The sequence below is a fragment of the Apis laboriosa genome, unplaced genomic scaffold (assembly GCF_014066325.1).
Source record: "Apis laboriosa isolate Shangri-la unplaced genomic scaffold, ASM1406632v1 scaffold18_cov149, whole genome shotgun sequence".
Taxonomy (NCBI): Eukaryota; Metazoa; Arthropoda; class Insecta; order Hymenoptera; family Apidae; genus Apis; species Apis laboriosa.
In genome coordinates, this window is record NW_025222233.1 from 3456962 (window position 1) to 3601140 (window position 144179).

The 144179-nt window shown below is 35.1% G+C and overlaps 9 protein-coding genes and 1 long non-coding RNA gene across 13 annotated transcripts in view; 5 read left to right on the forward strand and 5 right to left on the reverse strand.

Annotated features, from left to right (window-relative positions):
• Positions 1-15425: 15425 nt before the first annotated feature.
• On the reverse strand, positions 15426-21313 carry LOC122711982. The gene is given in 9 exon segments (XM_043931223.1): positions 15426-16310; positions 16381-16808; positions 16906-17229; positions 17299-17384; positions 17453-17788; positions 17857-18180; positions 18260-18427; positions 19156-20882; positions 20975-21313. Coding segments are annotated over 9 exon segments (4029 nt in total). The 5' UTR covers positions 21201-21313; the 3' UTR covers positions 15426-15900.
• Positions 21314-22308: 995 nt separating this feature from the next.
• On the forward strand, positions 22309-23731 carry LOC122712061. The gene is made up of 5 exons (XM_043931377.1): positions 22309-22364; positions 22460-22664; positions 22744-22890; positions 22964-23111; positions 23189-23731. Exons 2-5 carry the CDS (start codon positions 22491-22493, stop codon positions 23482-23484), a joined length of 765 nt encoding a protein of 254 aa, XP_043787312.1. The 5' UTR covers positions 22309-22364; positions 22460-22490; the 3' UTR covers positions 23485-23731.
• Positions 23732-29905: 6174 nt separating this feature from the next.
• Positions 29906-37369, reverse strand: LOC122712058 (cAMP-dependent protein kinase type II regulatory subunit). 2 transcript variants are annotated; one of them, XM_043931373.1, is made up of 8 exons: positions 36748-37369; positions 36268-36359; positions 33215-33298; positions 32486-32592; positions 32119-32377; positions 31531-31689; positions 31268-31370; positions 29906-31085 (listed from the first exon to the last, which is right to left on the reverse strand). In XM_043931373.1, exons 1-8 carry the CDS (start codon positions 36962-36964, stop codon positions 30955-30957), a joined length of 1152 nt encoding a protein of 383 aa, XP_043787308.1. In that variant the 5' UTR covers positions 36965-37369; the 3' UTR covers positions 29906-30954. The 2 variants fall into 2 exon arrangements, with proteins under 2 accessions (XP_043787308.1, XP_043787309.1); XM_043931374.1 differs by lacking the exon at positions 36748-37369 and adding an exon at positions 36547-36710.
• Positions 37370-37635: 266 nt separating this feature from the next.
• LOC122712053 (ribonucleases P/MRP protein subunit POP1) lies at positions 37636-40722 on the forward strand. Its single transcript, XM_043931369.1, has 3 exons — positions 37636-38151; positions 38270-39601; positions 39670-40722. Exons 1-3 carry the CDS (start codon positions 38028-38030, stop codon positions 40716-40718), a joined length of 2505 nt encoding a protein of 834 aa, XP_043787304.1. The 5' UTR covers positions 37636-38027; the 3' UTR covers positions 40719-40722.
• A 340-nt stretch (positions 40723-41062) lies between these two features.
• Positions 41063-42415, forward strand: LOC122712060 (carbonyl reductase [NADPH] 1-like). Its single transcript, XM_043931376.1, has 4 exons — positions 41063-41197; positions 41342-41602; positions 41677-41915; positions 42003-42415. The coding sequence occupies exons 1-4, from the start codon at positions 41180-41182 to the stop codon at positions 42310-42312; spliced, it is 828 nt and encodes a 275-aa protein (XP_043787311.1). The 5' UTR covers positions 41063-41179; the 3' UTR covers positions 42313-42415.
• A 68-nt stretch (positions 42416-42483) lies between these two features.
• LOC122712063 (U6 snRNA-associated Sm-like protein LSm2) lies at positions 42484-43461 on the reverse strand. The gene is made up of 4 exons (XM_043931378.1): positions 43156-43461; positions 43016-43083; positions 42859-42949; positions 42484-42761 (listed from the first exon to the last, which is right to left on the reverse strand). The coding sequence occupies exons 1-4, from the start codon at positions 43156-43158 to the stop codon at positions 42636-42638; spliced, it is 288 nt and encodes a 95-aa protein (XP_043787313.1). The 5' UTR covers positions 43159-43461; the 3' UTR covers positions 42484-42635.
• A 166-nt stretch (positions 43462-43627) lies between these two features.
• LOC122712057 (drebrin-like protein) lies at positions 43628-46428 on the forward strand. Its single transcript, XM_043931372.1, has 5 exons — positions 43628-43959; positions 44338-44506; positions 44573-44805; positions 44875-45052; positions 45121-46428. The coding sequence occupies exons 1-5, from the start codon at positions 43877-43879 to the stop codon at positions 45880-45882; spliced, it is 1425 nt and encodes a 474-aa protein (XP_043787307.1). The 5' UTR covers positions 43628-43876; the 3' UTR covers positions 45883-46428.
• Positions 46423-48259, reverse strand: LOC122712059 (cleavage and polyadenylation specificity factor subunit 4). Its single transcript, XM_043931375.1, has 4 exons — positions 47910-48259; positions 47478-47681; positions 47122-47311; positions 46423-47036 (listed from the first exon to the last, which is right to left on the reverse strand). The coding sequence occupies exons 1-4, from the start codon at positions 48010-48012 to the stop codon at positions 46673-46675; spliced, it is 861 nt and encodes a 286-aa protein (XP_043787310.1). The 5' UTR covers positions 48013-48259; the 3' UTR covers positions 46423-46672.
• A 38632-nt stretch (positions 48260-86891) lies between these two features.
• On the forward strand, positions 86892-106948 carry LOC122711983. The gene is made up of 18 exons (XM_043931224.1): positions 86892-86944; positions 87756-87873; positions 89159-89640; positions 90892-91143; positions 91499-91860; positions 93362-93489; positions 96370-96496; positions 97225-97376; positions 97972-98170; positions 98384-98536; positions 102774-103073; positions 103918-104059; positions 104139-104287; positions 104362-104551; positions 104635-104788; positions 104863-104986; positions 105053-105201; positions 105285-106948. Exons 1-18 carry the CDS (start codon positions 86892-86894, stop codon positions 105471-105473), a joined length of 3423 nt encoding a protein of 1140 aa, XP_043787159.1. The 3' UTR covers positions 105474-106948.
• Positions 106949-116241: 9293 nt separating this feature from the next.
• The window catches only part of LOC122712064, a 123574-nt gene continuing 95636 nt past the window's right edge, over positions 116242-144179 (reverse strand). For all 3 annotated transcript variants that reach the window (XR_006346249.1, XR_006346250.1, XR_006346248.1), the window contains 3 exons: positions 120109-120729; positions 116901-117361; positions 116242-116812 (listed from right to left, as the gene is read on the reverse strand). This is a non-coding gene — a long non-coding RNA (uncharacterized LOC122712064). The remainder of the gene's footprint in view (positions 116813-116900; positions 117362-120108; positions 120730-144179) is intronic.

Consider the following 144179-nt stretch of genomic DNA (forward strand, 5'->3'; position numbering starts at 1 on the left):
GGCCGAAATGTCTCGGGGATTAAGAGAGCCGATGGGCCGATGCGAATTGCTCCTTCTCTTCCTCTGCCTTCCCCGTTTTTCTTCCTTGAAACGAGCGTTCCCTCTTTGCGTCTCTCTCTCTCTCTCTCTCTCTCTCTCTCTCTATATATATATATATATATGGCGAACACCTGTTACGAAGAAATTGTGGCGGATTTGTCGGTCAGCGGGAGAGGTTCTCTCTCGTAAAAAGGGCAAAGAGGAGGCAGGGGTTATTTGAACGGAGGGGGAGAGAGAAAGGGGATGATGGTTAAATTGTAAGTTACGAGGATGGTTTGAGTCGTCTCGTTTCGTTCTCGATCGTTTCTGATACGAATGGTGAGTTAATAAAGATAAGAGATTAAAAGAAAGGGAGAGGGGGAAGGGGGAGAGAGAGAGAGAGAGAGATAGAGAGAGAGAAGTTTAAGCGGACGGATAAGATTTTCAAGAGGCGATTTACGGGATGACAATCACGGGTATGGTGTCGATCTTTGATCCACATCGGAATAAGAGGGGAGGGGGAGAGGGGTATTAAAATCGTCGAACGATAAGAGGTTACGATTGGTAGCGAGTTGCAGGCAAGTTGGGCAGGCCCGATGCGTTAATGTTGTTATTGCCAAAAATGACGAGGAACGAGTTTACGCGGCTCACCGATCGCCGTACCATCTTAACCAGCCGCACACCGAATCCGGTTAGACCGGTTCGGCGAGACGTTAGATTTTCGCGTGATCGCACTTTCGGTTTCTGAATATTGTGTCCTTGAATGGAGTCCTGCTCGCCGGGGCCCAAGCGTGGCCGGCCGGCAAAGTGATGCAAGAATGAGTGCAGCGAAATTCACGAAAAGAGATTTAAAAAAAAAAAAAAAAAAAAAAAAAGGAAAAGATATTGATAAAAAAGGAAAAAAAAAAGAAAAAAAAAGAAAGGAGAAAAAGGGAGGAGGAAGAAAGGAAATGGAAGAAACGAAAGAAAGGAAAGTATAGCACGCGTGTGTGCGTGTATATTTGTGTGTGTGTGTGTGCGTGCGTGCGTGCGTGCGTGTGTGTGTGTGTGTGTGTGTGTGTACATCGGACTGATAATTACGGGTCTTTACCGATGTTTCGCTCGGATTTCATTGCTGGCCCGTCCCCTTCGACGATTACATCGCATGCCACGCAGCTCCGTTTCACCGATCCGAATTTCGATACCGAGTATTACGCCGCAATCGATACGATTTTAATTAAACGATCGATATTTATCGCGATTAATCGACCGATCCGCACATATAGATCATCCCGATCAACGCTCCCTTCACAGGAAAGGGGAGCGGGGGGGGGGGAGAGAGAGAGAGAGAGGGGAATTTAATTAACGCACCGGATAACGAATTTTCGACGACGGGGAAATCGCGTTCGATCACGTTTTTTTCCCTCGACTTCGAAAAACCATCTCCAATCCCTGTTCTCTAATCGATATATGATTTATTCTTGTCGTATAAGGGGAACCGGTTCCCCCATCCAACGATTGCTGCTCGCTTCGAAAAAAGAAGTCCACCATTTACCGCGACACCGTCACCGATGAAAAGTCATTTTACCTATGCTAGTGTATGCTAGTTCCAGTATTTTCTCAATGCTTTCTCGAACAAAGGAAAAAAAAAGAGAGAGAATAATAAATAAAAAGAATAAATTATACGATATAAAAAAAGAAGAAGAAAAAGAAAAAGATTCGAAATAACGCGCGTACGTTTGATTATCCCCGAGGAGAGTAAAGAGTCACGAACGATCTTGGAGAAACGAGAGGGAAGATTGGTCACACCCATGTGTATGAGTTTAATCCGTGGTTTTCGAGAAGACTCGCGAAGAGGCTGGCGGGCTTTGCTGGCGGTGCAAAGCGTGTATCGAAGGACGAGAAAGGGAGGACGGGAGGCGTACATTGGTATACAGCGCGAAGAATGATGGATCGTCATGCATGCCCGAAAACCCGTCGGGACTCCACGCGGATGAAGAATGTTGGCCGGGGAAGAGAGAAGAATCCAGCCTCCGACTCTCTCGCAATACTATATCGACAATCGAACGGTGCACTTTATACCCCCTCCCTCTCTTTTTCGATTCTCGTTCGATCTTCCCTTCTCGATGGATCGATAGATTGTCACATGATATGATGAGACAATCGCGAAGCGTCTTCAAATTTTCGATTTCCAAGATCGTCGTCGAAGGGGAGCAGGGAAGGAGGTTTGCTTGGAGGTGGAGCGAGAGTCCCGATAACGAGATGCGGATCTTTGATGGCGCGAACACCGTGAGTCTTGAAACTCGCCGAGTCTTGGGAACGGAGTCGAAAAACGGCGCGGAAAGAGAAAAAAAAGGAAGGTTCACGAAGCTCGTGCATTTACGGTTCATGTGGGAGACCGACGACGAATATAGAGAGAATCATCCGTGAAACAGCAGCAACAGCAGTGGTGTAGAAGAGAAAGAGGAGGAGGAGGAGGAGAAGAAGAAGAAGAAGAGGAAGGAGGAGGAACGAATCGGGGACGTAGAAGAGTGAAAGATGGCTAACGCATGGACCGAACAAGGAGCCTCTTCCAAGAAGGAGTAACGAGGAGAGAAGTGCGTGATAAATATACGAATCGGCCCGGGTGCAACGGAGAGAACGATTAACCGGGAGGAAGAGGGAGGAGGCGCGAGAACCGCGAGAGGAACAACAAAAAGGGGTGCACGGAGGAAGAGAGAGAGAAAGAGAGAGAGAGAGAGGGGCTACCATCCCGTTTCCATTGCGAAGAAACAGAAACGAAGCTGAAAACGGTGGAGCGGAGTGAGCATCGGAGAAAGAAAAAAAAAGAATCACACGATAAACACGGCACACCGGAGAGAGAGTCGATAATCGCGAGGAGGGACGAGATCCATCGGCGAAGAGACGGAGAAAGAGAGGGAAAGAGACGGAGAAGAACGGGGCCCGTTTGCAAGGGAGTGAGAGGAAGGATCGACAGATGGAGAGACGGCGATAGAGACAGAGAAAGAAAGAGAGAGAGAGAGAGAGAGGAGAGAGCTCTTGCTGGGTCTCCCCCAGACTCATAACTGGCCAACTGGTGGGGGAACGCCCTTGACTCGGACTCTTGGTTGGCGGGGGAGTGGGACCATGGTGCGGCCTTGAGTCGGCCCGTCTCGTTCTTCGGCAGCGTTTCTCAATCTCGCAGTCTCGTCGGGGGTCTGGCGACTCGTGACGTTGCCGCTCGGCCAAGAAAACTTGTAATCGACGTCGGTGGACGGAGAGAGAGAGAGAGAGAGAGAGAGATCGCGTGGAAGGCAGAGGGGAGAGGAGAAAGAGAAAGAGAAAGAGAAAGAGAAAGAGATCCCTGGAGTACACCGTGGTTCGTCGGGTGGTAGGGCGCGGGTCAGGTGGCCGACATTGTTTTCGTGACATTCCTATGCTATTCGTGTTTTCGCGGTCACGTCGCTTCCCTTTCTTTCTTTCTTTCTCCCGTCTGCCTTCTTCCTCCCCGTCTCCGTCTGGCAGACAATCACGACGAGGAGAGATGGAGATCGATCATGCACACACCGAGACCGGTGATCTCCCCGTTTTCCCGTGACTCATCGGGAGAGACGATCCAACCACCCTACTCGACTCGACTCGCGCGGACAACTTTTACGAGTATGCGTGCACAGTGCGTCAACCACTGTGAAAAAAAAAGAATCGATCACGCGTATATAGGAGGAGTAACCAAAATTGGAGCAATTCGGATCGGTGAGGGAGGGGGGAATTATTAGGAGCGATAAAAATAACGGAGGAATCTAAACGAGGTTTAAAGACAAAGGCATGCGAGAGAAGTGGCCGGGCCCGACGGAAAGCTAATCATCCGCAGATCGCCAGTCACGCGGGCCTCTCGAAACGAGTCGACGGGCTTAAAGAAGGGTTCAAGGTTCGTGAACTTGCCACGACGATCGTCGCGACGGCCGTCGTACGAGCGGCCGGCCCTCAGGAGAGTAACGAGAAACCTCGCGGTGTGCACGTATACCCGCCGCTTCTGGCCCGTGTGCCCGCGTGAATAAAATTCCTTTTCGACGCAGAACCACGGCCGGGTACGATCTCCGTCCGAACGAAGCCGTGGAGAAAAAACATTCCGATGCGCTGATTGCATCCCACCGCCACGCTGAACCACGGTGCATCAACGGGCGGAGGTGTTAATCGGTTTACGAGTCGCCTTGAGATCCGAACGAGAGAGAGAGAGAGAGAGAGAGAGAGAACCGCGTCATTTTTAGAGACAACGATCCTCATATTTTTTTTTTTTTTTTTACCAAGATTTAACGAAATAAATTAAACATCGGGCGTATGTACTATGATTTTAATAATCTTAGCGGTCAAGACTGATCGATGAAGCGATTATCATTCGCGTTAGGAAATTCTTTCTTCTTTTATCATTCTCTCATCCCGTTTGCTCGCCACTCTTTTTTCGGAAGGGGTTGCGCTCAATTATAATGGGCTGGGCAACTGGGTCGAACACGCTCGAGGAGAAACGGTTTTTTCGCTTTCGCGGGACTCGATTGCGATCCCTGTCATTTCGCGCGATTATCGCTGGAAACTGCACGGGTACTTGGCAGCCCGCGGTAGATACGACAGATACGATCGTGCATCAGGCCGCGAAACGTGCTCGCGAGTAACATACCGGCCTCTCCGATCCAAGCGTGCGCCACCAAGCCGGTTATTATCGCGTCTCTCGATGCTGGCCCGCATTCGTTTGCTTTTTCGATCCCGTGCCGCGGCGGATCGTTTTAAACGCGTTCTTTATGGTGTACACGGGGGTCGGCCCTAATGTCCCGTGATCTCGAGGTAATCGTTCATCATCGGGATGGATGCTGCTGGGATACAGTCAGCCGTGTGTAAGCCGGGCCGAGACTTAATTACAGTCATCGGTTGGTAGCACGAGCTAGGAAAAATAAATAACGCGAAAAGGGACGGGAGACCGGATTCGTCCGCTCGCGATTCTTCCATTGATGATCAAATCAGATTGATCGTCGAGATCAATCGTCGAGAGGTAGAGATCGAGCGTCGAGGATAAATCGAGGAGAGCGATTCGATGAAAATAAAATATAGATATGGGGGGAGGGAAAATTTTGGAAATCCCCGGAAGATGAAATTAAGGAAGTTGAGAACAAAACGCGCCTCGTCTGCCAGAAGCGTCTGCAAGGCTAAAGGAGCGGGAGAGTGTACGATGGAGAGAGAGAGAGAGAGAGAGAGAAAAAAAGGAAGGGGCAACGGGAGAGCGAAAGGAGACGAAGATTCGACGAAGAGCGTGAGAGCGGACGCGAAAGGAGAAACGGAGATGGAATCGCGGATTGGAATATATATATATATATATATATATATAGAAAGAGAAAGAGAGAGATAGAAAGAAGAACACGTGGTACGCGTAGAAGGAAAGGGGACGAAGAAAGAGAATGAAAGGGTGAAGCACGGTCGAGACGATCCTGAGAGAGAGAGAGAGAAAGAGAGAGAGTGAAGAAGTTGGTCCATACTAGCATGCGCGTATATACGACGCAGCGAACACCCTTTATACTTTATTTTGCCTCCACGCGAAATACCGGCTGACAGTTACTCTCTCGAACGAAATAAAAGGTGGCCATCCTTCTCTCGCTCGCTCCATCTCCCTCCTTCTGTTCGGAAGAGAGGAGCACAACTCACAGAGGAACTTCCACTTGGCCTACTACTCCACTCCACTCGCTTGCTCGCCACGGACGAGCTACCGGGGCTTTTCTTTTTACGCGAGCCACTTCCTGTTCGAACTTTGTTTTTCTTTCTTGTCCCTCGCCCCCATCCGCCTCGTTCTTCCTTTCTTCCTTTCTTTCTTTCTTTCCTTTCTTTTCCCTTTCTTGTTGTTGCTCGACCAGACCTCGACCATGGGATTATGCAACGCATAACGGAGAAATCTAAACAAGCAAACGACCACGAAATCCACGCGTATCACCCTCCCGCGCGATATACTCCTTTTTTTTTTCTTTTTTTTCTTTTTTTTTTTTCTTTCTTTCTGCGTCGTGCGTTATACTCACTTCACTTCTCCCGTATTTTTCTTTTTTTTTTTTTTTTTTTTCTTTTTTCGCCTCTCTTCGACGCAACACAACTACCTACTATCTCGAGGACGGGGAAATTCACATCGGATTTGCGTTTCGAAAGTGGCGCGCTAGACTCGACGCACGAAGGAGTTAGCCTTAATTCGAGCCGCGGTTCGGTTTTGTTTGTTTGGAAACGCGATCGTTCCAATTGCATAAATTAACGCGGCACGAAATTCAAACGGGTTGAGCAGGCCCCGTCACATACGGGGACATCGCACTGGTATTCGTGCGTATCTATGATACATACGCACGGCCTTTCTAAGTGTTGCTCAATTAGAAAGCGTCATTGAACACATCCGCGCCTGCGGGATTCTCTTTGGTTATTCAAACGAATCTGATCAATCTCGCCAGTGTTACACTTTTCCCCGCGATAGAATATTTGAAACAATATTTTCTTATTTAGAAGAAAGAATTCACGGTTAATCGAATTATCGTAACGCGAATCCTTGGTCGAAATAAATTCCTGTGGTGTAAATAAATCGTCGCCACGCGTCGGTTAATGAACTTTCGTGAATAATTCCATTATAATCCAGAGCCACCCCTATAAGGGACAATGTTCGTTCGCACAACGCGGTTCGTATGCAAAGGGTGGAAACAGAGACAGCGGGACGTGTTCTTGCTCTCGAACTTGTTACCAACTCCGGCCTCTCGCATAATATTCCCCGGTTTTGTTTCGGTCGTTTGACTAAATCTATCGAGGTTTACATCAGCCGTTTTCCCGTAGCGACAAACAAGCTGCGCAGCAACAGGTTAATCGCGCTCGAAAACGGGCCGCGAATGTTAAACGGTCGAATGATTTGTTATCTCTTCCAATGTTTCATAAAATCCATCGTATCCTTCTTCATCCTTGTTCAGAATCATTCCCGAGGTAATACTCTACGTTTCGTTTTCCTCTTCCCCGGAAAAAAAATTCAAAAAATTCCCAAGCCCAATTTCTTTCGTCATTCTCGATTCGATTCTCTCTCCAAAGACCTTTTCCAGTGAAAGTGGCGATTTACAGATTACTATTTCGGATTCATTCCGAATACCACGTGCGATCCGAGCGCGTATTAGACATCCGTCCTTGACGGATCATTAGCCGCCGGGGCTCATACGGGGGAGGGAGGGAGGGAGGGAGTCAATACGGGTCGTACGTACGGTGATCGATACGCTTTGTTTTCGCAGGACCACGATACCCGGCCAACCTCGTTCTCTCCCAGACTGTCAAACTGTTTATGCACGAGAGCTGTTTTTTACCTTGCACGCCGGTTACCTGCCAATGAAACGCCTGCCGACCTTCGAATCGGAGTCCGACCGTTTTTGTGCCCCGCGCCGGTAGCTCTGTGCCGCGCGGGACCTCAAACTCGACGCTCGACGAAACGCGCGTATCTAAATGGAGGTAACGTGGAATGAACACGTACACACGGGGAAAGGGAAAACGAGCTCCATGGTACAATTGTACCGGTGTGTTTGAAGAATAGGGGGGGAGGGGGTCGAAATTTTTGGAAATGGACGACGAAAGTCCAGCTCACGATTCTTGGAACTTTTAACGAGGTGGATAGTTAATCCTTTCAGGACCAAATTCCTTTTTCCTTTCTTTTTTTTTTTTCTCTTGAAGAAGATTATTTAGTAGAAATTATATATATATATATATATATATTATTATTATTCCTTCCCAAGTTGTTCGATGAAGAATGCGACGACTCCGAGACACTTCATTCTCATTCTCTCATTCGATTTTTCCTTTCGAGGGAGGAGGCATATGAATGTTGCGTCGAACGAGAAGACACGATTAGGGGAGATTCACAATAATTTTTCGATATTAGTGTGCATCGCGCGTCACAAATCGGTTATAAATCGCGATGCGAATATAAGTCTGATAAGGGGTACGATAATTGCGTGAATGCGGATAGTTAATGGAAGAAAAAAAAAAAAAAAAAAAAAAAAGAAAAAAAGAAAAAAAAAACAGAGAATACCACAAAAAATGCTCGCAAAGGGTGGAACGCGGACACGTATTATAAGTGTGGATAGAATTTTAATGAAACCAAAGCCCGTTTTATACCAATATGTTTTTTATAAGGATTTTATACGAGAAGAAAGGACCGCAACGTTTATTCGTTTCCATTGATTCTTCGTTGACATAGAGAGAGAGAGAGAGAAAGAGAGAGAGAGAAAGAGAGAAGAGGGAGGGAGGGGGAGGGGAAACGAAGGAAGGAGGAGGGGGGAAGGGTTCTCGTATAAAACGGGCTCGTGAACGCTAATGAATGACGATTGTTAATTCTCTTAGCCGTAAATTGTTTTCTCGTCCGTAAGCTAGACACGAAGTCGCGAATTTTTTAAGAAAAAGAAAAAAAAAATATTCTACCGACCCTCGACCGATAAGATCGTATCGTAATCGTAGGATGATTCGCAAACTGATTGTCTGCCTGCAATTTCGTCTCGTTTGTTGAAAGGAAAAGGAAAAAAAAAAAAAAAAAAAAAAAAAAANAAAAAAAATATTGGATTGCCGGTAAACGATTAGAAAGAAATTTCTATCGCTTATCGGCAACAAGACCTTGCATTTTACAGTTATTATAATGCATTACAACGCAAGAGAACAAGATAGTTAAGGTTAAAGTCTATAAGCATTCATCAACCGTTGAATCGATCTCGCTCTACCGGTCGAGGGTTGCATTCGTCTTGTCTTAAATCCGTTTCGAAAGTTGTTCTGTTGACCATATATAGGATAGGAGAACATTGTGATTGGTACGAATTGCAGAAAAAGCGTCAATAAATCATTTGGTCGATTAATAAACGTAGCGTGTACATGCGTGCAATGGAATCTTATGGCGGGAAATGAAGGAAATCGTGAAAAGATCCTTCGAAAATTCTGTGGTTAAGACCCGCCCAAAATTGTAGCGAATTGTATAGAAGATAAAAAGGGAACCAGGTCCAATTTTTATAAGGCGAATAAAAAACGTTGTCGATGTTATAATGAGAATGCACGCGGTAAAAAAAAAAAAAAAAAAAAAATGGAGAATAAAAAACGATTGAAAAACGAAAAAAGGAAAGAAAATAAAACGAAAGGAAGAGGAAAAAGATGAAAAGAAAGGGGAAAAAGAAAGAGGGGAGAAACAAAGACATTAAATCAAATATACGTATTACTATATAAGGATCGCTGTAGCGAAACACAATTGAAACGTGAACGAAAATAAAAAGGAAAAAAAAAAAATAATAATGAGAGAGATAGGATGACGTGGTGAACGCTTTTTTGTTCAAGTTTTGTTACACACAGCGATTGCTAGCGTTGTACATAGGATAATATTCGCGCAGGTGCTCCGAACTTTGCAAGCATCTTCCACGCTCTACCGAAGAATACGTAATTCAGTGTGACTTATAGAAAGAGAGAAGAGAATAAATGGGGAAGAAAGAATGGAATAGAATGAAAGAGCGACGGAGAGATAGAGAGAATCTGAATAATATCTACAATTTTAATGACTGTTTTCAAACTCGTTCCAACAATGTATCGATAAGACAAACGCGAGAAAGTGACAATCCCGAGAAAGAAGAGAAGATTTTCGAGCGAGACGGAAACGGTTTCGTTGCACAGACACGCTTCCATTTTTCATTAGAATAACCGTTGCTCCGGCTAACCGCCGCGTAACTAATTACCACACCTGATTTCAAAGATTCTCAGCATATTTTTGATACGTTGAATTATATCGATACAAGTATATACAGATATACAGAGTGACCAATCGGCCAAGCCATCATTGGCACGATGCTCATACGAAATAATCATTTTTATGCAAATTATGCATTCAATATTACTCTCTTAAACGACCAACAATAATAAGAGACTTCGCTTGAGAACAGCAACGTTCGATTTTTTCACTGGCTGATCCAAAATAAAAAAAAAAAAACGACAACTCGGGATCCCGAGTTATATCACATCCTCAAAAACGAAGGAAGAGATCGGTTAATGTTAAATACATGGAACCTGAGAGATACAACCATATTTAATTATACATACATTAAATAGATAATCAGAGTTAACAGATATTATAATATAATATAAAGCTTTAAATGACTGATTATTACTTTATTACGATCTTTCCCTCGTTTTTGAGCGCTCCTCATTTTTGCATCAGCCTGTACCAAATACAAATCAAAACTATATAGTATATATACAATAAAACTGAGAGCTGTTTCTGTGCTGGCCTGAAATCTGTCTTGAACGAGGATTGTTCAACTTTTCCACGCGGCAAACAATGTTCATCATCTTTTTTCGATAATTAAGACGGTTTCCCTCGTGAGATTGCACGCGTTATGATACGTGTCATTTAATCAAAATGTTATTGTAATACTAGTACCGTAAGGAAAAAGAAAATGAAAAAAAAAAAAAAAAAAAAAAAAAGAAACGAACGGGTGAGTGCGCATTTTAAACAAAACGATATGAGAGAGAGAAAGAGAGAGAGAGAGAGAGAGAGAGAGAGAGAGAGAGAGAGAGAGAGAGAGAGAAAAGAGGAAAAAATACATCGACTGATTATCGTTAAGGGTGGATCGCTGAAACGAAGATTAGCGACGATTTTTATTGTCTGATATTAGAGATAGAAATTTTGCTATTTATTACGGTGTACTAAGATACGCTTGTTTCCGAATGTACTTTATACATCATGAATAGATACAATGCTAATTTTCGTTTGGCCGTCCATTCCGCGAGACTTTTAAACGCACGACGACTTTTTTCACTTTCTTTCCTCGTTATTTCTTTCATCGATTCTTGGATCTCGAGTCTTTGGGTCGCGGCTGAGTCTTCACGGTTTCGATACGATTTAATCGAGTTATAGAATGCACGAAAAAAAAATATTTCTATAAATATTATACGCGCTGTAAAGCAATAAAGTATTGGGATACATCGATCGAGATACGAAACAGAGAAAATGAAGAAGGAAAAATTTTTATGAAATTTATAACGTGTCCATTTCTTTGTATAAAAAAAACGAATTAATACACAATAAACGAATTAATATACAAGGTATTTCAAGGTATGAAATTTTCAAAAAAATTCAATTTGTTCAGCTCTATTATAACCTTGAAATACATAATCTTTAATCTTAAATTTTATGATTTATTGAATTCATATCTTTTTTTCTTCTTTATTAATTTTTAATGAGCAAATGACAAAAAAAATTTCTATTTTATTATTTTATTATATCTCATTTAATTCAAACAATTTATAAGAAATTTTCTTCGAAATAGAATATATAGAAAAATAGAACAAAAAGGAACAATACAATACTGAGACCAAATCTAATGAAAAAAAAATTAATATTTGGTAAAAAATAGAAAATTTTATTTATATACGTCGATGTTAATCACGATACTATATTGCGCGAATCTTTCTTAGTATACGTAAAAACACAAAAAAGAAACACTTTAAAGAAACAAAAAAAAAAAAAGATGGGAATCACAGTGTATATACATATATATATATGTAATATATATATATATATATATACAGAACCACAGGTTCGTTAATTTTACAATGCAAGAGACACGAACGTTTTTCGGATTAAAAAATAAAAAGACAAAATGAAATAAGAAAAAAAAAAAGAAAAAACGATGAGAAAAAAAGAAAAGAATAGTGAATATAGTTGATGAATGCGTGTCTTGTTGCGCGCCTGACGGACCGTGACCGGTCCACGTTGTTCGCGGATCCGTACGCCATGTTTTAGGCGCACAATCAAGGAAGTGTATAGTGTTTAAACTCGCAGCAAAGAGCAGAACAAACTCTCCCCCTCAAAGCCCTTGTTACGAGCCAGCAGTTGAACAATGATGTCTGATTTTTATCGCCAGAGAGCAGTAATAGCACAAGTGAAACCGTTTCTAAGTACATTTGTTATACAAGCATATTGTTATCATTGCCACGTAAAAGCAATTATTAACTCCATAGCCTGGGCCATTGTTAGGTGAACGAGAGAGCAAGAGACTGTTTCTTGAAGCTGGATTGCACTGATACACGTATCCTTCATTTACTGTTTCGTTGATTAATAATTCATTTTTTTTTTGTGCCATTATCCTTTAACTGATTATAATTTTATTTAATATTCATATAAAGTATCTTAATTTATTTCATTCCTTTTAATGTCGCAGATCTATAATTTTTTCGACGGATGATTTATGAGAAATGAAATATATATTTAATAGAGAGATGAATTAAACTAAAGATTAAAAGAATTGAAAGAATAGTCAATGACACTATTTGAAATGCTAGTTTCTTATAGTATCTAATGAATAATATTACTAAAATTATTTATCATTTTAAACTCTGATTTGAAGGTTAAGTGAAAATAAGATACATTATTTTTTACTTTTCAAGTTTTTTTTATGTTATATGTTATTTACTTTTTTTTTCTTTACTAATTTTTCTTTCTTTTTTTTTTTTTTGTTTCTTTATAATTGGTACAAACTAGCATCAAGAAAAATACGAGAAAGAGATTATCGTAATAACTGCCGATTACTCGGTAACAATGGCAACGCCCATACATACGAAGTCTGTAATCGAAATGCTTTATATTTTTACACCGAACAAAGCAGTATATAACGTACAATAAACAATAAAACATGTCCTTCCATATGCAACCTCAAGATGACAAATGTTAAATTTTTATTTTTACAACAACCCACTATCACTTCCGATATCTGAGCTATATTCGAGCATATTCATAGTTGAGACTATTTAAATAGGATTAATTGAGACAAAGTCGAATAAGAATTCATTTTAATCGACTCACAAGATTTACGATTTCTACTTGACTCGATTGTCTATTGTAATATATGCAATTATAAACGATACGACAGTCTATGCTAGTGATATTATTGTATAACGTCAACGTTTCACATGTACATAGCATACACACATGCATAGTACGTGCACGTGTATATGCCAAAGTATACATAAAGATATTTATGTGATCTTCACTATGCGCAATATTTCGATAAACATTTTGCAGTCATTCGTTTGTTTGATCGTAAAAAAAAAAAAAGAAAAGAAAAAAAATATCATCTAATGAGTTTTTTAATTAAAATGATAAAAGAAATTCAAATAAAGCGGTCTCAAAACAGTCTGTCCAGACACTAGTGTCATCTTGTGCCCTATCTATTGCACGATATTTTGATTTTAACAGTTTTCATAATCATTTCGTTTAATTTTCAATAAAAATAAAAATGGCAAGAATCTATCGGCATCAAAAAAAAAAGAATCTTATACATTAATTTATTAACTTCGTAAAAAAAGAAGAATGTACATATGTATTTAAAATAGCTATATATTATTATATATACATATACGTACACACCAAACACCTCACACAGATACAAATACATATATGTAATATGTGAAGGTTTTCAATGTGCTGTTAATTGCAATCAATTCAACTGTTAAATAATTTTCTCATTACTTACTTTTTGATGTTTACAGGTCGAATCGAAACGTGCTCGAAATCTGGTTAGCAGTATGGTTCCTTCAATGTTTTTTCATTTGTTTCTTCATTTATAAACTTCACATTTATAAACTTTACAAAAAGAAATAATACACTATTCTTCATACACTTAATGTTTGTGTATTTGTCACTTTTAATCACGATCTTTTTCATTGCGATAATACAACTCCATTTTATACGATTTAATATATTTTCATATGAAGTTTGACTTCAACGCATCATCCAACGTTGCCAACTAAAAATTTAAAAATATATTATTTCAAAATATTATACCAATTATTGAATCCGATTGTTTGGATCTAATATAAACAGCATGTATGACAACCTTCAACATAATATCACCGATTGCCAATTAAAAAGGCGCTAAATTCAAATGGTTTTTTAACGGTTTTTCTTTTTTTGAAATTATTATAATGTTTTTTTAATTAGTAATCGGTGTATTTAATTCCATGATCTCTTCCAGAGATTATCGATTACAAAGTGGAATTAATAATAATTTCGTTTAGAATATCGAATAAGATTTGAAAATATATATGCGTTCAAAGAATGCCGATTTTCTTAAATTACAAATGTACGTAATACCTCAGAGTCATTACGATATCAATACGTAAAAATAACGAAACATTTGTGATTCGTGATGTATCGTAGATTATTACCGAGATATTGGTAATTTCATACGACAAATAATAAAATATATACGAACTTCAAATATTTATGTACGTCGATGAAAATTTTTCGAATTACGGCAATTATGATGGATTCGTTTTATCTATGCACTTCCCTCTCATTGTAAAAACTATTCGAGATATCGAATTCTTCTTGTTTCGAATTCTCGCATAAGTTTCATTCGAGAGTTACTGATATCAATCTTCGATTTCTATATTCTTCTTAGGATAAGGATTTTTATATTATGAGTTAAAAATACTTTTTCTAATATTGATTACAAAAACTATTAAGGAAAATTAAAGAATAATTTATGTTTTTAAAATATTTCAAGTATGCCGTAAGAAGAACCGTACTGACCTGTACGTGAAAGTATACGTATCCAACAAGGGAACTTTAATCTTTCAATACTGCGTGAGTATGAAGGAATTTTCTTCGAAGATGCAAACTGAGAAAATGACGCGAAAATACAAATAAAATCTCAAATTTTTCATAATTTTAAATATAATAAGTAACAAAAGTAAGTAACAAAAATAAGATAAAATTCCGTTTTTAAAATTTAATCGAGGAAAGTTCCCTCGTAATATCTAACGCGTAGAAATAAACATTTTTAATATTTCACATTTTATCACAATCTTCATCGAAGTTGTTCAAATGCGAAGACAGTCTTTTTCGTCTCGAAAATAATATTACTTATTTTACACGCATCGAATGTTAGGACTGTGTTCGTATTACGATAGTTGTTAGCAAATGAACGTTTTTCAGTCCCTAGAAAAAAAATAATCATAACAAAAAAAAAGATCGAATTTTTCGTAAAGAAAGAGTACACATATACACGCTTAATGGGAAACATGTATATGTATTTCAAGCGTCTTTGTGCAAAATTGATGAATGTTTTACGTGTACTAAAATGTTCCCTTTTAATCCTATTAAGACTTACAAAATATAAGTATTATACTTTACTTGTATATATACATATGTGATAAAAAATATATATATATATACACCTGGTTTTTCATGTCATATTTATATTGTGACCTTGTAATTATTTTTAATATTAAGCAAAGTAGAAATACGAAAAATAACACACGTATTATTTATTACAAGTCAATTTCTTATTTTATTTATTAAAATTGTTCATTAAATTAACTTAATACGAAACATTTTTATTTTGCCTCACAATACAAAATTAAAAACAGTATATTATATACTTTGATATTAATATTTCTGTTACCCTATGAGAGTTTTTTAACTTATATAATGCATGTAACTTTTAAATTACATGCAAACATTAGAGGCTTTCTCGACTATAAACTTGTAATAACATTTGTATTTAAAATCATCTTTTTTTCTTTTTTTTTTTATAGATAATATATTAATTTGTATAAATTTTAAATTTACAAATGAAATTTATACATGAATATATACATATATTAGAGGAAAAATACACTTTGAATTAGAAATCAATATAATTGATATAATATATATTTTCTATATTTTTTATAAATTATTATTTAAAAATATACTATTATATCATGTTGAAATTATAAAAATATAATTTAATTTTTAAATCTTTTAAAATCATCTATTTTGATAAAAAATATGACTGCACAATAAGATTCTTTTACAAAAGATTTAATATAAGCTTAAAATGTCAATGAGAAAAAAAATTTATATCACATTTATATCCCTGAAACAGTACTGATACTGGGTAAAGTACTATCACTCCATTCAGGATTAGGATAATTCCTTGGTGGACTGGGTACCTTAACAGGCATTCTACTTTGAATTCTTATATCTTGGAATATATTTTGAAATTGTTCTGTTATAGTAGAGCTTATTAAATTATGAGTCAAATTATCTTTTAAAATATTAGCATTATCTTCGTTTACAATAGATTTTTTTTCAGAACTTTCTTCTTTATTTGATTCTAAAGACTTTTTAATTCTACTTGATTCTTTTATATCAGTTTCTTTTTTTTGAGAATAATTTAAATGTTCCAATGATGGTATTTTATTAGTACTTTTAAAATTATCTAAATTATCATTTTTTTTATTACTAAATGTTATTACATCACCATCCCCTTTATTAACTAAAAAGAAAAATATTAAATTATTAGTGTATTATGATATATGTGTATCATACTTATATATTGAATTTACCAGATTTACTGATCTCTGTGCAGCCAAGATCTTTATAAGAAGGTAAAAGTGTAAGTGAAGATTCTCCAGCAGGTAAACTAATAAAGTCTAAATTTGCGGAATCTTTGGTTGAAGCTTCCTTAATATTCTTAGTTCGTTTATTTTGTGAAGTCTCGCTTTGGATTTCTAAAAAAGCTGGAATTTTATCTGACATATGTAATAAATCTTGTACATTTTTAATTTTAGACGGATTGTGATCCGTGGATAAAGAAATATCGGATATATCATGCCAAGAGGTACGTATATTTGAATCACGTGAAGAAGTAGAAGTAGGTGATGAACATACACGACCTCCATGTACTAATGAAATTTGTGGATTTGGACATTCTTCTTGAATATAACTATCTTTTAAATTACATAATTGATCAGCGATACAATTTTGTAATTCCCTAAAAGATAAAGATAATAAAATAAAAATTTAATTGTTATATAATTATATTTAATTGTTATATAATATACAAAAATTAATATAATGATTCAACTAACTTGATTTGATTACGAAGATCATTTAATAAAGAATCTTTATATAATGATAGAGCTGAGAATTTATCTTTTTCAAGAGTTATACATTGTACTTCTAAATATCTTTGACTTAAAAGTTCCTTTTGTTCAGCGAGATTCGTTCTTAAGTCTGATATAATTTTTTGCGAAAATTCATAATTTTTAATCTTTTCTTTTAATTCAATTATCGTTTTATCTCTGATTTTAACAGTTTCTTCTAGTTCTTGTTTTAATGTTTTTACAGTTTTTTCAAGATCTAACTGCTTTTCACGATTTTCGTGCAATAAAGAGCATATTTCCTGATTTTGTCTAATTTAAAATAAATTGAGTAAATATAGAATGAGATTGTTATAATATATTTTTAATAAAAAAACATACCTCACTAAAGAATCTCTTTCATTTTGTAATGCATCACACATTAAACTCATTTGTCTAGTTGTTTCTGATTTGGTTTCTAACTCCTGCTGTAAATAATTATTTTAATACACCAAATTTTTAATATTATTTTTTTTATCATTTTTAATAAACATACCACAATAGGTAGTTTATCAGGTTCCATTGATATTCTTAATAATGCTTGTTCCATATTAGTAAGAATCTTATTAGCTTTATCGTCTTTAACCAAATGTTCTAATTCCTTTATTAAAAAATGTAATGTACGAATTGGATTAAAAACACCAAATCTATCATCAAAATAATCAAGTGTTCCATCACATTGCACACCTTTATCATAAACTATAATAGATTCCACAGTACTTGGAATTGATGTACTTGAAGGATTTGTAGTTCGTGGTATAGATTTTATATGTTCTTCTATCCTTTTTTGAGAAGCTGATTGTTTAATAGGCAATTCATCTAAATGTTTATGCTGTGAAATAAAATATGATTAAATCAACATATTAAATAGTTTAAAGAAATATAAAAACTAATACTAACATTTGGTTTTTGATGATTTAAGGAATGTTTCTTAATTTCTTTAGTTTCATTACTATGTTTTAATGATTTTGAACCTGTTGTTTTTGTCTGAAATTGTTGTAAACCTTGTTTTATAACTGCTTTATTTTGTTCTATTAAAGCTTTACCCCAGCTTTGGTGGATATCACCACTATTACCAGGTCTTTTTTTTTCTTCTATACTTTTATGACTAGTTGGATTGCTCATAACCATTGTTGATTTACGTTTAAGGCCTTTAGCTTTCACAATTATTTCAATTTGTTTATTACAATCACAAAGACCTTCTGAAGAAAGTCCAGAAGGAGGCTATAGATTTATATTATATAATTAAAATTTATATTACAAAAAAATATATAACCATAAAAATACTTGAATTATAAATTACCAAATAATGGTTATTTTCCAATATATTTTTATTAGATATAGCAATACTTTTACTAGCAGCGTTTATTTTGTTGCTCATTATGCTAAAATAATAAAAAAATATATTTTTTATGTTAAATAAATATTAAAACCTGACAACTGGTTTCCAATCAATATGGACAAAATTCATCTAACCTAGTATTTTAGTAAATTTATTTCTATTATATATCGAAATGTTTATTATAATTTATTATAATATTTACCAACATATTTATCCTGGTATTTACAATATATATATCATCTTGTATAATTAAATAATTTTGAACAATCATTATATTCCAGTATTATGTAGAAGATGTAATATAAAAATATCTAATATACTTCCTTTCCTTTAATTTTAATAAAAAGTATTTATCATATAATTCAATAAATATTTTATATTTCATATGTATAAAGTCAACTTCAGATTTGAAATTGCAATTTTTTTTTTAACTTATCGTATAAAAATGATTTAAATCATACAGATGCATATTTCGAAATAATTCGAATTTCCGGTTTCCGCATTGCAATTCAAACAAATCTAAATTCTATTATTTTTATAATTTTCCATTCTTTCCAATTATATTATATTATATATATTAAAACTATATAAAAAATTTAAATTAAATATATAGAATTATCAATTATATAAATTTAATCAAAACAAAAAGATTTAATTTTTACAATAATATAGGATAGTAATATAATAATTTATTTAAATTACGTATTATATATAATTTAAATATTTTGAATACACATATATATATATATATACAATTAAAAAATTTACTGTAATAGTATATAGATTAAATTTTTATGTGAAAATCACATTTAAAATATTGCAATCTTATATAAAAATTATCATATATTATTTTACTTATTATTAAGTTTTGTTAATATATTATAAACTTCATTTCTGTGCTCTCCTAATGTTTCATAAAACTTATCAAAAAATAGCTTAGCAGATTCCTCTATATATGCTTTTCTTCTCTGAACTGCATCTAATTTATCTCCTGTTTCTTCTAATTCTGCAGCAAGTTCTTGTGTATTTGGCATTGAATCTTGAATTTCCTTAATTTCATTTTGCAATTTCTTTATTTGTTCTCTTAATTTTGTTTCTTCGTGTTTTGCATCAGTTTTAATTTTATTTATAAGACTTTTTTTTTCTTTAATTTTATTAATAATGTCACTATTTTCATCTTCTAAAGTTTTCATTTTCTCCTGTAAATTTTCTAATTCATTAAAATTTGTTTCTGATGAACGTTCTTTTTCAATAATTTCTGATTTCAATAATTCTTTCAAATCATTCATTAAATTAGCTTTAACTTTTAATATTTCCATAATTTCAGGTTTCAATATACCTTTTTCTGGCATCTTTAATTCTTCTAAATTTATATCTATATTACCACTAAAATGCATAAATATTTCATTATTATATGTTAGTACTGATTTAGTTATTTCATTATTATTAAATGCCAATTTAATATCCATTGTATATAATTCTTTTTGTATTTCTTTTAAGTGTTCATCAAACTGATGTATATAATTTTGAATTTCTGTACATTTTTCTAAAATTTTATCCCTTTCTATTTTAGACATTGGTTGTTGTTTAATTGTAGAAAGTAATTCATCATGCTGTTTTTTTTGTAAACAAATTTGTTCACTCAATATATTACATTCAGCATTTAATTGATCTGTTTCAAAATTAATTGTTTTTATATATTCCTCTTTTGCACTGATATCACTCAATTGCTTTGTTTCATCATTTTGCAAAGATAAAAATACTTCCTGTAGATGTTTAACTTCTTCGTTTATTTTATTTAAATTTTCTTCAGCTTCCTGCTGTTTAAGCATTTCTTTTTCTAGTTCAGAACGTGCATTATTCAAATTTTCTTCACTTATACCTTGTTGTTCTTCAATTTCTTGTAAATATTTTTCTACCATTGATGCTTCCTCATCAAGTTTTTCATCATTCCAGGCATTATAAAAATTCAACATTGAAAAAAAAGCATTTTTATTAATTTTAGCTTCTTGTTCATTTCCCATAAATGATAAATTATTTAAATTATATTTTTCAAGAGCTATCTTTCTTATTTCACAAATTTCTACTAACCAGCATATCCAACCCAAAACATTTGGCCAGGAATGCATAGCATTAGCAGTTTTTAACCAAGATTTGTTAATTATTCCTGGATAATGCAGTTTTTTTGCAATTTTTGGCAATTCTTCCACATAATTGGAAATTGTTAGAATTTGTTTAATATCTAATATTTTTAATAAATATGCAGAAACTTCAACAAACATTTTCAAAGTAACTGGTTTAAAACTGTTATTAGTATTAACCATCGAAGAACAATGATTTATAGAAAGAAAATTATCAATTTTATTAAGCATATAAGTCTGATATGTCTTGTCTGTTAAAGGTCTTGTATCCTTCCTAGAACCTTTTGCACCAATATTGCTAGCACGATCAGCTGATAAAGATCTACGGCCTGTAGGAAGTCCTGCATGAATTTTATTTGAACTTCCAATTGTATGATGATTGGAAGATTTGCCAATATTTGGTGTATTTGGAGTTGTTGGTACATGACAAAATGAAGTTTTACCTACAAATAGAGTTTTATCTACAGTAATAAATATTTTACATTTAAAATGTTTATAATATTTTAAACAAAAAATAAATATATCAAATTTTTACCTGTTGGTTTTAATAATGATCCTTTGATATTTATTCTATCACAAGAAGAAGCCCGAATTCGAGGTCTTGGAATATGAGAATTTTCAACTGAAGAAATAGAATTTTTTGGTTTTAATGTTTGTGTTCTTCTAGATTCTGTTCTTGTTAAGCTTTTATCTTCTCTATCAAGTAGAGATATTCTTACAGGATTCGTAGATGATCTACGTCCTATAGAGTAACTCGACATTTTGATCGAAACAAATTATACTTTTTTATTAAAAAATTATTAAGATAAGAATTATATTAAAATATTGAAAGTTTTAATATTCAAAGTATTTACTTTAAAATCAAACATTTTGAATTTCGACGTTAATCATAGATAAGTAAGATATAAGATTAGTAAGTAATACATAAATAAAACACAAGTATTTATATAGTATTTTAATTAAAACTCACCATTATATATTTTTAAAACTAATTAAAAAATTGAAAATAATTTATTTAGTTAATTTAATTTAGTTATGAATAAAATTTACAATTAATTAAAGATAAATATTAAGATAATATAACAATGAACAAATAAAGTATTTTAATCTTATATATTTCAATTAAAATTATATAAAAATGTGGTTTAAATTTTTTGTAAATAATTTGAATATATAATATATATATATAATATGTGAATAATAAGTGAAATAAAATATGCTCGAAATTAAAAATAATATTTATAATTGTTTAATAATAATGTTTAATAAATTTATATATTATTTATATTTTATAAATGTTTAATAAATAATTATTCAATTAATATATAATATATTTGTTTTCGAATAATTTTACAAATAGATATTTATTAGAATGAGAAATAAGAAAAATATAAAATATTTTTATTATGTTAATATCTGTTAATATTTAATCTTCAATAATTTTAATATTTTTTCCGTATTATATCTGTAAATATAATATATAATGGCAAAATATTAATTTTTGAAGAAATATTTTTAATTGAAATTATATATTTCGTAAAAGTACTAATATCGATATATAATTGTACGAATATAAAAACTAAATAATAATGTTAAGAACATTATGTAAATTATATATATCTAAAATAAAAAAGGTATTATATATTAATAAAATTTGTCAAATATTTTTTTACATAAATACATAAATAAATAATCTGTTTTACTAGGTTAGATTCTTTTTTTTTAAATATATACTTATATATTATTTTATTTAGAAGGAATATAGAAAAAATGTAATATGATTTATTATTACAGAATTTACAAATTTGTTTATTACAAAAATATTCAACAGTAAATGTTCAAAAAAATAATTTACAAAATTTTATGAAATATGAAAATAAAATTTTACAAATAATAAATAATAATAATTTTAAAAAATTAACAAGGTAAATATATAATAAATATTATTATATAAATTAGTATAGTCTAATAGAATATATTAAGTCTATTTATTATTTATATTATTGTATATAACATATAGATATATTCAACCAACATATGCTGAAACAATAATGTCATGCTACACTAAAAATGGACCTTATTCATCATTAAATGATTTATTAATAAAGACTAATATAAATGAAGATATTTTGAATGAATTTTATAATTCAATACTCAATCATGAAAAAATATCCCCCAAAAAAATCAACCAATTTATTGTAACACCAGATATCAGTGGAATAGAAGTATAAAAAATATTCATATATTTATATTATTTTTAACAATATATAATAATATTATTAATAAAAATCTAAATTGTTTCAGATGCCACAAATGATATTGGGAATAAATGTGGGACCTAATGCAATAAGTTGGACATTATTAAATTCTAATTTTCATATACTAAATTGGGATTGTTTTGTTTGGAGGGATAAAACTTCAAAAACTACAATTTATGATATAATTAATTTGGTAAATATTTTAAATTTAATATTTCAAGTTCAAGATAAATATTTTATATAATAATTATTGTTTTATGATATAGACATCATCTTTTGTACAAGAATTATCAATATTTAATAATAGTCTCACTTCTTTTGTAATAGAAGAAATTGACATGGCAAAAATGTTATGTTATCAATTTCAAATAATAATTGGTATTGCAAGTTGTCTTAAATTATTGTCATATCAAGGTATGTTTATAATACTATTAATAATGTTGCTATTAATAATACTATTAATAATAAAATTTGTAAATAAAAATTTTCAGAAAAAAATAATTCATCAAAATTCTATGATAATTTGTACATATTAAAATCTCGATCAACAGCACGATTCTTTAAACTTAGAATTGGTAATGAAACAATTGCAGCAAAATATATTTTGGAGAAAATATTAAATAAAACTGATGAAACAGATGAAAATTTAAAACAAATATGTATAAATAATGAAATAAAACAAAAATATATAGAAAAAATTTCAGAAGAAAAAGAACAAATAGGATGGTCTCTATTAACAGCTTTAACTTTCGTACATCTAATTAAAAATCAATCTCATACAGAATAATTTAAAATAATTAATTGTATATAAAATTTGTTATAAATATAATTTGGTAAATGTTTTATACAGTGTATGTAAAAAATAAAAAAGAATCAAAGGAATTCCATGTGAATTAATACTATATACAAATCTTTTCATTTATTATGTATTCATTTTTATTATATTATCTATTTATAGTACATTGTAGTCTAATATTTCTTTGCTCTTGAATACAAACTCATGATTAAATATGTAAATAAATAATTGATCACAATGACAGCAGTATGAAAAATTATTTAATCATATACTATTGCAAATATTAAATGAATATATAAGAAAACAAAAGTACATAAAAATAAATTTGTATGGTGAATTAAAAATATCAATTAAACGATGTTTTTTAGTGTGCAAATTAATAAATTATTAAGTAATCCCATAAGTAATACAATTTTTCTATATTTAAAGCAATGGAATTAATTATGACAAGAAGTTCTATAAAAAAACAGAAAATTTGTGGGAAAATAATAAAAAATTGTAGAAAATAATAGAAAATATATTATTGATTAATTATTGATAGATAATTGTTTATTTTTACGTAATATACAATATATCGCGTACAGAAAAAATAGTATTATTTATGGGATAACTTAATAGGTATTTAATAGGCTTATTGAAAAAATTGTAATACCGCTACTTAATCCGGCAGTGATGCTGTAAAAAAAGCATATTTCTAACATATTATCTAATCGAGCACGAATAAGCACAACATAGTTTTCCATTGTACGTATTTTAAATTTTGCTCTTTTTGATATTTGTAATGTTTAATGTTTCCAAATAATAGTAAAAAAAAAATAAATAAATAAATAAATAAAATTATTTTAATTAACTAAGTAACATTAAGAAAAACTAGTGAATCAATTTATTCAGATACCATTTATTCAGACTATAGTAAATTGCGTGTGCCAGTGCTCGTGTGTGTTATGTATCTGTTTAGAATTTTTTTGAATAAATATAATAAATACAAAATACATAATTAATAGAATAGCTGATTGAGCTTGTATTTTTTCATATATCAATATTTTATGACACATATAATGAATTAAAATTAAATAAAGAGATTTCATATGCCAATCTCCTCAATAACCATTTGATGCATAAACGATGCTAATTTTCCGATTATAATAATCGTATATAATTATTTCTATGAATTGAATAACAGAAATATCAACCATTATTCCATTTTACTTTTATTGCCGATGGACTACAGATCATTGGATCTGTCATCGAAACGACAAATAGATACGCTATACAATTGAACTATGTGATTGCACTCTTTCAATGACTCACTCGCAATCGCATCGCTGCCAGGTTAACGCAATTAATTAAATCGTTAAAGTAATACCCGATCAGACCAGCTGGAAACGAGTCTTGACATATATGTATATCGACATATCTAATATATAATTCTATGTATATAATATATCTATATGTATATTAATATATATGTGCACGTCTGTATTACGCTACAACATCGTGAAACAAAAACTGTTAAGTACATTATAATAATTATTATTTCTTTCTTTTCTCTTTTTCGTCTCTGTATATAGTTTAGAATGCATTTTTTTCTTGTTTTATTTTCTTTTTGCTTTGCATCTCGAGATATTTTTATACAAGCGTATACATATATAAAATCTAAATTCAGTTTAGAACGTATATATCATTACGTGCACTAAAGCGATATCGTCAACTCGCTTTGAATTTGTGCAAAATGATGCAGTTTTTTTATATAAGATATAACCGGGAATAGAAATATATCTTTCGCAAAACTACGATGTTATGCTCGCATGAACACACAATCGATATATAATTATGACATTAAAAATAATACACGATTGTTTAAATATATAATAATGTTAATAAAATTATTTAGTATCTGTCATCGAAGAGTTAAAATTATATAGTATCTTGAAATAGCTGAAAAAGCTTTTTTTATATAGCAATTCCTTTTGCGGAAATAAATATAAATATATATAAAAGCTTGAAAAATCTATTGCGCGTGTGGACGGGCAAATTAAAATGAAGAAAACGATTTGCAATTCTAGATAAAAAAAACTTGATGCATAAATATGATTAAATATACTCGAAATCGCTCAGAATGATTTTTTAATTTTTTAATAATATTTTTTCAGATCATTTAATTCAGATCATTCAACCATCCTCCAATTGAACTTGAGGTTTCTTGAGGATTTTTATAATATTTTTCTGATTTTAATGTGTCCACATTTTTGACATTCGATACCCTGATAAAATTTTAATAATTTCACTTAATATTTAGCATGTCATCAGAATTGTAATATCAAATTTCTTGATCTGTATTAATGTTTTCTTCTCTCGGAAAATGCATGGCGCAATTCCAGTAATAAAACTATTAATAAACTTTCATATTTCACGCATACACTCGTTATACAAGTAAATAAATGTTGCGATATTGAAATAATCATTTTACATATTGAAAACTACGCATCTAAACCAATCTTTCTTGTATTTTACCGATTTTACATCGATAATTGCGCGTTTCTTTCATTTCAATACTTTTTTCTTACTTATAATTTAATAATTTAAATGTTAATTTTTCAGACGAACGAAATTAAAAAGAAAAAACTGATCAATTTATCAGTTTCTTCATAGATATTGTTCAATATTCGAAAAATGACATACATACATATATATAAATGTATATGTGTATCCATTAAACATTCATTAGACAAGTAGAACATTCTTTACATGATGCATGCTTGTATAATCGAAAGATCTAATAAGATAGGATATCAACATATGAAAAAAAAAAAAAAAAAAAAAAAAAAAAAAANNNNAAAAAAAAAAAAAAAAAAAAAAAAAAAAACAGGAATTTCTCTTTTCCATAACATTCTAGTTTCAATATGAAATATATCATGATTAGTTATAGTTTCCCTGGCTTGCATGCGATCTATCCATATCGATTTTCAATGTCGATCCCATAATATATCGCATTTACATCATCGCTGTCAGATTAAGTAAGGAACGTAATATTCGAATAATAGGATCATAATCGTATTAAAACACGTTTAATGAACAAACGTGCTTTCGGAAATATGTATTCGATAATAATGATAATACTAATAACAGACGAACGATAAATGTCGGAGGGATGTATGGACAGCTTGTATATCGTGAAACTTTTATGCAATGACGATTGTCGATATGCAATCGAGCTGTGTTGCTCCTATTGCTTTTGATTGAACTTGTCAAAAGTACGAAGAGAATGATTTTATTAATTTTCGGCATATTTGCCCCTTCTGGTGTGTTCATTTGCCTCTCTAACGTAACGTTAAGCTACATATATATATTTTTTGATAAAGTTAGTGAGATTAAAGTTGAGAGTAGCATCGAGGGCAAATTCATGTTTATTTTACACGGAGGATAATAAGACACGACAAAGATTTTTAGTTATTACTTTATGCACGCGGTCGTGCACTTTAAATACATTTACAATAGTCTATTTATAACTCAGCGCACTATCTTTTCCCTTAGAAATCATGATTAGAAACAATGAGAGACAGAGATAGAATAAAAAGCGCAAAGAAAACAAGCTCTTTCTCCGATTTTTTTTTTCATTTTAAAATATTTGGTCCGATGTTAAGAGACTCTTACACTTAATTAAACATGCGTGCCGACATGTAATAGTTTTTCTGGAACGGACGTTAATAACAATATGGAAATTGTACGCGAGGAACACGATGGGTTACATTGATGCATTCTTAATACGATTAATTCAACAATCGATTTTATTATAATCAATTTGTTAATCGCGATAAAAATCAAAAGAAAAATTCTATTACTCAAATCAAATAAATTATATTATTATTCAATTAACAATATCATTAATCAAATATCAGTTCATCCCACAATAATGCGAATATTACAATTTTACATTATCATGAAAAATAGCAATGAATATGATGAATATCAAGTAAGACAATTAGCTAAAAATTCAGTTTAAATCAATAAAAATCAATATTTTGAGTTAAAATAAATTATAACTATAAAAATGTATTGAACAATCTAATGAACAAACAGTTCTATTTAAATCAATAAAAGTAAAAGTACTTATTCGTTTGAAAGAAAGTTTTCTTTTATCAAGATAACACAGGACAAGTCATTAAAAAAAAATTAGAAGATTTTGATTAAAAAAGAATATAATCTATTTTTAAAGAAATATTACATTAATAAACTATTTTTTGCTTAAAAATTTGTAAAATTATATAAATGAAAAAAAATTATCAATGCTGACAAATAAAGAAACTTGCAAAAAACAGGAAAATTAATTTAAAAAATTTTATACCGATTATAGGATGATCTAATATCTTTAAATTTTCAATGCTTTGGATGTATGCAATCAATAGAATAACCCATTATCAAACTTGGTACATTCCATTAGACGGTCAAGAAATATTTTTTAAATATTTTGGACTAGATTGATAAACGAGCAAGATCGTACCGATTTGAAACAACCTGGCACGCTTCAAATTCACGCACGATCGAATGTTTTTCTATTTTGGAAGCAACCAAGAAAAGGAACTGTATGACACAATAAAGAAAGAATAACATGTATAAGAATTATAAATGAGATTCATTCGCAGCGCTCTTAATTACCATTTTTTAATTTTTTTTTTTTTTTTTTTATACTGTTCAATTATTTTTAGTGATGATTACACAAAACATACAACCGCATAGACGAAAAATCTGACGACAACAGCTCGTGTTAATCAAAGAATAAAAATTTATTCGCTTGGTCGTCACACACACGAAAGGGCAACACGCAACATGTAGGAGAGAGACCACACTTGTTAGATACATACAGTAAATTTAAATTGGGTCAACTCTACTTAAGCGTTTACATTTAAATTATCCGAACATTGGCTCTGCACAGATAAGTACTCTCCGTCTAAATATACATTTCAATTCGGTGTGCGAGAATAGTCTTCCACTATATTAAATATATATAAATATAAATATATATATATATATATATCTACTCGTATTTATATATTTATATTTATATATGTATACATATTCTTTTTTCTCATTTTTAATTGCCCGATTTTTTTTTCGATCTAGTCATAATTGGAATCGGTCGGAACTTTTGATTCATTCATTTTAAAAATGGAATCAATAATTAAGTTCGGCTTGATATAGTTTAAGAATTCTTCGATTCTATAATAGTTTTTAGATTCTCCTATTCTTTTTTCACTCTTTTCAATTTTTTTATTGGAAGCTATCGAGAAATGTCTGTTTTGTAATAATATGTAATATATCTATTACATAAAACGAAAGGAATGAAATATTCCGCCGAAAATAATATCACAGCCTGGAGACACGGTGGAAGACTAAGATCCATGGCTAAAACTTCAACTAAGTCCCAAAAACAATTGAACAAAATGGCACAGATCGTTGGAATTCAGATCAAAAGTATTTCTATGAATTTTTTTTCGATGTTTTATCTATATATTGCAAAGAATTAAAATTTATAATAAATTTATAATAAAAGTGAACAAACTTAACGAAAATTAAAACTCATGAATAAAAATTAATAACATAATATTTCATTAACAATCTCTATTGCTATATTGGTTTTTTTTTCTCACAATACTAGTCTCTTCTTCCTTTTTCCTCCGTGATTGTGATATTATTTAGAAAGCTTAATGCTTCTAACTTTCAGTCGTACAATGAATACATAGTTTTTTCTTGTTTCATAGTAATAAAAATTACATTTAACCATTTTTCTCTGATTTCGTCAAGAAGAAAATATGACGAAAAGACGGTCATTAAAAAGTGACTAGTATATGCACTTGTTCGCACAACGTTCAAATTAGTTCAAACTTTTTTTTTTTTTTGTTTCTTTTTTTATGATGCTAGACGTATATCATACATGTATAACGTGTATCATACACGTGTAACAAAAATAGGTTTATAGGTTTCTTTTGGTCGATTTTTGTTACCAGGATTCACCAATAAGACACACATGAAAATGATTCGAGATTCAACTATCTTTTTCGCAGCATTATCGTAATAATTCTGCAAAAAATTATAGCTATATACTTGACTCTGCAGTAAGAAACAACTATTTGTTTGATTTCAAAATATAACTTTTAAAAATAGCTTATTTATGAAGTGATATAATCATAAATATTGTAAATTATTATAATTGAGTACATTATCATTCGAAATATGCTCCAATTTGTTAACAAATAATCCTAAATAATAACAAATATAAATAATATATGTAGATAAAATAATGATCAATAATGTTGTGCGCATATATATATAATAAACAATTAAATAAACAATATTGTGCGCTATGCGAATATATTTCATAATAATTAATGCAAGCAAATCATAAAATTAGGAACATGAATTAGAAAAATAGTTTTATTAAATATATATGTGTGTATGTAAGAGAGAGAGAGATTGTTAGACGAAATATTTAAAAACTGAAAAGATATTTCTCCCATTCTCTTTTTTTTTAGAGATAAACTTAAATGTCACACATTCTTATAGAAAATAGTTATTTTGCATTTAAAAATCTTGTAGATACTGGTAATTGTTCTAACTTGTCTATTGTGCTCTTTGCCATTTTATATTTTTAATTTTCCTAATATAATATTTATGTTTTTTTTATCATCATGATAAAAATACATTCATGATTAGGATTTTTTATTATATATATGCTATTTTCAATATCTAATTTCATAAGCAAGTTAATATTTCAATAAGTTATCGATAAAAATGTTACTTTGTGAACAAACACAAGATACTCTAAAAGTATCTTAATCTCTGAAATATAATTGATAATAATTATCGAAATATAGAAAATAATTTAATTCATTGATTCTTTATATTTTCAGTAAAATGGAATACAGTTGCTAAAATATTAAGTATAAGAATGACATAAAAGTATATTATTTAGAAACTCTGTAAGTTTTTCGATATATCGCATTATTCTCTATTTTTTTTTTTTTATGAATAATTCAATAAAAATCTTATTTAATATTCAGATTTCTATCTTGTAAACATTTCGAGCACATGACAAGATAGGCTAATACTTCTTGATCTGATACAGTCTTGAAAAATTCACTTCAGTACTATATTGCAGATATGAATCAGTCGAGATTATAATTTTTCTCGTTTTTTTTTTTTTTTTTTTTTTTTTTTTTTTTTTTTTTTTTGTTATCTCTTCACTGTGTGTCATAGGTATAAACTTGGTAACTATTAACGACGATTCTTACTGGTACACGTCTAAGTAAATAGTCATTACGAAAGTCGACTCGAGATGATACTTGAAAACACGCGGATGAGATTCATAAAGTAGGTGTACAAGTTTGTGCTCATTTTACATTACTGTACAAAAGTATCATATCTTTAGTACAGCAGTGCAATATATCACTATTCGCAAATAGTTCATCGAATATCTGAAATATTAGTTTTGCTGCCAAAGATTTTGATTAGCTGATCTTCATAATCCTCGATATTACGTTTCATAAGTTCCATGCAAGGCCCAAGTAAGCGTTCAAAAGCTTCAACATCCAAAACTGAAAAAATCATATTTATAAAAAAAATATTTTAGATTGCAATTTTTCGTAAACTAAATTACACATATCGATTCTCTCATGATTATTTATTTATCTATATTCATATAGAAATCAAATGTATAATATTAGATAAATAGATATTTTAATGGATAATATTAGAAGTATATAAAAAGAAAACTTACAGGCCAGTTTTACTTCGCCCACAGCGTAGGCCGAAGCAGCGCGAGGTTTATGTGTCACTAGCGCCAATTCGCCTAAGTATCCACCAGCGGGAACTCTATTAATCTGTAATATCAAATAAAATATCAAATGATATTCATTACATTGACAATGTACTAGTTTCCTACTAATATATTAATAACTACGAGTTCAGCCTTATATTGTATTGAGTTATATAGATTAGTAATTATTACAATAATTAGAAAATGAAAATCAACATTTGTACCTCGATTTCGCGACCATCATCTCCTTTTATAGTAATCTTAACGATACCGTCTTCGACAAAATACATTCCATCGGCTGTATCGCCCTGTTTGATGATTTGATCGCCATCTAAATAATGTTTTGGTACTAGAGCATCCGCTAGATTCATACGCTCATATGGCTAAAATAAAAACAAAAATGAAACACTGATATTATTCAATTACTATTATTCATATTATTATCATATTATTATTATCCATAGTACTATTTTACATAATAATAAATATTATTAAATTTATTATTTAAATTAAATTAATTTGTTATGAAACAATAAAGTATAAAATAAATAATAATTTTAATTCTACCTGAATTCTTGGCAACTGAAATGTTTTGTGCTTTATCCAAAATTTAATAATATATTTGACATGTAATTGAAAATAATCAGCTGTTACTATCAATCAAACAGAATATTCTAAAATAACCTAATAAATAATCTAATCATTTCCTAAAACAACTTATATATAATATATATAATCTCTTAAATTACAAGCGATGAATTGTTTTTAAGAAATTTTCTATATATCGCAATATTTTCAGATATAAGACTTGCCTCGAGAGATTTAAGCATCGGAACCTTATTGATAAGATCCTCATACATCTTGCGCTTTTTATAAGCGGACTTCAATAAAATACGTCGAAAAGTTTGCCTATCCATAGCCCATAATGTACCATTCGTGATGGCCTTGATAGTGGCTGCTCTTGGCATATTATAAAGGAGTGCAAGCTCTCCGAAAGCACCACGGTTATCGTATGTATGTATCAAGGATTCCATTTCTGTTTGATCTTTTACATATACTTCGAATTTTCCTCTGAAAGAGGAGCAATAATTAAATATCTTTTATAATCATTGATTTCATAGATTGATTTATTAGAATTTCATATAAATAACGAAAAAAAGAAAAAAATATATATTTTACCTCTCAATGACGTAGAAATTGTCACCATCATCACCTTGTCGAATAACTATTTCTCCAGATTGCACGATCTTTTCAAACATTGCATCCAATACATCAGTCATTTGATCCTACAAATAATTCATGCGATTCGTGTGTGTACATGCCATAATATTGGCATGCGATTATAAATACTTTATAACTAGAAACATTTATTATTTTTTAACATTCTAGTGATGATAATTAAAATATTTTGATTTAGATGATATATATATATATTCAGATATAAATATAAAAAAATATATGTAGAGTATGAGTGTTTTATATAAATATAATAATTTAATATATATATTAAAAATATCCTTTTTTTTCATAATTTTAATTCGTTGTTTATTATATAAAATATCTTGTAAATAATTTTTTAAACTTGATCATATATCATTTTTTATTCGTGAATTCTTAAATCCTAGTGCAATAATTAATGAATTTAGTGAATTTATTAATATTCAAATAAAATTAAAAGTAACTTAAGAAAAATGGTGAATATTCTCTTAATTAGAGATTTATATATGTATTCTAATCTTTTTTTTTGTTTTTCTTCTTTGATCTTTATAGAATAATTTATTCTTAAGAATTTGAATTTCAATTGAGCAGATTACATGTACCGATTGGCATGTCCCCGAATTGGCGCCAATTCTTGCTGCTTCAATTATGTGCAGGCTAGATAGTATATGTGTACTATGTTTAACTTACCTCATCTAGCGATCGAAAGAGAAGAATATGTTTTATGCTGTCAGCCAATCTTTCTCGTTGCGCGTCAGTTTTCGGATGCACAATCTGTAATTAATAAATAAAACTTTCATGTAATATGATTTCATGTAATAATGATTTTAATATATACAATTATATATTTTGACTTTCATTGCACAAAGAAGTATTGTATATTTGAATTACTTTTTGAAATAGCTTTTACCGAATATTTAAATTCGATAAATTTTATAAACTTTTAATGCTTAAAGAATTACGATCATCACGCGGTACGCATCGATATTATAAATTAATTGCAGCGTAATTGATCGATAAAGCTAGACCTGAATATGTTATAAAAAGAAAGGGTTTTCCATTAGATACGCGTGGGTAGATTGCACAGTACGGTAAGTTTAAAAAAAAAGGAAGAAAAATCGAACTCTTTTACGATCTTACGTTTGGTTTACCAGCAATACCGGTAGTTGGAAAATAAAAGAACTAAAGAACTCTAAATTATATGATGATGATAAATAATTGTATCTTGTCTTTTTTCGTAAAATCTATAATCGATCCTCGTAAAGAAAATAATAAAATATAGATTAAAGTATAGAGATGTAAATTAAATTAAACATAGATCTTCTAAATTTTGTAAGTTGCATTTTGTTTTCTCATAATAAAGAATATAAATTTTTATATATTCAATATATTTTTTTTATATTCAAATTATAATGTATACATTGATTCTATATTAAAATTACATTATTTATTCGCTGTTCTGATTGTGATTTTTATCTCTTATTTACTCAATTTCTGTCAATTTTCTTCTGTCAATTCTTGATACTTGAACAATATTTAAACATTTGAATTTTATAATCAACATTATATATATATATCCTGAATGAGCTACAATATGTGATATAATATTACAATTGTTTTAAAGCTTTTTTTTTAGAAATTCAGTATCATGATAAATAAACCTCATTTCATTTTATATTATCTGATTTTTTTCATTTGAATCAATTTTAAAAACGAAATAAATAAAGAATCACTGTGTCTATCACAATTTTTTTAATTTATCTTCGCAAAAATAATATCGAGTTTTAATTTTCGTTTTTTATTTCTACATTTGTTTCTATTACATGTACAATGTTCACAAAAATAATATCGAGCTTTAATTTTCGTTTTTTATTTCTATATTTGCTTCTATTATATGTACAATTTTCTCAATGATCTTAAGAATATATGTATTATTTTGCACTATGTTTTCTAACGAGGAATCGTATCTCTCAATTCATTCATTTGCATAATTAATTGTATGATGTTTATGCATGTAATTAATATTAATTTTCAAGAGCAAGTTTTCTGAGTTTAATAATCCAGTTTTCAATGGTATTGAATGTTGAGTTGAAACTTGTATAAAGTGAAACGATGAACTCAAAACAGTGATGAAGAACATGCGTCAGAAGCGACATTATCTAATTGTTTCGATTAAAACGAACGGAGAAGGAAATTGAAAATTGAGCTGAAAGTCGTTTTCGAGAAATGCTATATACTGAGCACCTTATGCATCGATCATTCAACTACACTATATGTATATGATATAGAATGATCTACTAAAAGTAAAACTTATTATTTTGTTTGATTCTAAAACTTGTTTGATTCTAATCTAATATTCGAATTATAACATAAATGTTAAAATCATTCCTGTTTAATATAATGAAAATTATTAATTAATATTAAGTTATTAGTTTATTATGCTAACATATAGATATATGTATAAAAATATAAACATGGAATTTTATGTTTTGTTGTTTTTAAACATGGAATATGTAGTTTACTTACTAACCATTTAAAAAAATGATCATCCAATTATTTTGAACAACGTATCAATATTTCACAGAGAAATAATTTCGATTATCTACCCTATTATATATATATTGATTTGTTTTAATCAATTAGTTCCACAATAAAAGATTTATATAAAAAATCTATATAATTATATATAAAATATTAATAATCTTAAACAATTTAATATAAAATCTTAACAATTTATAGAAATTAAATAATTTATAGAAAAATTAAAATTTATATCTTATATATTATACAGAATTTATTTAATTTTTTAATATTTCATAATAAAAAAAAAAATTATATGTTGTGATGATCCATCCATTATTCTTGATGATTTTTTCAATTGGCTCAAGTTATCAATAATCAAGATCATCATGTTACTTTATGAAATGCTTTGAATATAATTCCAATTTGACATGCCTTTCCCATATGTCCCTTTTTCTCTCTCATTCTCTTCTTTCTCATTCACAAACACGTTCACGTGTATATGTATATATATTATATATATGTAAGTCACGTCGGTAGCAGGTTATCGAACACGCGCTCTGACGTCACAAAGGTACATCGTTCGCATCGTCGAGCAAAGTAAATCATCCCGTTTCGTCACCCGCACAGCCTGAATACGTTTATATTTTAAAAAAAAAGAAATGCCATTGCTTTTAATGTTTTGATATATGTCAATCAATGCATTAAATCGACAAAACTTAGAATCTATCGTAATAGAAACGTCTTCTGGAAATCACATGATTTCTTTAGAAGCAATTGGCCGTATGTTATTATTCAAACGAATCATAAAGCATCCATATTTAGCTTTTATACACTTGGTACACGTGTCTGCATATATATATATGTCTTTTTTATATATCTACACGTTAACTCTATCCTTGTCCGGTATTCTTGTTCCAATATATAGGAATAAAGGGTTTATTTCTTGATCTCTAACTTGTCTTAATATATTTAATTTAAATTATAAGAAATTTAATAAAATTTCTACTAATAGTTTTCTACATCATATCGAATCTTCCATCATGTGATAATAATAATTGATTATCAATTCATATAATTTTTGCTTAAGACTAATTTATCGATAACATAATTCCTTGTATAATATGACTAAAAATACATAGGATATAAAAGATTAAAAAAAAATATTGCTGAAAATAATTAAAACTCATGAAATATGTAAAATTAGAAAATATAAAACGCACCTTGAGACCTTCATCTTCTTCATCTTCCTCCGGATTGTATGTTTCCGCGAAAACGCTTTTCCTTCTTGTTGCCAACTTTGTAATTGGTGGTTCTGTAAGAAAAATATATTTGAATATAAAATTTTAATATTTTTTTTACAAATATTTGTTAACAACTTATTGGTTTATATATATATATATATATATAAATAAATAAAATAGATTAATTAAATTAATTCCTCGTTGAAAATTTAAAGAGCACATGGACAAAAAGTATAAATTAAGCGGGAAAAATCCTACCCGTTTCCATTGATATATACGTATATAAATTTTTTTATAAAATTGTTAAGAATCACTAATACACTGATCAAATTTTGAAATCGAAATAAAATATCGCAAATATGCACTTAAAATCTCTGAAAATAAGTATATCACTCGGCTTCAGGAGGAATACTTGACACGATGAGAAGTCGCATCCCGAATGAAAATTTACTGGCTTACCTTCATCGACAGACTCGTCCGGCGTAGAAGTGGTGGTCTGCGCAGGGGCTTGAATCAACTGAGTTTGACGGCTTTCCCGAAGTTGCGTGAAAAAAGCTATGGCATAGTCGATAATATCCACTGGTTGCTCCAACAGATAGCTAATTGTGAACTCTAACAGAACGTCCCGCAATTCGTCTGGCACTATAATCTTGCTAGCATTACGTTGATAACTCATTTTTCTTACACTAAACGATGTTTGAATAAACACACACTATAATAGCATACGCCGGTAAATGATCAACTGATAAATTATATAAGTTAATATATTGTCACTGCATGAACAAGTAACAGGAATTCGATGTGTCACTTATCAAATGCAAAAATTTTCTTATCACGTATTGCAGTGAGGCTAAAAGAACGTAAGACCATGCGTTCCGCCCACTTTTGCTGAGCTACACTCTTGGTACAACTCGAACACTATCTAGTCTCGTCGAACCGTTTTACTTCGACACTAACTTTCAATAATTTTTTTCTCTAACGCTACATAAAGCTGCGCGGAACATACAACGAACCAAATTAAGAGATGCGACTCAGTCGCAAAGATGGCGACTATTTCACGGCGAGAATCTTGACATTACCAGAAGGATTATACTGAACATTTAACTGGCAAATAATAGGCAAATTGAACATCATTGAACGAAAGCAAATGTATAGATTGTAGACCAACAGTAAACTCCCACATAGTATTCGATTTCCACTGCTTTTAGATATTGTTCGTACGTATGAATTCGTTGAGCCAATGAAAGTCTTGATGTTTGATGTACCGTTGAGCTTAACCTTCTTCTTATTGGTTAGTGAATACTTCAAATGTAATACGGTCAACGCATGTTGGATACACACTTTGATAAATAATTATTACGATTTTATTTCCTTTAAGTCCAATTCTTATTAACATGAAAAATGCCCCCTACAGGCAAACAGTTTAAATATTTTTGACTATTTCAAAATCCATCGACCTTTCTATGTTTAAATTAGTATTTTTAGCCATGTTTTAAGTAAGTAAATCTCAACACGTGTATCTTGTCAAGAATTAGAATAATATTAAGAAATATACGATATATAAGTACATAATTAACTTGTACATTAAAAAATTATTTCTACAATTATTATACATATATATCACTAGGATGAATAATAGAATTAATAATATATTAATTTGTAAATAAGTTATTAAATAATAATTTGAAAAATATCAGGTTAATTTAATGTAAACAATATTTAAATATCCATAAAAAAAAATGGCGGAGACAGGACAATTTGACGAATTCTTGGGTGGATCACAAAAATTACCGAATGAAGTTCATATTATGAAACTTGTTTCTGCAAGAGCTAGTGAAATTGCTGCAATGACTTATTCTATAGGTATTTTAACTAATATATTAAATTAATTTAATAAACCATAACTTTTTTAACAAACTTTTGTAAATTTATATCACTTATGTAAAAAATTAATATTAATTAATATTATTATTATTTACAGAGAATCCTCAACAAACGAAACTTGTATTTCAAAAATTACCCGTGTATATGCGCAGGCGCGTTATGTCACATAATGTTAAACGTTTACCGCGCAGATTACAGGAAGCACATTTAAATCAAATGACCAAATCTGGATTGCCGCCAAAAATTAAAAGACCATCACGTAGATATCGTAGGCGACCACGTAATTTATTAGCGGAATATAAACGAAGACAAAGAAATAAAATTTGGTTGGAGACTCATATTTGGCATGCAAAACGTTTTCATATGATAGAAAAATGGGGCTACAAAATTGCAAATTATGCGAACGATAAATGTTTTAAAGCTAATTATCGTGCTATAGCAAAACATTGTTTGATGCAAGATATTTCATATTATACATGTGTGGAAATTAATGGTCTTGAAGAAATTTTAAAAGAAACATTAAAAAGTCATTGCAATCCATTGGAATTAACATTTGCCGCAAAAATTTTTATTACAGGCACTCGAGAAGGAACTGTAATGTTTTATAAAAAAAATGGCTATCCTCAATTTCCAATTGGTTATGTATATTTTTTATGGAGACCAAGTCATTCTGATTTAAGAACTATATGGATTTGGGTGCATCCATCTTTTCTAAATGATTTTATTACAGAAATTATTCTTAGTTTTGGATTTAAATCAAGCGATGAACATTTTATTTCTAATTCAAATAATCAAACTCCAGAATGTTCTTTGTATATTAATGAAACAAATTGTAAAATGATTATTCATAAAAATATTTTTAATCGATTTCGTTTTTATGGACCATCAACCATTAATGTTTTAACCAATGTTCTTCATTTACCAAATTTTGATAAAATATTTCATTTAAAATCAGATAAAATACAATTTGATGATAATCAAATGAATTGTGAAAGTCAGAACTATAATAATAAATCATGGCATATTGAATATTACAATGAAGAAAATATTGAGTCTTTAAAAATTCAAAAACAATTATGGCAAGTGCTAAAAACATTACAATCACCTAGTCAATTACCACCAAATATTGTTCTTGGTTTTACAGTTCTAGATCCAAGATTCTATTTACCTGTTAAAAGAACCAAGCCTCAAAGAGAGATAAAAACAATTGAAATAATATCAATGCCTATTGCAGAAGCAAATTTTAGTCCAATTTGGGAAGAGAAAATAAGAGAAAAAGTTAGTAAAACATATATAACAACAAGTGCAATTAACAAACTAAGAAGCCAATGTTTAGTACCAGGATTAAATAATGATAAATATTTTAATGAAGAAATTATGGCAAAGATACCTATATTATTAATTCAAAAACCTGGGATTGGTAATGCAGGTAAATATTAACAATGCATCTATTTTTATCAATGATGATTGAATATATATTCAAATATATTATTCTAGGTTTAAGTTCTAGTATAGATATTATTCTTCCATCTAATTGGGCTATGCCATTTTGGCTTGCTTGTATATTTCGTTGTGTAAGAGTTGGTGCCCTAAGAGAATCAAAATCTATAGCATTTGAATATGAGAACATGAAATGTTCAAATATTAATGATCCAGATACACCAGCATATGCAAGAGAAGCATTAAATACTAAATTAGAATTAAAAGAAAAATATTTTCATTATCCACCAAATAGACGTGTAAACTTTATTAAGTTTGGAATTTCTAGTCCCTTTTTTTGTGAATGGAAAATTTTAATGAAAGAATGGGCAGCTACAGAAGATTTTTTTGTATTAAGAAATCGTAAATTATTAAACTTTCTACAAGATAATTTAAATTCAGAAGATAACAAAAAAAAACATAAAATATTAAAAAATCATACATCAAATCTTACTATGCAAAATGCGTTTGAAAATAAAAATTGTTTAATTCGCGTTAAAGTATATATTGTAAAGAAAGGATGTCCCAAAAGGTTTGCTTTAATATGTATGCCAACTAATGAAGATGTAGAAAAATTTAAAAATAATAGAAATTGGTCAGGTCCTATCGAAAAATTAAATAATGATCCAAATGAAACTTTTCGGAAAATATCACGAAAGAATCATTTGGCATTTTTAAAACGATTAAAAAAGCAAAGAATACGCCATAAAAAAACACTAATTAATAAATTAAGCAAAATATTAAACAAAGAACTTGGAAGTTTTAATTATGAGGATAAGTCTAAAAAATTACTAGAAATAAGTCGTGAAGCTATATGCAAACAATCCCAAAAAATGTCACAATTATATCTTCCAGATTGTACCAGTGTACGAAATTCTTGTGATAGGGAAATTATGGGTTATATAACAATGGGTGACTTTTCTTTTACAAAAGCAAAGGGTATAGGTTTAGGGTATACTACATTAAATGCCCTAATTGAGTTGATTAATAAAAAACATTCTTTTGTTCTTATTAGAAACATTCAAACAAGACAATATAGAATTGCTACATTGGAAGTAGTAACTTAGCAAATAAAAATAATAAATTATTATTTAATATTGATTTGTAATTATATTTAATTTTATAATATTTATAATTCAATTGTAATTATTGAATATTGTATCTGAAAGAATATATATGTATATATATGTTTTTGTCGTATTTATATATTGTTATTAGAAATTGTAATTACAATATATATTAAAAAAAAAAAAATTGATAACAAACATTTTTAATTTCTTTAGATATAGTATATATAGTATATATAGTATATATATTTACATTTTTATATTTAAGAATGTTTTATATATATATACATATGTACATATATATATTCACATACATACACACATACACACAGTTATCGATATGTCCTTACTATACTGTATTCAGTAATTCAGTCTATTGAAATATAATATTACCAGAATATTCTATTTAATTCTCTCTTGATTAGTCAATAATAAAAAATTGTTTAATTAAAATATTCAACATGACACGTGTAGCTGTTGTAAGTATAGTATAAACTATATGTATAAGAATATTATATATTGTTTATTAGTTTTATCGATATTGATTATTGTTATTACGATTATTATACAATTTTGTTTAAATTATTCAAATATCGTATATAGATAATTTATGAAATATTTAGGTAACTGGTGGAAATAAAGGCATTGGATTTGCTATCGTAAAAAAACTTTGCAAACAATTTGATGGAGTTGTATATTTAACAGCTCGTGATGTCAATCGAGGATTGAATGCGATTAAGCAGCTTGAAAAACAAGGTCTAAAACCCAAATTTCATCAGCTTGATATTACTGATGATAATAGTATCTCTACTTTTTATAATTATTTAGAACAAAAATATAAAGGACTTGATATATTAGTTAACAATGCTGCTATTGCATTTAAAGTAATTATAGTTTAATTTATTAATTTATTTTTTTTTTAAAAAGTACTGTTATATATATTTTATTAAATATATAGATGGATGCTAAAGAACCTTTTTCTATACAAGCTGCAGAAACATTGAAAACAAATTATTTTGGTTTAAGAAAAGTATGTAGCAAACTTTATCCATTATTAAAACCACATGCACGTGTAGTACATGTATCAAGTTCTTCTGGTCACTTATCATTAATTCCTAGTGAAGCACTAAGAAATAGATTTTTAAATCCAAATCTTACAGAGGAAGAATTAGACAATATTATGCATGAATTTGTTGAGTATGTTAAATTATTACAAATATATATTAATTTATAATTTATTATATTTTAAAATATAAATATTTTAATTTTTAATTATATTTTTAGTGCTGCAAAGACAAATACACATTTAGAAAAAGGGTGGGCAAATTCTGCTTATGTTGTAAGTAAAGTGGGAGTATCTGCTTTAGCTAGAGTTCATCAAAGAATATTTAACTCAGATTCTAGACAAGATCTAGTAGTAAATGCTGTACATCCTGGTTATGTAGACACTGATATGACTAGTCATCGAGGTACTTTAACACCTGATCAAGGTGCTGAGGCTCCTGTTTTTTGTGCATTATTGCCAGAAAATACAAATATAAAGGGTAAATACATTTGGTACGATAAATCATTAGTAGATTGGACAAAAGCTTAAATGCAGAACAATATAATTTGATTTTTTGTTATATGTTCATTTCTTTATTTCTAAAATAATATTTGTTTTATTATTTATATAACATTTTTTTTTTATAAAATTTATTGCTTTTATGAACAGCAATAATTTTTTTTTATATGCAGTACATATAATAAGGAATAATTTTAAGAATTTTTATAATTAGAAATTAATATTTTAATATTAAACTCAATTTATATATTTATAGATGTACAAATTCATAGTTTGTATGTTCATTGTATATAATTCTTGATTTCAATAGTAAAAAATAAATCAGAGATATTTTTATCTAATAATAATATAAATTATCTTGCTTGAACTGCTGCTTCCTTGCGTGCAGCATCCTGTAATAGCTGAGTATCCACTTCATCTCCTGGTAATTGTACATAACGTACTACTGATCCTCGAATAAAACAATTTTTTACAGATAACTGAAAGTTATTATATTTTTATTTCTTATTATAATTTTTTTTTTATTTATAATATTTTTTTAAGAAAATCACTAGAAAGATTAAAATTATTACAAACCATGTGAGGATATTTATCTGGATCAGTTACACTTATATCAGTTAATTTTATATTCAGATATTGATCTACTGAATGCAAAGTGCCACAAATACTAAATAAAAAAAGTTTTATTAAATAATTTTATTAAATATTAAAAAAATATTTCTACTGGTCTTACCTTAAATCGTTTTTTAATTCTACAACTACGTCCTTTCCGATCAAGGATTTGAAGAACGAATAAAATAACTATAAATGAAATTATTTTGTTATTAAAAAAAAAAAAGGGTTAACTTGCCAAATCGAAATTGATGAACTTACCATACTTAACAAACTTAAAAATTTTATTCAGACTTCTTATTTTTTTATTTTATAAACATAATGAAAATAATTATATAATATATATTATATAGTTTAATAATTATTTAAACTAAAAATTATATTAATTCCAATTACCGGCACAAAATCGCTATTATGACAATTTGTTTGAAAATGTCACTACACACGTTATATGTTCAGATTTATATCGTTAAACATTGACTTTAATATCTCGTCAATATTATTGAATTATAAACTTTTTATTTAAGTTTATTTTAATTTTTATTTATTTAAAAATAATTTTTTAAATAAAAAATAAATTTAATAATTCAATTATATATAAAATATTTCAATTGTATCTTGCTTCTTATTTGCTAGTGTTATTTTTACTGATTGGACATTTCCATTAGTGTATTATGCATATTTAATCGTTCTTTGTAGAACAGTCTTGAAGAATTTCATCAATAAAGTTTTGTTAAAATATGTTTTAGTATGTGTCAAAACTTATACTTATTCGTGATTTAAATAAAAGTTCACTTAATTTTTTATCTATTTAAACGTGTTATTTGATAGATAAGATCATTGTTTTACGGTTGGTAACAGAAGGGCGTTGACATTTATCAAAAAGGCAAAACGTGAAGATGCATCTGTGACATTAATTTGTCAGTAGCAATTTTATTGGATTTGTTGTTATGATTGATTTTTTATGAATTAAACGAGAAAGATGTCAATTAATTTAACAAAAAATAAAGACGCTTTGGTGGCTGCATGGCACAGCGTAGTCGACGATAAATCGTCTACTAACTGGTAGGCTTTCATATCTTTCTTTTATGTTATATTTTATCATCTTGTCTAGTGTCTAAAATCGCTGACTTATATGTATAAAACTTAAAAATTTAAATGTTCAATTAAATCTTCAAAGATTTACAAAATAAATTATATTTAATTATTTTTTTTATCTATGTTTTTTATTTGATCGATAGAAATAATATAAAATTAATAGACATAATTTGCATTTTTAATAATAAATGATCATAATATTGAGTTAAATAAAAAGTGTCTTTATTATGTGTTATTAGCATTTATTTATTATTATTTATATATAATTTTATTATTAATTAAAAAAAAATAAAATGATAAATATGCAAATTTTTATTAAGATATAATAATAACATATATTTATAGGGCTTTGTTTGGATATGAAGGACAAACTAACAATTTAAAAGTGGTTGGTTCTGGAAATGGAGGTCTAGAAGAAATGATTGATTCTTTAAATAGTAGTCATATCATGTATGCCTTTTGTCGTGTAATAGACACTAAAACAAGCTTACCAAAATGTCTTTTAATAAATTGGGTAAAAATTTTTAAAAGATTATTGTTTTCACTTTATATCTATATATTAAAATGAACTATGTTTTAGCAAGGAGAAGGAGCACCAATTGTTAGAAAGGGTACCTGTGCAAACCATATTAGAGATATAGAAAAATTATTAAAAGGTGCTCATATAACAATTACTGCTCGTTCTGAAGATGATGTTGAAGTAGATTCTATCATGGAAAAACTTGCTAGAGCAACAGCTTCAGCATATAAATTTAATGAACCACGTGGTGAAAATGAAGGTAACACAGGTCCAGTAGGAACTACATATCGCAGGTATATATTTTTACTATGTTAATTACAACAATTTTAGAATTTTTAATTTAAAGAGAATGTATATTGTAGAGTAATTCCTGAACAAGAAATAAATGCAACAGAACGTGATCAATTCTGGCAAAGGGAGGAAATGGAGGAGAAGAAAAGATTAGAGCAAGAACGTATTAAATGTGAAAAAGAACGACAACGGCTTGAAGAAGAAATTAGAACTAGAGAAGAAAAAGAAACATTGCTCAGAGAACAAAAAGTAAATAAAAGTAAATATACTTTATTTTATTTATTCAATATTTATATATGTTATTTAAATATTTATAGGTCACTGCCAAAGAAAATTCAATAGCGCGACAAAAATTGGCAGAACAACGTGCCGAAGAGGCGAACAATTTACGTAATCAATTAGCTGCAAGTCAACATTATAGCAATGATGTTGATGATGATCATAGATCACGAAGTGAAGAGTTACGACGACAGAGAAGCAAAGAAACGCAACAATTAATAGCACAAAGAACAATAAATGCACGAGCTGTTTTTGAACAGAATTCAGCAGCTGGTCAAATGAAATCTTCTTCAGTACAACAACAATATATACCGAAGAATAGTCATGTAGAAGCAGCTAAAAAAGCAATTGAAGAAAGTCAACAAAAGGATGTATCTCATATTAAAGTACAAGAAGAAACGAAAATAGTAAAGAATAAAACACATAATATTGATAGTATAGTAACTACTACTGTTTCAAATACATCTTCGCCTTCGAATCAAGTTCAAGAATCAAAATTGTCAGAACTAGAAGAATCTCAGCAACCATCAATGACAAAAGAAATAGTTACTGAAAATGAATTATACAGTCAAATGGATGGTCAGTACTTATATTTTGATCCAAATAATGAAGGAATGAAAGCAAGAGCTTTATATGATTATCAAGCAGCTGATGATACGGAAATTACATTTGATCCTGGAGATATTATTACACACATAGATGCTATTGATGAAGGATGGTGGCAAGGTCTTGGTCCTGATGGTACTTATGGACTTTTTCCTGCTAACTACGTTGAAGTTATTGATTATAGTACAACATGATAAAAACAATTTTTATGCAAATAGTTCTTTTTTCCAATTAAACCACACTTGCTTGTTTGCATATAAAAAGTGACATACAATATTCTAATAATTTTGCACTTTTTTTCAATAACTTACAGTTTTTAGATGCGACGTATTTCGACGAATATAAAAAAAACAATAATAATATTAATTAAAATAAAAGAATTATTTATGTTTTAAATAAATGCACATTCAATAATGAAGAAAACCAATATTTCTAATAATAATCACGTAAAAGATAAATATTGTTAATATTTTAGCGAACAAGATTTAAAAAATTAATAATCTTACAATGCCATTTCATATACAAATAGCGAAGTACGTCTTCCCATTCAATGTCACAAACTAAATAAATTAGTAAACAAATATATCTTTTTATAACATTCTACGTCGAAAATCGATGCGCTCATAGAAATAGCATATTTAATAATTTAGCAAGTATCCTTTAAATATATTTACAGGATGTAATAATAACTATTTAGGAACATGTTTAATTGTTTAAACAATAAATTAAATTTGTTAGTATATACTTTATGATATTTTAACCCAAAATATCCTTTAATTTAGTTAAATTTTTTTTATGTAAAGTACAAAATTCTTATAAACAGTTGCTTTATTTCACTCGGAGATGCTGATATCATGAATCAATATGAAAGTAGTTATATTAAACTTATTTTACTATATGATATAGAAATTTTTACAGATGAATGATTATACTAAATTAAAATAGAATCACAATATTGATATTATATAAATAAAATAAACGAAATCATCTACGGTAATTTTGATTTTGAGTACCACTTCCACTACCCCCAGCATGACTCAAAAATGCTAAATGACCTTTTGGACATTTATTGGCATAATGACCTTTAGTTCCACATTTATAACAAGTGACTTCTTCAAGTGGTTTTTGCGGCCCTCTTGGTGGAGGTCCATTATGGATATTCATGTGATGTGTAGCATGAGAATTACCTTCTATCTCTTGTCTAACTTGAGCTTCACGTACATCAGGTGGCATTTTATTACAATAAATTGCTTTGTGACCACCTTCTCCACAAAAATGACAAGTGATCATTACTTTTTTACCTTCTTTAGGTTGCATATCTTGCACTGCTGGTAATTCAAATCTTGGACTAAAAATATAAAGTTTTAAATTTATGTATTATCATAATAATTACTTTTTAATATACTAACATATTTAACCGATGGTCAACTTACTGCATAAATTTACAATTTGGACCTTCAGGACAAAATCCAGCTAAATATGCCATGCATAAAACACGACGAACATGTCGATGTCTGCATAATGGTCCATGTCTACAAAATCCACGATCATACCAGGGACAATCTCTGACTTTAGTTTCTGGGTCAATATGTAGGAATGGACATTCTTTATTGTGACAAGCATCTAATAATTCATAACTCATTTTAACATACCTATACTGGGAAAACTTAGTAATATCACAAATAAGAAATATTAAAAAAGAGAAGAATATTTATAAAAATATAGATATATTCTTAAAATAATAATAAATATATTATATATGTATATATATATATATATATATACTTACTAAATCTAGAATAGAAATAACATTCTGGCATTTTTGTCATATCATATTCATGTAAAAATTCACACTGATCACCTTTTTTACAAAGACCTCTTAACCAATGTTTACATACAATTGTACGATCTCCTCTTACATGTCTAAATGGACAAGAAGCACCTTTAACACAAGTACCTCTTGGATAAAATTGACATACTGCAGCAGTAGATTCTGTAAATGATGAAACAATATTCAGATAAGTTTAATGAATAAATTAATATTAATTTAATTTCAAATTCAAATTATCAAAAAATATAAAATATTTTCATAAAGATTGTCAATATAATAAAATGACTTTTATTTAAAAATTATTTATTATTTTACATTTTAATTTTTTAATTATTTTTATATTTTATAACATAACCTAGTCAAATTGAATATACAAAAATTATCACGTACTGTCCATTCCAGTAAAAGGTAAAGGAAGTGCTCCATATTGTTCATCAAGAGCAATTTCAATATCAAATCGCATGTTATCTACGTTTGCCACTAAACACTCCATTATTTTTCAAAATATTTAACAATTAGAAATCTTATTTGCTTCCGTATACAGTAGTATCTCGAATGTATACAACATGCATTAATTTCATTCACAATTGAATTAAAGTTTTTATTGTCGAATATTCACTTTTGAATACTGATTAGCATTGTTAACAATATTTTCATTGATTAATCATTGAACAATTTAGATAATTTATACTGCTTTTTATACGACATCATATTGCACGTGCATTGGTAATAGAGGCGTCATTTTATGTTGGCGCTCTGAAACGAATTCACTCTATTTTAATCCATATATTTTTTTTTATATTAAGAATATAATATCATCTATTATCTTTTCATATGACATTTTTTTAAATAAAAAACATAATAAAGAATATTCTATTATAAAAGTAAGAAATTGTTTATATTAAAATAATATAAAATAATTTATAATTTCAGGATAAAATCATGGAATATTATGGCAATAAATAGAAAAATTTAACAATTTATAATAAATATTAAAAAATCTATAAGATATTAATACAGAAGAAGTGCAGATATAGACAAATCTTGTTCAAAAATAATATTTTACATGTTCAATGTTTTGTATTGAAAGCACAGAAGAACTTTACTATTTTAATGTCATTTTCAACGTTATAGATTCGATTCAGAATAAAATTACAACGTTAGTAATAACTAGAATTAAAATTAAATTTCAATATAAAATTAAAAATAATCATTCGTTTCCTATCGTTATCAAAACACACAGACGTTATAATATTAATATACATTGTATATACTATATTTTGAGAAGTCGTTATTCTAGAGATATATTTTAAAGTCGAAAATCTAATATTTTTCTTGTTATTTGTTAAAAATTAAAATATATTATAGTTTCGAAAGAGAAATAATGAGAATGTATTTAATTAATATCCTATAGTTTGTTTATAATCACAAACTAAGACAAACAATAATAAAAAAAGAAGAAATAAAGTAGAGATAAAATAAAAATATTAAAATTAACATTATTTCTAAAATATTGCAAATGAAATACAAAGAAAAAATAGAAAATAATAAAAGAAAGATAGAGATAACATAAAAATCAGTTATTTTTTGATTATAGAAAATATTTCTATAAAGTAGAATAAGAATTAACGCCATCTTTTTAAAAAAATATCTTTAGTACTCAAAAAATGGCGCTGAAGATCAATTCTTATTTTATTTTTATTCTTCTCTTATTATTCTTTCTACTTCAAGTTTGTTTTACACTTATAGATTATTTAAAAATAAGATTTGATTCTGGTATCTTGATTAATAATCGATTAATAATCGAAAACCTATATATAAGAAATAATAATATATAATATAAAAATAAAAAACATTTGTGACTTTCATATGTACAAAAAGTGAAAATATTTTACTAAAAATTAAGTTATCATTATTCAAATTTTTAGAAAATCGTCAGTTATCTATATATTATAAATAACATTTATAATTGTATATATATAATATTAATATTTATATTAATTATTTATTATAATTATTATTACAATTAATAATTAATAATATATATAATTATATACATAACATTATATATATAATTATAATGTAATTAATAATTAATAAAATTAATAATGTTTATATTATTATATATATTATATATATTAAATATATTAATATATATATTAATAATATTTTATAACTTAATAATATTATATATATTAATAATATTATATAATTTAATATACAATTAATTAAATAAAATAAAAATATATTTTTATATAAATTAAATTAATAGTTATAATATTGTGTATTATATATAAAAGTATTCCTAAAATGATCAATTTTAAAATTAAAAAATATAAATTTTTTTTAAAATTAACTTTTAAAATTTATTAATTTAATTTATTAATTTAATTTTTATTTTAACTTTTAAAATTAATAAATGATATTAATAAGAATATTATTATATATTATTATTAGTAGACAGTTTTTTAATATCAATAAATTTAATATATTATAATATTATAAATTATTATATTTTACATTAATAAATTATGAAATTAATAAAATTTTAATAGAATATTAAAGTCATAACATATAAATATTTTATATTATTTTAAAATATTTCTTTGAAATTTATAAGCAGCCACTTACCAATATTTATCAATACATTCATTTGCGATTTTCGACTTTGCCTACTGAGCGATTGTTATCGAATGGGGACAAATTATAGCCAGTTATGCTTGAACTGTTGTATCGTTTAGACGTGTCGAAGAGACGCGCGTTCTATTTCGTATATAATTTAAAGTTATACGATTTTTTTTGTGTGTTTAAAATATATATATATTTTATTTCCAATTACATAATATATATTTATAAATGTTTATTCGCAAGTATTTTAAGTATATTTATTCGTAACAGTGGTCGGAATTTGGCTCATTTTATTCGCAAATATGATATATTTCATCATTGTGTTCACCTCTATGTTATGTCCGGATAGAAAGTTGTTATTGTGTCATTGTTTATCTACGAACAGTAAGTTTATGTTTTGGATTTTTCTAATTTAATTATATTACGCATTATTTTTATTTCATATTACATATTACATATTGGGTTATACAATTTTGATTTATTGCAAACAATTTTAAATATTTATTGCATGCAAAATAACTTATTAAAATCTAAATTTTAATAATGAATAATTGCAATAATACAATAAATTTTTAAAATTATAAAATATAAAATAATAAATTATAAAATATAAAAATTATAAAATATATTTTTAAAATATTTTATAATTTAGTAATAATTAAATAATATTTTAAATAATATTATTTTATAAACAAATGCTTGATAAAGATGAAAAAAAAAAATTTTCGAAAATATTTCATTTCTTTTCCTTTTCTTTTCACAATATAGTTTTATTTTTGAGACTATATACAATGCCTAAATCAGTATTTGTTTAGTAATAATTTCTTTAATTTTTTGAAAGAATGCACGAAATTAAAATTAATGTTTATTCACTGATTATGATATAAACAGTTGTGATAAAAGTTTTTTTCTTTTTTTTTAATATTGGAAAATAAATATTTAAAAAAAAAAATACTATTCGAATCTATTTCTTTCAGAGAAAACTGTCATTTATTATGTAAAAAGTAATCATCTTTCATTTTATTTTAATTTTTATTTTTTTTATCGAATTATTAGAATTTTAATTTTTAAATTTCAAGTTTTTACATTTATAAAATCTTAATTTTCACTTATTATTTATTATAATCTATTAAAATTTTAATCCTTATTAGTATTCTAAAAAAAATCTTCTTATTTAAATAATTCATAATATATATATTTTATTATATTTATAATAATATTTTAAATTATGGTATTTTTTTATTTTAGATGTTTTAACTTCTACATTTTGCTACATGATGTGGGCTTCACACAAGGATTATCGATAAGAACATAGCAATATTAATAGTAACATTTTTCACGTTTAATGGTGAGTCGCATTTTTGTTTCTTTGTAAAGTTCTTAAGTTTTTTTTAAGTTCTTTCCTATCTAAGATTTTATGTGTAGTTCTCTCTAAGTACTACTTAAGAGAGAATAAGAGAAAAGCAATGAATCATAATCATAGTTTATAAGTTTATAATAGCATAATGAATTATATATGATGTATTTTCCATATTGTGGTTATTTTTTATTTTCTTGTTTTATTTTATGTTAAATTTCTTTTTTATGTTTTATGTTTTTATATTTTTTATATTTTTTGTTTTTTATTCCTTAAATTGATTTTAATAATTTAATTTTATTAAATAATATATATATAATAATAATATATAAATAAATATTAATAATTTATTATACTTTTCATTTGTATTTTTTACAAATAGGTTCTCAATGTGCAATTATTATTTTTTCATAATAAGATCTGATAATCAAAATAATGTTAATAATAGGAAAATAATATCAAATTAAAAAATAGTTCATTAAATTTATTATTTGTTATTTTTTCTAAATTGAATTTATTTTAAATACTTGAGAAATTCAAAATTCGAGATAATATTATTCGTGACAACAAAAAAAAATCTTTTTTCAACCAGTGACAAGAAAGCATATAAACTTTCAAATGTTTCGGAACACAATGCAATATATCTTCTATTTTCGCATACTCTCGCTTTTCTGTCCAAGAACACGGAAGTTGTTCCTTTCCCATTGTGTAAGGTTTGGTTCAAGTTACTATCAAAGTCGAGTGACTTCACAAACTCGATGTTGAGAATCGTCTTAATAGTGTTCAGGATATTCCCGAAACTTTATTATTTACTTTGAATTTTCGAAAGCAATAGAGAAGATGGAGCATTTTTTTCCAAAAAATTTTCTTTAAATTACATTTAAATTGAATTATATTTTTATTATCCTCGGTTTATGTTGATTAAAATTTTAGCTTCGAATAATTATTATTTCGAATCACTGCTTCATTAAACATTTTACGCGAGAAAGAAAATTTATTCGACCACGATAAGGAAGATACAATCGTTCCTTTTCTCTCGTTTTTTTCCACGTCGTCGCTTCCGCGATTCTATTTTCTGGTTTATCAAATTCCGTATTCCCTGGAATATTTATCCTTTTACTAGTATATTCGCAAAATCGTAATTTTTCATTCCCTTTTTCCCGTGTTTATTTAAAAAAAGAATGATTAAATGTTCGCGAAATATCGTCCCATGATGAATTTGTGAAATTTACGAACAAATAATTCTCATCGAGGATAATTATTTTTATATTTATACATAAACAAATATCTTTTATTTCTAATATTATTTCAATGGTTATCAACAATTTAACAAATATAATAATCCGTTCTAAATTTTTCACGAACATATATATATCTCATAAAAAATTCGTTATTATCTTGCGAAGGTTTCTTATTAAACGTTCAAGAACATTAAGGTGATATCTCGAAGTGAGTGACTGCGATTTAATTTTAGAAACTGGTGGAAATAACAGGCGTGCACACATGGAATATTAAATTATCGTGAGAAAGGATTAAATGCGATGCTATGATGCATCAGCCTCTACATCGATATAATTCTCTGCTAAAATAAATTAAACCGAAAGTTTCTAGATTTTTGTTAAGAAAAAAAAAAAAAAAAAAAAAAAAAAAAGAAATGCGAAATTTCTCGAATAAAATACGAGTTGCATCTGGAGCTGATCTTTTATCACGTAGAAACACGTGCAGAAGAATTATCACGGAGCCACTAATCTTCTCGTTAAAATCTTTTATCCCTTGGTCATAATTATTTCTTTCTTTAATTTATGAGACCAAATAGATTCGTTGAGAATGTTATATAAGATAGAAATTAAGATTGAACATGATTTAATATCTGTATTTCGTCTGTTTCTTCTATGAATAAAGATAGAAAAAGTTTTATATAAAAAATAGTAAAAATTTTTACATTTCGAATATATAAGACATACATGTTTTGCATTTTAATTCTTTAGCAATGTATAAAAAATGAGAAATTAAATTTTTTTATTATATACTAATTAATAGAATTAATTGAATTAGAGAAAGAATTTTTTATTTACATTCTTCACATATATGTTTCAATTATAATGATTTTATCGTACGATAGATTTTTCGTCGAAACTGTTTGTTTAATGAAAAATGGCCCGAGAATTTCGTTAAAATGCAAAGCTTTTGCGGTCGAGAACGAGTATGTCAAGGATGTAAAACATTTCTTTATAAGAATTATAACGAGAGACCATTGTATCGACAAAAATTCAATTACGAATCGATCTAAATGGATGTACATACATGTACATACGTGCTTGCTCGTCGGTTTACATTGTCCCAGATTTTCCAATATATCCTTTATCTAAATTTCTGTTATATTCTCGATCGTTCACATAGTTTCGCATATCTTTCTCATATTTTCCGTATTACAAAATTATTTATCCCATTTTAAAAATCAGATTCGATCTATTTTCTATTTCCTTTCATTTATCATATTTCACTTAAAAGGATTAAATTTTATCTTTTTCTTCGTCAATAAAAGAAACGATTATCGTGTCGCTTAATACTATCTCGAAAAGATTAAACTTTATCTTCTTCGTTCAAAGAAAATATTTTCAATCAATGCCTCATCATTTTCAAATTCGTATCGTTCATTTATGCAAAAAAAAAAAAAAAAAAAAAAAAAAAAAAAAAAAAAAAAAAAAAAAAAAAAAAAAAAAAAAAACAATCGAAATCGAACAATTACAGAATCAAAGACGCATTTGATACGAATTTGATTTTTCACACGGTACAATAATGATCCATGGCTAATTACACAATAAAATTTTGCGACCAATTTACAAAGAGAAATTTCCGGTCCCTTCTGGATAATGGTCTAAGGTCCTTGAAATTTCGAGAGAAGCATAGATGACGAGGTAGTAGCGGGCAACACGTGCACTTTACGGATTATTGCGTACACGGAAACTCAACTTCCTAAGAATTCTGTCGGACGTTGCTATTAAAACATTTGTCGCGTTCACCGAGCCGTGAATACAATTTGTGCCGCGAACTTTCGTCGAATTTATTAATATTGGGGAAGGGGGAGAGGAGGGGAGAAGTAGGCCACGGAAGTTGATATTTTTCGCCCCCGCGTCATCAATCGAATCGAAGAAATTTTCAATATCCGCGCGACAGAGAAAACAGTTGTTATCCTCTCCTCAGGACAGAAACAAACTTTCCTATTCGATAAAATTTTTCGAATAACTTTTTTATTTCCTTCGATTTTTATCTATTATCTATCTCTCCATCCCCGATCGATCGAAACGATTTTTCCGATCAATTTTCGAACATTTTATATCTTCTCTTCGGCTCGGTATTAGCTCGAATATTGGAACATTGGAATACGAAAGACGATGAATTTCTGCCTCATGAAGTGGCGGACGTCTGTTTGTCTCGCTTAACCATTGCGCTCGGTCTCGGATACACAGAGGTGCATTAGCTCTTTATCCAGCAAATATACGGTGTATCCATACGGATCCGACGAGCAACAATAGAATAGAAATTCTATCTGAATAGAAATATCGATTATGCATTTCATATAATCTTTCCCCCGTTATAAATTTTTACAATCGTTTCTCTCGCGTTTCTTTCTCTATTCTACTCTATAGCGTGATAGAATTTTACAAATTCAAAAGTATCTTTCGCGAAAAAAATGTAACGAGGCGAGGGCGAAGATAAAAGGGAAAAGCAAATATATATATATATAGATTTTGTCCACGGAGGCGATAATATCGATTCAACAGAGAGGGGGATGGAAGGGAGGGGGAGAGAGATAAAATATCAACGCGCATGGTAAAAATGGGAGAAGCGGAAAAATCCCAGGCTATCCCTATTAATCTGTACGCGGCATAATTTCGGTGAAATCGTACCGCGGGGCTATTAACCGTGCAAACTGCGCTCGTTAACGTCGATATCGGCGTGGAACACGCACCGTCACGCTATTCATGTAAGCTGATTATACGAAATGTACGCGCCGGATCGAGGAGCACTGTTTATTTTTCGGGGGGGTTATCTTCCGTTAACCGTTCGATTAATTTTTCGAGTTTTTATCGTTCGGTATCGAGTTAAATAATATATGGTAATTGAAAATTTTTTGTATCCCGTTTCAAAGGAATATATGTTGCGAGTAGCACGAAGAATTTCTAATTTGTGAATAATTTAAGAGAAAGGAAGTGATCGAAATGTGTTCCACGCCGAGAAACATCACACGCGTTGAAGTAAATCTTATCTAGTTATTTTATAAAAGTATGATTTATGGATGATTCCGCTTCTCGAATCGAATTAAGACGACGTCGAGAGTTTTTAATTCCCTTTCTAAATTTTCGATCGTGCTCGAAACTTGCATATATTTCACCGATCTCTATTATTCACCCTCACGCGTGAACGCCCCTGTGCCCGCTCGTGCGTGTTTATACACTGTTCGAAACGTTGGATGAAGTTCGACTACGTGCACGTGGACGGATCTATACAAATGGGAGGGCGTATCGTGAATAAACGAAGGTCGCGCGTGTGCAAGGTAACATGGGATATATTCGTGCATAGCCGACACGTTGCATCTCATTACGGTTTAATCGTAACGACGGGCGATCATCCGTCGGTGATCGTGCGGATCGAACGAGAATCTACACGTGGCGTTCTTCTCGTCTCTAAGATTCGATTTTGTGAATCTTGAGATTCTCGTTTGAAAGAAGTTTTCGAAGAGAATCATTTCTCATGAGGAGAAAAGAGAAGTTAAAAATATTCGTCAGACAGTTCGTCGATTTCTCCACTTATTCCAGGATCAATGATATTACGCATACAATAAGTTTCGTTTCATCTCTAAGATTTTATAAATTATCGTATCAGTGTAGTTTTAGTATGTCGCGATTCTTTGAGTTAGAAATTTTTAATTTTCGTTTTCCGATGATTTGAATAAATTTTCAAGATATCTTTCTACCTAGTTTCTTTCATTTCGATTATCCTCGCGCATGTAATAGTTCTTCTTTCCATCGAATCGAACGATATATAAACACGATTTCTCCTCCGTATTTTCCACGTGTTAGTCGGGATTTTTCCGGCCACACGGATAAACGAAACGTGACTGTTGTGCATACCCGGTTGCATTTTTCTCTCTGGTTCGTTTCAACTCTGACTCTTCGTCATACGCGAAGTCGCACACGTCAAGCTGCTCCAGTTACACGGGACAGAATCTAGAAACACGAAACGAGTCGCTGTTACAAGTGCTATACCAGAGAGCTCGGTAAACACCCAAGCCACAAGCATATTGCACTGATACATTCGTCCACGAATGCCACACCTGCGACCGGGGATCGTGGCAATCCGACGATTTTTTCCACCGGTGAAATTTAGTTAAAATTGCGGATTTCCTCGGCTATGAGATATTTTACATTAGGGGATATTTTTCGACAATTCTGTTTGTCGAAAATTTCATTCCATTTTAGTTTCGATATTTCGTCAAAGCTTCGAGAGAAGAGAAATTTTAGAAATATTATCTTTTAATCTCCGATAATTTCGTTTCTCGTTTAAATTACAATTTATCTTCATTAATATTCTCGCAAAGCTTTGAAAGAGAGATTTTAGAATTTTTTTTTTAACTTGGAACCTCCTAATTAAATTGGAAATTGTACATTTTTTTCGACTGTCACGGAATTTTTTTCATCTTTAATACCCTTATCAAAGTTACGATCACAGAGGAGAAATTTTTGAGATATTAATTATTTCCGAATCTCCGTCCCCCTCGATACTTCGATTAGTTTCATTTTTTTTTTTCGAGGATTCGGAAAATTTGCCGGAGAACGATCGAGAATTTGATCCCGATATTTTAAATCCCATCGAAACAAGCTTCCGTAACAAGCTAAATATATTTTCTCGGGAACATTTAGCCTCGATTTCCGTTTTTTATCCGCGATCGAACGAATTGTTCGTCGTTCGCCGCCCTATGTTCCATGCAATTGTCCCGTAGGCACTATTTACTTTAACCACTCATAAGAGAGGAAATTTATCGCGGCCCATTAGCGGCGGAAACGCGCCCGCCGCGACGGTAAATCAAGAAAGTAATTCCAAAAACCGACGTAACAACTTTTTCCTATTTCGTGAAGTTAACTTGAATTTAACATTTGTCAAATTACACTTCTAGTTGATTAATTATTAATTACTCGTTAGAAATGAATTGCTATCTGCCAGGAAGAATTAATCATGTAACCTTTAAAATTCTACTCTTGCAGCGTTATTAATTAATTTATACTTCTTTTTCTTTTTTCCAAAGTTTTTCACTTTGTCTTAGAGAAACAATGTAACTCGCGAGAATATTTCAACGTTGTCTTACTTAGGGAAATTCATCTAATCAAAATGTAAGAAAAAAACTAAGAAAAACCCCATATATATATAATCCATTATATAAAAGTTCGCAAAGTTTCGTTAAAAATAAAGAATCGATTATAATTTCGTCAAAAAGAGTGGAAGAATGTGTGGAGAGCCGTTTTCGCGAGCCATTGTATTTATATTATTCATCTCTCCCTCGATTATTATTCAATCTCGGTCTCTCTCTCTCTCTCTCTCTCTCTCTCTACAAATTCGAACTAAACAAAATCGATCTCTTCTCCATCGCTTATATATACCAAGTTTCACTCGACCGAGTTACTTTACCCTCGAGCGAATTATTCACCGCAATCGCTCATACCAATCCCCTTCTTCCCAATCCACCTACCAGCATCTGGGATCTCCATCCCTGTTTTAATCAACAATCCAGAATCTATATATCGAGTAAATCGAGTCTCTCTAACAAAATCATCCCATAGAGGAGAATGATCCTCGACGAGGCGAATCCACAGCTGAAGGACGAGGAAAATCTTCCATACCGCGTATCGGCCATAATCCGATGACTGGAAAGAAGCCTTTCTTTTCTTTTTTTTTTTTTACGCGTGTCTGGAGGCTTGAATTTTCAAATACACTCTCGCTAGAGGCTTTCTCGCGAGAGGATCCAGTTTGTTGGCACGTGCCATTTAAAGGGATAAATTTCGCGGCGAGTAGACACCGTGAATCGGAAGAAAAAGGCACAGGAGGAGAGGTGGATCTTGACTCGATATTCGCGGCACGTGCGACCCTTCCAGGTCCTTGGGATCCAGTTCGTAACAGACAGCGGGGAAGGAGAGAGAGAATCGATCGATGCCTCTCTGCCGACAGCCATCGCGACGACGTATGAAATCGCGATCAGAAGAAAATTGCCGCCATTTTATTCTTTTTAACGGACGGATTTTATATATTTTTACATATCTTTGAATTGAAAAATAACGCAACAGCCGTTGTAATGTATGAAATCGTGCCGTGGGGATCGGAAGAAGAACGTATTTCAATATTATAATGATATAATTAAATATTTAAATATTTAAATATTTAAATTTAAATATTTTGTGAATTAAAGAAAAGAAAAGAAAAAAAAATAACACGATCGATTTAATCGATTTTTCGTGTAGAATGATCCGAAATATTTACGGAGAGGGAATTTATTTAATAATTTCCAGGAAGAAAATATCCGCGAAGGTATTTTAATTTGTGCTTTAAGGGAGAGGTCGAAAGTTTTAAAAATCGTTTCGCTCGTTTTTTTTTTTTTTTTTTTTTGAATGTCAAGTGGGAGTGGAATTAAATTTTATCTTTCGAAAGAAGAAGAAGAAGAAGAAGAAGTATTGGTTTTAATTTTACGAGGGTGAGATCGGCGAGAAGAGGAATTTGCGAGGCATTTGGACGACTGTTCACGTACTTGTGGCACGTAGTCGCGGTCTTGAGGGATGTTTGATCGTGTATGGGGCCAGACAAATCGTTCCTAACGCAGGATGAGGATTTGTCGAGTGCATCGGGGGAGAGGAGAGAAAAGACTGCGAGAAGTTGGACGTCTTAGCTTTTCTCGAATCGAATTTTTGAAATTTTTCATGAACATTTTACACTCGAAAATTAGGGTATTCGAGGATATCCTCTTCTGAAACTACGTAACAATGTGTCCACCGATCTTTTCGCGAAAATTTTCAACAATTGGAAAAATTTGACGGAACACGATCACGTGTATACACGTGTGTGTGTGTGTGTGTGCGCGCGCGCGCGTGTGTGTGTGATTTACGAATCGAGATATTCGCGGAGAAGTTTCACATCACCATGATCCAAAGTTTTCACCGCGACAGACATTTTCGTATATTCCCTATTTTTATACTCGACGTTCCAGTTTCGTGATTTCTCGCATACTTTGAACGGAAAATTGAATTCACCGCTGATTTCACCGGTCCACAAATTCTGTTATAATTTAATAACAGACCATCCAATATTCTTTCCATCGAATTTACATCTAATAAATTATCTACTAAAAGCAATTTCATAACATTATAGATTAAAGAACATCCCCTGCAAGATAATTGAACTTTAATAACTCTGATATGGATCGTGAGCTCGTATAAAACGTCTTTCGACCTTATTTTCCCACATATTGACCGATCTATACAACATCGATATTAAATTATTATCTTCTCTCAGGAAAGATATTAATCCGTGTCTGCTTCGTTTTTCCTTGTTATTGATGGTTTCGGTATAAATCGGTCCCTTGCTCGTAACCAAAGAAGTAATCTGCGAATCTCGAGCGAGCAAAATTAATTTCGTCCCAAGTTGATTAACAAACTGGACAAAAAAAAAAAAAAATAAAGATTGTCGTCTCCGTGGAAAACATCACACGAGGAGGAAATCGTAATTATTCGAAAGGAAACGATATCAAAAAGTGTCGTGTCACCAAGTTTGCAAACGATTCTTCGAGCGTTTCGGATATTTCATCGATGATAGGATAGGATGGGACGGATCAGCGAATTACTTTTCGAAATCGATATATAGTAATAAGAATTTTAATTCTGGTGCGCAAAGTTCCGATCCGAGTTCGTTGAAAATTCTCTTCGCTAAGCTAAAGTGTCAAAACATTCTCGAGATCCTTGGAATCTCGAATTGGATGGAATAGTTCGATCGAGAAGAAGTGGAGGAAAAAAAAAAGAGAAAAAGAAAAGAAACAAGAAAAACAGGTGATATTACAAATAGCAAAGCGTCGATATTAAAGGGACTTTCTTTCTGAAAATATTTTTAAAAAGGCGATGGAATGATTTTAATTCCTCAAGAGCGAAATCTCCATTTGGTTAATACCTTTGTTAGCTAAATATTCGAGAATTGTTTGCGAAATTTTATTCCGAGGAAACACGATTTTCGAAGGAAAAATTGCTGGAATTACCGCGTGTATTCAGACTAATGGATATAAGTCGTCTGGAATCGTGTTCCATCGACTGGAAAATTACGATGAAGAGCGGAAAGTATATATCGATGCTGTTTTTTCCCCTCTTAATATTGTCGAGTGGAAGAAAAAAAAAAAAAAAAAAAAAAGGGAAAAACGAAGAAGAAGCAGCAGTAGGATCCCCTCAATGTTTCTTTTTCTCGCTTTGGAGGAATGGAACACGGGAGAGCTGGTATCGAGAGCTTAAACCGCAAGAAACATCTTAACTCTTTCTTCGTCTCCATCCTTTCAGCTTTCGGGAAACTGAATGCACTGATTCTTGTCGATTCGTGGTGGTAAACAGCTGCGAGGAACGGAAATCGGGGATTATTCTTTCTTTTGTGACGCAACGCGAGAACGAAAGTTTTATCATCGATAAATGTACAAATTGTTCGCGAGAAAATTGTAAATTAATGAAATATGGAGAATTTTTTTCTTCCTATTTTATCACATTTTTTTTTTTCAATTTTATCATAATCTTTATTAAATGGAATCTCGTAATATAATTTGAAGACATTGAATATATATCGAGCAATTATTGAAAAGCATCAAAAGTTTAAATCCTTGGAGAGGATAATATCGATTTCGCAGCAAGGAGAGTTTCATTTTTTAACAAGTTTTTCAAAGCGGTTCTTTCGACCAAGTTAACTTATCCATCTATTTCCTTGATATAGTATATAATATATAATCGCGTGTGCATCTTGGATATTAATCGAGGATTAATTCACGAAAGCTTGCTGATCCACCTCTTCTCGAGAGGTATATTCATCAAGTTCAAACTTGTCTTTATTAACGCATAATTAACACAAAATTCACAAGAGAGCAAGCTTAATTACATTCTCATCGATTATAAGATATTTCATCTTTTGAAAATTTCTACACTATTTTATATCTCGAAACACAAATGCACGATTTTATATCTGATTTTATAAAATTGCTCCAGAACAATTTAATTCAGTTTAATTAACTCGATTTCGTCCAGAATTAAATTCGAAAAAAATAATCCTTTTTATTACTCTGTGAATCTAAAGAATATTTGGAAAGTGAATCTCGAAGAATAATCTTTGAGGAATTCGCATCACCCGTATCCGAGAAATTAAAATTCCTCCCTCTCCGAAATCGAACGGTCTCAAACTTTCCTTTCCTTTCGAATCTTTTTATCCTTCCACGATGAAAAGATATCCCGCCTACTTCATTTCGTTTTCGGGCAAGATATTAGGCGGAAGAATACGCGAGAGTACGTGATAAGTAAATCGTAAATACCGCGGAAATATCGAGAGGGTGAAAATACGATCCGAATTAAGCCGAGGTCACGAGGGGTCGACCCCCGTATACCGGATCACGGGATCGCGCGTGGAAAGGGATGATCCTGGAGGCGAGGGTGGTGTGAGAGCGAGACTTTTGATTGTTTTCCGATATCACGGCCAATTCCTTCCTTCGAATATCGAGCCTCTGACTCGAAGGGAAAAATAACAAACGGCCAATTAACCCGGCCCCGGCTTAGCTCGGTTTCAAACGCTCGTTTCCACGTGGCGGTTCTTCGATCGGCCGCCCTTCAACCGCGTCGTCCAAATCATCTCGTCCACAGAGTGTTTATTGTACGATCACGTTTGCTAATTACCGCTTCGAATCGATTCTATCTCTTGCTTTTGATTTTCGCTTCCGATCGAACCAACCCCATTTTCCAACCCCCTTTCGCCCTCTTCACGCACGGAATAACGTCCAAAGTTGAATTTTATTTATTTATTTTTTTTCTTCATTCGAAAATCCTCAACAAAACTGTTTTTAAGGGAATTCCTGTCCTTTTTTTTTACGGGAAACATTTTGATACCAACGACGAATAATAAAATTTCGCGTGGCGGGATAAAAATTTTCGATAGGAAAAGACTGAACCTTTTAAAGGGGTCAGGTAGTAGACCGCGGGATGATGTATGTACGGGCCAAATATCCTTTGCAAGTGTGTAGACGTCGTAATTTCCGGGGCTCAGGCAAGGGATTCGGTCCTGTAATAACACGACCTTTCCGACCATCCACCTAGGCTACGTTTATCGTAACTTTATCGCGCTCGATTTTCCTCCAACACTCGGCGATAATGGATTATATTCCGTACCTTTTAACTGGTGGAGATAAGTGAGTATTTAATTATTGGAAAATATTATGGAGGATCTGTTTCGTCTTCTGTTATGTTAAAATGGCGAGCATTATATTCTAATTACTTAACAATGAGCGATCAAAAGTAAATTATGTCTGCGATAATGGACAATATATCTCGTATTCTTTTTTAAAATTATAAAGATACAGTGATTATATTTAATCATGGAAAAGATGTGGAAAATTTATTTGGCCCGTGAAAATTAATATATTCTAATTACTTCTTTAACAGTCACAAAGTGTAAATAGATCCTAATTTTTGCTTGAGAAACATAGGATTACGTATTCTAATTACTTCTTGACGAGTCAATTTGAAAGTTCAAGAAAACGTTTGCGCAGAGGCAGAGATTTCTCTCTCGAAATCCTTGAAATCCTCGATAAAGAGGGTTAAGGAAGGAACGAATTCACGAAGTGAATTTAAATACACAATTTTTTAATTCAACGAGAAAAGGCCTGGGTTAGAAGTTTCTTCAACGAGCTGTACGAAGATCGCGCCGTTCAGTTAGTTTTATGCTGTTAAGTTAACCAGACTGGTACGTTGATCTCGTAAACGTCGGCGTATCCATTCGAATTTGCATTTCAAGTCGCAAGCTCTCTCTTATCCTGGCTACCAGGCCGCAACTTGATGAAATAAACCGGCGGCTTGCTTTTCAGCATACCATTTTCCGTCTTCGAATCGTATACCGGGTGTCCAATAATACTGAAATTTTGCCTCGAGAAATTATTCTTAATCTAATCGAAAAATCTTATTTCAATTAATAATATTCTTGGAAAATTTTCAATCTATAAATTGCTTTGTATTTAATTTTAATTTTCATTATTCCATGGCAAAATGATATTAAAATTATGCATGGAGAGATCTTAAATCTTTTTAACTATTTTTATTTTTGAACGACACTGTACATCCATTAACCTATATTATCTTCACGATTTTTCCAATTGTTTTAGATTTAGCCTCGTTCTTCGAGTTCATTAATGCTACAGTAGCAACTCGCGGAAACAGGATTGAATTGGAAATCGGGGGTTGCTCCTTAACGACCAAGGATATCAGAAGAAATTAAAGAAATTTAAAGAAATTCGGAAGCGTTATTATTATTCTACGTTTCTAATTCTAATTACGGATTCATCGGAATTTTTCGTTGCAAATTGTTTCGAGATTGAATCGAAGAGGAAAATTAGAATTACATCGTCGAATGTTTCATGTGCAAAACGAGTTTAACAAAGTATCATCAGGATTGTTAAGCATAGAAAACGCGATGCCGTTCAAACGGATCTTTTAACTCGATCGCTTCTTGCAACTGATGGCCACCTGTTGCGCAAAAATGTGCGTGTATCGTGCATTTGCATCAGCTTCTTTGTCTCGTTTCCACCACCCTCCACCACCCTTTTTTTTCTCCGCCGACGAGAAGCATTTGTCGAATCATTTTAAGAATTGTCTTAGAAATCTAAATTCTTGTCTAAAAGAAAGGAAACTCTCTCCTCTCACGTGATTTTCCTCTTTTGTTTATTCCTTCCAAGAATATTCTTTTACTTTTTCTTATTTTATTTACGCACTAAATAGAAATAAATATTCTAATCAGTAGGAAAAATTTAAAGAATCGAGAAACCAAGATTATTACGGTTAATACCATTCGAGATTTCCCAGTTGTAAGTTTGCTTTCCAGAGTCTGACATTTTGCCAACATTGCTGCTTCATCAGAAATCTCGAAACCAGTAGACATATACTGGCTTTCCCTTGTTACTCTGGTCAAAATATTGTTGGGATTATTCGTAACAAATTCCATGCGATTTGCAGGTAAAATGAAAACAATTTTTAATGTAATGTAATGAAAATAATATTTAATCTGAAAGAAGAGAAGCAAAATGAATTCTTTCACTCACATTTCACAAACACATCTTTCCAAAATTCGAAAAAGGTCGTATTCGTCCACGCGATTAATTCAAATTTTTTAATATTCTTTGAAATATTCTTCCCTTAACGAAACTCTTCTTTCGCTCAGCAACCTCTAATCCAAAGCTATACTTCAACTCAATTCCGATCCCCCACGATATCATCAAAGAAGAATCTCAATATCACCGTTATCTCGCTACCTAAAAAAAAAAAAAATCTATTCGCACAGATCCAAGATGGATTTTATCTCTTCGAAATCGGGATACCCCCTTATTAGAGGATAAAATATTCGAGACGTGCCACGTAAAAAAAAAAAAAAAAAAAACTCGAGGAATCGATGAAAAATGAGTCGCCAAAGGGGACTTTAGGGGTTCTTTAGGCCCTTTCAGAGATCCGCCGGTGATTTCTCTCGGTTGCTTCGGGGGAGGGAATAAGCAAAAGACGAATATTCCGGATCGTCCCAGATACGTTTCCCTTTTTCCGTTTCGAGGAATACTGGATGGAAGAAACTCGACGCGTTGTTACTTTCTCCCCGAGTTACGTTCGTAACACGGCGGAACGGCGACGTATATTGCGATCGTTCTTTCGATGCTCGAACGTATCTACCCCCGAGTCGTTGCGAGACGTGGAAATTTATAATTCCACGGGGGATGCCATGTATCCGGTGACGTTTATTAAATCCTTTATCCATCTCCTGATACACCGCCAGATGTTATCTAATACGTTTGGTAATGGTACGAATATTTTTTGGGGAAACTTTGGAGAAAGTGTTTCGCTTTATTATTATTCTTGCTCGAAAGTTAAAGTTACGCTGCTTTCAGGAAACATTGAATTTGGGATATTATATATTTGTTCCAATCGATCGATTCTTTCGGAAAATTCGTTTCCAAGATTCGCCATCCAATTGTTCCATTACTCGGACGTTATATTTTGCTACTATTTTATTATTAATATTTAGATTTAAATTTGTACACGATGAATTGGAAAAAGATTGCGATAAAATGAAAAGATTGATATTTATTATTTATGAAGAATCGGAAAAAATAACAGAGATGGTTTAAGAAAAACGAATAGAATGTAATTAATATTCGATATTTATCAACAAGAAAAATATGAATAATACGATATATATATATCTTGCTCTTTGTTATTCTTTTTTAGAGAAAAAAAAGATTCCACCGATATATAAAATTTTATCGATCTATTTTATTATTATTTACAGATTACGTTTAAGCTAAAGTTAGGTGGTTTAAAGATTTTTCGAAAGTTCATCGCACACGTTATTACGTATACCATAATCCCTACTTTATTTCGCAAGTAGGTATGTTATGAGAAGAGATTAGAGAATTTCAAACTGGCCACGGTTCCTCGCTTATCCGGCACACTCGTGAATTAATGAATCGATCAACGGAGCAGCAACTCGTTAAGCGATCCCGCCGCGGCGAAACGCGTACGCTTAATTAATTAACTTAATGGATCGACGTGAAATTATCATCCCGTTTGGATCGCAAACAAACGGGAGAAGCTGGTGTTCCTGTTTATCGATCACGCGTGCCGCTGACTTTGGTCCCTTTGAATTATTGCCTGCCGATAATTCTGCCCCTTTTTTCCATCTTCCTCCCCCTCCCTCGATTTTATCGACACGTCTTTGACGTCTCAGCAGCTTTCAATTATTTTTTATCCTTGAATTAACGAAACAAAAAAAAAAAAAATAAATAAAACTAACGATCAATCGATAAAATTCATCATTATCGAAGAACAAAATCGTTCTTTTACTGCGCGATTTGCTTCGACGAGAATCGTAACTAACGATTGAATCGAGAGACTGTGTAGGGTTTCGTTATGCAAGGAGTACAATTGAAAAAAAGAGAAAAAGTTTTACGTTTTTAAAATTTACGTAAGAATGCTCGTATAGAAATACACTTTTTGATATATAATAATAGAATGCATTATTTTTTTTTTAAATTTTAAAGAATTTTAATCCGGTAAAGAGATGAAGGAAATATTTGGCGAATAGAAAATCTTAGGACATTGTTCGAAAAAATTATTGGTAAAATTTAATTTCGTTATGCATAATTTCGTGTGTCTCGTCCTCGTTCACGCAGGGGGGATCGATGCTTTGATCGAGTCCTTTGGGTAGTAGCGCACCCACGTACCCGAGCTACAAATTGTCCACACGCTAATATCGAACAGCGATTTGAATACTTCACACTTTTACAAAAGGAGGAGGTTCAAAATAATTCGAAATAAAATTTCAAGATCCCATTCGACGATCACGATACGCGTCTCGTCGCATTAGCAACGAACGTATCCACCAAATCTCGGTTCAATCGTGCAAGAATAGGAAAAGTAGGTCGAGGCTGACGATCGTCTAATTCGTCTCGAGATTCAACAAGCCTCGCCTCTTCAACTATTAGATTCCGCTTCTCCCTGAAGCATAATTCGCTCCGCCGGTTAATTCATCGTACGTGATCATATATGCGTGCATGTATAACGAAGCTCCATCGAGGGATCAGGAGGATCGTGAAAGAAGATCGGCGACGAATAATCCAGGCGTCGTGGAATTTCAAGGAATTTCAAAGCTGGCCACCGTCAAATGTACATCGTCAAAGTAGAAGAAGTAGAAGAAAGTTGAAATTGGCTCCGTTGATCTCTCCGTGATTTTTCGTGCGAGACAATGAGGAATGGAATTAAAAGAGGAGGCGAGGACACGAATCTTTCTCTTCTCGATGAAAACGAGCTCCTGGCATTGATCCACCGGTGTTCCCTTTCCGATAGGTTGCCTCAATTTATGGCCATTCCGGGCACAAAAGCATGGTCGAATTATCTCCATCGTTCGAGGCAGCCAGCTACCTCCTTCTATATCCGTTCTAGTTGCATCTATAGATAGATCATCTGTGCGCGCGTGTGTACTTTCTTGATATGATCTCGCGAGAAGGATCTTTTGCCCGCGTTTCTTCTTCTCGTTGAATTCTCTTTATATTATATATATATATATCTCCAAGTTCGATTCACGCTTCGATGAATTTTTTCACAGACGTTGGTTATGAAAGATTGATCTTTCTACCTCTTAATTTCGCATAGAAGAGAGACTAGGTTAGGTGTCTTCGAAGCGTATCTTGTAAACTTTTTCTTTAAACATTCGTACACTTGCTTTTATTGTCTTATTTGTCTGCGATACAAAGATTTCTTTCTTGGCAATCTTGGAAAGCGCGTAACTATTCGTGTATTTTTCTTCATACGCGCGTATCGAACGAGTTCTACGCGCGTTTGAATAAGAATCGGTGAAAGGATTCCTCTCCCGAGGATATGATGGATTACTTAAGAAGAATTACTGATAATGTTGGTCTACTTATAATCTTGCGCTGCAATATACTTATATATCAAATATAAAAGTTGGTGCATAAAGGATGATCGATGGATATTATTCTGTTTATCCATCGGTTATGTAACGGTTGCGAATTCCTTGAATAACGAGATTCAAGATGGAGGGAAATATTTCTAGCAAAGAAATTCTCATGCTTCTCCCCTTCCCTCATCCTTTTGAAAAATTTCTAATTTATGATCGAAAATTTACACAGAGTACAGAGTAATTTATCGGATAATCATCAGACGACAGTGATTCAACTTTGAGATTCAACTTTGAAGTAAAGGGGAGGAGGGAGGGGAAGTATCCCACGCGTGCATAGACAGATCGATCTATTATATATTTTAAACGCGATTGAACACGCGTAAAACATCGTGTCGCGTTACGAACTCGTAATCGAAACCGCGTCATCTGTTCGAGTTTATGGGAGGAATTATTCGCTAATTCGCATCGTGTGTCACAATAGAGAGCGCCTATGTTTGCGCTCGTCCGAACGGAGCTACACGACGAGTCATAGTTCACGCACACCCCCATCGTCCCATCCTCGTTGACGATAATGAAATTTACATCCTGGTTACGTAACATAACGCGGCTTGATTCGCTCTGTCCGAATGGATGCCCGCGTGCCAATTCGCGGATGGATCGATACTCGGTCGCGCCGCGTCCTTTTCTTCCTTCGCATCTTTTTCGCCGTACACGTGACATCCTGTACAATCCTGTTAATCTCCTCCCTTTGTCCTCGTGCAAACGAACGAAACGCGATCGATTTTCTTTCTTTCTTTTTTTTTTTTCGTCGATGCTTCGTGTCCATTTTCGAAATCGACGACAATCGGAGAAAGATCAGTTCGATTAGATAGTTTTTGAGAGATGGATTTATTTTTGGTTCCAGAATTTCCAGAATTTTTCAATCTTTGTTCGAATTCGAGGATTGGCTCGTTAATTATTGACCCGTATCACTGAATCCTGTTTTTCAACTTGCTCGATTTAATAATTGAAAATTTTATCGAGATAAATTATAAATTGCAGTATTCTGTGAATATTTAGGAATTACTCTTGAGGTTAGGGGGTTTCTTTTCTTACGATTTTAATTTTCCAATATTTCTTCATTGAGAATTATTTTCTCTTTTTTTAGCGAGCGATTTAACGAAAACTTTTTATTGTTATTAACAATAACAAGTTGTTGTTACTCGGATTTCGTAAATCCAATCGTTTGAAGTGGATTCGTAAATATAGGTTTTTTTAAAAAAATCCAAATTTTGAAGAAAAGTCAACGAGCCCTTCAGCTTCTTGCAAATCCTCAAAACCTCCTCAAAATAATTAAACGTAATATGCTATTTTGTCAGCTGGTACGATTGATTTATCTCAAGTGATTCGTTCGTGCAACGAATTGCACGAATTCAGCTCGGCATGCGAATGTGTCTGCGTGTGCATTTATCGTCACCGATTGCTCACCCCTACGCACGATAAATGTTTTATCTGTCCCTGTTGATCCCTTCCATTCCCTTCCTCCTTCCATTCGTACATAATTCTGCCCCTTCTGTGACTCCCTTTCGCGGTAACGGGCAAAACTGGGAGCCAGGGCGCCATCCAGTCTAGCCAAATAAAAGTTCGATGTCGTCGTCTGGTCTGGATCGAGCAGATCCCTGAATCCGATGCGTCTATTCGGGAATAGGAAGCGGGATAAGACCGACACGAGTCTTCACGAGTCGAATATCTCACCTTTTCTCCATTTTTCTATACTTAGATATTCCTCGAATCGTTAGCGTTTCGTTAGAATTTGGAATACTCGAAGATTTTTTGAAAATTTTGGGAATCGAGATGAAGAAAAAGAATTCACAAATCGAATACAAATCTCTGCTTTTCTCCATTTTTCTACGCGTAGATATTCCTCGAATCGTTAGCGTTTCGTTAGAATTTGGAATACTCGAAGATTTTTTGAAAATTTTGGGATTTGAGATGAAGAAAACGAAGCGAAACCACGAATCGAACAATCTCTCCTTTTGTTTATTTTTCTACGCGTAAATATTCCTCGAATCGATGGAATCGTTAGAATTTGGAATATTGGAAAATTTTAGGAATGGAAATCGAGATGAAGAAAAAGAAATTACAAGTCGAATACGAATTTCTCCTTTTTTTCCATTTTTCTACGAGTCGATAAAATCGTTAGAATTTGGAATACTAAAAAATTTTGGAAATGGAAATCGAGATGAAGAAAAGGAAATCACAAGTCGAATACGAATTTTTTCTTTTTTTCCATTTTTTTATGAGTCGATTGAATCGTTAGAATTTGGAATACTAAAAAATTTTGGGAGTGGAAATCGAGATTAAGAAAACGAGGCAAATTCACCAGTCTTTCCTTTTCTCCATTTTTCTACGAGTCGATAGAATCGTTAGAATTTGGAATACTAAAAAATTTTGGAAATGGAAATCGAGATTAAGAAAACGAGGCAAATTCACTAATCTTTCCTTTTCTCCATTTTTCTACGAGTCGATAGAATCGTTAGAATTTGGAATACTAAAAAATTTTGGGAGTGGAAATCGAGATGAAGAAAAGGAAATCACAAGTCGAATACGAATTTTTCATTTTTTTATGAGTCGATAGAATCGTTAGAATTTGGAATACTAAAAAATTTTGGGAATGGAAATCGAGATGAAGAAAAAGAAATTACAAGTCGAATACGAATTTCTCCTTTTTTTCCATTTTTCTACGAGTCGATAGAATCATTAGAATTTGGAATACTAAAAAATTTTGGGAGTGGAAATCGAGATGAAGAAAAGAAAATCATAAGTTGAATACGAATTTCTTCTTTTTTTCCATTTTTCTACGAGTCGATAGAATCGTTAGAATTTGGAATACTAAAAAATTTTGGAAATGGAAATCGAGATTAAGAAAGCGAATTCACCAGTCTTTCCTTTTCTCCATTTTTCTACGAGTCGATTGAATCGTTAGAATTTGGAATACTAAAAAATTTTGGAAATGGAAATCGAGATTAAGAAAACGAGGCAAATTCACCAATCTCTTCTTTTCTCCATTTTTCTACGCGTAGATATTCCTCGAATCGTTAGTAACTTTCCATCGTGAATATTGGAAAATTTTGTGAAAATTTTATTTTGATCCGGGATAAAGGGATGGAATATAGAAATTATTTTATTTTCGTAAATCGTATCGCGAATTTTATGAAATTTTTGTAATAAACATGCTCGAGATAAAATGCACGAAGATTGTTTTATTTCGATGAATTGTGCGATATTGTTTATTGTAAATTGTTCAATAATAATTGTACCTGGATAGAATATTTTACGCACGGGATTATCTTGATTACGAGAAGCTTTCAAATTTTGCACGTCCTTTCTATCTTTATATCGGATACTTTTCATTTATGGAAATTTATTCTCTTCGGATCCCTCGATTGGGTGTTTCAAGATTTATTTCAAAAGCAAGAATTATCCTTGCTCGTACTTTCCTCTATCGCTTTGTCGCTTTCTTAAACTCGTTTCTCGCGTTTCTTTGCGATACTCCAATTGCTTTTGTATTTCGCATTATTATTGACCTGTTTCACTGAATTCTCTTTCAACAAATTTTTCACCTTTAAGAAGGGACGAAAATTTCATCGAAACGAATGTCGCCACTACACTCGGTTAACGATTAGAAATCACCTTTCACGTCAGAATTTTTCTCTATCTAAAAGAAACATTTATCTCCTTCCTGCCTCCGTGAATTATACCTTGAGAAGGATCGTTTGTCGCCGTCCTTTTTATCTCCTCGTTTCATTCCATTGCCTTGACTCGCTTGTTTCAACATTTCGCCCTCGATTTTCCCCCTACGCTTCTTTTTTTCATTTCCGCCCATCGAGGACAACGTATCTTTCACGAAGAATCTTAAAATTCGCTCGAGATTTCGTGGCAAAAAATGATCGAGAAGCGTTACAATAATAAAAAAAAAAAAAAAATCCATCGTAGAGAAAAGAAATCGAGAAACCCTCTCGAAAGCCTTCTTCAAAGAGACTATGATTTTACGCTTTGTCGCGTAAATCCATCTCATCGCCTGCGTGAAAAATCAAACTCCAATCTCCATTCCATTCACCAGAGTCTTCGACAAGAACGTGACAACGAAAAAAACCAAATCTCCACAAATTATTCCGGATAATATTACGATTCACAAGTGGAGAAAAATGAAAAAACCCCGTCCCAAAACCATCGTTTATCCCAAAAAAAAAGTTTCTCCACAGAAAGTAGCGAAAGAAGAAACAGAATCCTGTTCACCAAAGGAGCAGTCGCATACCAGAAGAGAAGAAAAATTCTTTCATCTTCCCCTCCCCTCTTCGTATCCCTCGCGACAAAGAGGATTCGATTCGGGTGAAAAAAGAGGGTATCCTCGAGGCATCCTTGTTCTCGCGTTCCTCTCCAGTCCGAGGCGGGCATCGTAAGCCGCGTCAACCCCTCCTCCCTCCTCCTTAGAAACGTTCGTGATCGCGCGATTGTCTGCGGTCAGATTCGGTGGGTGGGTGAAAAAAAAAGGGTGCGGAGAAGAAGGGAGGGAAGGAGGTAAAAGTGAAAGAAGGAGGGAGGAGGGGGAGCGCGAGGCGCAAACTCGTTTTGAGGAGGGAGGGCTAGCTCGGGAGCGGCCGAGGAGGGTTGGAAGGGCGCTCAGATGCCGCGCGGGTGGGGGTGAGTCGAGATTGGCTTTTCGCGAGCGTGAAACTCAGTAGTACGCTACCACCCACGCACGTAGTACGCACGTTCGCTCCACGTGTGCCCCGAACGGAGAGCCGTCCCCAATTTTCACGCGAGTCGAAATCGACGATCGGTCTTTTCGATCGTCCTCGATTTCTATCTCGAGGAGAAGGGGAGGATCGCGGAGGAGTGGAAGAATATCGGGAAGAAAATCGGGAGGAACGATCGCGATCACGACACCTTCCGAGTTCGGGATCGAGGATCGTGGATGTTGGGAGAAGCGGGACACCAGGGAGGAAGGATTGAATCGTGAAACCGAGGATAGAACGGGGAGAGGATCGTCTCTCGCCAGATGAGGATCGAGCGAATTGTTCGAGGAGGAATGGATCGAGAGGTTGCCCGATTATCCTGCTGATCGACGCGTCAGCGTTTCCTTTGGCCCACCAGAGATCGTCTAAAATGAAAATCCGCTCGACGGGACGGGGGACTTGTTCGAGTGGCGCGGTGACGACGCTGCCTCTATTCCAAGCTGCGAAACCTGATCCCTGGCACCTTTAAAAGGATCGAGAATCGAGAACCCCATCATCTTCGCCAAACTCTCTCTCTCTCTCTCGTGAGTTTCTTTCTACCTTACCTCGTCGAGCCGTGTAAATTCGATTTTTCAAATTACGCGCGCTATATTCTCTATATTTCTTACTCCCTATCTCGTCCGTTTAACTCGCGAATTAATTATAGGTTGCGTTAGGGGGTGGTCTACGGTGGTAAACCGTTTCCAAACGACCTCAAAGGGTATGGTTCCTTTGCAAGGATTCGCAACGGCTACGATTTCTGATTAAAAGGGGTAACGTTCCTTTTCAGATTAATAGTACACGGCGTTTGGTCGGTTTCGATTTTGGCTCCGTTTGGTAACCGAGAAACCATTGAAAATCGGTGACGATTCGTAAGCGAAGATTCGTAAGTTATTTTTGATTAAAAAAAAAGGGAAGGTTAATTAAACTGAATTAGAAAGACTTCGTCTAATCAATTAATTTTACCAGTCGAATAATTTCAATCGAAAAAGTATCTCGGATAAATGGTGTGTAATAATACTTAAATACTTTTGTACTTTTTGTTCTCGCGTTTTATATGTTTGAACCGATATAGTAAAGTTACATCGTACAGAGAACGAATTTACTTCTACTTCGAGCTTTTATTTTTACTTTTCTCCATTTTTGCTTCGAATCCTCCGATGTTCACCGTCAGTTTGAAACGTTTTACCGGAACACGTTCCATCGAGCAATTTTTGGCAAGCACCAGATACGAAAGTGTCGTTAACGTAACGATGTTGGTTTAATGTTCCGAGTTGAACGTTTTCGGCGCTATTTTCTACGCCAGCGTTCCGTTTTTATTTTTTCCTACCGTCAAAAATTACGATCTCGTTTTCGATCCTTCTTTCCACGTTATTATCTTTTACTATCCTTTGCTCTCCTTTTTTTCTCTTTTTATCGAAACTTAAAATTTTCGCGAGAGGAAAATTCTTGGATAATTCCATCGAGATCAAAAAATACACCGTTTCTCGAACGATTTCCTCACGCTTCTTATGGAATAAACGAAGCAAAAACTCTCTCTCTCTCTCTCTCTTTCTCTCTCTCTCGAATTCTCGTGCACGAATTTATCTCGTTATTGCGTTCGAAAGCGCAAAGCGTAATCTTTGGGTAACAAAGCAAACGTATGAACGTTTCGTGAGCATATCCTGCCAGGTTTCGCTTATTAATTAATTCACAGCCGCTGATACAGCAGCCGGAGATTAACAGGAGATTTTGGGGATCTGATTCCGTGCAAATCGTATAGCAATGGACAATGAATGTAACACCATCGTTTACGTTATTATCTATACAAACAACAATTCACGATGTCACGTTGTAAACGTTGTTCTCGTTCCATAGTCGAAAACGAGATTCCATCGAGAATTTGATTCTCGAGATAAAAAAAAAAAAAAAAGAAGAAGAAAGGAAAATTTAAGAAATTAACTTAAAAAATACAGAGAGAGTTGATTTCATCCACGAAGAAACGAGAAAACACTCACTCGAAGAATGCTCATCTCCGACTCGTGTTCGCGCAAAATTACGTAATCACTCTCGCCTCCCGTTATACCACAGTGAGTGAATATCAAGGGCGTGGAGGATTCATCGCGTTACACTTTTCAGGAATGTAATCAAACGTGGAAATGACGAGGAATGTTAAACGACGACTCCTCTTCGACGTCTCGTCGATCGCGTTAAGGTTAAATTAAAAGAACGCTTGAAGATAAGTTTCTTCCTAGGAAAATCCTCTTCCCTATTTTTTCTCCCTCCTGTCTTTAATCGAGTTACGATTTCGCAAGCATTTCGCCTCGAGGTATCGCGCCTCCTCTTGCCGAACCTCTCGCGCCAACTTCGCCATCTGTGCTCTACTTACTTGCCCCAAGTGGCAGAAGTTGAAGTTTAAAAAGATCGAGCGAGAAGAGAATCTTTTGTTTCTCTTTCCCTTCCTTTTTCTTTTTTCGATCGATCAATCGAAACTTATATACAATTAATTCGATTCCCTTTCAATTCGCGTATCTAATTCGAGTAAGTTTACCATCAAATTATTATATCGTGATTTGTAACAACGATCGAAATAATCCAATAATGCTCGATGTTCAGAAACGATTTATGCAAATTCATGAATTTCCCGGCCGATATTGTATATAACGCTCACACTTGTTGACGAAAGCCTTAACCGTAGGCGGTGAAAAGAAACTTTAAAGGTTGAAGGGTCGAGAGAAGTCGTGAAGAAACGAGAGAGAGAGAGAGAGAGGAGAAGAAAAAGACACGTTTCCACCCTCTTTTCGGTGGATGATGTTTAACACAAAAAGAAAAGAGGAAAGAAAAGAAAAAGAAAAAGAAAAAGAAAAACGTGGAACGAAGGTTGAAAGGCAACGTAACGGTATGTGGGTTGCATTATAAAATGGCAGGGGGTGTAAAGGGGGAACGGATATTGCGGACTATTTGAGGGATGTGCTCTTTTACGAGTTCGATCGAACGTATCGGATGTGCCCCTTCTTTCTTTCTTTCTTTCTTTCTTTCTTTTTTTTTTCTTTCGACCATTTGAATTACCAATGCACTCGACGATCCACCCTTTCCTCGAAACGCTTCTCGTGCCTTTTGTCGCGGCGATAATAAATCTTTACCGCTTGTCTGACCTTTATTACTTGTACCACTTGTACCATCCCGTATATACGCGATGCTTTCTTTTTCGTCTTAAAGTTTATTTCTGGTTACGTTGAACGCTCGACAAGCTGTGAACTATTTCCTTCAAGGAAAATAAGTCTTACTTTTTTTGTTGTTCGATCATTTGTGACCATATGCGACGCGTGATATGATACGACGACGCGGGAAAATGATGATTCTTTTTTTCTTTTTTTCCTCGAATTATTTTATCGCAATATTTCGAAGATACTTGGCAAGATATAGCGGTCGTACATCTTGAAAACATTCAACGCGTCACCACGAATTTCACCATCGATTTCTCAAAAAAAAAGTTATATTATTAGTCGACATTATTAAAAAAAAAAAAAAAAAAAAAAAAGGAACCGTCGCGAGGAGGAAATTTCTTAAGAAATTGAGAAGGGGAGGAGATTGGTTGGAAGAGTTGGAGAGCCCGTCTCTATATAGAAAGAAGAAGGGCTTCTTTTCTCTGTTTTAGTCGGTATACTTTTCAACTCGAGGCAAAGGCGAAGAGCGAAAACGAGGCTTCCTACGTGAATTCCTTTCGCGACGTCACCCTTTGGGGCGAAAAAAAAGAAAAGAAAAAAGAAAGAAAAATCAATGCTGCGATTCTGGAAGAGCCTCGTGAAGGAATTCCTTATCGAGGAGGGACGCGCTTTCTCTTTATCGTCACTTTAAAAAAGAACGATGAAATTAAACGGGGCAGGCTTAACGAAGTCGAGCAAGAGGGAGATTCGTTCAGTCGAACCCTCGCTAGGACAGCCTTTTTTCGCGAGATAAATTATTATCCTCTCTGGAAAGAATACACGAGATCCTCCCTCTAATGTTAGAATTTGTTCGAAACAAGATTTCCGTCTCGATTTTCTTACAAATGGCCGCGTAAAACGAGCGTGTAAAGATGGATCGTTACGTTTCGGATTAAAAAAATATAACGCGGATCGATCGCGTGAAAGTTATGGCTCCCGCGGGTGGCTCTAAAAATCCTCCCCTCCCCCTCCCCACCCCGCCGTTTCTCGCAGCGCTAAGACATGGCTAAGACATCGACGAGCGATGTAAGACAACACCGTGCCGTATTTCACTGAGAGGAGAATCGATAAGGCGTCGAAACTCCGGATCCTTTACGGCGATTGTAACGTTTCAAAGTTATAGAGAATCGTTAAAGGAAGGGAATTATATTCTTAAATCTCTTTTCTTTTCTTCCCGATTCCCTCGATGTAAATTTATTAGAAGAGATACTTTAAAGTAAGAAGAGTTTATCGATTTTTTTTTTAAAAAACGAGAATTTTTAAAATCGTGATAAAATGCGTTTCGTTTCGTGCTGTGAATACAATTTCGTAGAAAACAAAATTTGACTCGTTTAATATTAATGGCAACACGATTTCGAAAATTGTGTTTCACAATTGTTTTTTTTTTTTTTTTCAAAACGAAACGAATTGAAATTACATTAGAATTAATCAAACGAACGAGAGAAACGAACGGAGCGATACAATAATCACGATTTCACGATTTTGAAAAATTACACTCGCTCGATAACTAATTACCTCCTTTCACAAATTCTTCTTCTTTTCCCTTTTTCCAAGCGGGGGGAGGGGGATCAGCAAAAAGTTTCTTCGATCTCTTCGTCACAAAGTTTCCTTCCACTTTTCCATTAAAATACTTTTCGCTTCAGTTTCGTGATGATATCGGAGGAAAAGGAGGAGACGAGAACTCCGGAGACGTTCGTGACAGAGATCTCGAAATTGAAATGGAATAATGGAAACACGGATTTCGATAAAAATAAAAAACAAATAGGTATCGTTTGCTTTTTTTTTTACGCGCTGCCGATGCAAATTCGGCGGGAAAATAGGGTGTGAGGATAGGGAGGGAGGATCGGTCCACGTGTGACCGATGTCCACGCATGACCGATCACGCGTCGGCCGTGGAATAAATATGAAAAGTTGTCGGCTGATTTATGATCCGGGAACCGGGAGGCCGTTGCTTGATTTATGACGCAACCCCCCGGAAAACGTCGGCTTTATTTTCTATCTGCCGCGACGCTTCCCTTCACGGGGCGAATCGTCGGTCAAACAGCCCCTTTCTTTCTTTCTTTCTTTCTTCTTTTTTAAAACAACGTTCGCTTTACGTTACAGTCTCGCCAGATTTATACAGTTGTCCAACTGTTGATAAAGACAGAGCTCGTTCGATTCGTATTCGATTATTTTCACACTCCCCGTCGCGACGATTCCAGATTGACGAGCTATCTCGTACGAAATGGTGCGAAATATTTATCGTCGATTATTTCCAAATTGTGAAGAAGAAGAAATTCAATGGTATACAAATTGAAAGAAATAATTCGAGATGATTAAAATGCTTCGTGTTGAGTATATAAAATAAATGGAAAAATGGAAAGGATGCGGCAAAAAAAAAAAAAAGAGAAAAATGGAAAATTTATATCTTAACGGAAGTGGATTCACGATAATTAGGGCCCAAACACGATTATTTCTTGGACGGGCAAGCGAGTAAACAGTGGTGATTGCTTCTTACAAGAGGAAGTAGTAATTCGGTTAATATCTCCGACATAAGGGGAACGAGGATCCACTCGAGTTCCCCTTGGTAATTCCCCATCAGTGATGCTTGAAAGTTTATTTGCTCCACGAACGGTTCTCCACGTTTCGGCTGGTGCTGTGCTAGGCATCGTCGAGAGAGCGAATCAGGTTTATTGACAATGGTTCGTCGAATAGCGACCAAGCTACTTAACGGCGTTTCACTTGCCAGTGGTCGAAACATTGCTATCTGCTTCCACGAAGCAAAAGTTGTTGTCTGCCATTGTTCTCGAATATTAGTTTCCTCGAAAAAATTTTAAGAAGATAGATTTCAAATGGAAAAAAAGATAAAAATTTCAATAGCTTCTTAAAATATCAAATATTAATATTATTATATTTATTATATCCTCGAAAAGCATTAAACGTTCAATCTCAAATCTCGTTGTTACTTAAACTCATCTAAATTATTTCTTCATTCATGTTGGTATGTGGTTCCAGAAGATCGAAGATTGAAGAATAATCTTTTTATTCATAGAAACGTATTAACTATGAAATAATTTTTTCCTTAACGTGCAACGGATATTACAATAGTTGACGATAGCTTCCTTTTATTCGAGCTTGAGATAGCGTTTCAGGTATGACGAGAAAAAGGAAGGAAGATAATAAATGAAGAAGAACAACATAATTTATATCGTCAAATTTTCATTACGGTTTTACGGTTTGAATTCTTCATTTCGTTTAAACTACTCCTGCTCGAGTTTCTATCCTTTCCTCGATAAACTTCATACACTGCGTCACCATGTTACATCCTCTAAATAGTCTATCCACAAATATCACAGATTATGGTTCTTGTTAACATTTATTAAATAGATCAACGTTGAAAAAGCAAAGAGGATTGCCTCATATTGGGAGGACAATGTAAAATTTTTAGATCCCGAAATGATTAAGAACGAAAATAGAAGAAAAGAAAAGAAAGATGAATAAAAATAAAATTATAATAATCGAGTTTTGATTATATAGTCCACTAATATAAGATGCATAACATACAGCATAGTAAAAATAAAAATCTGCAACGTAGAGGCAAGTATTCGTTTATAGAACACAACGACAACTGGAAACATATAGGCCAATCTCCCCACACAAGAGGCTCTTTGTTCAATGTCCTGCGGAATAATCCACCCATGTATCTTGCTTCTTTCTTACACTTATACCCACGATTCCATAAAAATGTTCTCAGAAAGAAAATTAAATTCCTGGTCCAAATATAAATCACTTGGTTTGGCTTCATAAAACGATCGAGGGAAACACAAACTACACACATTCTACAACAAATTCAGCCTATTAACCCATTTAAGTTCGACACAATTCACGATTTCGTTTTTTTTTTTTTTTATTTTCTCTCTCGCCAATATCACACACGTTCGCGAACCTTCGAATCAATCAAGATGTTCCGGCATTTACGTGCAAATTCCCCATCCAAATCCTGTTTACCCTGATATTTATATATCGTCGAACAGACCCCGATCGATGCCGGCCATCGACGAGGCGATTTGCATGCGATTTGGGCATATAGACGGCATCAGGCAGCCCATACAGTACCATCCACTGGCACCGATTTCTCGATCTTATCGCGGCTTCCCTCCGTTTTCCCTCTTTCGCTCTCTCGCAAATCCCAAGAAACCCATCCCACGATACGTGTTCGCCGCCGTTGTATCGATAGATCCTGCAAATCCTCCGTGCTCCCTTCCCTGTAAGGAACTACTACAATGTACTACTACCTCACGACGTGGAATACGACGACGAAAAATACTCAGTATCGATCCAGTGTTCACGGAAAACACGACCGGTTTGCGTTTGATAATTGACGTTTCGATATCGAAAAATTTTTTACCATTTTTCTTACCAATTTTCTTCGCGAAGAATTTTGGACGAATTGGATGGATGATCGATTGGTTTATTATGATTTTATTTTTAATTTTATGATTTTATTTTTTAACAATCGACTCGTCGCGAAGTGTACCGTAATTTTTCAAAGTTTTTTTATTCGAAAAGAAAGAAAAGGCTCTTTGATCGGGACGATCTTCGATTCTCTGATCTCTTTTCAATTTTCGACCGAAGAATTTCGATGAAAATTAATTACTCGCGCGGTTTTAATTTTAATCGCGCGCCAGATTTCACAATACGCAACACGCATCCAAGAATTATAATTGGCAGATGCCATGGCGGGCCTAATTAACCGTCAGACGAATAATCGAGGTAGGTTAAAATACAGGCGCAGCTTGATCGATTATTTAAACGGGTGGTTACCATGCCAGGCCAGGCAGACAGGGGATATTACACGGGGAGAGGTCGGGGCAGATTTTTAATATTGAAAATTGAAGGGTTCGTTTGTCAGACACGACGGCTCGGGATTCAACATCTGAGACTCTTCACGAGGGACAAGAAATTTTCTCGCCAAGCCCGTATCTTGTCGGGATACTTTTGCATTAAAATAATGGAATCGGGCGAGGGATGCGCCCTATATAACAGGTTCAACAGGTATTGCATATCGTATATCGTTTGATAAATGATTTGATTCGATTCCTTTCGCACTCTTCCTTCTCTTTCTGAAATCTTTTTAATTCATTTTTATACGATAAGAATATTATCCCTTTTTAAAAATACTTTCCTTAATTTAATTGCGAGTGGCAATTGGGAAGCTCTCCTTTCACGGAACAACGAATTAAATAAATTGCAGAGCGGAATTTTAATTCTTGCTCTTGAAACACGTTTTAAATATAATAAACGAAGAAGTGAGTCGATATAATAACCGAGTCTTGGAAATACGCCTTTAAATAGATACTCCTTTTCGCTCCCTCTCCCCCTCAAGAAAAGGAGATCTCTTTCTTCTCAAATATCTTCATTAAGCAACTTATAAGAATTTCACATTGGCGAACACTTGTTACAACAAGACTTGTTCCAGTTTTAACATCGAGTTTCACCGTTGGAGGCGGATATCTATCCATCCCCGCTCATTATTTCAACATAAAATAACGACGCCTCGTAAAAATTGTCCTCGAACGGGGAAGCGTGTCAAGCGTGGTAACGAGATTAATTTTTCAAACGCGCGGCTCTGTGTCTGGCGACGACAAAAAGGAAAGAAAAAAGGAAAGATAGAGAATAAGGGGATCAAGAATGGGTAAAGAGGAGCAAAAAGCACCCGTGGGGACGTCGATGCCCCTTTCCAACCCCTCGTTGTCTCGAGATCTCGCCACGGAGATGCGCCAATTATCGGACAATGAGATATAACTCAGAACCGTCTTTTCGCCCAAATCTTTGACCTTACCCTCGCTCCTTTCGAGTTTCTGCGGTTGGCATTTATCGGCCGGCATTCGACGGAGAGGCCTCTCGATTTCTCCTTCTCGATCGATCCTATATAATACAGATCTGTTTCTTTCTTTCTTGGAGAATAAAATTTCGAGAATTTGTGCAAGTGTTGAACTGTGTTTCTAACGAGAGGGTAGTTTAAGGATTCGATTAATAATATTGTTAGAATAGATAATTTTCTGAAACGAATTTCATTCTTCGCTCTTCAGGAATTTCAGCGTGGATTAATATATCTACGTTGTTACCAAATTCTTGCTCTTGAAGAGTATGCTGATCAAAATTCCTGTCGCAGGATACCTGATTAACCCTTGGAGAGGGGTTAACCTGCGCAAGACCGATAAGGTTTATCGTTTGTTCGCAGTTTCGAGAAAGAAATATGAAAAAAGAAAGAAATGAAATATGTTATTTGTTACGTTAAATGCGACTTAATTAATAAACGAACTTTAAATTACGTAAGTGAAATAACTAAAGTGAATAAACAATGCAACAATAGATTTTCAAGTTAAATGAATCTATCTCGCTCGTTTAAAATCTTCCAATCGTTTATAATTTCGTTTATAAATTCGATACATTTTCTCGAATTGAAAAACAAGATTCAAATTATTGTAATTAATTTGATTAATCTAATTTGATCATTACCAATAATAATTCTTCATTCGTAATTTTTCACGTCAAAAAATTTTTTATTATTACATTGTATTGAATTTTAAATCTGTATAAGAGAAATTAGTTCGAATTCGATGCCAAAACAATAAGACAATTTTGATAAAATACTATTAACGTTGCATTCAACTTCAATCTTTCATCTGACTTACAAGCAAATGTTATTCAACGATAGATTTCCTCATCGATATTCGAATACTCTTTGCAGATCATTGATCGATAATAGTGAAAAATTACCAACGAAAGCGTCTACCTTAATAAATTCTACTTTATATTCCAAAAATTAAACCAAGCAAATCAACTTTAATCTCACTCCAGATCTCTCTCTTTTTCTCTCTCTCTAGAATTACGAAAAACCACCGTAAAAAACTACGTCCATAAACACCAAAAAACGAGCGAACACAACTCTCTGCGCGATCTCCCCGCGATTTTTCACGCACGCCTCCTTTCTCCTTTTTTTCCTTTCTTCCAAAAACGCGGACAACCGGGATTCGATTAGTCGACGCGGCAAACTGTGCAGGCCTATATCGAAAGGGGGGAGGGGGAAATCGAGGCAAGGCTCGATCGACGACGAATTTTCCGGGCCATCGATATTTCCTTTTTCCCGGGGCCGGCCGACGATCGATAAACCCAGCGTAAACGGTGACGGCCCAAGTTTTTCGCTACTCTGTCGATCCGAAAATCGCTACGACGCAGTCGATAATCCAACTTGGAACCGGTTGACAATGGCACCGTTCACGCTCGCCGTTTCTCAGCGACGCGTCAACAACGTTTTGCGTTTTTTCCCCGGGTGCCAATTAATCCCGAATCGACCGATTCCTCTTCCGATCCGGGGAACGAAAATTGTTTTTTTTTTTTTTTTTGTTCGCGGCCAGTACACGTATCCGCACGAGATACCGGCGATTTGTTTTTTATCCCTTGGAAAAAAAGGGTAGATGGAACTGCGATGAGAATGAATGAATTTCTTGTATATTTGTATCCGTGTTTCGAGTTAGTGAAGTGTCCATTTTATTTTTTTGGGGAGAAACGATAATGCTGATGTGAGTAGTGAGAATTTTTCTACGTTGATGATACAATTTAATGGTGGATGTCGGTATATATGAGAAAGAAATAAGAACGAAATAAGAACATCAGGTGGAAATTTAAAAAAAGAAAAAACTATATAACGAGTTTTTAATTTTACGTTAAAATTACTATTACGTTAAAGATACTTGCTGCGCGGGCCAGTCTGATCCGAGGCGTCTTGTACTACTTATTTTACTCGCATTTCGAGTTTCGTATAATTTTTGTTTCTCGAGAGAAGAGAATGATGTCCACTTATGCATATACATGATTAATACATAGTTGCGGCTAATTTTGAGTTTCAACGTAAATTTCCCTGATTGGCAGCGTGTGTCTCTTTGCTTTGGGATGTTTGAGGGTAACGTGATTGTTGCATAACTTCCTCCATCGAACCATTAAATTGTATCATCCACTGTTAAAGTTTTGATTGGAAAATTGTGCTCGAACGACTATTTAAAAAAAAAAAAGGAAAAAAATATCGTATCATCTTTTTTAAACTCTTTTTTAAAATTCTCATCGATCTTCTATCGAACTTTTAATTTAATGAAGAACGTCAAACGAAAAAATTTAATTTCTTTTTTTTTTTTTTTTTCCCCTTCAAAGAGTCTAGAATTCATTAGATATCATTGCGAATAAATGATTTCAGATCGACGAATATTATCGACGTTCCTCTTCTATCATTGAAATTCGTTCGCAGAACGATTTATTTTTCTCTCTCATTGCCACCTCCAATTTCATTTCGCGGTTCCAGGAATTATTAGAATTCGATATTCGCCGTGGTATAGAGAAATTTACATTTTTTTTCCCCTTCCTCACCTCCCTATATATATATATACTAATCGAGTTCGAGAAAATCGCCACAGCGGAGGAGGATGGCAATCGGTTTAATTTCATTTCCCTGGATCCGCAAGAAACGCTCTTCGAGCGTGATTCGATTATACGAGTTTTGGTATTTTTTATTTCATTTGCAACTCTGAAACGCGCGAGAGTGAACAGGGTTGAACGTTGGTTGGAAAAAGTTTTTTTTTTTTTTTTTTTTTTTTATTGAAAAAACAAACAGAAGGAAATCAAATAAAGCATTGTAATAACATCGTGAAATATTTACATTAAAAATTTCTTTATATTTTTTTTATCGAAAGTGTGAGATTTTTGTTTTTTTTTTTTTTCTGTCGAAGTTTCGAAAACGTAAATTTGGATTTTCCGAGATCAATAGGAATTAGTATTGGATAGAAGCTTGATTCGCTTTATTTTCTATCACTGTGCGATGGTTATAGGATACAGGAAGGATCCTTGAATCGGCGTGTTAATTTCTCGTCTGCGTAATTGACCCTTGAAACTGCGTACTCCGTAACGAATGTCAATGAGCTGCTTAGACTGTTGATTAGCTTCATTGTGCCTACATAAACCGGCAAAGTATCATAAACGTTATATTCCCGCCCGTGTTTCGCGCTTATTTTACGAAACATAACAGAAGAAACGGACAAAGAGATTCGTCGAGCGTCGACTCGTAAGCGAACACGAATAGATAGATCGCGTTTTCCATTGCGACAAACAAACGCGATAAAGTTTAAACGTGTTCAAATCACGATACTTTCTCCAATTCTCACTCCTTGGAGGAGATTAAAACGAATTTTACGACGCTTCGTTCTTCGTCTCTTTCCACGAGATTTCTTCTAAAAAAAGTTAATGAAATAACTCGCGTCGAGTTAAAAAAATAACACATATCTCTGTTTTAAACGATTATTTTGCAAACGAGTCGCATTTAGGTTAGGAACGATTCTTATTCAACGAACCATATATGGGTCAGGATCATCTTGACCCAGTGGTTTATGAATGGAAGGAAGGAAACATTTCGGGACACGAAAGATTCGATTCTTCTCCGCGTATCTTCGTTTCTCATTAACACGTTAAAACGTTCGTTCTATGAAAGAATTTTTAGATTCTCAATTCCTCTTCGATCTCATTTCTTCTTACCTTAGGAATCAGATCAGATCCGAATTTAATTCCATCCAAACCGGGTGATCAAATTCATATCCCTAATTTAATCTCGAAGAATTGACCATCCTTTCCTCGACTCGAGAATTCTGGAACGCGGTTCAAGTAAACAACGGTTCGAGTAAAAAGAGTGAGCAGATAACCTGGCAAGTTGAACGTTTGCGCGAAGTAAGAATTGAATCGAATGGAAAAATCGTGTGAACGGCGCGAGACAAAAGGGTTACACGAATATGGCGCGTATTTAAAACGGAAGTGTTACAGAGAGAGAGATAGAGAGAGAGAGAAAGGCGAGGAGTGCTTTTGTCGAGAACGGGGGGGGGGGGAGGGGATGGGTTCCGGCACATCGATCCCCCGGCTGCAGTCTGGTAGGGCCAACCCTCGTGGAAGGGTGCACAGGCCGATGAGATAGCAGGAAATTGAATAGTGCTTTCGCCTGATAGTGAGCCGAAGTGGCACTGTCACCATGCGCGGAATCGTCTGTTTGCTCGAACAAGCTTTAACGGGTCCCGTCCGATTCTTTCTTTTTTCAAGTGACCCACTTAGGAGTCCCATTTTGCACGATGCGAAATTTCAGTTTCGCGTTCTCGACGTGGCTTATTTCCGTTTGTTTCTCTCCTTTTTTTTTTTTTTTTGGTTTCTTTTTATCCTTTATTTTTCAACGTTAAATTCGCAAAGTGAATTATTATTTCTTGGCGAGTTATCCGGTCTTCGAGCGGATGATGCGGTTGTTGAGATATTTCGAATTGATAATTTTCTCGTATATATTAATTGTATTCTCGTTGGGTAAATTTACTTTAACTTTTTCCACTCTGTTTGATCCAATCTTGTATATTTAATTTACGGCGAGCGTACACTTTTGTAAAGAAACCGGTTAATTAAATATCGAATCGAAGGGTGGAAAGGGTGGAAAATTACAGCGGGATGATTGAAATTACGACGAGCATACGAATCGCGCTAGGTAATTAACCGATTCTCAAAGAGGGACGCTTCCAATCGAAAGCAGATTATTTTTATCGATCGATTCCCGCTTTCGATCCCGCTCGATCGATAACTCGATGCCCGATTTCCGGCACGTGCCCATTTCAACTGATGCTGGATTTTTTTTTTTTTCTCTCTCTCGTTGATTGCAGCGCTTAAAATGTCTGGAACGGAGGCACATGGCGGCGATACGAGTCCTACGCGTCAGCCAAGGTAATTAAAAAGTAATCCCCTCTTGATTTAGTTGGTGTCGAGGACTCTTTCCGAACCGGGGCCGATTCCATTTCCAAAGATCGTTTCTCAAATTTCCACGCAATTTTATAATGGAATAATTGTTTCAATCTCGATTCCCCCTTGATCTCTCGTTTTTCCTTTCCCATTAGAAATAAGAAGAAGGGGAAAAACTTTTTCCCTCCTTTTTATCTTATTTTCTTCTCCTCCTCGGAAAGAAACTCGGGATATAAACGCAACGGGACGTTTTTTTAATCCCAAACTTTCCACGTTTTCTTTCTTATCATATCAATTAAGGGAAACAAGATTAATCGAAAGATTTAAAAAAAAAAAAAAAAGAAATTCCAACTTTTTCGAACTTTGAACTTTGTCCTCGTTACCAACTTTTAAATATACTTTCAAATAAAATTTGATGTATCAACTCTTTCCATGCATTCATATAATTCATATGTATACGTATATATCGATATTAATTGAGGTATTAATTATCTTGGATCTCTATGATTCTCCATTTCGAAGACGTATTCCGAGTAGTTTATACAAAGGAGGTGGAGCGTTATAAAGGTCGCTCACTGAATCGAGCCGTCCAATTAGACGACTTGATCCTTCAAAGATCAGAATAATGAGATATTTTTTACGTATCGGTGATGCCCTTTACGAGAGACGCAAGATGCCTCGTTCAAAGATACAAAAGAAACCTCTTATTCATCGTTCATTTCTTAAATTCGTCCTCGCCCAGTTCGATTTCTCCTTTTTTCTCAAAGTGCTAATATCATTCTTTGTAAAATTTCAGGCAGAGTAGAATTCACAGCGTCGGGTTACCGACTCGAACGTCCCTGCTTCCGGAACCCCCGCCCGCCGGAAGTGGCACTCCACCGCCGATACCGCGCCGCCATTCAGCCACACCTGCGGTCAGTAAAGTTTAAATAGCTCTTGCTGCTCGAATTAATATCCGTTTCTGGTTTAATTGACACTCTTCTTATCGTCCTTTTCATTTCTGTACAAAAAAAAAAAAAAAAAAAGTCGAAAAAGAAAAATCTCGCGATTATTTTTATTCGAAATTCAGAGATCACGAATATATATATTTTTCTATCTAAAAGCAAGTTTCATGTTCGAAGTTTCATGTTCGAAGAAATCAAATATAAACACTTTTATTAAATTAGAATTCCTAGATTAGAATTCGTGAGGAATTTTCCAAAGAAAGAAATTATCCCCGTTTTCCATTTGTATATCCATTTATCGTTAAAGCGGAACGATCCAATTTTCTTTTTTCGAAATCACGCGGCGAATTAACGAAGCCAAATTCAATTCAGAGATCACGTAAACGAACGTATATATTTTTCGTATATTTTCGATCTAGCGACCAAGCAAAGTTTCGTGTTGGAAGAAATCAAACGTAGATGCTTTCGTTAAATTACCCTAGATTAGAATTCGTGAGAAATTTTCCAAAGAAAGAAATTACCCCTGTTTTTCGCTTGTATATTTGCCGCTAAAGCGGAACGATACAATCGAATTTTTTGTCAAAATCACGCGGCGATTAGCGGGAAACGGGATTAACGAAGCCAAGATGAAAAGCCGAGGCGTAATCTGAACCGGTTGGTTTTAAGTGGTAAATCGAGTAGAAGGAACGAAACCGTTTCCCATTCCAGAGCACCGTTCGCACGTTGCTAGTTCGAGTCCACGTAATTAGTGGACAAACGAGGGTTTAATGGATCAAGCTGTATCCATTGGTTCTTTGCAGAGACGTGTCTGGACACGGGGACAATCGTCACTGCAACCCACACGTGTATCCCACCATCCACATACACACATACACACACGATACACGGACACACGAGGGGTTAGTCTAGACTGCAAGTATCTCTTTCAAACTTTCAACAATCACTTTTCCACTTTTTCTTACCTCTTATTCTTCTTCTCATTTTTTTTTTCTTTTCTTTGTTGCAAATGTTATTAATTCTTAAATCGCTCGAAACAGAAGATAAATTTTCCAACAAAGATTTCAAGTAGAAAGAAGAAAAAGAAAACAACTTTAATACACGTTATTCTGCATGCGAAAAAGCGAAAGAAAGGAAAAAGAAAGCGCGCGAGCTTTCGCTCTTATCATCCAGGAGCAAGAGCAAATCGAGCTCAATCGAGTAGAAATCGAAGCGAGCGTTGAAACTTCTATCGAGGGAACTTGTTGATCCTCCCCAGGTCGCTCCGCCACCGATACCGTTGCGGCCGCCAGCGATCCCGAAACGGAGCAAAAACGAGAAACCGATCCCCATACAGACGAATCGACCTCGAAAAGCGAGCGACCCGACCTCGCTACCATCCACGTCCATCGTCTCAGCGCCTCTCCATTCGTGGCCGAACAACGAGAAGTTGATCGATCTGGGCCCGTTGCAGGCCCAGATCGGTAATCTGCGACCCGATTACCCCTCGTTGAGCTTCGCGGCGGGGAAAGAGGAGGGCGAGGGTAACGAGTTCGTGGCGGATTTCGACAAGGCGAATTTCCTATCCGAGGAGGATTGCGGCAAGGAATCGGGGGAGAAGTCGAGTTTCGAGGAATTGCAGAAGGCGTCGCGGGATCTCGAGAAGCGGTTGCACGAGAGGATCGTGGCGAGCGGCGAGTTCAAAGATCAGGCGGCGAGCAGGGAGGAAAGGCGGAGGCAGGCGAATGCGCAGAATAACAGGTGAGCGAGATAACAGGTTCCTATAATTTTCGAATGGGTAATAATGGAAGAATGGATTCCGTTAATAATTAAATTCCCCGCGTAGAAAGTAGAAAACGTATTTTTTGTATTATCGAATTTTCTACGAAAATATCGTTACATTTTTTTTTTTTCCTTTTTGGTGGAAAAAGAAGATCTGAAATTTTTATGCGATGTTATATTTCGAAAAGATCGTTCCTCGTTTTAAGCTTCCCGACGAAACTTTCCACGTTTCGCGTAACGTTGATTCGCGCTACTGAATCGAGTCACTCGGACGAAATCACGTTCGAGGGAAACTTCGTTCCTCCTCGTCGTTTTCGAATTTTTTCTTCTTCTCTTTTTTTTCGTAAAAAAAAGTACGGACAGAGGATCTTAAATTTCCTTTAAACGATAACAATCGAAGGCGATCATCGTTTTTACGCGAGCGAAATAGAATGCTTTGAACCGTGCTCGTGCACACGGATTAGCGGCGAGACGTTACGCCCGATTACGCTCGCGACGGGGTAAACGAAGCGTGAGTTTCGACTCTATCTCGCCGTTCGAGCAGACGTTTCGACGAAACGAAACGTTTGCCATCCTCGTAAACGGCTTTAATGCTCTCTTTGCCCGCCACGTGCGTTTTAGTGGAGCGGAGGGAGGCGTTTGAAAGGCGTTTCGTGGCATCGATCGCTTCTTTGCATTTTCGCTGGCCGATTTCGCGTAGACTCGGCTAGATGTGATCGAACCTAAATTGGCCGATGTAAACCGAAGAAGAGATCGTAAGAAACGTATGATGGAAATAAAATTCTAAGATGAAGAAAAAAAATATTATTTAAATTAAAATTTCTCACTCGAATTCCGCGTTTTTCTAATGAATCTGATTACGAGTCTTAATTTATAATTCTTCTTGATGCATAATAGAATCTTATTTCCCCCGAACAGTACATCTCGGCCGTTACAACAAACTTCGTTTAAGAACCCCTCGATCCCTCCGTGCACGAAACAAAGAGACAAGGGGATGGGGTTGGTTGGTTAAATGGCATGGAGGCATCAAAGGGGTGGAAGCATACATCACCGCCGTGGTAATATCACTGTGCAGAACTTCGTGGTGCGCTTTTTAAATAAATCACATCGTGGATGGAACTTGGAGGGAAGATATAATCGGTCGTCCATTTTACACGCCACTTTTTCTCGTCTCCCTTTTTTTTTTCGCTCACGGTTGTCCATATATATGGTGGTTGTTGGTGGACGCAGGGTGCAGTCGTCCAAGTCGGGGAAGGAGAGTTTCAAGGAAGTTGGAGACGGAAAGGCTCGAGAAAAAATCACAGGATCCCGAAGGGAGGTCCCGCAGGACGAGGAGACGAAGTTTGCAGCCCTGGTCAGGTCGCATCGCGAGGCGGAGAAGAGGTGCAAGTTCGAAGAGCTTCAGGCAGCCTCGAGGAAGCTCGAAAGACGGTTGTACGAGGAGGATGAGCATCTGAGGGCGAACAAGGAGAGACCTGGCAGGTAAATCCTTCGGGGATTTTTATCTCTGATTTAGAGAAAATACCTCGAAGAATTGCGTGCAACGACTTTGAATTTCTCTTTTTAAATATTTAGTCTTTGAAAAATATTTTTAATATTTTTGGAGAAGAGGTAATTCGTTTCGAAATCCGCCAAAGATAGATCCTTTCGAAGAATCGTATTATTCTTCAGCACATTGTTCACAATCTACGAGGGGTTCTTACTTTCTTCGAAGTTCTTAGTTTTCCATTTATTCCACGTGTTCCCTCAGAATTTCGAACTTTCGAAAACGTAGAAAGAACGATTCAATCTTCCTTCCTTCCTTTCTTTCTTTCTTTTTTTCTTTCGGCAAAATCAGGTACGAGGAGGTGCAGAGAGGGTCGCAGGATCTCGAGAGACGACTGCATTCCGAGCAGAAATCCGCCGAAGCTGCACCGCGCGGCAAGTACGAGGCGGAGATGGACAGGGTGAGGAACATCTTGCAGCACAATCTTAGGAAGGAGAGGAACTGCGAAAAATTGGAGAAGCTACCAAAGGCGACCCAGACGAATCTCCCCCCTCCTCTGAGCGCGATCTCGCAGAGCTCGGTGCCGAAGCCTATGAGCGTCCGCCAGGACAGCAATGTTTCCTCGGATAGTTTCAGCCAGACGAGTTCCCCCAGTTACACCAGCAAGACCATGGAGGCTCCTCTTTTACCCCATAAATACAGCAAAGTGCCAGGTAAAGAGAGAGAAGTAAGAATAAATCCTGTTCGATAATCACAAAGATATTCTGTTTTGTTGAAGAATCTAAACGAATTGTATGTACAAACATTATCGTAATTCCATTTCTCTAAACAAACACGCAATTTATACGTGTATATAATTTTAAAAATTCCCTCTCTCTTTCTCCTTTACCCACCTAAATTTCACGTTCAAATAATACGAGTTTACGTATAGATAAACGGGAGGATTCAATCAATCCAATTCAACCAATTCGTTTAATCGAGCGTCAACTAAAATTCCCCTGTATAATAAAGTTCTATCGGGAAATAACGATCGGGTGGCAACGACAGATTTCGATTTTTCATTACGCTTCGAAGGGGATCGAATTCACCGATTTGGAAATTTTCAAATAATCGAAATAAGTAGATTTGGATATTTACGAATTTAATAAACCGTGTTTCCCCGTAATAATATCCGTCGGCCCAGAAATATCTCTGCTGCGAGAGAGAGAGAGAGAGAGAGAGATATACATATACAAAGCGATAGACAGAATGACGAATCCGGGATTTGTAACCGACGATCACAATCGGTACGTTTCATCTTCGCAGTTACATTCGTGTAATTTCCCCGACTGATATATTTACACGTTTTAACGAACACGATCAATCATACCTTTTTTTTTTTTTAGATCTCACCCTACGTTCCAATACTTCTTCCATCGTATCGACAACATTTCTTTTTTTTTTTCACGAATATATCAACTTTTTCTCTCTCTCTCTCTTTTTTCAAACAAACGGAAAGAAAGAAAGAGAAAGAGAAGTCGATTTCAATTAATCATCCTCGCCCCCGTGTCATTTTCCTTCTCCTCCTTTCTTTCGATCGTTTATTACGAAAGCGAGCTACTTTCACGACCTGTGATTCAATGCGATCCCAATTTTCCAATTTTCTCTTACACGCACGCGCACAGATATTTATTTCAAGGAGATAATCGAGATAATGTTAATGAAATTCCTGGCGAATTCTATTTTCAGACAGAGCGCTGGTCTCGGAGCCGGAGAACTCGTCGGGGCGGACGATCACCAAATCGACCAGCACGCCGGCCAGCCTCCAAGCGATCGTCAGAGTTCNACGATCAATCATACCTTTTTTTTTTTTTTTAGATCTCACCCTACGTTCCAATACTTCTTCCATCGTATCGACAACATTTCTTTTTTTTTTTTCACGAATATATCAACTTTCTCTCTCTCTTTCTCTCTCTCTTTTTTCAAACAAACGGAAAGAAAGAAAGAGAAAGAGAAAGAGAAGTCGATTTCAATTAATCATCCTCGCCCCCGTGTCATTTTCCTTCTCCTCCTTCCTTTCGATCGTTTGTTACGAAAGCGAGCTACTTTCACGATCTGTGATTCACGAATGCGATCCCAATTTTCCAATTTTCTCTTACACGCACGCGCACAGATATTTATTTCAAGGAGATAATCGAGATAATGTTAATGAAATTCCTGGCGGTCTATTTTCAGACAGAGCGCTGGTCTCGGAGCCGGAGAACTCGTCGGGACGGACGATCACCAAATCGACCAGCACGCCGGCCAGCCTCCAAGCGATCGTCAGAGTTCACGGAGGGAACAATAGCTCCTTGCATCAAAAGGTAAATATCCCGAACGAGGGGAATACGAGAGTCGAGTTTTTCAATCGCTCAGACGCTGATGTTACGCAACGATTGAAAACGGCGCGATTAATTCTTTCGCGCTCCCCCGCGTTTATCGATTGCGTTCGTTTCCCACGCTGTTGTTACGTAACCGTGGAAAGGATGGAGAAAGAAGAGAGAGAGAGAGAGAGAGAGGGGGGATGGGAGGAAATATAGGAATTAAGGGTCGACCGATTTCGAAAGGCTCGAGGCGAAATTCGGAGAAGAGCCAGATTGCAAAGCGAGCCTTGTTGACACGTTTGCAGAAACGTTCGAGGCTGATACGCTTTAATTGGTCGGTCGGAGGTTTGGACGATACGCGAGGGTGAAATTGGAGAGAAGACGATGACGAGTTTCTGACGCGTATACCCTTTTGTGGATGGCCCTTTATTACAGGATAGAATAATTCTGTAGAATGTTTGGAGCATCATTGGATCGATTTAATTTAATTTTCGTTTCGCTTCGATTGGCTATGATTTCGAGCAGTTGAAGGAGAGATTTCGAAAGAGTGAATACGTGAAAGCGAATCAAAGATCGGATGGTGAATCGGAAGGTGAATAAATTTGGAGGATTATTTTTTTTTTTTAGTGATTCATTCGGCGTCTTTAAATATATTATAACACCGATTTGAAACATTTGTAACACATCTCGTGTCACGTCAGTTTTATGAGATATGAAGCGTAATATACCACGTGATTTGTTCCAATCCTTGGACCATCAATGCAAACTTACTACCAACATCGATCGATTCACGAGAGTAATAAATTCAAGACCCGTTTACCGTTCGTTCGTTCGTGGAACGCGGGCGAGCCTTTCGGTCATACTCCTCCAAGAGAGACAAAAAGTATCATTTGGTAGTATCAAAGTATCAAATCCTCCTCCGACCAGATTTTATCCCACCGTGATATATTCGAATCGTTCCAATACGCATCCAACCGAGGCACGCTTTTGAATATAAAGATAAGTAAGTAAATGAACACGCATTTAAAAAAAAGAAAAATCAATTTCCAAATCTATTGATATTATCCCCCTTGCGCAAGATGATATTTTAAAAATCACCGCGTTAAAAGTCAGCTGCAGAGAAGCAAAGATAAAACACTGGGCGGTATCTCGACCTTGATACCTTGTAAATTTCGCGATATCCTCGCGATATGGGCGATTATCGATGCGGATCAACGTTGAACGATGCTGAATAAACGCACCCGAGATCCACCGTTTCCACAGGGGATCGATAACTCGTGTTATTTATTTCCTTTTGTCCCGAATCGGCCGCGTTTGTTCTTTGCGCCCCGAATACGGATGGAAACGTCGGATCGGAGCCCGTATCGAGCTCGATATCACTTTACACATCGAACGCTGTTATTAACGGGGCCGAAAATAGCAATACGAGCGATAATAAACGCGGGAAATTTGCAGGACAGCGAATGCAACCTCGGTTTATGAAACCGAGCAGCCGGCTCTTTTAATTGGCCCCCATTTAATTGACCCCGTTGATTTTCAACTCCTTTCCCCTCCCCTCCTATCTTTGCGCCCGCTTTTTATCGAAAAAATAATTGCGAATTGAATTTTATCGTTCGTCGTTAATCACGCGCGTGGAAAATCCGCGCGTCTAATAAACCAACGATTTTAAACCGGTATACTGGAATGGGGAAAATTTTAAGTTGAAGTTTAAGAATAAGTATTGAGATTATATTAAAAGAGGATCAATTATAGGATTGCGTATAAATTTGTATCTGGCCGAGTAAAATTCGAATCTTAAATATTGTTCTACGGCCAATTTCCTCCCCTTTTGTTACGTTTGAAGCGAGTATCCAAAAAATAAATAGGACAAGGTTGATGGTTTAATCGATTACGCGTGTAACGAAACGGTATGAAAATTCAATATTACGAGACTCGACGAGACGCTTTTTCCTTCCTACTATTATCACTACTGTTTATTCTCTTTTCGAGTGTGTCAAAGGATATCGAAAGATTAAAACGTTTAACCATATATATATATATATATAAAATAACAAAATGGAATTCTCGCGAGAGAAACGATTAAAATTAATCTCCGTTTCCAAAAAAGAACATCACCAAAAAACGTTACCATCCCCGATTACCATTCGTGAAATCCTCCCCCTTTTTCATCCCAAATAAAGGGATAAAAAGTTTCGAATGTAATTACCATTGGGTGGAGGGATAACGAGAGAGATCGTCTCGTTTGTTCGCGAAAATGGAAAATGGCGGGCACGAAACGAAATCGGCGAAAGATAAAATTTACGCTGGTCGTGCAACGCAATTTGTCCTTCCCTTGCTCGATAAGACCGCGAGGAAATTATAATCGATATCGGCTAACAGAGGGTCGAGTAGACAGGGTGCGTTGACTCCTCAAACACGGGATCCGTTACGAGCGTGTACGATCGACGTCGAGGACTAATATTTGCCCCAATTCGTCCGCTCGGTAGTCTCTGTCTGCGTCAATTACGCGAACGAGGATAAACCATTGTATCCCTCTTGTCGAAATAGTTCTCCCTTATGAATGTATCCGATGTATTAAAACGCTCGAGAGGAATTCGAGAAATGTATGCATATTTTACACGATATATGAATATTTGCTTGCCAAAAATTCTGGTATCGATTATTCGATTTTCTCGCAAAGTTTTCGTTTCATTAAGAGGAAAGAATCCAACAACTTTCGATTTCATTTTTTTTTTTCTTTTTAATTTAATTCAACTCCCGTCGGACGATTTTCGAGTTAAGAAAGACATAAGAAACTCGGCTCGATATCCCGAAACGGGTATCAAAATTAGCCAATGCCACTTAGATCCCACTAACTGGAACAATCATCTCTGTTTGCAGATCATCAGTGACATGGCCAGCAGCCACTACGTAACCAATGGGGGATTGCGTTTTAGATTCGTCCAGGTGTTCTTCAACGCTGTCGCCCTGTTGGTCATTGCCGGTGGTCTGACCATTTACTTCAAATGTAAGTGAACATCATCTCCTTTTCTTTTTTTCCTTTTTCGTCATAAAACGGTGCGCGCGTGTTGACCGTTTGTCCGCGTCACAGCCCACCCCCTTTTGCCGTTCTCTCATTCCACGGCAATGAATCGCCGATGAAACGTGTCGGTGGGACGTTACTGCGCGGTGACAAACGTAAATGTTGGTGACGTTAGGTGGTATAATGCACGAGCACGTAGCGGAGAGAGAGAGAGAGAGAGAGAGAGAGAGAGAGAGAGAGAGAGAGAGAAAGAGAGAGAGTTTGTGGAGAGCGGAAGATCAATAGAGCTCCCTGTTCCCCCGTTGCTACTTGCTCTCAAATATCAACACCGCAACTTTGTTCGATGCAATCGTTACCGGATGGATCTCTGTTCCCCCTTTCCCTTCGAGCAACAATTAAAAACTTAATCGATCAATCGAGTAATCCGTGTGATGATTACGTGTCCGTGAATAAAAGAGAAGCGAAATTCAAAATGTGATTCTCAACGAGAATAATCGGAGAACGGAGGTAATCTTAGAAAGAGTGCTTATGCAATCTTGCGATGACAGAGGGTGCTCGAGCGTGTGAAAAGAGTGTAACGATACTTTTCTCCATTAGGGGATGAAACACCGAGTTTTGAAATGGATGGTTGGCACGCAATAGATAAGATTCGAATATCGAATTTCGAAAGTAAATGCGATATCACAATAGTGATTTATCTCACGTTCCATTAGCGTATCCCGAGACGCTCATAAGGGTGGAGAACAAAACGATCTACACGAAAATGGTCGCTGTTACGGAACGTGCCCTACCGGCGATCGAGGAGAAGAATCCGGCCCCCGGCGTTTGCCTGCCCATAATCGTGGCGTTTTGCAAATACCACAAGGTAAGGTACTTCCACCCTCCATCCATTGTCCACGTGCCAAGCGTGGATCTTGTTCGTAATAATTTCCGATAACCATCTCGGGATGGAATCCGCGATTCTCTCCGGAGATCGAATTCGATTCGCGCGTCACGCGATATTTTTAACCGCTTCCTCTCACTCGAGGACTGCTCATCCTTGTTCAACCGTGTTTGCCTTTCCTTTCCCGTTGTTTGCGCATATTTCGAAACTTCTCAAACTAGAACTAACGTCTCTTTGCTTCGGAAGGGTTTCGTATATATTATATTCGACTGTTCGAATCGAAGATAAATATGTATGTAATTTATTCGAATTTATTCGAATCATTGAAAACTTGAGTGAGAAATTTTCTAATTTGGAGAGATTTAATTCGAAATTGTTCCAAATAAATTCACTCGATCGACGAAAAATCTCCTCGAGAGGGAGAGAGAGAGAGAGAGAGAGGCAAGTAATCGTTACGCTTATTCATCGGGAGTTACGACGCGCGAATTTAAGAGGGACGTTGGTCGTTCTAATTAAAAGGAAGTAAAGCCAGACGGCAAATTAACGTGTGCTCGTTTTTCGTTGCCGATCTCCCTAGATCCCGTATAATTTCACCATCTTCCCGAATTACATGGGCAATTTCGGGCAGCGAGACGCTCAACACGAGTTGGAACTTTACAGTGCCGTGATCGACGTCAAATGCTACGAATTGGCCGCCCTCTTTCTGTGCAGCGTTTTCGTCCCGAAATGCGGATCCCGGGGCCACGTGGTGCGACCTTGTCGCAGCCTCTGCTATCGTGAGTGATCCTCCTCTCCCTTCCTCAACGATTTTCAGCAACCGTAAAAGAAATTTTTTTCTTTTTTAATTCTGTCGTGTCGAGACCGAAAGATGCGAGCCCCGCGTTAGATTCCTGCAATTCTGTGAAACTGGTTTAAATTTCTTGTATATCGATTAGGAAACGATGCTCCTCGAATGTCAAATTCCTCGAGAATGTCGAATTTCTACCTAGATACCAAGAGACGTTGCGGATTTTTCCTGGACGTGTTCGGCCTCACTCTGCCCGAGTATCTGGAATGCGATCTGTTCCCGGAGAATTCCAATTCGGACGAGTGTGTGGGGCACCAAGAAGTGCTGGATGCGGCCCGGAGAGCGGAGAAACCCGGTAAGTCATCGTCGTATCCTCAGTTTTCATCGATCGCAAACGACGAAGAAACGGGAAATATCCCGAACTCTCTTACTATTTCCTTAACTTTCTCGAGATCGAAGATAAATTCTACTCGAAGGGAGAGTAAGGAATTATAACTTTGCACGATTCGACGTTTCAAGAGTCTTGATCGACGAGAAAGTTCGATAAAATTATGAATCGAATCGAATCGAATCGAATCGTTTCGTTTGTCCCTCGCTATTTCTCGTCATTTTTGGCGGCCATTTATTCCTGTTCCATCGGAGAGTATAAGCCTGGAGGATAAAGTCCGAGCGTTTGATAAAGAGGTGGATAATCGTGGGATTAAAATAATCTCGCAGGGACAGGCGGACGATGGCTGAGAATATAGACGGATCCCGATAAAACGTTCCGAAGATGCGAACGTTTCCTTCTCCACGTTTCTCCAATTTACCTCCCCCCTTCTTCCATCTAATAATTAAAATTAAGTAAAACAAAAATCCGCAAATCTTTCAGAAAATTTAATCATCCGAATATTTGTTTAAAAATATCGTGTATATATTCTTTTACTTTACAAAAAGAACGAGTTAATATTATCTATATTCGTTTCTTTTCTATTTAAAAAAAAAGACAAATATTTAAATATGATCCACTCCGTTAGATATTTGATGAACGCGATCGTAGCTCGAATAAGTTATTAAAAAAAAATTCTCCAAACGGAAAACCGTTTGTAGAAACCGAATAAAATAAAATAAAATCCGATAAAAATTCGTAAATTTAATAGAAAAGAAGGGGAAAGAATTCTTTGAAATGATAAATCGACCGTTTGCAAAAACATCCAGGCGTTCAGATAATTATCGAAACGAGCGGAAATATTTACGCGAGTTTACCGCCTGTCTTTTGTTTTAAGCATAGATTTCTCCCCATCGGGGCGACGACTAATTGTGCCGACCAACCTAACCTAACCTCCTCATTGTTCACGTTTCTCGTCCACGTGTACGACTCTTTTGTTTTCGCCTAGAAACGGGCTTCCATTGTTGACCGTCCGTCACGCGGAGGGAAATTCCCTCCCTCCTGCCCCCCCCCTCCCCCTTTTATGCACCGATCGTTTCGACGCAATTCGGTTTTCTTAATCGTCCTCCCCCCCCGTTTAATCGCCCCCCCCCTCCCCCTCTACGACCTGTAAGCTTGGCCCGTTCGATCGCTCAGTATATACAGGCGATCTTCGGTTTCCGGCCACCAAGTGAAATTACGCACCGTTGGCCAGACGTAATTCGATGAAGCCGTGTTTCCCGTGTTCGAGTCGATCGAGCTTGAACGAGAGAGAGAGAGAGAGAGAGAGAAAGGGAGAGAAATCGAGTTATTCGCAACTTGGATCGAATAAAATTCATCAGTCGTTAAAAGTTACGACGGATTGTTAAAAAACTTTTCTGCTCAAACAAAGCGAAACGGAATGGAATTTTATAATTACAACTTATCGGATGTACAGATATTATAATTAAAAGACACGGATTTCTTTTAGAATGAATGAAAAATTCATGCGAAAATCCAATCATTCGTCCATTGAACGCGAGTTATTCGATATTCGAAATCGAAATATATATATATATATATATATACAAATATAAAATGCACATCGTAGATAAATATGCAAATGAAATTAAATACAAAACGATTTTTCCTTTTTTCTTTCCCCCCCTCTCCCTCGATGAATCTCGTTCCTCGTAAAGAGGAAACGATTCCCTCTTCCTTTTCACAGTCGATAAAATTTCCCCTTTCGAAGGGAGGAGGGATTCGAACAAAAGGAGAGACCGACTTCTTGCCGCGTCTGTTTCTCCGCGCCAGTAGTAGAAGTTGATTTTGGTCGGACGTCCGTCCCGGCGACAACCGGAAAGATTAAACGATCGACGGTCTTAGGGTGCACTGTGCAATTATCGAATCGTGCCAAGGGAGAGGGAGGGGAAGGGGGAAGGAAAGAGCCAGGAAAGTTTCGTTGTATCGATCTGTCGGTCGGTGTGTTGCAGATCGAGGATCGATTCGCATCCGAAGATTGATAAATCGATTCATTTGCGTTCGCGGTTAATTGAAATTAAATTGCGTCCCGATTATAGGATGTCGTTCCACTCGTGCCGCGATTTCTAAACTCGCTCTCGACGTCGTTTTCTTTCCTTTCTCCCTTCGTGCGCAACAACACATCCCTCCAACGTCCCTTTTATCCGTTCCGTGTGTTTGCGTTGGACAGGGAATGGAAATATCGTGGAAATTTCGAATCCTTTTCGAGCATCCCCCTCAATTCATCGAGAATTTACGAGCGAAAAGTGTTCGAAAAAAAAAGTGCTCGCCGACAGACGAACTTTTTTTCAGTCCCTTCTTTTTCCCTTTTCGAACAGGTCTCCCTTTCCTCGGTTAAAGTTTTCGCAAAAAAATTATTATATTCGATCACGGTGATTTTTTTTTAAGAAAAGTTGGTGAAGAGTTTTGGAGTTAATGGTAAGAAAAATTGAGGAGTAAAATTTAAAGGATTAGGTATTTGAATATAATTTTATAATTTTTTTTTTATGGTTTAATTTTTCATCATATTTATAAATTGTGTACTTATATAGTTCTCCCAATCATTCTTCCATCTTTCCAAAATAAATAATTCTGCGAAAATATTTAATATATATTATATTTTTTATATATATTATATTTAATTATTTTATATTTGATTACGGTGATTTTTTTAAGATAAATTTGTAAAGAGTTTTGGAGTTAATGATAAGAAAAATTGAAGAATAAAATTTAAAGGATTAGGTATTCGAATATAATGTGTAATTTAATATTTTTCTTTTTTTATGATTTTTCATTACATTTATAAAATTGTCTACTTACATACAGAGTTTCATCTTCCTCGAACCATTCTTCCATCTTTCCAAAATGAATAATTCTGCGAAAATATCTAGTATATATCTAGTATATCTATTATCCAATATATATATATATATATATATTTAACGAAGAAACATACGTTATTGGAAAGTTAGAAGAAAGCAAGGAGTGGAAATAACGAAAAGAATTTTCGAAAGAAACGATCTAATCCTATATCGATAACTTTACTTATCGTTTCAATGATTCTAAAATTTATACTTGTATCGAATTTTCCATTATTTATGTATTTGAGAGATTATATATCTGACACTAGATTAAAACGGCTGAATCAGATTCTATTGGCCGTAAATGAAATTCTACTGGTCGTATAATAGAATGGAGTTCGATTTTTATATTTTTGAGAAAATTCCCGTGTATTAAATGCCCGATTCATATCAACGCGCACCAGTTCACGTCGCGGATTCACGCGTGTCCCCGCCGCTAATGGAATCTTAATTGCAAAATCTATATTAAACGATCGCGTGATTTTCGACAGTGGTTTGCTTTATGGAGTTCGTTTTCAGAAAAGAGAGGGGAGGGGGCGCATATATAAATATATCTTTGGCGTCACGCGATATACACTCGCTGCGAATAAACATTTATCAAAGCAGCCGTGAACATGACGTCTTCGTCGTTTTGCGAAGAGGGAACCGATGTTTAAACGCGGTGGAAAGATTCATGGTTGCTTAAAGACGAACAAATAGACGAAGAAATTTCACTCTCTCTCTAAAATGGAAACTTCCTTTTCCATTTTCATACTCGGTGTAAATCTGCTATTTCTAATTTAAATGTGTCATCAATTTAAATTGTTATCTGGGATTGTATACATTCTATATAATAATTGAACAACAATTTCGAACAAATCTTGCGCAATAAATAAAATTGCACAATGAAATTGCGCAATAAAATTAAACTTATTTATAAGAAACAGGAATACTTCGAAGGACTTAGTTTAAAATTAACTTCATCGATCCTCGTATTAATTATCACGAGGTAAAAACGTTCGAAAATGATCGAAAGTTACAATAATACAATACGGATTCGCAATGAGCCAAGCCCAAATCGGAACCCATTTTACCATTCTCTATTTTTCTCATTTTTCTCTTTTCTTTTTTTTTTTCTCATTCGTATTGCAGTTTGAAAATTTTGAACAAAAAATGGAAAGGGAACAGATAAAAAGGAGATAATACATAGAAATAAAAGGAAAAAGAAAAAAGAGAGAGAAATAAAATTAATAGAAACGAAGAAAGAAGCCAATGTACAATATTGTAGGTAAGAAAAAAAGAAATAATACTTGTTAGCCTTTTCTTGGTGAACGTGTTGTACACAGTATGCACCAGCGGGTTCCAATGCGATGGGACCAGATGCATTCCGGTCGACTGGCGATGCGACGGCCACTTGGATTGCGAGGATCACAGCGACGAGATTGGATGCGGTGAGTGCGCCGCCTCCTCCTCTCCCTCCTCATCCTCCTCTGCCTTCACCACCAAGATCGTGAAGAAGCCCATCCTGGCGAAGAACACCGTCTCCAAGTCGCCCTTGCATTGCGGGGAGAAAAGATGTATGTCGGCGAACCACATCTGCGACGGGGTGATGGACTGTCCTTGGGGTCAGGACGAACGATATTGCTGTAAGTAAGACACCAACTTTTCGTTTGCCAACTTTTCTTCTACTTCCTCTTCACGATTCGATTTATAGATTAAAGAACGGATCGGAGAAGGTGGAGAAGGAGAGGGATACGAACTTTGGAAATTTAGAATTGAATTGTAAAGAGGAATTTACAACGATGCAAGTAGAGCAGATAAATCTCGAAAAAAGATTTATCCTGGTCAGATAAGTAGGTTAATCGCATCGTAATCAGACGAGTGGAATATGTACAAGTAGGGCAGATCTGTCGTAGTACGTATACAAGTTTTGAAAGCAGTGATGGGGCAAAATTTAATAGTTGAAGTTACGAATAAACTTATTTCGATAAATCACTCCAATAATTTACCGTCCAAAACATAATAATGATCGGAAATGATAATGGCAAACGGTCGAAGTTATATGTGAAAACCGGATTAACTATAATAATTACGAATAAATATTATTCGTAGCTATTTTAATAAGTAATTAAAGTAACTTTATTAAGTAAATTTTTAACTTTTAATTACTTTGTTAATGCCCAACTCTTTGAAAATCGTGATAAACGAGTGATACAAGTGAGAACGAGTGAGAAAAGGAAGAGGCGAGTAGGATAAGGCAATCGTAATCAGACAAGCGGGTTAAATCATTGAGCTACAAGAGTTGTTGTAATTAGATTAGTAAGATCATAATGAAACGAGTCGGTTGGACAAGTAGAAAAAAAATAACTTTATATAATATTAATAAAGAGAAAGAAAATGTTCGGATAATTTTTAACTCTTTCTTTTTAACTTTTATCTTATTTTTTACGGTTCAAGTAAATAAAAATTTTTTACTGAATATTTCAACAGTGAGATTAAGCCAAAGAAACGGAGACATGGGCGAGGGAAGGTTAGAAGTTTATCACGCAGAGATGGGCAAGTTTATGCCAGCTTGCATTCCTTACTGGGATTCGAATTCCGCTAAAACTATCTGCTCAATGCTCGGATATACGTAAGCCTCGATATAAAGAATGCCGATTTCACTAGATATTTTATCGAAACAACAGGAATGTATCGGGACGTTTTTTCAGGGTGGCACTTTCGTACAGATTGGCGCAAGATATGAATCTCACTCGAAGAGAGAACACGAGCCAGCATACCAATCTTCTGAAGGAATTTCAGGAATGTATTACGGATCAGGAGGCGTATCCCACTGCGGAATTGACGTGTTCGGAATATGGTATAGCTATTTCTCGCCATGTATCTACGTTTTAAATAATTTTTTAATTATTATATTTGATATATTCGTTCAAGCTTGTGGGCGAAGAAACACAGTTTATGGAAACGTGAGGGCGAAAACGAGGATCGTAGGGGGTGTGGAGTCGGCTCCTGGTGATTGGCCATTCCTTGCAGCTCTTCTTGGCGGACCTGAGCAGATTTTTTACTGTGCCGGAGTTCTGATCGCTGATCAGTGGGTCCTTACAGCCTCTCACTGCGTGGGAAAGTAAGTTCATTTTCAAGAATTTCGATTAAAAGGGTAGGATTTGAATTGGAAAGAAAGTTATGGAATTTTGTTTGTACTTCTAGTTACTCTGACGTAACTGGGTGGACGATACAGTTGGGGATCACCAGAAGACACTCTCACACTTATCTCGGCCAAAAGTTGAAGGTAAAGAGAGTGGTACCCCATCCAGAATATAATTTAGGCTTCGCTCAGGACAATGACGTGGCTCTTTTCCAGGTATTCAATAATTAAAGGAACTTTACATTTCTATCATTAAACGTGTGCATTTCGATGAACATTATTATTTTCAGCTCGAAAAGCGAGTTCAATTTCACGAACATCTAAGGCCAGTCTGTCTGCCAACGGCCAATACTCAATTAATACCAGGAACGTTGTGCACTGTGATTGGTTGGGGCAAGAAAAACGATACCGACAGTACGTATCTAAAGATATTGAGATTAGTCGATTGTGATCATTCTAACCAGATCGGTTTGCCGACAGCCTCCGAATACGAATTGGCTGTGAACGAAGTTCAAGTTCCGGTTTTGAACAGAAAAGTGTGCAATTTTTGGATCGCGTACAAGGAAATGAACGTCACCGAAGGAATGATATGTGCAGGATATCCGGATGGAGGAAAAGACGCGTGTCAGGTAAGTTTGATTGAAATTTTTTTCAATATTTTAATTATTCCTAGAATTATTCATAGAATTTTCTTCTTCAATCTCTTGAACAGGGCGATTCTGGAGGTCCATTGTTGTGCCAGGACGAACAAGACAAGGAGAAATGGTTTGTCGGTGGAATAGTGAGTTGGGGTATAATGTGCGCTCACCCAAAATTGCCAGGTGTGTACGCTTACGTGCCAAAATACGTACCCTGGATACGGAATCAAATAGCCAAGTATTCTGAAATAAGTATGGGTTAATCACGAAAGGTAAAAATCACGAAGATGATGACGTTTGTAAATCGAAGAAGTCATCCCGCTGAAGAGATTATCGAGATATTTAATTAAGACAATAATTTAAACGACAATAAGCTTAGTTGAGAAACAGTTATAGGAGCTACGTTATAGATCTTCGAAGAAAGATATTTTCGAGATATTAGTGATTATATACTTAGATAGGCGAGATTATTCAAACTGTTTGCGTTGACCTATTAGCTTACCAAGGATTCAACTTTGTTACAAAAAGAAGAATAATCGTAATTCACTTGATACAAATTCCCTTTTGAATAATATATTTTGAAACGTTGTACAACTGGTGATACTTTAGAAGATTATCATTCTCTGTGAAGACAATACGATCTCAATCACGATAGATGCCTCGAGTTCAAAGTATTCTGTTTAACCACGTGAAAACTTTTCTCCTTTCAACGAGTATTTTTACTACGAACTCGTAACTTTCTAAACGATGATAAATCTGATATGATGATACGTGCAAATATGTGATGAGAAGTTGATCGACGTAGATTTAAACAAAAATATTTCGTGATCTTTTCGAAACTCTATGACAATAGGTTTATAAAGGTTTATCACAAATTTTTGCATCCTATTTCCATTTCTACGCAGTGCACACCTTAAATTAGACGAGTCGATCGATGATTCCCTGTCTACGTTGATCAATTTTTAAATAACCTTCTCTCACTTACGAATAAGAAATTTAGATAAGAATGCAAAAGTAAAGGTGAAATAAGAGGAAACATACTATGGAGGAAGAAAGCTTCAGACAACGAGCTCTCGTCGCCATTTTCTAGAAAGTCAACGCCCGCTTCTAAACTCTAAAGATAAAACTCGATGTAATTATTAAGCGAAACTGTGCAAATTTCCTCATCGAAATTAGAGACAAAAGCGAAGCAAATACAGTCAAAATTTCCGCATCAGATGCGATAAAATAAAATAAGAAAAAGAAAAAAAAATATAAAAAAATAGAATTTTCTATCGCCATCTGTTTTTTTGGAAAACAGCGTACGTGCCACCAAGTGGTCGATAATCACGTTTCAAAGGGGTGTGCGTTTGCTGTACATTAAGAAGAAGTTTCTCTGCTCTATCACGAATTTAGAAACTGTGGCAGCTTAAAAATAAGAGGAGATTAAAAGGATTTGTTTTTTTTCTTTTTTGTAAGAAAAATGAAAGATTGAAAAATATTATGGATACTTTTTTACGAGTTTTACCAACGCACACCCAAAGTAAGTGAAATTCTGTGCACATACTGCATCAGATGCATTTGTGCACTTATAATAAACGTTTCGTGTACCTATAAGAGATTAATATAGATCGATATTATCGATATTAAATTAAGATGTATGTTTGTTAATGTAGGTATAAATTATAATATACATATACGTGTTTAGCGTTGCGTGTATTAACTGTATATTATAATGTAAAGTACGTGTGTAAGTATAGACAGAGAAACATACAAACGTATGTAAGATAGAATATGTAAGTATTAGAATTGTGGTAACTGAATTTGATTCATTTCTAAAGTTTAATTAATTTAATTTTTTTTAGACAACTTTTTCTAATTAATCGTTTGATAATTAATTATCAAATATTCGAAATTACAAAATTATTTAGTGATTTTTTATAATTGAAAAGAAATTTTAATTTTTTAAATATTGGAAGAAAATTTATATCTAAATTTATTCGTAATTTTCAATTTTTTCTAATTTCATAATTAATGCAATTATTTGTTTAAAGCTTACGTATTTAATATTCTAATTCTCTGCTCCGAATATATTTATTAGAAATAAAAATATATTCGAAGCACGAGGAAAAAAGAGTATCTAAAGATATAAATAACGAAGCGTTGCTTGTAGTAATTTATTAGCGCACTGGCTAGGCTTAAACGTTAGATTAAACACATGTTGACTGAATTCTAGGGACAATACTCTGCACCAGCACTTTTTTGATCCGCACCCGATGATGAGATGAGAAAAAGATAACATAGTTTTTAAAAAACGAGTAAAATACTTTGTACTTGATATGTATATTGTTTACGAGAAGAAAAAACTAGGAGCCTTACTAATTGACTTAGACTTTTTCTAAGCGATAAGAATAGCGGTATTGTTGGTCAGGACAATAATCGACCTCGTTTTTTCGTGACGCCATTTTTCTTATCCGTGTCTTCCTCCATTGAGGATACTTTTTTATCTTGTTACGAATACGCTTGTTTTCTACGTGACGTATTTTTTTCATAGATATTTCGTAAGGAAGATTTTTCTAGATAGTTTTATTTCTTAGTTTGGACGAAAAAATTTATTTTACCAATTCAATAGATAAAAATAGATAATTCCACTTTTTCTCTACCTAATCGAGGCTACTTCCAAAAGTTAAAACGCTTTGCTCTCCCTTTCAAGTATATTCGAATGATTGTTCTTTTTTTTTTTTTTTTCCTCGAACAAGATGCTCACTTTTTATCCCCGTTGACAAGTTAGAGGATAAAAGTCTTCCTTAGTATCCAGACAACAGGTAGTTGTAAGCGAGGAATAATGTAAAATTTAATAATAACCGACAATACTGTGTGAGCAGACAATAAATAATATTAGGAAATGTTCCAAGACGGACAATAACTTAGCTCGTAAGCACGTAGGTTAAATTTTAATCGATAAGGCAGCAGATATGCATGTGATTGTTGAAGATAATTCTCTCGTGTAAAGTGTAAGATCGTTATTATAATCGTTGAGTAAGGTAATAATTTAAGGAATGGTGGATTTAAATTGAATCGTGCGTTTGATTTTCAGAGATTCTTTAAAAATTTCTTCAGTTTCTAATTATGTTTTAGAACAAGTAAAAAAAAAAACCAGTTTTCTCGGTTTCCTTATAAATATAATAATTCTATCTTTTCCAATTACAATAAGGTATAATAATTATATATAATCGTTAAAAAATCCACCATTATTCTATAACTGACATAAACTTTTTCCCATTATTGCATGTAATTCCATTGATATTTTCATAAGTATTTGATCAATTTGTACACAAAGGATAAAATCAAATAGAGATGAAAAGAAAATATATATCGTCATTAAATGAAATTAAAAATCAAATAGGACAATCAGGAAATTATTTTCTCGATAAGAATATTTTTCTAAATCGAATAGAATTCTTGGTTTCATTGCTATATATACTATATACAGATTTATAACGCGTGATGTGCAAAAAATATTCTTGCTTCTCTTCTAAAATTTAATTTCCAATTTTTATTTCAAATTTAATCATAGCTTTCGAACATAGAATCTCGAAATATTGTGATGAGATAACGGTTTGTACGTGAAATCATTTATAACTATAAGACGATATAATCGCGATAATATAAAATATATCGATAATATATATATATATATATAAATAATCTATAAGCAGGTGTTGTTTAAAAGAACAATTACAAATCTATTTTACAGAAATGATATTGCTCGGTTTAGTTGGTGATTCGATGCCAAAAGAAGAAGAAGAAGAAAAATAAAAAAAAGATCGTATATTTCCGTTGAAACGAAATCGTTTCGCATGATGGATTTTTATATATTTTTTTATCGACGTGACTAGAAAGAATGCCGAGAGAAACGACGAAAAAAAAAAAATATTCAAAAAAAAAAAGAAGAAAAAAAAAAGAAAAAAAAGAAGAAAAAAAAAGAACGTAGCTCGTATTGAGAATTGTGAGAATTGTTCTTGTTTCATTGGATGATTTTAGACATTTTTTTACGCGAGAAAACAGTTACAGAGTCAATAATATATAGTCAATTTAGAAATAGATGTATCGTAGGCACGATGGCTGTAAAGTTTGTATATGTTAAGTACCGTGAAACCTTCGAGTAAATTCATTGCATTTTAGAAACTCTTCTTTATTAGTTAGATAATTTTTTTGAGATAGAGAAAAACAAATTTTCTAATTTTTAGAATTCTCTCGAGTTTCTTAGAATATTTATAATTCCTTCGGAATTTTTTAATGATTCTTTTTAAAAGAATTTCCCTCAGAATTTTTCTAACAACTTTTTTCTCACAACTTTACCTCCGAAAAATTTCGTAGAACATTTCGTTTCTTCTTGCTGTCAAATAATCGAAACGCATTTCCGATTAACTTCCTCAATTACTCGAGGTTGTCACGAACCGCTGCGCACAAAATACTGATGTCCCTAAGAAAGAAGACTCTCCTTCAGAAGAAGATCTTCGAGAGACATTACGATATATATGCGTAAACTACTCCTGTGAAGTCAATGTCGATTAGCGATATATCTTAATAATAATTGTAAAATTAATTAAAACAAAAAAAAAAAGAAAAAGAAAAATAAAAAATAAAAATGGAACTAGGATAAGATTACTCTAAGCTGTCTAAGCAAAACGGTATAACTTATACACAACAATCTTAACGCACTCTAAACAATTATTTGTACGTGTTTCGATCGTGAACGATCATATATGAAATGTTTAAAAATAAATAAATAAAAAGAAATTTAATTTTAAGAGAGTAGGAAGCGAAGGTTCGTGGTGAAAAATTGTGAAAAAAATTATATAATGAATTAATCGATTAAAAATGATTTGTAAGAGAGAAAACCAACGCAATCGTCACTCGAGCTTGAAGGTTGATACACGTCACTGTACTAATTACTTATCGAATCGAACGGCCGATTGAATTCGGATCGATGAAATTATATGTCAATTCGATGGATTTCACACGGATGAACGAAGCGAAATAGAATTATTTTATCGAAAATAAAAAGAATCTCGAGAGGAGGAGGATAACGAAGTAGAATTAATGTATTAATTAACAAGATTCGATTCGGATTCAGCCGAGTGTTAGAAAAATATCTGCTCTGTGATCTTTCTTCGAAAAGGAATTCTTCGAAAACTATCTGGATTATTATTTAATCGAATTGAATATATCGAATAATTTATCTAATAATAATATCAAATAGGAAAATTATGATTTCAAATAATTTAATTCAATTCCTCTCTCTCATCGAACAAACATATTTTCTCTTTTCTTGCGAGATCAGATAAGAGCAGTCGATTAATCCCCCCCCCTCCCCTCTCTTCCAAGTCGTTTGACGAGTTAGAAGAGTTAAAATCTGTACACACTTGCACACGTGTAATACACACGCCTAAATTAGTCGCGTATTAATAAAGCATTTATACTACGCTACGTGTATATCGCCCCGCGTTCTATTCGATCGGATCCCCGTTGAAACAGTTAACAACGACATCGACGAACAATCATAGCGAAGAAATATAGCCGAAGAATTAATTTTTAATAAGCACACTACCACCGCTCCATAGTTGAATTAAAGATGGAAGAGGATGGAGGAAGGTAACGAGTAGAACGCGGGGACGTTTTAAATGTGATTGCTTGTTGTGCCCGGCACAAATCCTAATCGTACAATCAGTGGTCGATATATATTGTATACATAACATATATATATATATAGAGAGAGAGAGAGAGAGAAAGAGAGAGAAAGAGAGAGAAAATGCTAATGTTTGCGGAATAAAAGTGAGAAAATGAAAATATAGCCGGAAGAAGAAATCTCGTTCAAAAGGGTTGTAATTAAGCGGTATTTGTATGTTGTATATGTTAACACGTAGATGTACATAATTACACGAATATGTATACACAGGCATATACGTACGTATATTTATAAAATGTACGCAATTATATGCAGTATAGAATTACGTTTGGCCGTAAACGTTAGGTAAACACACGTTTCCACACGTTTCTGTGTCGCTGTGATTGGTACATAGACTTTTTAGGCCAGTGTTGCGTACCGTTAGATTTCTAATTAACATTAACATTATGGATGGGGGACAGTCATTGTTAACGATCGCTCGGATCGGTCGTTTCCGTGGCACGCTTATTAATTGGCCTCTGACCTCTGAGATCTGTTTTAGAGAATTATATATAGGATACACACTCGGCTCGAGAAATCGGTAAATGAGGAATGAATTTTCTGGATCATTTCATCCGTGGACTTATTTTACATTACGATACATATTGATCTTACGTAGAAATTTGAATATTATATATTATAATTTATTATAATATATTATATTATATTATATATTATATATTATATTATATATTATATTATATATTATAATATATTATAATATTATTATAATATTATAATGGTTAAAAAGGATAGATGACAAAAACGATCTCGTATTATTCTATAATCGATAAAGTAAAATACTCGAAGTACATAAAATATATTTTATTTTAGTATACATTTAGAATTTCAGAAAATTGAAATTCTCGTATCTTAGATTAATTTTCGTGTTTTTAAAAAAGTTCACGGTGGAAATATTGAAAAGAAAATTTGATCGCGTTTAGCAGTCTATTTTGCTATAGAATAACAATTCTTTTAATTTTGGAACTTGCGAATTAATATTAATTAGAGAATCGAATTTGTGATCGGTTAAAAGTTTTGGCTTGTTTCGATAATATTTAAAATTGAAAATACGTTTCTAAAATTAATTTCTCATACACTTTATTAATGTTCATGTAATTAATATTACTTTTTGTTCACATTTTCAGAGAGAGAGAGAGAGAGAGAGAGAGAGAGAGAGAGAAAGAAAGAAAGAGAGAGAGATTAAATCATTAATTATTAATTTTGCTTAAAAATGTTATTCGAGTAAAAATTGAAAGCTGACCGGAAGGTAAGACGCAGTAAATTCGATACTTGCACTGCCTTTCATCATCGTGAAAAATGACTGTCTGGCCTCTGGATGTTGCGAGAATAAAATATAAGAATAAGAGAAACAAAAACAAAAAAAAAAAGGGAGACAGTGTTACATATACACGCATATGCATGTATATCGCTGTGTTGTGAACAGGAATTTGAATAAAATGAAGGTGCAAAAAAAAAAAAAAAAAAAAGAAAAAAAAAAGAAAAAAGAAACAAAAAATGGAGAAAAAAATCTATATAAGCATAATATATAATATTACGTATAATATATGATAGTAGATTACGAGGAGAAAATAATATGAAATAAACTCTTGCTGGTCGAGAGTTGTAGCGTGTCGATTAGCAGTTTATCTAAAATATATGAAGATGTATCTACCTGCAGCGGTATCGCGTTTTAAACCGTGAGAACAAACAAGAAAACGAGATGAGAGAAAAAGTAAGGAAGAAGAGGGAGTAAGGAAACTAAAGAAATTTATGGTGTTGGGATTTTCGCGTGGGAAGCATGATAAAAAATTTATAGAATAGAAACGAGCGTGCTTTCACGTTTCGTAAAACGTTTTCTTTTCTTTTTTTGATATTAAATAGTAATTTCATTTAAAATTTTAATGATTTAAAATATGGAATATATCGCGTTATTATAGCTCAAGATTGAAGATAATTGTATTCATTTCATTGTACTGCGATTTTTTTAACTGAAATTTTTGTAATTACATTGCGATGAATTTAAGAGATATCCGAGTTCTTTAAAAGATACGAGATAAAAAGAAATATATTTTTACAGATTGAAATATATTTTTGCAAGAAAAATTGATTCGTTTCTAAAAGTACAAAAAGGAGCAAGTGGCAATAAAACGAGAGTATCTTTCACGAGACATATCCGAACATATCGATTAGAGAAGAAAAGAAAAGAAAAAAAAAAAAAAAAAAAAAGAAGCAGTGGAATAAGATGATATTTTTGATTATTCCGAAAATGGATTTCAATCTGCAAAAATAAATTTCACAGGAGGAAGAGAAATATGTGTGGGCGTATAAGTTCGAGAATGCAACTCGGATCGGTACAAAGAATTATATTACAAAATAAAACATTAAGAAAAAGAAAAAAAAATAAGAGATAAAAAAAAGATGTATGTGCTGTAAGAGAATATTATTATGCAAGTTATGCAAGTAAAAAAACTATATATATGATGAATGTTGATATATGATATATTTATGGAAAATTCGTGTTGACAAATAAATTATGTATTAACAGTATTGCATTTTTTTTTAAACATTTTCTCAATTTCTTTATTTTCTTTTATTCGTAGATTTCTAGATATCTCAGATACTCTGTATAAATATATGTATATACGTATGTAAAAAAATAAATTATAATATAAAGAAATACAAAGAATAATACAGATACAAAAAAGAACAGAGATAAAATTTAAAAAATTAGTGCTATTTTCAGAGTGCTGTAAATGAAACATATAAAAAAGGATAGAAAATAATAAAAAATAGAGATAGAATAAGAACATTAATGCCATCTTTGAATGTTAAAAACATTTTTTAAATTCTTTAGAGAAGTATTAATGTCATTTTTTGGATATTTATTAAAGAAATATTCTTACAATTCAAAAGATGGCATTAATCTTAAATTTTTAATATATTCTTTTGAAAAAATATCATTGATATTCAAGATATGACGCTAATGATCGATTCTCATTCTATCTTTATACTTTGTCTATTATTTTCTGTTCTTTCTTTATGTGTTTCATTTGTAGTATTCTGAAAATAATGCTGATTCCGTGAATTTCATAGTCTATTTCATTCAATTTTTATATTTTGCAGATACTTTCGTCTATTTCCCTGTACTTTTTGGAAATATCACAATTTAAAGATTTGATTTTGTAAAAAGTAACTATAAAACAGATAATTATATTAAATTTCATAATTAGTATTAAATAAAATGGTTAAAAAACTTTATTACAAAAAAATAGCAGATTATAAAAGTAAGTATAAAGGTAAGTATTGAATTCTAGAAAAATTTTATGTGTTACCTCCTATTAGATTATATTTTCCTAATAAAAATCCTAAAATTAGAGAGAATTTTTATCTGTAAATTTCAAATTTTACAAAAAATTCTAGTTTAAAATTCCTGGAAATTCTCCAGAATTCTTGGAAATAATATCAAATTCCAGGAATATTCCAAATAAATAGCGAGCGAAAGTTTTGACCAAAAATTCGATTTTATTTTAGGATAGTTATTTGTATGGAACTATACTGCATTGCCATTACATGGAATCTCAATTGTTTTCAATAACCGATTGCATAATATAGTATATCGAATGTTCGAATAGTATTATCTGATATATCATTGTTTTTTAGAAATATTAAAAAATGTTTCGAAATGAAGTTGATAACTTACTTTTTTACCAGTTCATTTAGCTCTTTCAAAACCATTTTTATTCGAAACATTTTTTAATATTATGAAGAATAATATAAGTACATACAAGCCAAAGGTAACTATATCAATTGTTAAATAAAAATTATGTATCATTAATTGTAAATTATATTCAATAAATGTTATTTTTCAATAAATAAATGAGTTTTTTTATTTAAAAAACATTTATTCCTAGCCTATATTCCTTCTAATCCTTTAGATTTATGTAAATTAAGTATATAAGTATTATGTATAAAAAATTAAGTATATTTTTAGTATACATTATTTTAAATTACAAGTACAAGTCCAAATGTAACAAAAACAATTGTTAATTAAAAAATATGTATCATCAATTGTAAATTATATTCAATAAACATTATTTTTCAATAGAGAAATGAGTTTTTTATTTAAAAAACATTTATTCCTAAGCCTATATTCCTCCCAGTCCTTTAGAATTAAGTAAAATGTTAAAAAATGATTCATAAAAACGTTAGAAGTTCGCAAGGTAAGTATGTAAAAGGTAAGTACAAGGTAAGTATAATTTTGAATTGCCTGGGAGTTGAAATTTCGGTTTATTTACATTCTCGGTCTGTTTATTTACATTTTCAACGTTTATTTACATTCTCGGTCTGTTTATTTACATTTTCAATGTTTATTTATATTCTCGGTCTGTTTATTTACATTTTCCAATGTTTATTTACATTCTGGGTTTGTTTATTTACATTTTCAATGTTTATTTACAAAAATTTTCGAAAATTTTGCAAATTTAAGGCCCGGGAGTTGAAATTTCGGTTTGTTTACAAACTTTGATCTGTTTATTTACATTTTTCAATGTTTATTTACATTCTCGGTTTGTTTATTTACATTTCCAATGTTTATTTACATTCTGGGTATGTTTATTTACATTTTCGAAAATTTTCGAAAATTATTTGTAAAATACTTACCTTTACTTACCTCTACTTACCTTTTATTTTATTACTTACCTTTCTCTCAGCTACTTTTTTATTTTTTTATGTTTTTCAACAGTTTTCTTAATTCTAAAGGGTTAAGGAATATAGGAACAGAGGAATATGGATAAGGATTAAAGAATATGATAGGAGCATAGGATCATAGGAATATTCAGGATGGAGAAATATGGATAATAGGAAGATAGGATCACAGGAATATTCGGGATGGAGAAATATGGATAAGAATACAGGAATATACAAGATTAAGGAATATGGATAATAGGAGCATAGGATTACAGGAATATTCAGGATCGAGAAATATGAATAATAGGAATATAGGAACACAGGAATATTCAGAATTAAGGAAAATGGATAATAGGAATATAGGAATATGCATATAGGATTATATAGGAACGTATAGGATTGACGGATATGAATAACAGGAAACTTGGAACATAGGAATATATAGGATAAAGGAATATGAATAATAGAAGTATATATTTTATATACTTACTCTTTTAGTCATCAAAATGACATCAAAATCTTGGAAATTTGAATCTCTAAAATTCTTGGAAATAATGCCAAATTCTAAAAAGAATGAACATACTTGTGATATATAAAATTTGGAAACAATAAATTATGAAACTTTTAATTAATATATTATATAAAAAGACAATACAATTGATCACATATGTGTATCATGAAGCATAAATTTTATTCAATAAATGTATACAAGAAAAACTAGTGGATAAGTATGATAAATATTGTATCATCAACGCCATCTTCAGAGTGCCGCGAATAAAACATATAAAAAGAGAGAAGAGAATAATAAAAAAAGGATAGAAATAAAATAAGAATTGATCGTTACCACCATCTATTGAGTTATTATTAAAAAAATATATTTTTAGCATTCATGAGATGGCACTAGTCTTCAATTCTTAATTTACTTTATCCTTTATCTTTTTACCTTTAAAAAGATATTTTTTGCATTCAGAAGATGGCGTTAGTATTCTATTCTTACCTTATCTCTATCCTTCTCTTCCTATTTTTTATCCTTTCTTCGTATGTTTCTTTTGCGGCACTCTGAAGATGGCGCTGATTTTCTAATTTTTATCCTATATCTGTCCTTGTCTGATTCTTTATATTTCTTTATATCATAAACATACTTCTTCTATATATTATACATGTGCATACGTTTCATACAGGATGTCTGCCAATAATGAACCGCTGAAAAAAAAAAAAACACATGAAAATATAATAGAAACACATAGAAAATATAAAAAGAAAAAAATTAATATAAAACTAATAAACATACCAATTTTTCGCGGATATATTAAGTAGATTATTAAACAAGACGTTGTTCCTTCTCCAACATTCCTCCCTCGATATCCTTAATTCCTCAAAATCCTGCACGATCTTTCAAGTAGATCAATGGATTCAAGGAAATCATTCAAGGAGCATAACGCCACTTGGAATAATTCGAGGTAAAAAAAAAAAAGGAGAGAGGAGGGAGAGGAGAGGGGTACAGGGATTCGTGTCATTCTTCGAGGAACGATATCACCGTAATCCGAGGACGATGATTACACACCGTTTTGCCTTCGTATCCGACGTGTTACCGGTTTCGGGGTCGTGGAACGAAGGGTCCCTTTCATCCAAGTCCTTCTATATAATGGAGCGAGAATCTAGAGCGAACGATGCGCGAGATGGGATTTGAAATCTATCCGCGTGAAATCCGCGCGACGTGCTCGTGGAACAGTGAGGCAGAAACTATCTTCCCTGGATAGATTAATTTAATATTAATACTATATATTCATTGTACTTACATCTTAAATGATCAATAAATTACACAAACGTTTAACTGAAAAAAAGAAAAAAAAATTTTTTTTTCTTTCCATTCCATTCTTTATTCCTCAAATCCAATCGAAATAAATCCTCTCATTTTCCTCGTCTTCCTTTAACCTCTTAATCGCTCGCTATCAAATCTTCAAAAAAAGAAAAAAAAAGTGTATCTTTATTTTTTTTTTTTTTTTTACGTCGAATGATCGAACGAAATCGAACGAGAAAAAATCGGGGGGCGGAAACGAGAGAGGTGAGAAGAGAAAAAGAAACGGGTCAGATTTATCTCGCAAAGCAAACCGCTTCCTCGAAACGGGAGATGAGGGAGGAGGAGGAGGAGGAGGAGGAGGAGGAGGAGGAGGAGAAGGAGGCGGAGGAGGAAGAGGAGGAAGAGGAAGAGGATCGGTGGTTGATTTAGTGTTCGGCGCGGTGAAGGCGCGGTGGAAAATGCTTTGGAACAGGGAGAAATAAATGTTCTTAAGAATCGCGCCGATAAATAACGGTTTATTAACGTACTAATGCCTCGCGCGAAATTAACGGGAGTCGTGGCAAACGAGAGGAGGGAGGGGGAAGCTGTCGGCTTCCGGGGAGGGGGTTCGGTTGCAACGAAGGAGGGGAGGGGAGAGAGAGGGAACTTCGAGTCTTAAATGAACGAAGCCGCACGCTGCGGTTCTAATTAAAACAAACACGATTATAAGTTTCAGCTTGAATTTATAATCGTCCCTGCACGTCACACTATGTCTCCCTTCTCCCTTCCTCCTCCTCAACCCCTTCTTCGACGCGAGCCCATGAGTCTCTCCCTTAACGAGTTTGCAATGATCTCAGTCTCAGGAGAGATTTTTGGAGAAGAGATTTTTTTTTTCAGATATTTATATATTTATTGCACTGTAATTCGTAACGTTGATCTCTTTTCGTCGCGTGATCAAGGGAAATAATATTATTTATCAAAGATTCTTTGGCCAAGTTTAAGAACGGAAAAGATACTTCCCTTTCAAATAAAAATTCTTGGAAATTTCTTTCGAGAACGAGGAGGAACGATTGGTTCTTCGTCTCCTCTCGTTTAAAATGCAAATACAAAGTTTAATCGGGCTCGGTAGCAAGAAATACGGATATTAGACGCGATGAAATTGCAGTTATATTTCCGTTTTACCGATAGAGAATGCGCAGAGAATTGAGTCGTCGGAGGTGGTTATCGCGTGTAGATAAATATCCTATTTAATTGGAATTCTCTATCCTTCACGTTATCTCGATCCTCCCCACCCCCAGTCTCTGGAAGACTGCTTTTCAATTGATGATACACGTGTCCACGTACGCAACCACGTTCACGCTGCGATCCACCCTTTGTTGCAAAATTGTTGCTCCTCTATAACAACTTGTCGAGAAGTTTATTTTTTTCCATCCTCGATAATCTTATTTCTATCGTCATTAGATACGGATATTTATACGTTCGTGGAAAAAAAAAATATTATATTCAAATATTATATTCGAAAGGAAATTCTTAAACTGTTAAATTGAATGAAAATACGATGTATATGATCCATGTGCATTTTTCGTTAATTCTTTCTCTTTTTATTTCCCTCTTCTTTTCTTTTAAAAACTCATCTCCATAAAAATATCAGAAATTTGCATTAGCAGTAAGCTCTCCGTCGATACAGTTCGTGATCTTCTCATCGACGAACGATGATCCAAGTATATTCGTTTAATCGGATCCTACGACGAATTATAATATTTTTAAAAAGAATCTAATGGGCGAGGAACGCGATCCGGATATCAACGGAGGCCGCTACCGAGGGGCAGGAACGATCCTACGATTATATCGATGTTTAGGCACCCGCTGGGTGATCCGTCTAATCCGGATTTAAGCTCGCATGCATGGAGCGCGAGGCCGCCGCGCCGGTGCACTCGGCCGCGTCCACGTGCGTATCTTCCCTCTCGATCGAGCGTCTCCTCGTTGAATTTTCGACCGAATACTCGATACAAATGCCCTCCCGTTTATTTCCCCAAAAATCCTTTCGTACTCCTCCCCTGCTCACTTTTCACTTGTGATTTGTCCATGCCACGATAGAAAGGAAGAAGAAAGGAAGGAAGAAAGGAAGAGGAAAAATTATTTTCTCCATGTTCCATGCGTCCCATTATTATTTAAGAAAATTTTTTCCCTGATTACTTCTTAAATTTATCAAGTTCGATCATTCGTCGAAAAACACCAATTTCAATTCTCAAAAAAAAAAAAAAAGAAAAACAGATTTGGTCAACGAGATGACCGCGATGATAATTTCTCGTCCTTTCCTCCTCTTCCTGCTCAACTTTTCACTTGTAATTTGTCCTCGATGTCACGATAGAAATTTGGAGGAAGAAAGGAAGGGGAAAAATTATTTTCTCCATGTTCCATGCGTCCCATTATTGTTTAAGAAAATTTTTTCCCTGCTTAAATTTGTCAAGTTCGATCATTCGTCGAAAAACACACCAATTTCAATTCTCAAAAAAAAGAAAAAAAGATTTGGTCAACGAGATGACCGCGATGATAATTTCTCGTCCTTTCTTCCTCCTCCTGCTCAACTTTTTACTTGTGATTCGTCCTCGATGTTATGGAAATTTATATAGAAATTTGGAGGAAGAAAGGAAGGGAAAAATTATTTTCTCCGTTCTTCCATCATTCCATCGTTATTTAAGAAAATTTTTTACTTTACCTGATTACTTCTTAAATTTGTTAAGTTCGCCGAACAACACATTTCCAATTTCAATTCTCAAAAGAAAAAAAAGAAAAAAAGATTTGGTCAACGAGATGACCGCGATGATAATTTCTTGTCCTCTTTTCCCCTCCTTGTTTTGAATCACATCTTTAGTCCAGGAAGGGGTATCGGTTGATAAAGGTAGGAGCAGTTTTAATTACAATCTTATTATCGCGGAACGAAGTTGGTCCAGCCATGCATCACCGCATAACAGACAAGAGTTACAACAACTGTTAATTTGATTTATTAATTTATCGTCCCCCCGCCTGTGGAAAGCGGAGGGGTTGCTCCTTTTTTTCTCTTTTTTTCTTTTTAATTATTCCTTTAATTAAAAATCCGGTTTCGAGATTAACCGTTTCTTTCTTTTCGCAACCCTTTTTCGGGTTCCTTCGCCATCCCTTGGCAATCTTTTCTCGTCGAGTGAGACGCTTCTCGTCTCGCACTGACGCGAATTTTGCTACTAATCGGGTTTAACGATGCGAAAGGGATAAACCGAATTAAACGTAGGTTCGAAGGTTCGAGCATTTGTTCCTTTCCCTCCTCCCCTTCCTCCTTCCGATTCTTTATCATGGCGGCGATCTGCAAAGAGTTTAAAAGAAGAATGTACAAGCAAGAAGGTATAATAACGCGAGGAATGGAACGAAAGAGTATTAAAGTATTGTAAGTATACAAAGAGGATTTTAGTTAGAGATCTATTTTGGATGATCAGTTTAGATAAATAATGGAATCTTAACCTGTTGTAATTCTTTCTGACTAATTGAAATAGTATTTGAAATATTTCTAAGTTGACAGTGGTACTGTTTACCTGTTAACCCATTACAAACTGTAAATAACACGCGGATAATAACTGTTTTATTTTTCGGATAATCTTCTTATTTTTAAACTGGCTCGAAATATTTTTTAATCGAATCGATCGTGTATCGATTAATTTTTTCCCTTATTTTTCTGTAATTATCATCATAACCATATCATATCCAATTACATATCACTTTCTTCCAATAATACAACTTCCAATAATACTAGTTAATGCTATTAACGATTATTAAATTTCATTCAACTTAGAGAAAATTATTGTCAATCCAATAAACCTGAAGAAAGATATTCGTGTCTCGTCATCGACACCCCTCCAACGATATATCCAATATACCCCCAATAACGTTCTTCCATCATTCTATTCTAGAGAAGGAAGGGTTGTTAATGTTAACGCGGTTAAGTGCGAGGAAGCTTTAATTGGATACGATACGGATAGGTCGGTTGCAATTCGATTTTCCTTGACGCTTCCATCACACCCACGCGTCGAGGTTAATTGTTTCGACCTCGTTGCTCGTCCAACGCCAACTTTTGCCGCAATATACGCTTAATAATCTTAACCCCCAACATCTAGATAAGCTTGTTATCGGCTACAAGATCGAGTTCGCGGGGGATATGTATATACTCGATTGCCGTTCGATGGACGCTTCGACGCGGTGGGGGTGATTTAGGACCCTCCTCCCCCGTGGATGGAGAGGGGAGGGGAGGATCAAGAAGCCCGCATAAAATTTCGGGAGATTGTTTTGGAAATAGAATTATAGGAAGCTGGTTATGAATTATTCAATGTTTTATTCTTTTTATAACGTAACGTGGTTGATAGAGGTTTTTGAAGCGTGCTCCTGCAGATGGTAGGCTTCTTGTTTAATTTATTGCTACTTGTAATGCTGATGTAAACAAATTAGCATTGAATTTGGAAATAATGAAGATAAAAACGAATAAAATAAATGGATGATTTAAACGGAACCGAAGTGGAATAGGGGATGTTGAATTCTCGATTAGGTTATCCCTTTTTCTCGAGTAATCTCAATCACGAGACAAAATTTTCTTGAGAAAGATACATCCGCAAGATGAGTTAACGAGTTTGTTTTGCACACGGGGAATTTCGCCGTGGGATCGTCGTTTTCGATTGGATTGGTCGATTACCGTTGGGGGAGCAAAAAACGTTCGTGGAGGAAAAAACAATAGAAGCAAACGAAGCGAAACTTTCTTTCCCTCGAAACGATCGAGCGGGAAAATTGGCTCGTGTCGAGTCGAGAACGAAAAGAAATCACGCTTGCTTATCGAGAAATTATACAAAATTATCCGCAAAATTCTTCTACCACGATTAAAGACGCAAGATAAAATTCCAAGACCAAAAAAAAAAAAAAAAAAGATAAATTCGTTCGAACAATCGTGAATCGATCATTTCGCGAGAAATATCTCGCGAATGAATTAAGAGCGTGTCGACGCGCTTTGCTGCGGTTGCGAAGGCAAAGGGTCAGCCCTTCAAAACAAACGTGTAATTTACCAGTGGCTGGTAACCTCCTTTAACCGGGGGCCAACCTTCGTAACCTTCGTATAATACCTTCGAGGGAGGGTAATGGGTCGAGAAGGAAGAAGCCCCCGAGGATTATGATGAGGTTATACTTTAGTAGGCGGAGAGGAACTCCCGTTTAAGCAGTAATTAAGTCCCGCCACGCCTTCGGTCACGCTTCTCCCGACCCGCGAAACGATGGTCGAGCATGTTCCGTAAATTATCACCGATTTGGATTCCAAACTTGGATTTAAATGAAGAAAAAATATTCCTCTCCAAACGTTCTCTTCTGTTACTCGTGTTTCGACATTATATAAATTTTTCCAGTCTCCAATCCCGTGAAACACTATTGGAACTCGCCCTCCAATCGACTCTTCCTTCCATCCACCACCGAAACCGATATAACGTAGATATTTCCAAGAATCTCGAGCGATAGAGGACCGTCGAACGATTTCTCGAAACTGTATCAACCAACCAGGCATTCCGAGTAATAACAAATTTATAATTCGGCGTGCAGGCCAACAAATTACTCGCGTCAACACACGCGGACGGTAGGCAGAGACGCGGGATGGAAGAAGAAGAGGAAGAAGAAGAAGAAGAAGAAGAAGAAGAAAAGGAGGAGGGGGAGGAAGAAGGTGGAGGATCGGGGGTGGTGGCCGGTTCGATCGTATAAATCTCACGTATTCAACGGCGTGGCACGCCATGACGGCCTCTAACGATATATTCTGATATAATTAAAACAATAAATAAGATGGCGCCCAACCGAGAGCAACGGGGGTCGAACTCTAGCTACGTTTTCTCTGCCTTCCACGTCGTGGAACCCCCTCTTCCTTTCTCTCTCTCCTTCTAGCTATCTCTCTCCGTGTGAATCCCGTGTGCCCGCGCTTTCCAGAAATTAAATTCTATTCATTTAATCGAATACAACTGGAGCATTTCCCCGACGACGATGAGCGAAATTACGATTCGTTTCAGCTTCCCTAATTGCGAACGCCAAAAGCGAGCGAGCGATAGAGAAAGAAAAAAAGAGAGAGAGAGAGAGAGAGAAGAAAACCTTCGTCTCTTTATCTCTCTAAATTTTAACGCATATCAGATAATAATCTCTGCGATTTATCTCGTAATTTCGTGGAATTAATCGAAAAAAAAAAACACGCATTCCCGTTTGACGTTTCACGAGCAAACAAGCCCAACCACCCTGAATAAAGAAATAAAAAGTGTAATACAAAAGACAACCGAATGTAGCCAAAGGGACTACTACACATGTAGCATAGGAGATTCGTTGTAAGAGCAACACGGGGCCGCGTGTTCATTGAGTTTCAACCCCTTGAGAGATCCTTTCTTTTTTTTTCTTTTTTCTTTTTTTTTTTTTTTTTTCCTCCCGACCACCATTATTTTTCCAAGAGGAGCAGGCGGCGTCTGGGCGCGCGTCCGCCGGTATGTCTGGAATCTTTGCCCGGCCAACTCGTTCGCCACGGCGAAACAGTTGTCCTCTCATCCAGTTTCAGCTTCCTTTTTATCGGGCGCATCATCGTTTGAAAAAACGTCTCTCTTTCGTCGTTCCTTCCCTCAAAATCGTCTCTCGTTAAAAAAGAAGAAGAAAAAGAAGAAGAGGAGGAGGAGGAGGAGGATGGGGTGGAAGGGAGGGAGGATTTCGAGGATGGGGGAAGAGAAGGGAAATAAAGAATCGATGAATCGGTGGACGGTGGTTTCGAAGAGAGAGAAATACATTTGGACGATACTTTGCCCGTTCCGTTACCACGCGACCAAAGGAGATTCCTATCTGGGTCTTGATAAATTACTGTCCCTACACGGGCCCACCTTCCATCCTCGAAACGTTTCGTAGTTTCTCCCTCCTCCAAGATCCGAGAGTTCCTCTTCTCGCGCGCCCTTCCAGCACCACCCTTATAATATTAATTTGCCCCACCATTGTCCACCATTTTATTACTCACATATCTTACGAACGCTTCTTCGTTTTTATTTCCCTCCGTTCCGGATATATCGCTCTTCGTCGTTTATTCGATCCTGCTCCCTTGCGTCCACCACTCAGGTGTTTCGGCGAGGAATCTTGCGCTTGGATTCAAAAAAAAAAAAAAAAAGAAAAGGATATTTTCATGCGCTTTTTTCCGCAAAATTTCATCGTCGATTCGAATTCTTCCCTATTATTAATTTCGGCGATGAATATCGAATAAGTTTTAAGAATTACATCGTATTTCCGTCATCCAATCTTTAAATTTTATATCGAACAAAAATATAAAGAGAACTTTTTGTCTCTTCGTCAAACGAAAGATTTAAAAATACAAGATAAAATAAATTTCCATCGTTCATTTCTTAAAGGCTCCATTAATCTTTTGACAAGACTTTTGGCGATCCTTTCTCCAAACTCCTTTTTTTCTCTCAACAATACGCGTTCCAAATGATCGCAGATCTCTTTAACCAGTCGTAGGCGTGTCGAGCACCGTTAAAGAATCCGCACGAAAGGGTTAATTAGATGAAGCTACGATGACTCGACGAAAAGTCGATCCCAAGTGGAAAAGTAGTAGACTCGATCCTCTCTCGAGATTTCCCAAACTCGGTTGGTCGAGTTATCGGTCGCGGGTGTGGGCCACGAAAGAAATTCTTCGCTCTCGTATACTCGAGAGACTCGACCATGGCAAATCGTGGCGATTGTCCGGTCCGTGGAAGAATTTGTCATCGAGCCTGTTCCGAGTGGAGGCGTGGCTGGTGGTGACGATGGTGGTTGGTCTTCCTCCTTTTCAGCTTTCCCTAGTTTTGCATTCTCGATGAAAAATAGCGATTCGCCCGGTAGATTCAGCAACAGGTAGTCGACTGTCGATGCTGCCTCCTCCGCGCAGGAAACTGCTTTTGATTTACGGATCGGAAGCATGCAAATTCTCCGGCAAAACTTTCTTGTTCTTATTTCGATCCGATCGGAAATTTTCACGAAGATACAAACGCGTCTTGATTTTTTTAAAAAATAATAAAAGCATCAAGGAAGGAAGGTCAATTAATTTCAATGAAATCGAAAAGTATCTTTGATTATCGTCGCTTTCAAGTAAATTTCTTAATCTCATTTCATGTAAAAATTTCACCCAAGTGAATCAACTTTTCATTGCGAATAACAATAGGGAGAAAATTAAGGGAGGAAACATTCGAGGGAGGAATCTAATCAATCGATGTTTTAATTAACATACGAACAACGCGTGGAAGAAGAAAGGAGGGTTGGTTGGATCTCTTTGAAGCGTGCATATCGCCGACGAAAGGTAATACACAGTTATTAGGCATTTCATTCGTCCGTTTTTGCACCCCGTAAGCCGTATGGAAAAGAGGAGAAGAAGGGAGAGACAGAGGCGCGGCAGAGGTGTCCCACGGTGTGTGTGTGTGTGTGTATCCTCGAAGGGTTTTCAGCGGCCTTGACAAATATTGGTGGAATTTAATATATCCTGTGTTCGGCACAAAGGGAACACGCGACAAAAGCTACCACTCGATTCTTCCCCCTCTCAGACATGGGGGTACAGTGTTATCATTTCCCTGCTCACGGGCCTGAAACGTGGAATTCGTGGAATATCGCGAATTTAGGTAGGGTAGAATTCCTTGCGGATTCCGTCAATCTTTCTTGTCTCCTCGTTATTCTATGCAAATTTTGTGAAAATCAACATTTAAAATATAGACGAGATGACGTAATAGTTTTCCAATTCTACTATGATTATCGAGTCTCTAATGAGAGAATCGTCTTGTATTTATTATAAAATTTATATTTGTCTTTTCACTTATCATCCCCTCGATATCTTTCGACACAAAAATCCTATTCACTCAGAAAGTGTTTTTATCTAAAACGATGCAAAAGTATCGAGTGGATTATTCTACTCACAATAGCGGAATAGCGCGATCTCGAAGGAGACCTCGTCGGTCGAGTTGTTACGAGATGTCCAACGAGGATGAAAAGAGGGGCGAGAAAGAAAGAAGCACTCACTCGAGTAAGCAAAATAAGGCGAGAGCGAGCACGTGCGCAAAAGTACGTTGGAGAGGCGAAAACAGTCGTTGAGACGACGGTTCGTTGGCAGAGGAATCGCAACGAATCGTGCTCCCCGCGGGTATCCACGAAAAACGAATAATATACCAAATACGAAAGAAAGAAACTCTCTCTCTCTCTCTCTCTCTTTCTTCGCGGGGATGCAGAAGAGAAGGGTGAGCCATGGTCGTGGCGACGTGCGCACGAGTGATTTCGATAAAAGTCGCCCCATTCGCGACTCTTAAAAGCCCTCTTTCACCCGATTGTTCCCCGATGGAACAAAGACGGGGGGGGAGGCACCTGCTGGCTGGCGTCGAATTACTCCCCTTTTCTCCGAAAGGGCCGAAAGTCGAACACCTGAGAAATCGTGTCCGCTGGGGGGCCGCATTGTCGCATGCCCGCCATGAGAACGGAAGTGCAAATTACAGGGCTTACGGAATGAACGAGACTTTTCTCACGATCCGATCTTTAACAACGACCACGGCCCACGGCCACGGCCACGGCGACGACCAGCGGCGAACGGGCCGCGAAACGCGCGAGGGACGGGGAAGAAGGGGAGGGAAAAAAGGAGAGCGATCGTGGGGAGTGATGACGGTTGAATGAAGGAACGCGCGGTGAATAAGATTCGGATGATCGTTAAAGGTGACTAAGTTGAGGACCGTTCGAGGGAAGGAGAGACGGTTGGAGATTCGAGTGAACGAAGTCAAAGAGAGAGAGAGGAGAGGAGATTGGGGATGTTTTTTTTGTTTTCGAAAAAATTTGGTATGGATTTTTCTGAAGGATTATAATATATATAATTATAAATAGTGAAGGAATGATTTGAGAGGAGAGGGAGAGGATAAAGGTGTTCCAATGTTTCTTCCTTTCTCTCTCTTTTTCTCTATACACCTGCGACGGCTTGTTCGAATTAATTTCAAAGATTCCAGGAGATAGAACGTGAAATTTGATATCGCAAGAAGGGAGCAATTATTCGATTTCAAGTATTTACGCGGGGAGGTTTATTCGAACAAAGAATAGCTACGTTTCTTCGAGGCCCATTGTCCTATAGTCCAATCTCCATTGAAATTCGTCAATGCAGCTGCTCCTTCCTACCCTTACTCTCCTCCGTCTTCTTCTCGATCGTATTTTCTTTTTCTTTTTAATGATCCCTCTTCGATAATCATTACTCCTCCTCTATTCTCGAGGGAAACGTATCAATCGATCGAATCCTTTTTCTTTAGGAGGAATTTTATTTTAATTTTATTCCTCCGATTGACATCTCGCTCGAGAGGAAATCACGGACAGTTGGAAAAGAAAAGAAAAGAAAAGAAAAGAAAAGAAGGAAAAGATGGCGCAACGATAATTGTTTGGAGGAGGAGGAGGAAAACGTAGGAAGGAAGAGAATGGAATGGAGCCGTGGGCGAGGATGCTGAAAGATAATCAACGAGAGTGGACGATAATGTCCGGCCCGGCTAAGATGGCGTTGAGACAAGAAAACTACTCGGTGTAACGACCGTTAAAAAGGAAAAAAGGAAGCGACTGGGAGCAGCTGGGCTTCCGATTGGTTGGCGCACCGCTGGGCGGGAACTCGACAATCGACTTTTACAGTCTCTTGCTCTTTCACCCGTTGCCCGAGGATCACTGCAACGATCGGATAACTGGATCTCGCGATCCAGGAGACTTATTCCGCGTGAACGTGCAACATCTCGCACGTTCTTTTTCTTTTATTCCTATAAAAGGAATTTTTTTCCGAAAAGAAAAATTATAAAGTTGCGCCAGTGGGATTTAACAACGGGTTAAAGCAGAACTAATTAGGATTTGGAATCGATCGAAATCGATTTGTAATTCTAAGAATTAGTAGCGATGAATGAGATTGAAAAAAAGATTGTTTCCTTTCTCGCGTTCCATAAAAGGTTTCTTCTAAAAAGAAAGAAGACAAGTTTCAGGAAATTTTTTTCACAAGCTGTCAATGGATAAAATAGGATAAAATGAATCATTCCTCGGATTGTTTCTCACACCTAATACCAAATCTCTTCAGAAAAGAGTGATAATCTTGAAAATTGGATAAAAAGATTTCAGAAAACTCTCCAACTAACAGAATTAAAGCAAAAAAGAAATCCTTTCTCAGATTCTTTCTTCCATCTAATCTACAAATCTCTCTCTAAGAGAAGAGTATATATCTTGACTTTTCTTAAACGAAACAAATTTTCAGAAAACTTGCGAAACTTATCGAAGAAGAAGGCCTGGATGACCGAGGTTTACCGAGGAGGGCGGTTGCGAGGATTCTTTCGGTTCGGATTCGGCGTCTTTGATACTCGATTTGATCCTCGAAAAGGATCGATCCAATGGTCCGCGTGTGCGTGATCATTGCGTGATTGCGGGTACCGACAATGACAACAAGCGCCACGGGAGGCGTGACTTGGCACGGCGAGGACGTGGTCGCCTCCCTTTAATGCGGACCCGCCGACAGGCCCCGAAAAGAAGCGGAACGCGAACGACGAAAATACGGCACCGCTGACAGAGTGTTGCGTAACGGGTCATCGACATTGTTGCGTCGGATCGAGGGTGAAATCGCAGCGTTGGATAATATAATACGCTTTGGTTTAATGGAAATAAAAACGTGGTGTGTGAATCGAGATTGGATTCTCAATAGTAATTTTAAGAATCTTTCGAGAACTAGAGATTAAAATTATAAGGAATTATAAGGAATTAAAGGAATAAAATTTAATGATACAACTCGAGAAGATTTAAGATAAAAATTGCATAGAAAATTTCTAGAAGATTCTTAATTTGGGATCGATTAAATTTGACGAGTAGATAGTCTTGCGAGATCTTTATCGAATATCAAGAAAAGAGCTTTCTATAAATACTGTAAAAATTGGAAAATTAACTCTAATTAGACGGCGTAGAAAGTAGCTGAAGTTGACAGAAGTATCTCTTTACCAGAATCTCGATAATCGCAGCTACATTAGAGGACCATTCCCAGTTCCGGGAAGATTTACAACGCGGGCCCCCTTTTTGCGCAGCGCTGTGCAAAAAGTAGCGCAGAATTTACGGCCGGCTTTATTGCCTTCCAACCGCGTTCCTCGGTCGGGAGAGACGAGAGAGACGTGTACGTGGGAGTAAGGGGAGAGGCAAAACGGTAAATTACCATCGAACTTGGGGGCAACTGTCCGTTCCGCAACAATAACATTAGACGTACGACTCGATAAATAAAAAATTGCCACGGGTGCCAACTTTTGATCTTACAACAGCTCTCTCCAACAATTCTCTCTCCAACCTTTTGTTCAACAACCTTCTATTCTCTTCTTCTTGTCGCACAAGATATTTCACACAAATATGCGTGAAAAAAAAGAAAAAAGAAAATATATGTGTTTAAGAGTTTGAAATTCGAATTTGAAAATCAATCTTGGAAAATCCCAAAATTTCTTTCTTATCCCCCGCTTTCTTCCTTTTTTTTTTTTTTTTTTTATCTTCCTCGAAAAAGAAATTATTAAAATCGAGATGAGAGGCGCATTGAGAGCATTGGAAATCGAGAGTCGTCGGAGAATGTTTTTCATCGTACGATTGGGGCGGCGCGTTTGTGATGCTCATTAGCCGGGATCGAAGACCGCCTCGATGGCTATACATCGAGCGCGAAACGTTCGTTGATGGCGGGGTATCGAGTGGAAAAAAAGGACGAGTCGCGGGTGGAAGGAAGGCGTATCAATTGTATCGGTGCATTGTTGCTCGACGAACGGGTAGATGAGTTTCGCTCAAAGATGCTTTTAGTCATTGTTGGGGTCTGATCCCCGTGCACGAAATGGGCCGAGACCATCGGATCGATTCGACTAATGTTGGCACACATCCACATCCACATCCAACGATCGCGCCCCCCTTTTCGATCAGAGCCCCTTCTCGATCGGTTCGATAGAAAAACGCATCACGGTGATCACGATTGAATGAGTGGACGCGTAAATGATGGAGATGATCGATTTTGGAAGTCAGTTGTGCAACAGTCTAACTGAAGAATGCTGAGACGAAGGAGTTCAACTTCCTTCCTCGAGGAATTCGTTGCACGAATGAAGAATTTCTCAAGAGGAAGAAAGAAGGAGGATCATTACATAGGAAATAGGTTTCTTCCTTTGAACTCTGTCATTAATTTCTTTTCCTTCTTACATTTCTCTCTGCTCGATTAAGTTAATCGAGATTCTATTACATAATCATACGATTGTGGAATTCGGATCAACATTATATAAGAATGCATAGACAGAGAGAATAATTTGGAGAAGAAAAAAAATACAAAGAAGAGAAAAAGATCGTCGGACAGAGGATAGTTTAAAAAATTGTTACGCCACAAAAATTGAGGCGAAAGTTCTCTCTACGTGGCATAACTCGGAACGAAGAGAGACGAATACGTTTCTCCCCACTTTTCGTAAGCAATCATTTTTCACACTTTTCACTCTCCACTCGAAGGTGGAGACCGCCACGTGGGGAAAAAAATCGTGTTGTCGCCAGTTTACGAAGCTTTTCTCGGGCTGCACGCGCGAGGCAGCGCGTGCTGTACGCGCGCGTGAAGGAGTGGCAAGCACTCGAAGGAAACATCTGGCCCCATACTCGCCGAAGTCGAGTGGAACTCGAGGCCAAGTGGCACTCGACGTCGAAAAAATATAAAGCGTTTCCACGCTTTTGAGCTTTCGCGCGAAGCTGACGACGCGGAAGATCGGTTTGGAGGAGGAGAGGGATTCGTCGCGAGGCCGTCGTTCCTCTCCTTTCGCGCCCCCGTTCTTTTGTTCCCATCTCGTACTGCTCGAGATGCCTAATAAACGCTCCTAAGTCGCTCGATTCAAGGCGCTATTCAACGACGATTCTCTTTGTAAACACTTCGTCATCGACTGCTCGCGTGTTTGGATTAATTGGTTGTCGGTCAATTGAAAGGTAATGCGATTTACAAGTTTTAGATACGTTTATCGAGTCGATAATATCGTAAATATTGGAGAAATTAATTTCGATTTTCAAAGAATTGTCTTTCATAGATCTCGAACTTTTTCTACCGTGATATCGAACAAACATCTTCTTGTCAACGAGGAGAATGAATGGAATTGGAGTTTTATAAAATCGATGAATTCTTTGGACAATAATAGTATCTTTGAAGTTATTCTTCTTCGAGTAATGAGACGATCGTATTGACGAAATACGAATCTTCTGCTGTGATAATCTCATCTTCAAACGTATATTTCTTGAATTTCTCAATACAAATTGCAACTTTATTAGCGAGTCATCTCTCGTCAGTCGAAAGAATTAACGCGAGGCCGAGGTAGAGGAAAAGAAAGGAGAGAAAGAAAGAAAGAAAGAAAAAGAACGCACCAGGTCCGCTTAAAACGAAACGAATCCAGGTTGCTGCGGAGTCCTCGTACGTTTATCGCATGCGACGTTTTTCGGGGTGGCACGCGTGTCGAGCCTAAGCACGAAGTCGGGTTTCGCACGTATGCGTGTGCCAATGCCAAGTGAATCCCGACAGAAGGGACCCCCCGCGAATGGGCGTTCATTGTCGCGGTTGCTTACGGGGGTTCGCGTCCCGTTTCAATGCGCCCGCTCGCCCTCCCTCCTCCTCCTCTGTTCCCTCCAATTTCGCCGGCGATCCGGAAAAGGGTACCCGAATTTCGCTCCAATTTCGAACCCAATTTCTCTCTCGTCTTCCCTAGATTCCCTAGATTTATCAGATATCGGGATTGAATTAATAAAACTTACTTGCTTTACTTCGCGCGAGAAAATTTTACCGAAAATTTCGTCGAAATTTCATTTTTTCCCTTTTTTTATTGGTTTTGTTGGTCACTCGAGAAGTTTCCTTTCGAATTCCCTCGAATTCGAAAATTTTTCGAATCTTTTACATTTTTTTTTTATTTTTTTGAAAACTTGTCTGCATTTCGCGAATTTTTCACGTTTCCCTGATATTTTTGTCGAGTTCGGACAGAAGATCGGACAACAATGCGCGTAAACTTCTTTTTCGAGGGATTGGTCGCGAGGGATTGGCCGGCTGGTTGATTTTTCAACCGATCACCGAGGGTGGATGGAACGCGAAAACGTGGAAACGAACACGTCGATCAAATGACCAGTAGCAGGCAGAGAGAGAGACCCCCCGCGAAGGGGGTACACGGTGGCCGTGGAGGAGGTAGGGGGCTCGTGGCGGGTACCATTGTCGCGGTTCCTCGCGGGGGTTCCTCGCGATTGAATGGCCCTTCTCCCTGGGAGGCACCGCGACGCCCGTTTTCGCTCTATAATTTTAACAGCCGAGTCGATGATTTCGCCTCTTGGAGCGAGCGAATACTCGCTCGCTCTCCTTTCTTTCTTTTCCCTCCGTTTCTCCCCTTTCCTTCCTTTTCTCTCTTTTTTTTTTCTTTTTTTCTTTTTTTGCTTTTGCAACCAGGGCACCGTTGCTCTCGCAAACAACTGCCGTTAAGGCCACCTGGTTGTTCTAAGCCGATCGAACAGAAAATCACGTACGTAGTTCCTCCGCCTTGATCGCCACCCAGAGCAGGCCAGTGTCCCATCCAATCGGATTGTGACTGACCAAATGTCCATGGAGTCTGTTCCATGGTCGTATGCAATTATCGCTACGATTAGATCGATATGTCTAGTATTCTAAAGTCGATGAAAATGATCGAGGGATAAAGTAGAGATAAACGAGAACATATTCCAAAATTGTAAATAGAGTAAAGAAAACGATGGGAGGAAATTATCGTTTCGCAAAAGTACCTTCTTATTTCCCCAAACTCTCCAAAGAAATTTGCAATTTACGATCCCTCTCGTCCACCTATTCGAAAATTCTACAACGAAAAATATATCGTCTTCGACGATAACGAAATCAAAATCGAAGCTTCGTTTATCGTTTACCATGAACTCTCTTCCAGAGATCTCCTCGAGCGCTCTCCAAGAGCGAGCCTCCTGTCCCGACAAGATGGCGGGGATCTTCCCGTCCGCCCTCGTGGGCTCCACCCTCGCTCAACCGTCGATTAATTAGGGGTTTGCGGGCGGTTATGCGCGCGGCAGCATTGGCCGAGCATAGGAGAGGCTCTCGAGTATCACTCTGGAGCGGTGGAGAACCGTGGCCACGGAGCCAGGCCACGGAGTCAGGGAGGTTTCGTTTAGCGATCATTACGCTTTTAGCACTCGTGTTCCCGCCCAGTGTACGGGGCGCCCCCCAGCGCGGCCGGAATAAAGTAAGGGAGCCAAAGGACCCCCCATCTCGCCTTTATCCACTATGGAGAACCAATGGGGGCACCCGGTGTCGTGCTCGCTGTGCAATCGGACGCACAGAGAGTATGTGGGACACGGTGTTCCCCGTATGTCGTCCGCTCTACCCCCCACGTGCACGATTCCGTAACTTACCCCTTCCTCCTCCTCCTCCTCCTCCGTAACCCTCCTCCAACAGTCGGACCCGTCTAAGCGAAAATAAGTAGCTATCGCGTGCCGCCGATCGAGAGGGAAATAAAATCGGATCGAGGAGAGTGCCGATTCCCTCTTTGCTCTTTGCCAGGGGTTCGTTCGTATTCGAGTTGGGCACGCGATCACGATTTTCGAGATCGTGGGCTCGAATGGCGTTCGTGTTGTTTCTTGAATTCTCGTTCGATGGATCTTTCCATCGTTTCCTTTCATTTTCCCCATTCGATAAATCTTCGCATTTACACGTATCTATGCTAATTCTGCACGAGCATACGAACAAATGGACGCGCTAATAAATTAAATTTTATTTAATCCGACGTTTATTTTTATTTTTAAAAAGTTCGTTTTTTTTTTTTTGATCTAAGAAGAAGATTAGTCCTTACTTCTGACGACGTACGCAGAGGGTTGGAAAAGTTTGGAATCGAGAGAGGTAGGGAGAGAGAAAGGGAGAGAGAAAGCTCGAGAAAAGAAAAGGGGAGTGGATGGACGAGGGGGAGAGGCTGGATGGAATCACGGTGAGCGGGCGTGTGCGATCTCTTCTGTGAGAGCCCACGGGTCACTAACTAAACCAATGAGGCCGTGCTGAGATTAAATAATTCATGCTGCGAGTGTAATCCGCAAATTTGTTTGGGATTACGTGTGCGCCGCGTTTGCGCCGCGTGCGGTCAAACAATGGCTATCTTTCACTCCGAACTGCCGTGTCCCATCCTTTTTTTAATCTCTCAATTAATACGGACCACCATCCTTCGCCCTCTCCTCGTATACGAAACTTGAAGCAAAACTTTTATCAATTTTACTCCTACTCGGCCAGAAGACGACGACGAGATTCTGCCAACAACATTCCTTTCTTTCTCCCGCGAAGAAATATTCAGAAATTTTCTCTCCTCCTAGTGGAAAGCGTAATAAAATTCTTCGAGACGAGATTCGAAGAAAAATTTGCGACTATCCGATTTCGTTCGAAGCACGAGGCAGATACGAAAGGGGGCGAGAAAAAGTCTCTGCTTTCGCCCGAGGACATTTTTTCGACCCTTTCGGGCGACGGTGTCTCGTCGTATCGCCCACGCTTACATCTTGATTCGCGGCTGCTCGTGCTATAAATTATAACCCGTGCCCTTCTCTCTTTCCTCTCTCTCCCTTTCTTTTCGCAGAATTTTACGATCGAGCCGCGTATTATGTGGGGCGAAAATTTAATGGCATCGCGTACGGTCCCCCGCGAGAAATAGCTGGCCCGTCGAGAAAGAACGAACGAAGCCCCAAGAAGAAACATCGACGAGGAACCTCGAAAGCCTAGCCCGTAACATTCTTGGAAATCCTCTCCCCATTTTCATTCTCAAAATTTCAATAAAATCTCTTCAACATCATTTAACATCATTATAAATAAATTTCTGATAGAACTTCAATAACCTTCGAATAATTTCAAATTAAGAAAAAAAAAAAAAAAAAAAATTAAATTCCATGTTATAATTTCTTCTCTTCCCCTGATAATTCCTTAATCATCTCCTCAAAAGAAAAAGGAAAAAAGAAGCTTTCTTCTTCTTCGAAAAAAAAAAAAAAAAAAAAAGAAGAAGAAGAAGAAGAAGCAACTGCAGGCCATTCGTTTCATTCGGGCGAGCGCCGCACCTTCGATCCTCAATTCCGGAGGGAATAAAAAGCATAGGTTCACGATGCTGGGACTTGAGACACGAGAGTTATCAATGAACGAGATAAGGATCGTCGATGAGACTCCGGGGACGCACACGGGCCCCCGATGTCACCCCCTCCCTCCCCTTTGACCTCCCCCGCTCGCCTCATCGCCGCCATCGTCTAGACATTCTAAATTTGAATAATATTTTTATGAATGAGTGGACGCGCCATAAATCGCCCCGTGAATACTGTGGGACCGGGATAAGGTTAGTTGTGCACGGCCACACGCTAGAGGGTACCCGGGACCAGGGGGGACCAGGGCAAGCGAGAGAAGGAGAGAGAGAGAGAGAGAGAAAGAGGGATACCGTTTATTAATGCTTCGGGATTAAATCCTTCCCGGATCGAGCGTGTAACGGAATGACAAACAATGGAACGATAATCGAATGGATGGAATTCGTGAAACGGAATTGGGGGAACACCTTGGATCCGGTTGTTAATCAGCCAACCTCTTCGAGAGATTGGTCGCCTCTCTCTTTTTAATTGCTTTACGGGATTCGGGTGACGAGACGAGTCTGTCTGGAATTTCTTTCATTTTACGGAATTATTTACGAACGCCTTTTACGAAAATATTCGAAATTTCTTCAAACATTTGCTTGGGTGATTCTCTTTTAGATTTTCCAAAGATTTGGCGGTAATCGAGAAATAAAAATAAACTACTAGGAAAATATCTTACAATCTTTTTCAATCCACCCATATACTTTCCAATTTCGACAATAACGATACGTCGAAATTTTATCGTGTTCCCAAAAATTCGTACTGTTCGATTAGGAAAGTGTGTCAGAGCCACGTGATTGCCAGCATAGGAAAACAGGGGAAAAAGATTGGTTCGAGAATGATGCGTAAGAGCGTCATAAATATCCCGAGCACAATGATAGATACAAAGCGGACACACGCGCTCCGTGTTCCACCCCACGAAAGGTGGATCCCCGTGACCCGTGACTAATAGGCTTATTATTTTATATCGCCTCGCATTTGTTACCGATCCGCGCGTACCCGGTCTTCGCGCGTCTCACGTGTTCCAACCGTCTAATGCGATGTTTACTTAATCGCGCGGAGAATGGGATTAGATATCTCGCGGCGATCCCCCCACCCTCAAGTAGCCTCCGTCGTTTCCTTCGTCGCATACCACACCCCAATCCTTTGAGAACGATGCTCAAATTATGCTTTCTAAGGCTAGAAGAAGCGTTGATTCTCTTTTTTGGAGAATTTTTTTTTTTTTGATATCGGCTTTGACAGAGACAGGATTAGACAAATTTTCACTTTTCTTGAAATCCTTTTTTTTTTTTTTATGTACTTCAGAGTGTACAATAGAATTAAAAATCGTCTATTATCTTTTTGAGGAGGAAAATTTTCGACCATTTCGAAAGCGGATTTTTCTTCATTGATTTTCGTAACACTGTGATCGGGATCAAAAGGATCCAAGATAGGAGGATCGAGTAACAACAGAAGGTTTCAAAGAGACCGCTCGACTTCCTTTAAGGATGACCTGTAGGGGATGATTTCTTCGACTCGTTGTTCGCACCATGCGTGGCGGGGCAATTTTTAGCGCGAGAAGCGCAACCCGAGACAAAATGGTTCCAATTCGATTTTCGTTTTCCCACGTGCTCTCTCCATTGTCTCCTCCAATTGTTCTCCGACAACCGGAACGGCCGCCATGGACCTCGTGCCAGCCAAATGTTCCTCACACGCTCGCTTTCTCCAGGTGCACCAACTCTGATGTTCCTCTAGATTTTTCAATTTCCAGAAACGTTTACGCCTTTCCTGGAGAACATTGGACATATTTACTTTTATCCAATCAAATTTTCAAAGATTAAAAACTCTCGACCCAATTAATTAAAACGGTTAATCAAAGCTCAAACCAGAAAATCCACAAAATCAAGAAAGAAAAAAAGATTTTCCAAAGTCTCACGACACGAAAATTCGAGAAATTTCTTCCAAATTATCGAATAAAGAATTTCAAATTTTAACCATCTGTCGAAAGAACTATCATTAGAATTAGGACCACCATTGATCGAAGTTTCCAATTCCAGTTTCCAACCTTGTACAGAAAATATTCGAAACATTCGCTTCTGAAACGACCGTGGCGCAAGGGTTTTTCTTCGGGACTCGAGATGGCCGGGGCGATCAAGCGGCACTTAGCCGATCGTCTACGCGAGGCGAATCGCGGCTGCGATGAAAATCGAGTTCGCGATCGTTGTCGGCCCGAATAATCCGGCGAGCATCAACGCGCTCGAGGCAGAGCGCGCGTATCACCGGTGCTGCCAGCACCAGCGGCGCGTCGTTGCACCGGCTAAATCATTAGACGCTCGAAAGCACGAGCCCCCCGCGGTTTCGAGCATTAGTTCATCTGTCTCTGGTTCGCTTCGCAGCCGTCCTCCTCCTTGCCGATCCGATGCCTGCTCCCGCCACCTCTCCCTCTTCCTCCCTCGCCACCACCCCCCTCCCACCTTTCTTATCCTCCTCGCTGCATCGCCGGGTTTCGGCCGGTGCTTCGCGCTTAATATATGAATCCCACGCATAGAGAACCCCGTGGCACCGCGGGGTACACCGAACGACATGTGTTCCTCTCCTCTCGCTCTCCTCACGCTCCCCTCGATTCGCTCCTCGACCCTCTCTCCCTTCGCTTCTCTCTCTTTTTATTAAGTTTGTTAAGTTTTTTGGAGCTGCGCTGGATCACGGAGAATTTCTCTTTTGGAAAATTTGGGTTAAATGGTTGTTCGATCACCTCCCTTCCGATGGATGAAGAATCTCTCTCCGTCTTTTGGAAGATATGGATTCGGCGAAAGAGCGATTCTTTGCTTTCTCTACTCATCGAGAATAATTCGAGGATCTATCTGTTTACACAATTTGGATATTGATCAAGTATTTGGTTCGTTGGACGAAGAATATCTATTATTTGAAAAGTTTGGATTCGATGGATTAGGATATTTCGATCATTATTCGGAGAAATTATATTTATCCAAAAGAAATTTGGATTTTCTGAAGGAATCTTTTTATATAATGGATGTTTTGAAATTTGAAATATTTTGTTTCTTGAAGATAGAAATTATAATTCTTGGATCAATTTTTATTAGATTATTAGGACACGAATGTATTCGAGAGTACAGGTTTGGAGGAACGGGAAAGGGGATTATTTAAGAAGAAAGATTTACAATATCGTGACAAGAGACACGATAACGTAACCAGGTCGCGTGATCGATTAACGGGGATTCGATATACGATCGTGGCTCGAAGCGAGCAGGGTCACCAATCATCCCCTATGGAAGGTGCTTTATGATTGCATTTGCGACGAGCAAGAGGGAACGCGGTTACGTGCATGTAAACGCGCCTTTCAATCTCGTGAGAGGACGTCATATCGGCGTTTCCAACTTGGTGCCGTGTAAACTCGCGTGCACCATTTCCAGCGATAAAACGGTTTAATCTCGAGTTATCTTACGTCCACGTATTAATAATTAAACGCGCGTTATAAATATAATTGTTCAAGATTTCTTTTGAGATTATAATAATAGCTTTTTATTCCGGTCTATTGTTTTATTGTAAAAAAAAAAAATTTCAGGAATATCTAAATTAAATGCGATTTATTGCGTAATTTTGAAACGCGAATTTGAGATTGTACAAATCAAAGTATCCGTTATTTCGATTTTAATAATTCTTTTTTTTTTTTTTTTTTTTGATAATAAAGTTCTAAATTTGAATGGTAATATATAAGATGGCAAATAATGATCCAGATCTGAAAAAGTCTTTCGATCCTTAAGTTAGAGAATAATTTAAGAGTGTTGAAGAAAATTCTGAAACTGGAAGTAAGGATAACGATGACGAGGAGGAGAGAGAAACGATCCCTCGGATCGGAAGAACCGTGGAATAAAAATTTTTCTATACAGACTCTTAAATCGTGGAAACGGGGTGATTCGAAAATGGCCTTCCATTTTTGCATCGATGAAAAAGGGGATTTATTACGAGGTCGCGGGCGAAAGAAGAGGGGAAAGAACGATAATAGCGCGGAATCGCGAAAAAAGGGACCGCGGCCAGTGTCTGGTCGGGTGTACGTGACTCACGTCAATGCATCATGTCGGAAAATAATTGTACATGTGGATGCAGGCACGCACGTTCGACGTAAATTCTTCACGAGTGTACAACACTCGCCGTAAATCGCCAGCAACACGCGGCGGAGCCCTCCTTTTTTTCTTTCTTTCTTCCTTTTTTTTTTTATCTTTTTTTTTTATTTTTACCCTCCGAGGACGTAAATTTCTACTCCTTATCGGGAGTAATTTACGCCCACCCCGTCGAAAAAATACCCGCAAATATCGCGCTTTTCCACCCTTTCCTTCTCTTCCTCTCCTTTTTTTCTTTCTTTTCTTTTTCTTTCTTTCTCTTTCGCTTCTTCAAGAATAGAAATTCTTCGAGGAATCTTTGATTCTCTTTCCTTCGTTCCTTGAGAAAATTCTCGCTTAAAAAATCTCTAAAGCTTTTTTCTTCTTTTTTTTAAAGAGAAGAAGCTTAAAAAATCTCCCTTAAAAAATCAACTCTTTTATCAAACTTTCCTCGGCCACGATTCTCCATTCTTCCAATTTCCACGGTATAACGAACGCTTTCCAAACCGTACGAGGTTTTCCCTCGTTTCCCGAAAAAGCGAACCGAAACGAGAGACAAAAAAGGGAAGAAAAAAACAGAGAGAGAGAGAGAAAGAGAGAGAAGGATTGAAACAATAACGCGACTTAGATCTGGAAGTCTGGTTGTAAATCACGATCTCGTAATAAGTCGTATATCACGATTCCTTTTTTTTCTTTCCGTGTTTTTCCACAAGAGAATCGGGACGAATGCGGACGACCGACATTGTTCAACCATTGATCGAACGACCGCTTCTCTTCTAAAGTTCAACTTCCTCTCCACGGCTATCCGCAAAAGGCGAGTTTCACTTCCGTTTCCACACACACATACACACAGGCTCCCGGCCTTGTAAGGTCCAAACACCATAAACTTTTACAGCCAGTAGTGGTTTCGTTTTGGATTTCCCTTTCCTACCAGATTTATGATCTCGCGTACAGTTCATTTCGTCCATCGATGAAAATTTTACCGCGAAAAATGTCCTTCTTTCACTTTTTTTTTTCCTCTCCTCCCTTCTTCTTTCCTCCCTCCCCTCTTCTCGCTCTTGTTTTCTTCCCGACTCTCTCTTCCCCCCCCCTCCCCACCCTTCCCTTTTTTCTTTGTACATACACAATTTCACTTTGAAACCAGACTGTCGATTGTCTGTCAAAATCCTTTGACTTTTCGAATTGTTTCTCCAACAATTCTCCCGTGAGAGTGGCAACTTTTTTTTTGTCGTGATTCAAGGTCAAGATTCTCGCAGAGAGTCTCGCAAAGATATATATAAATATATCCGTTCTGAACGAATATATCCAACGATTATTGCCTCTCCAATTAGAAATTCGCGTTTATTCTCGCATCTCGTTCATCGACCAGTACCACGAGTGTTTTAACGTTTTATCGACAATTAGAGAATTAGTGAATGGAGGCGAGAGTTTCGTGAGAGAACGTGTAAATCATCGTGGGGCCTTGCGATCCTATCTGGCCCTATTATGCGGCTGTTGGAACTCGAAGGAAATTGAGCGGTCCTCTGCGCAATTTTCTGGAACCCCCCTCTGTGTGGTCGAGGATGGCGAGTGGCGATGGGTCGTGGCGATGTACCGGGGAAAAAAGGCTGTACGAGAAAACAGAGAGATCGTCGAAGGAAAGCGGGGGGGGGGGGGGAGGGGAGTGGAGGAGGAGTGGAGGAAAAGGCAGGCGCAGTGAAAACACGGGCGTCGTGTGTCGCAAAGGGGGTGCTTGGTGCACGACAGGTAAGGAATCTGGGGGATGAGGCGCGGCGGGATCATCATTGTCCAGGCGAGAACTTGGTCCAGCCCTCCAGCGATCCGATGAAACGAAGCCACCCAGGATGCTGGCCAACAATGATCTCGACCGAGTCATTCGACCATCCGTGGAATGGAATCACTGTTAATGGCCCAACGTGCAACGAACCAAAATCCTTTTGTCGTTTTATTGCCACCAGTTCCTCGTTTCCTTGTCCTTGGGGCAAAAATATATATATATATATCGATCTTCTATCCGAACATCTTCTGTACGATCTGTGCACTATTTTAAAAGAAAAATTGGCCAACCTCCAATATCGAGAAAAGACGAGAAGGCAGGAGTCAAAGTCAAAGTTCTCGTCGAGAATCTCTTGGATCGAGAGATTCTTGAAATTATTGACATTGACAGTGGAAGGATGATGATTATGATGACGAGGAGAAGGGTTGAGAGAGCTGAATTTGGAGTAGGAGGAAAATTCGCAGAAAAAAAAAAAAAAATAACTCCATTCAAATAAAGTTATTTTCTTCGAGGAACGAGCTTGATTTCTAAATCAGAATCCAGTTGGCGGTTGGACGGAGATAGGTAGCTACGTGTACGCATAGAGAGGGAGTGAGAGAGGAAGAGGAAACCGAAAGAAACTGGCGCAATGGGTGGCTTGATTATAATAGAGGTATCATTCCGTTGAAACGATACGCTTCCTCTTCCCTTCGAATAATTGCAAATGGCGTCCTTTTATGCCGAATAGGGGCGGCTGATCAAAGCCGCGGATAAATAAAAGATAATCATCTAATTATTCCATTCAAAACGAGTCGACTGCTGCCTCTCCGTACCATTCTCGAGGCTACGATTGCGTTCTCGGTCATTAAGATCATCGTTGATCCCGTGTTTCTCCATCTTTTATTCATCCCCACCCCTCCCCTCCCCGACCAACATCATTTGTGACCAAGAACGAGGATGTGTGTGTGTGTGTGTGTTGCGATACAATGCGTCTCGAATTTCTTTCGAGTTAATTGTAATCGAACTTGAATGCTTTCGCGGTAATCGGCGAGATCATCTCGTTCTCCGGGATTATGGGCTGCGATCGATAGCATGATACCTGTCTCCTTCTCAGTTGTGTCGTGTGACGCGTGATAGCGTCACGTGATAGCGAATATACGTGTATTGACGTAGAGAGAATTGTGAATGAAGAGGATAGAAAACGATGATTTAAATGTGGTGGGCGTGTGACACATTAACACGAATAATAAATAAAATGAAATGAAACGAAAAGTGTGCAGGAACATTGTGCAAAGTTTTAATAATAATCGTTGGAATCTTGTCGAGATCGAATTAAAAATTGTAAATCGTCATTTTCCTGCGTTTCTTTCTCCTCTTGATCTTTAGATCATCGTAACGTCTGATCTACGGAAAAAAAAAAAAAAAAAAAAAAAAAAAAAAANAAAAAAAAAAAAAAAAAAATTCCAATGCATTGTTCACGGAAGGGAAGAGAGGTAACACGATCCGAGCGTGGATTCTCTATGACCGAGAAACGAGCACAGGTGAGACGGCGTGTCTCCTCGATTCCCGATAAAAATCTGTCAAATCAGTTGACTGGCTGCTACGTTAACGCCGACCGACAAGATGCTCGGCTACCAGATAAAGTAACGAGGAATCTCTACCGTGTTATTGATCCTCACCGTTCCGATTTCTACGAATTTAAGAAAAGAAGAAAACCAAACTTCCGAGTCGGGATTCAGATTAAACGCGCCACGTGAATCAGAACGCACGAATCGAAGAGATACCTAGGAGTGAAAGATCGAAACGAAAAGTCAGAGTACGTCAATTCGATCTCCTCGGGACGTGTCCCCAGATTTCGACAGACGCGTCTATATCGAGGTTAGGGCCCGAACGGTTGAGTGGGTGACTGACTCTGGCATTGTCGTTCGCCAAGATATACGACTGCTCGTTCCCAGAAACAGTTTATATTCCGGGCTGAGGCCCCGGAGATCGTTATACCTGACCCAAAAGATCGTGGTCGTCCGTTTCGGAAGCGCTCAGTTTTCGGATTCTGCGTCCAAGGCACTCGGTCATGGCCGCTTCCCCGCACGCCTTCGCGATCAATTTCGAGAACTTACACCTCCTCCACGCGCATAACTTCGCCCCCGGCCGGAAATTTATAGCGGCCAACCGCCATCTTCGCGGATCGTTATTCTTCGAAACGCATTGGAAAACTTCTACTCTTCCAGTCTCCAGGTGAAATTGGTTACTTGTAGATCTCGTTGAATCGAGGAGAAGCAAGGAAAGGGTAAGTGGAGGGTTTCGAATCTTAAACTTTTAAATATTATCGACGATTTCTTATTCGATGCGATTATTCCAGTCCATCTTGAGCACGCGTTAAATCAATCGACAAGAAATTCGTTGCCCGTGAAAAATGTACAAGGCGCAAAAAATGAATCGCGAAAAATTGAAATCGAGAATAAAAAAATTCTTTCGATGAAATCATCTTTCACCGTCTAATTAAACGATCTAGGAAAGAAAAAATAAAAAATTTCATTACTACCTCGACAATGCCGCTGCTTCTTCTCTCCAACGAAAGACACAATTTATCTTTGCTCTGTCTTCGAGTCGTTTTACCTCGATTCGATATCTCGAGTAGGAAGGATCGATCGATGCCCCATAATCGCGAGGACAATTATACGACGGCCGTTTTATCGTTTCGATCGGGGACGAGGCCGAGGCGGGTGACACGGCGACGCGCCACCCGCCGCGCGTTCTCGCGCGCGTAGG

Bases quoted from the DNA above. Each gene is read 5' to 3' on its own strand.
- LOC122712061 (XM_043931377.1), top strand. From the start codon at position 22,491: ATGTCATGCTACACTAAAAATGGACCTTATTCATCATTAAATGATTTA. The intron at 22,665-22,743 runs GTATAAAAAATA...AAATTGTTTCAG, and splicing joins CAGATATCAGTGGAATAGAA to ATGCCACAAATGATATTGGG. The intron at 22,891-22,963 runs GTAAATATTTTA...TTTATGATATAG, and splicing joins TTTATGATATAATTAATTTG to ACATCATCTTTTGTACAAGA.
- LOC122712058 (XM_043931373.1), bottom strand. From the start codon at position 36,964: ATGAGTTATCAACGTAATGCTAGCAAGATTATAGTGCCAGACGAATTG. The intron at 36,360-36,747 runs GTAAGCCAGTAA...TTTTTCTTACAG, and splicing joins GGACGAGTCTGTCGATGAAG to AACCACCAATTACAAAGTTG. The intron at 31,371-31,530 runs GTACAAATGTTG...TTGATATTACAG, and splicing joins ATGATGGTCGCGAAATCGAG to ATTAATAGAGTTCCCGCTGG.
- LOC122712053 (XM_043931369.1), top strand. From the start codon at position 38,028: ATGGCGGAGACAGGACAATTTGACGAATTCTTGGGTGGATCACAAAAA. The intron at 38,152-38,269 runs GTATTTTAACTA...TATTATTTACAG, and splicing joins TGCAATGACTTATTCTATAG to AGAATCCTCAACAAACGAAA. The intron at 39,602-39,669 runs GTAAATATTAAC...ATATTATTCTAG, and splicing joins ACCTGGGATTGGTAATGCAG to GTTTAAGTTCTAGTATAGAT.
- LOC122712060 (XM_043931376.1), top strand. The intron at 41,603-41,676 runs GTAATTATAGTT...TTAAATATATAG, and splicing joins ATGCTGCTATTGCATTTAAA to ATGGATGCTAAAGAACCTTT. The intron at 41,916-42,002 runs GTATGTTAAATT...TTATATTTTTAG, and splicing joins ATTATGCATGAATTTGTTGA to TGCTGCAAAGACAAATACAC.
- LOC122712063 (XM_043931378.1), bottom strand. The intron at 42,950-43,015 runs GTAAGACCAGTA...TTTTTTATTTAG, and splicing joins GAATTAAAAAACGATTTAAG to TATTTGTGGCACTTTGCATT. The intron at 42,762-42,858 runs GTTTGTAATAAT...AATAACTTTCAG, and splicing joins CAGATAAATATCCTCACATG to TTATCTGTAAAAAATTGTTT.
- LOC122712057 (XM_043931372.1), top strand. From the start codon at position 43,877: ATGTCAATTAATTTAACAAAAAATAAAGACGCTTTGGTGGCTGCATGG. The intron at 43,960-44,337 runs GTAGGCTTTCAT...ATATATTTATAG, and splicing joins GATAAATCGTCTACTAACTG to GGCTTTGTTTGGATATGAAG. The intron at 44,507-44,572 runs GTAAAAATTTTT...ACTATGTTTTAG, and splicing joins AATGTCTTTTAATAAATTGG to CAAGGAGAAGGAGCACCAAT.
- LOC122712059 (XM_043931375.1), bottom strand. From the start codon at position 48,012: ATGGAGTGTTTAGTGGCAAACGTAGATAACATGCGATTTGATATTGAA. The intron at 47,312-47,477 runs GTAAGTATATAT...ATGAATTATTAG, and splicing joins TTATTTCTATTCTAGATTTA to ATGCTTGTCACAATAAAGAA. The intron at 47,037-47,121 runs GTAAGTTGACCA...TTATATTTTTAG, and splicing joins CCAAATTGTAAATTTATGCA to TCCAAGATTTGAATTACCAG.
- LOC122711983 (XM_043931224.1), top strand. From the start codon at position 86,892: ATGTCTGGAACGGAGGCACATGGCGGCGATACGAGTCCTACGCGTCAG. The intron at 91,861-93,361 runs GTAAAGAGAGAG...GTCTATTTTCAG, and splicing joins TAAATACAGCAAAGTGCCAG to ACAGAGCGCTGGTCTCGGAG. The intron at 103,074-103,917 runs GTAAGTAAGACA...ATATTTCAACAG, and splicing joins TCAGGACGAACGATATTGCT to TGAGATTAAGCCAAAGAAAC.